At 41.0% G+C, this 124,924-nt stretch overlaps 1 protein-coding gene across 1 annotated transcript; it reads right to left on the reverse strand.

Annotated features, from left to right (window-relative positions):
* Positions 1-18,465: 18,465 nt before the first annotated feature.
* Positions 18,466-113,051, reverse strand: HTR7 (5-hydroxytryptamine receptor 7). The gene is made up of 3 exons (XM_052661159.1): positions 112,507-113,051; positions 25,861-26,619; positions 18,466-18,508 (listed from the first exon to the last, which is right to left on the reverse strand). The coding sequence occupies exons 1-3, from the start codon at positions 113,049-113,051 to the stop codon at positions 18,466-18,468; spliced, it is 1,347 nt and encodes a 448-aa protein (XP_052517119.1).
* Between the last annotated feature and the right edge of the window lie 11,873 nt (positions 113,052-124,924).

Raw genomic sequence — 124,924 nt, forward strand, 5'->3', positions numbered from 1 at the left:
AGAGCTGGCTCCAGAAGTCATGAGGCACCACCTCAGATGGTGTCTATCGGTTACAAGCAAGTCACAAAAGAGCCTAGATTCAAGCGAGGAGAAACTAGACTTCCCCTCTTAGTGTGGCAGTCGTGAGGTGCCGGAAGCACATGCTGGGCAAGAGCTGTTCTCGTGATCACCTTTGGGGAAAAAATATTTGCCACAAAATGTTTTCCAAAAAATTATACTTTTGTTTAGTATTGAAATGTGAAGTTATCTTAGATCCAGAAAAGTACTACATGATAAAAACAAATTCCTTTTATATGTCTAACAGAGCTCTTTCAGTAGGTATAATACAAAAATTTCAAGTGCCGAGGGAACAGTGTCTCATAGTTTAATTGGCAGAATTTATTCTTCCTTGGGGTCTGTTGCAGAGGTGTCTTCCATTCATCTGCTTTCCGCACTTCTCCTCATGAGGCAGACGTGTGCCCTCTGTGGATGTGCTCCTGTGCCCACTGGCTTTAGGTTGGGCTGGATCACTGGAGCAGCCTGGCAGGAGAGCAGGGGACAGAAGGAAGGAAGGGAGGGAAGGAGGGGAAGTGCAGAGCTTGCACTCACCTAGTTCTCTGCCCGTGAGCTCACCTGAGTCTGGTGATCACCCTACAATCCTTCCCCTTCCAGTAATATCCCCCACCCCTCATTCTTTTATATGAAGGTGGTGACCGTTCCTCAGATGTTAGCCCTAGGTTTCTACACTTTTCACGGTGGTTCTTCTACACCTCGGTAACTAGTGCCTTTGTAAATAAATTCTTGACTGGTCAAGAGGTGTATAAAATAATGCTGCATCTTACAGCTAATGGCATCTTAGAATAAATACAACTTCAGGACTGCCTTCACTTCACTTTACATGTTAACAGAATGAACAGAGACTGGCCTGGACAAAGCCTTTCTACTGAGGACAGGTAGGCTGGTGAAGCTGGGAGCTAAGGGGAGAGACACTGGGCCAATTCCCTCTTGCAAACAGGCGTGGCCACTGGGCTTTAAGGGCATGACCCACTGTAATATTTTCTATGTTGCAATTCTCTTGTACTACAAACACCCCTTCAGTCATGTTTGCTTGATGTTACAGCCTGACCTTATCTATGACATAAGCAAGGCCCAAACCTCCCCTTGGTGTGTAGAGGAAATAGAAAATCAGGAGGAAGGAGAGACTTGTTGCCCAAGCAAGAAATGACCTAAGAAGGATGAAGAATACTCATATACAAACAGATGACTGAGGGGATGGGTAAGAATCAGAATGAAGGAGGACATGGATGATTTCTCTGTGGGATCCCAGATACCTGGGGAAGCTCTGCTGCTATATGTAACTCAGGGTCTCAAAAGAGAGGAAGCTCCCAAAAGCCAGAGATGCCTGGTTTTCAAACAGTTTTAAATCTAACTGTGAAAGTTGCTCAGTCATGTCCACCTCTTTGCAACCCCAAGGACTAATAGTCCATGGAATTCTTCAGGCCAAAATATTGGAGTGGGTAGCCTTTCCCTTCTCCAGGATATCTTCCCAACACAGGGATTGAACCCAGGTCTCCCGCGTTGCAGGCAGATTCTTTACGAGCTGAGCCACAAGGGAAGCCCAAGAATACTGGAATGGGTAGCCTATCCCTTCTCTAGATCTTCCCGACCCAGGAATCGAACCAGGGTCTCCTGCATTGCAGGCGGATTCTTTACCAACTGAGCTATCAGGGAAGCCCTTAAACCTATTTAGGTGAGCCTATTTCTTGAACATTTTTGGACATGAGCCCACTCGTAGTCATATCTCTGTATGGGAAGCAAGCCAGAACTTCCAAATCATCTTGAAATCTGTTTAACAATTTTAGCCATTTCAATTCTGCCAGATACACCAGGGATACACTGCACTGAAAACAAGGCACATTCCTTCCAAGTAAAAGGTGAGTAAAGGGTCACGCTCTTGCTTTCATTTGATGTATCACTGATTCTTCGGAAACTTACCAAAAGAGAGCATGCAGACTCTAATTGGTTGTGGGAACCTGCTTTATAAAAATTCAGCTAACACTTTTGACTAAAACATTATTTCAAAGGTGACCGTCAAGTTATCTCAACAAAAATGCACACTCTGTTTTCAATAATTCTAATTACTGTAATCTGTCAAAAAATATATTATATTACCAAAACGAGATTAAGAAGGATCACTAGGAGAGCCAGAGTTTGGCACTGTTTACACTGGAAGAGCTCTTTCAACTCCCTCCCTGTCTACTAACTCGTCTCTTTCCCAAATTATAAGAATCCTCTATATGCAAAGATCTCTGCTTCCCCAATTGCAGCAGTTGTTACTTAACTTTTTCCCCCCTCTGGGTATTTATAGTATATCCTAAAGACTAGCTGTGATGTTCCATTTTGCCAAAGGTGCCCACCTCCCTTGAGATGAACTTCTCCAGGCTGATAATTCATTAATGTTTCAGAATCTTAAAAAATGTATTGGAAGTGAGAATTATCTGAAAAATAATCCCATTCTGAGGGTTGTCTACTTTCATTTGTGAATGGATTAACAACCATAGTTATGAAAGTTAAAAATATATATTTATCTTTTAATTATTCAGGTCTAGAAAATCCCACCTATCTATTACGGTTGTTCTTTAGTCACTAAATCATGTCCACCTCTTTTGCAACCCCATGGACCAACCCTGCCAGGTTCCTCTGTCCATGTAATTTCCCAGGCAAGAATACTGGAGTGGAGGCAAGAATACTGGAGTGGGTTGCCATTTCCTCCTCCAGGGGATCTTCCCAACCCAGGGACTGAACCCAAGTCGCATCGCAAGTGGGTTCTTTACTGCTGAGCCACCTGGGAAGCCCACGTGCAACAATAACTCTGGGTAAATAGTCTCAGGAATTCTAATTATCAACATATGCAATATCTGATGCATACATTTTGTCATAAGTCATAGGTACCGAAATAAAAAATGCAATACAATGTGGTTGGTGAGACAAAAATGTTCAATTTCACAAATCTGAACTTTGAGACCCTAGAAATAGACTGAGAAAGGTTTTACAATGTTCTTTCAGTAGAGGTTCTCTATAAGGTAGGATTCTCCTAGTTGTTCGTGTCAGAAACCCAATTCAAACTAACATCCTTCAGAAGATCAATTGTGTCTAATAAGATCATTCTAAAACTCCAGTTATGATTTCTTTTCAAGAAAATATGTCTTTTTCCCAACTGTCCTCACCAATGGTAGATAAATTAGTTAAGTTGGTGCCCTTTTCTAATATTTGCTGTGGTGAGACAGAAATGAAATCATTTCACCTCAGCCTATGTTAGTGTTGCTATAAAACTGCATCCCCCACCGCACTGCAATTCATGTTATAATATTGCAGAGATGGTTTACATCCCAAACTCTATGCTGTGCATGATCCAAATTGATGATTGGGAATTAGGCCAAATTCTCCCTTAATTGATTTAATTTACTAAATCTTTTATTTTTGCAGTTAAGTTAAAAGCCAATATTAAAAAGCGTGCTACGATTAAATTGCTAAGAGCCAAGCAAACAAGCATAAAGACTAGAATTTGAAATGCACCCAGAAATAGTTTCAGGTGTTAATTTCATCTCCACATCTAAAATATATTCTAATATTGTGGACAGAGCCACCAGTGAGGAAGTTGATGGAGTAACGGGGATGACAGGCAACGCTCCTCACAGGAATTGCTGTCTTGAGCCAGAAAAGCAGCGAAAGCTGTCTCACAGGAGCAGATCTCCCACAGACCAGGGTCCAGGGCAACTGGCCAAATCTTCCTGACAAACCTCAGCTGTTACCTAATGACCCTCATTCATCTTTGCTTTAAAAAGCTAGGGAATTCCCTCAGTTCTCAGCTGCAGTGGAGCAGGAGAGAGACCTGGTGTGATGGATTTGGTTAACAGTGTGCTTTTAGATGCCGAGGACCATGGGGGTCTGCAAGTAACTGGACCAGGCTTGGTTTGAACTGCTGTCACCAACACCAACTTGTCACGTGGTCTGAAGTTTCTATCAATACTCTCTCAGGTTCAGACACTGATCCAAGGAATTGTCTGCCTCAGTGTAACTATGTACCTTGTAAAAAAGGGTCATTGCCTCTGAAAAATGGGTGAAGGTATTTGATTAGGGTATTTGAACTGGCTGACAGTTGAGAGAGAGAGAGATGAGAGGATGAGACACAGGACAGGCTTTAATGAAGAGACTATAGAAAGGCACACACTGGGACTTCCCTGGCGGTCCAGTGGCCAAGACTCTGCACTTGCATTGCAAGGGGGGCAGGCTCCATCCCTCGGCAGGGAACTAGGATCCCTCAGGCCTAATGGTAAATCCCTCGGACCATGGCTAAATAAATAAGTAAGCAAACCTTTCAGAAAAAACATGTATTGGTATATACGGCACTGAAAACGAATAAACTGTGACTACCCAGAACATGGCTGAACTGACAAAATGAAAATGTTAAAAATAGAAAGAAAGGTACACATGAGAGGCAAGATCGGTTAGGGCAAGATCAGCAGGGTCTTCAGAGAAACAGAACCAATATTATTTTATATACATGATACATAGGTTATTAATACACGTACATCAGGAAAGTGAAAGTGGTAGTCACTCAGTCACGTCTGACTCTTTGTAACCCCCCAGACTATAGGCCACTAGGCTCCTCTGTCCACGGAATTTTCCAGGCAAGAATACTGCAGTGGGAAACCATTTTCTACTTCAAGGGATCTTCCCCACTCAGGGATGGAACCTGGGTCTCCTGTATTGCAGCCAGATTCTTTACCATCTGAGCCACTAGAGAACCCCGTACCTACATCATATATATAGAGAGAGATATCTTTACACACACATCAACCAATATTCCACTCAGATATATGCGTGTGTATACATAAATATCTATGTCTACATGTACACATATATAGAGACAGAGAGTTGTATATACTTACATATATATACAACTCTATGTATATACAACTCTGTCCAAGAAGGCTTCCTGGTGCGGTAAAGAATCTGCCTGCAGTCCAGGAGATACAGGAGACATGGATTCAACCCCTGAGTCAGGAAGATTCCCTGAAGGAGGGCATGGCAACCCACTCCAGTATTCTTGCCAGGAAAATTCCATAGACAGAGGAGCCTGGTGGGCTATGGTCCACGGGGTCACAAAGAGTCAGACACAACTGAAGTTACTAAGCACAAACACATGCATATAAAAATTATTATAAGGAATTGCTCACATGATTATGGCGGTTGAGAAGCCCCATGATCTGCCATCTGCAAGCTGAAGACCCAGAAGAGCTGGTGATGCAGTTCAGTTTGAGTCCAAGGACCTGAAACCAAAGGGCTGATGGGTGGTTCCAGTCCAAGCACGGGAGAAGACTGATGTCTCAGCTCAAAGAGTTGGGTGGAGAGTGAATTCTCCCACCTGCCATCTTTTAGTTCCATGCAAGGCCCTCGATAGATTGGATGAAACCCACCTACATTAGGGAGGGCAATCTGCTTTACTCAGTCTACAGCTTCAGATCCCATTCAGAAACATCTGTATAGACACAACTAGAAAAAATGTTTAGCCAAAATATATGGACACCCTGTGATCCACTCAAATTGATACATAAAATTAACCATCATAGGCAGGCTGCAATAGAAAGGGATAACCAGGAAAAAGCAACTGAGATACTGGGTACCTGTAAATGCAGGAATCCAAGAAAAAGATTAGGAAGCAGGAATCACATCCTTTGTTCCCTTCACAGTGATCTGGGATTTAACCTTGAGCAACTGCTTTGGGGTACTCAGTGTAAGAGGAGGTAAGAAATAAAACTGAGTCCCCTCTGAGTACAGATGCCTATTTTCAAGCCCACAAAAACAGTTAGTAACCAGTGAGATGCATTCTGTGACAGGGAGAATGTCAGGGAAAGTACACATCAGCTGGAGAGCTGACATTTTTTACTTACAAGTTAATGTCCTGGAGGGCCTTCCCAGGTGGCGCTAGTGGTAAAGAATCCATCTGCCAACGCAACAGATGCAGGAGACACAGGTTCCATCTCTGGGTAAGGAAGATCCCCTGGAGTAGGAAGTGGCAACCGCTCCAGAATTCTTGCCTGGAAAACCCCATGGACAGACTAGCCTGGCAGGCTACAGTCCATGGGGCTGCAAACAGTTGGCTGTGACTGAGAGACATACAATGTCCTGGAGCTCCGCAAACCTCAGTCCATTTTCCCCCCAAAAATGAATTTAACAGACTTTTAGATTTGTTTTGAGGATTAGGAGAAAAACTAGTCAGAGAAGGCAATGGCACCCCACTCCAGTACTCTTGCCTGGAAAATCCCATAGACGGAGGAGCCTGGTAGGCTGCAGTCCATGGGGTCGCTGAGGGTCAGACACAACTGAGCGACTTCCCTTTCCCTTTTCACTTTCATGCATTGGAGAAGGAAATGGCAGCCCACTCCAGTGTTCTTGCCCGGAGAATCCCAGGGACGGGGGAGCCTGGTGGGCTGCCGTCTGTGGGGTCGCACAGAGTCGGACACGACTGAAGTGACTTAGCAGCAGCAGCAGCAGCAGAATGACTAGTGAATAATAAATAATTAATGTGAGCTGTATTAATAGCTGCTATAATCACACACACACACACACACACACACACACTGGCAAAAGTGTGGACCTTGGCCAAGGTCAGCATCTCACTCTCAAGGAGTGAGATAACATATTTGACAAAGATCAGCTCTTTGTTTTGTTAACAAACATTCTGGTCAGCTACTTGGCCATGGGGACAGAAATCTGATGCACTGATTCTTAGCCAACTTTGTGCGAAGTGCCAATATTAGTTAAGCCAGTAGTTACTCAATAATGTAGGAATTAGCCCGGTCTGTACTTAAAACTCATATGTCTAAATATAACTGAAAACTGTCTATGGGGACCTATGGGTTATTTCCTTCCACAAGCTTGCTGGATTTTTGGTACCAATAGTAGCATGGAGTCCTACAGGGCACTTAAGAGAGGGTTTGTGAGCATCTTGTACATTCCTCTGACGAGATTCTATAACCATATACAAATGATTTAGATATTATTTCACATTAATCATGCTTTCCATACTAACTTCACACAGATTCAGTCAGATGAACTGGTTTTCCAGCATCTTTGGGAAGAGCAATTCTCAACATCTGGAACCCGGATCAGTCAGTATAATCTGGAGCCCAATCTCACCTAGTAGGCATCCTCCAGGGCATCCCAGGACACAATGAATCAGAGTTTCTGTAAATGGAGCCCAAGAATCTTTATGTTTAACAAACTCTCTAGATAAATCTTGTTCAGAGTGAAATTTAGAAAAACACTGGGTATAAGATATAAGGTGGTATGGCTAATGTTAGAATTAACATTCTCATATCACAACTTTTCACCTTCAAACTCTGTGGCTGACATGCTATCAAAATCCAGTCCCTTTCTTTGCCTTACATAAGAAATATTTAGTTAATAGAATCATTCAAAACATTAAACTCTTTTCTGTGGCTTCAGGTCAGCATTCTGGATTCAATTTAATTGTAGATAATTGAAGAGCAGAAACACAGAGGGGGGACGTTCAGTTGCGTAAAGGCTCTGATTTGTGACCACAGGTAACTTCTCTGCATGTTTCTGCTACCCCAGGGGTAGTTCTCAGACATGAGCTGCTCCTCACCTTCCCCACAGTATACCCTCCCAATGTAAGGATCATCACACGTGCTCTGTACTGCCTTGCACACGTCTTGCATACTTGGTGTCCTGTACTTGTCACTTCTCAGTTGGGGAAGTGCTGCTGCTGCTGCTGCTAAGTCGCTTCAGTCGTGTCCGACTCTGTGCGACTCCATAGACGGCAGCCCACCATGCTCCTCTGTCCCTGGGATTCTCCAGGCAAGAACACTAGAGTGGGTTGCCATTTCCCTTTCCAATGCATGAGAGTGAAAATGAAGTCGCTCAGTCGTGTCCAACTCTTCGCGATCCCATGGACTGCAGCCTACCAGGCTCCTCTGTCCATGGGATTTTCCAGGCAAGAGTACTGGAGTGGGGTGCCATTGCCTTCTCTGTGGGGAAGTGCTAGGATTTCCTTAATTGAGTAACTGCACACTTTCAGTTGACGACAGTCAATTTTTGTGATTCTTTTTCTCTGTGATGTTTGCTATGACCATATTTACAGAAATGCAGTTTTACCTTTACTGAACTTAAAGTAAAAAACGGAACTTAACATTTTGTTTTTTTTTTCACTTCACTTTTCTTATAATAATCATTTTTATTACTTTTTCAAATAGATAGCTGTGTCACAAATTTAAAAAACACTCCTTCACCTAAGACGGTTTGCAAGGCGCTCCCCTGTATCACATCTTGTCAACAACTTCAGACAAAACGCAGTTCTAATTTACCATGTTCTCACTTGCTGACTGGGAGGGGTTTGTATCTCTGTGGGGTCTTCTTGACTCTTTTGCTTTCATCTGAGGGCTTCCCTGATGGCTCAGCGGGTAAAGAATTTGCCTGTAATGCAGGAGACCCAAGTTCGATCCCTCAAGAAGATCCCCTGGAGAGGAGCCTAGGCTACAATTCAAAGGGTCCCAAAGAACTGGACACAACTGAGCGACTAATCACAGACAGCCATGAGATTCTCTAGGTCTATAATTCTCTGTGGACAGTTACATTTCATTGTCCTACAGGTAGATTATTTGTCAATTATCCATGACGAACTTCTACATCTAACTGCCTTTTTGTTCCTCTCCTCATAGCTCTTCCCCATCTCTCCCACTGTGAGACTGTGTGGGTCGAGAGGATAAAGAACACTTTAATAACAGCCCAATCAAAATGTAATTAAGAAATGTAATTGGCACCAAAAATATCACATACTACATATCAAAGATAAATTCTAGATAATTCTTGCTGTCTCCTATTTTGAATTATACTTCTCTCCCCCACTGAAGTTTAAATATTTATATCAATATACTGAAGTATGCATTTCTTTTTGAACTTTCCTGTATGTGCCTTATTACAATAGACATCACATTTTATTATTATAATCATTTGTCTACCATTCAGCTTCCTTGCTAAACATTTACCTTCACAAGAACGGGATTCATTTCTGTCTTACCCCTGGGTTCTAATGTTTAGATAGACTTTGGACATATTAATTAATATCTATTTGATGTGTGGATGAATGAATGAATTTCTTAGAAGAATAAACATGGATTAGTCTTTCATTTTTTTAAAGTCTTCTGAGTATTTCTTGTCCATTCCCTTCCTTTTGATCCATAATCTCTGAGCACAAATTATATAGTTTGAATAGAATCTAAGATATCATACGTCTGTTGAGGGAACCATAATTACAAGATGTCTCAGTTCTTTCTCAGCTTTTCGTAAAGTGCCAAATGCCCAACATAACTGTCACCTGTTACATATATTTCTGGTAAGTTATCAGCCTCTCTCATTTGTTTTGGATTACCCATCATAAATTTTGCTTTCACGTTTTTATTGATGATCATATCACATCTCTGTTGCTTGCACTGCATAAGCAGGGTTTGGGAATTTTTTTTTTTTAATGTATTTAGCCAGCAGGAGTTTAAATAGCAAAGTGTTTAAGAAATTATTTTTCTTCTCCAGAGAAAGTGTAGACAAAGCAAGTTGAAAGAGAGACCCAATTAAATAAACTTCTGTCTCTGGACACAAAATCCCAAGGTCTGCGTGCCTCACACATAATACTAACAAAGCCTGCTTTTCTGGATTTACACTCCTTAGAGTAAGTAAGGAATGACATCACGATATGCATTACTCCCAGTGCTTTCAAAATGCACTGAGATGCTGAAAGTTTCCAAATGGCTTCTCTGTACGCTGTTAGGGACCATCTGGCTAGCTGGAGATAAACAAGTTTCAACATATGGGCCCTAACACATACATAGCACTGCTTCACTAGTGCAGAAAATTAACCAAAGGTCACTCTCTTGATATGACAAACTCATGCTAAAGCAGCAGCACCATGTGGTGGAGGTCCTGCCCGAAGCTGCACACAGGAGACCTTAATTCCAGGCCCTTTCTGCCCGCTCACTGCACGTGGCACTCGATCACACCACGTCTCCTGGAGTTCCTCACCTGAAAGCTAAAGAGGACCAAGTCAACACTGTCTTTACTCCTTCCCTTCCCTTAGATCCTTCCCTTTCTCTTTTTTTAGTTCTTCCTCCCTATGAAGGAATATTTATTAGTATTTTATTTAAAGTTCTCAGCAAAAAGGCATTTAATCTCCTTCTTTAGGTTTCCTTCTAGGTATTGTTTCTGAAGTTATTTTAAACAGGATTGTTTTTTTTAATTTCTCTGATATTTCATTGCTGCTGCAACTGCCGCTAAGTCGCTTCAGTCGTGTCCAACTCTGCAACCCCATAGACGGCAGCCCACCAAGCTCCCCCGTCCCCGGGATTCTCCAGGCAAGAACACTGGAGTGGGTTGCCATTTCCTTCTCCAATGCATGAAACTGAAAATTGAAAGTGAAGTCGCTCAGTTATGTCTGACTCTTCGCCACCCCATGGACTGCAGCCTACCAGGCTCCTCCATCCATGGGATTTTCCAGGCAAGAGTACTGGAGTGGGGTGCCATTGCCTTCTTTATTAGTATATAAAAGAACAACAGCTTTCTCTATATTATTCTTTTATCCCGCTACCTTGCTGAATTCATTTATTATTTCTCATGGTTTTTGTCTGGAGTCTTCAGTGTTTTCTGCATAGATTATCTTATCATCTGCACACAATGACAGTTGTAGCTCTTCCCTTCCAATTCGGATACCTGTTCTTTTTCTTGTCTGATTACTGTCACTAGGACTTTCAATACTTCGGTGAATAGAAGTGATGAGAATGGGCATCCTTGTCTTGTTCCAGGTTTTAGCAGGAAGACTTTCAGCTTTTCACTGTTGAGTATTACATTGCTTGTGAGTTTATCATTAATAGCTTTTGTTATGTTGAGACATGTTCCCTCTATACCCACTTTGGTGAGCGTTTTTGTCATGAATAGATGTTAAATTTTATCAAATGTTTTTTGCGTATCTATGGAGATGATCATGTGCTTCTGTCTTGTCTTTTGTTAATGGGATGTATCACATTGATCCGTTTGTAGGCTGAACCATTCTTGCAATCCCTGGAATGAATCCAACTTGATTATGGTGTACGACCCTTTTTCTGTATTGTTGGATTCAGTTTGCTAAAATTTTGTTGAGGATTTTCACACCTAAATTCACCAAACCTATTCTAATTTTCTCTTTTGTACTGTCTGTATGGTTTTGGTATCAGGGTGATGGTGGCTTTTAGAATGACTTTGGAAGTGTTTCCTCCACTTCAGTCTTTTGAAATAGTTTAAGAAGGATTAAGTGTAAGTTCTTCCATTGAAAAGGAAACACTAATCAAGGATATTGAAGATGATTCAAAGAAATGGAAGGCTATCCCATTCTCTTGGATTGGAAAAACTAATATTGTTAAAATGACCATACTATGCAAAGCAATCTGTCACTCGAATGTGATCCCTATCAAGTCACCCAAGACACTTTTCACGAAACTAGAACAAATAATCCCTAAAATTTATTCAGAACCACAAAGACTCAGAATTGCCAAAGCATTCTGGCGGGGGGATGGAGGGAAGCTAGAGGCATAACCCTCCTAGACTTCAGACAATTCTACAAAGTTATAGTAATCAAACAGTGTGGTATCGGGGCTTCCCTGGTGGCTCAGTGGTAAAGAATCTGCCCGCCGATGCATAAAACACAGGTTCAGTCTCTGATCTGCGAGTATCCCACGTGCCACAGAGCAGCTAAGCCCATGTGCCACAACTATTGAGCCTGCGCTCTAGAATCTGCGAGCGGCAACTACGGAGTCCATGTGCAGAAACTGCCGACGCCCACGTGCTTCACAATAAAAGAAGCCATCGCAACAAGAAACCCAGGCACCACAACTAGAGAGAAGCCCCCATCCACTGAGACTAGAGAAGAGACCACAGAGCAACGAAGACCCTGCACAGCCAAAAAAAAAGTGTGGTCCTGGCACTAAAACCATAGAGATCGATGGAGCAGAACAGAGAGCCCATAAAGAAACCCATGGGCTTTGCAGGTGGCGCTATGGTAAAGAATCTGCCTGCCAAAGCAGGAAATGCAAGACACCGGGTAGATCCCTGGGTCAAGACGATTCCCTAGAGGAGGAATCACAACCCCTTCCAGTGGAATTTTCTTGCCTGGAAAATTCCATAGACAGAGGAGCCTGGCTGGCTACATACAGTCCATGGGATCACAGTCAGACACGACTGAATGACTGAGCATATACTCACAAACAAATCCATATACCCATGGCCAATTAATCTTGGAGGCAAGAGTATACAATGGAGGGAAGATTGTCTTTTCAGCAAGTAATTTGGGAAAGCTGGACAGCTGCACGTAAATCAATGAAGTTAGAACACACCCTCACACCATACACAAAATAATACATGACACCAAAAAACTCCTAAAAGAGAACATAGGGAAAACATTCTTGTATATAAATCAATGCAATATTTTCTTAGTCTCCCAAGGCACAATAAATAAAAACAAAAGTAAACAAACAGGGCCTAATCACACTTGAAAGCTTTTGCAAAGCAAAGGAAACCATCAACGAAAAGAAAAAAACAACCTGCAGAGTGGGAGAAGATATTTGCAAATGATGTGAACTGACAAGGGGTTAATTTCCAAAACATACTAACAACTTAAACAATTTAAAACAAACAAACAAACAAACAACCCAATCAAAACATAGGCGCCAAACCTAAAGAGACATTTCTCCAAAAAAGATATGCAGATGACCATGACTTAAAGCCCATGAAAAGATGCTGTGTGTGTACCTGTCAGTTGCTCAGTCATGTCTGGCTCTTTGCAACCCCATCAACTGTAGCCCTCCAGGCGCCCCTGTCCATGGAACTTCCCAGGCAAGAATACTGGAATGGGTAGCTATTCCCTTCTCCAAGGGATCTTTCCAACCTAGGGATTGAACCCGAGTCTCTTGCATTGCAGGCAGATTCTTTACCACCTGAGCCACCAGGAAAACCCAGAGAAGTTGCGAAACATTGCTAATTATCAGAGAAATGCAAATCAAAACCACAGTGAAGTATCATCTCACACCAGTCAGAATGGCCATCATCAAAAAGTGGACAAATAATAAATGCTAGAGAGAGTACAGAGAAAAGGGAATTCCTACACTGTTGGTGGGAATGTGAATTGGTGCAGCCTCTGTGGAGAACAGTATGGAGATTCCTTAAAGAACTTTAAAAAGCTCTATTATATGACCCAGCAATAAGGAAACATGCAGCCAGTGTTCACTGCAGTGCTGTTTTTAATAGCCAAAGCATGGAACTTGCATCCATCAACAGATCAATGGATAAAGATTTGATACACACACACACACACACACATACACACCCACACATTAGCTTGGTGCAAAAGTAACTGGTTGTACATTGCTGAACTTTGCTGTTTGATATTGGAATACATTCTTAAATAAATGTCATTATGTTATACATTATTTTCATGAGCATTTCTCACTTTATGTTTTTTTACTAATGACTAATTACTTGCTGTTCATGTTATATTTATCTTAGACTACAGAAATGATATTAGACAAAAAGCAAATTCGAGTGATTTTTTAATTTCAGTTCAAAACGGGTCGTAAAACAGCAAAGACAACTTGCAGCATCAACAATGCATTTGGCCCAGGAACTGCTAATGGATGACAGTGCAGTAGTAGTTTAAGAAGTTTTGTAAAGGAGACAAGAGCCTTGAAGATGTGGAGCATAGCGGTCAGCCATCAGAAGCTGACAAAGACCAACTGAGAGCAATCATCAAAGCTGATCCTCTTACAACTACACAAGAAGTTGCCAAAGAACTCAACATTGACCATTCTACAGTCATTTAGCATTTGAAGCAAATTGGAAAGGTGACAAAGCTCGATTAAGCAGGTGTCTCATGAGATGACAGAAAATTTTAAAAAATCGTTGTTTTGAAATATCATCTTGTTTTATTCTGTGCCACAACAATGAACCATTTCTCAATGGGATTGTGACATGCAATAAAAAGTCAATTTTATGTGACAACCAGCTGTGACCATCTCAGTGGTAAGACTGAGAAGAAGCTCCAAAGTGCTTCCCAAAGCCAAACTTGCACCAAAAAATAGCTCATGGTCACTGTTTGGTTGTCTGCTGCTGGTCTTATCCACTACACCTTTCTGAATCCCAGCAAAACCATTTCATCTGAGAAGTATGCTCAGCAAATCAATGAGATGCACTGAAAACTGCAAAGACTACAGCCAGCATTGCTCAACAGAAAGGGCTCAGTTCTTCTCCACAACAATGCCCAATTGCACGTCACACAACCAATGCTTCAAAAGTTGAATGAACTGGGCTACAAAGTTTTGCCTCATCCGCCATACTCACCTGACCTCTCACCAACCGACTACAGCTCCTTCAAGCATCTTACAACTGTTTGCAGGGAAAATGCGTCCACAACCAGCAGAAGGCAGAAAATGCTTTCCAAGAGTTCATGAAATCACAAAGCATGGATTTTTACATTACAGGAATAAACAAACTTATTTCTTGTCAGCAAAAATATGTTGATTGTAATGGTTCCTGTTTTGATTAATAAAGAGGTGCCTGAGCCTAGTTATAATAATTTAAAATTCATGGTCTGAAACTGCAATTACTTTTGTACCAACTTAATACACACACACTATTATCACTCAGCCATAAAAAGAATTTGCAGTAACCTGGGTGAACTGAGAGAGTATCATACCAAGTGAAATAAATCAAAGAAAGACAAATTTTGTATGATACCACTTACATGTTAATCTAAGAAATATTACAAATGAATCCATTTACAAAACAAACAGACTCAGATATAGAAAAGAAACTTATGGTTATAAAAAGGGAAAGGGACAGGGGAGATGAATAAATTAGAGGAGTATGAGATAAACAGATAAATACCACTATATATAAGATAAATAAGCAACAACGATTTACTGTATTTTATAAGGAATGATATTTAATATCTTATATAATAAGTTATAATGGAAATACATTGAAAATATATATATATAACTGAATCACATTATCGTAAATGTGAAACTAACATAAAATTATAAATCAACTATACTTCAATTTAAAAAAGAAATATTTTTTGCCTTCTATACAAGTTCCAAGTATGGTGCTTGGTGCTGAGAATATTGGTTAAAAAAAAAAAAAGACACAGGTCATGCCCTTGAAGAATTACTAAACAATGAGAAAACATACATAAAATCAATAACTGAGAAGAGAAAGAAAAAATTCCAGGCAGAGGAGGAAAACACGTGTGAAGAAACTCAGATAGGGAGGAGCATGGACTGTTTTTAAAAAATCAATAGATTTGTAAACATTTCTATCCATTGAATTGAGAGCTCACAGGACCACGGAAACGCTAAAAGGAAAATTCTCATCATCCCCAGATGCCATTCAGACATGATTATATTTGTTGTTATTGTTGTTTAGTCATTAAGTCATGTCAGACTCTCTTGCGACCCCGTGGTCTGTAGCCCACTGTGGTTCTCTGTGGTTCTCCGTCCATGACATTCTCCAGGCAAGAATACCGGAGTGGGTTGCCATTCCCTTTTCCAGAGGATGTTCCCAACCAGGGATCAAACCTGCATCTCCCACAGAGATTGAACTTGCGTCTGTTACGTTGGTAGGCAGATTCTTTACCACTGAGCCACCAGGAAAACCTATTATTACCACAATAGCATAAACTATTTGAAAAATTGCCTGAACTTTCTATTTGTCTTGCTGAGGTAATGACTACAATCGATGAATCTAATAAAATTACATGAAAATATGATCATCAAAAATATTTACAGGCATCTCAGGCACATGACACCACGGTAAATGCTTTAAGAATTTATCAAACAGTTTCCAGAAAACCTAGGTTCTATGAGTGCCTCCTGTTTAATATTTACAAAATAAAATTAAACACTAAGGCAACAGTCACTAAGTTACTTCTTACAAGTACGCTACTTCTCAAGTATCATTTCCCAATATTCGGTCTTACCAGAAAATAACTGATATCCTAGAGTCAGAAGAGAGATTAGTTATAATGGTCACTGTTGCTGAATAGTCCAAAAATACATATAAAATTTTTAAGTGATTTTCCCAATTCTTAGTTAAAAGCTGTACCTTTGGTACAAATTACATCATAGGTGAAATAGTATAAATTGTTTGACATTTTTTCTCATTCTCTCCCAGTTTCTACTTTTTATTTCCCTTTGGCTGCTAGGCATGGAAAGTACAGTATCCAGTGACCAGCCACTGTAACCAGAATGAGGCAGAGAGTTCAAGGGTCAAGGGGTTCAAGTCAGGCAGGATAAAGAACCAACTTTAATAACGAAGGTCCTAATGAAAAAAAAACACATATGAAAACCTGAATCAATCCAATTAACCATAAGGCCCTGCCTTAAACTACAGGGAAGAAACATGTCACTCCTTAAAAATCTCTACTGTGCTTACTATACTATATGGTGACAGGCTGAGAAAAGTGTGCCTTCTGATGTAAATGCCTCAAAAGTGAGGACTTGCTTTACCATCCCGGTTCCCTCAGTGTCCACAGTGCTGAATGCAGCAGGAACCTAACAAATGCTTACTAATCAAATCAAGGAATGAACAGTCACTATTTTTAAAAAGTTACAAAATGGATGCAATTAATTACAGAACTCTCTTAGCTACCTGTGAGGACTGCAGCAAATATATAAAGTTTGCCCTTCTGTTAGTCTACGCAGAGTGACATTTGTAACATCAGACCATCAATTAAAAGTCATTATTTAAGTTGCTTTATTACAGCTACAAACAAACTTTATTTGATGTAATGTAATAAAACATTTTCAAATTTAACAACATTGACCTGACCAGAACGAATCATTTAAATTATGGATATAAATATATACAGTTACTTCAGCAAATCCGCGGTTCAGGAATTGGTACAAGCTTTATCAGAAAGGACAGTGCCCACCTCCCCTTTCAGAGAGGTAGACCTTTCCTTGTGTGTGATAAGAAGCGAAGTCAGTGAAAGTTGGGAGAAATCTGCCATCCGTGCTGGAATTCCACATTATCCTGTGAGAAAACAGCTACAAGTATTACAGGGAAACAATATTCTCTTTCCATTCTCTCTTGTCAAATGAAGGTTTCCATTCATTTTGTCCCCTTAGAGGTACTCTTCTCTGATCTATTTTCTGTCTCCCTAACTCATTATTACATAGAACCATTAAAAAAAAAAAAACCAAGTACAAAGGGAACTTTTCCATGTCCTGACCTGCCCTGAATATCTACCACTTTAGGGAGGGACAGGGGAGAAGAACAGAATTGACCAGGCACACATGTGATTTCAGATACAGAGAACACAAATACCAACCCTCTAGAAGGAACAGAATGGTACTACAGAGGCTTCTCAGCACTGCCCCAGGTGACCGCTGGGGCACACATACAACGCTGCTCAATGAGAATTAGCACAAGGACGCTCCATCTCCAAAAGCATCACAGCCTGGCGTGGAAACCCCATTGTTACCATCCTTTCCCCCCCAAACCTCAGAATTAGGAGCCAGCCCGCAGGCCCACAGCACCCAGGTGTAAAGAACAGTCACAAGTTCTGTGCCAACCATCATGTTCATGTCCAGGGCAGGAAGGCAGCCCTCGCTCTCCATCCAGGGAAAACTCCTCACAGGAGGAATGCCCCTCCCCTCTCAGAAGCCCCCAGGAGAAGAGTGAGCGTGATTTAAAAGAAAAAAAAAGCTTTATTCAGGTTTTAAAATTCTCTCCATCCTGAGCTCTGTTCCTGAGTTACTCCAGAACGAGAAGCGAGTTAAAAAAGAAAGGAGGCTGGTGGGGACATCACAAGGACCCTGCAAAAAAGCCAAACTGTTTGACAGAAGCTTTGAACGGACACTGCTCTGGGAGATCATTTGTAGTAGCTGATGACTGGGTTCTGTTTTCTAATGTGGACATGCAATGTATTCATCACTAGGCTTACCGCAGTGGGCTGAGGAAAACACCCTCTGTCCCACAGCAAAATACATCTGTCTCATGAATGATTCCTGAATATTCACCACAAGGCCTAGACTCAAAAGCATGGGAAGTGTGCACGGGAACTTCTTCACTTGCACAGACTTAAACAGAAGCAAAGCACCAGAAACTGTGTTCTTTCTGGAACTCAGTTCTGTGTGTGCACTTACAGCGGAGCCGATCAGGCCATTTTCACGTGCATACAGTAGCACGGATCCACAGAAAACAAGGAGAGGCCACCATCCCTCTCACGACATACTCTCAACAGTGGACATATTCTGCTGGTCATGTCTTAGCCATCCCAAGAAAGGACAGACGCCGCATTCCATTCCGAAGTCTCGGCAAATGATTGCATTCTGTTTCCACCTCTGTCTTGCCTTGTTTATTTCATCTCCATTATTCTGCTTTTGATCATGAATCATGACTTTTTTTTCTACAGTAGTCAGAGTTTTGTCTACAGAGAGAGAGAGAGAGAGAAAGAGGATGCAAGAAAATGATTTAGCAGAACTGTAATTGTGAGTTTTGTGGTGGGTGGATTTAATTCTTACAGCATTTGATAATTTGAATTATTTGTGGTTTCTAAGGGGATATGAGCATCTAAGGGGGAAGAAAAATTGCTATGACTCTTGTCGTATATTTCGTAACATCTACACGTTGCAGAGGCCTTAATATATTTGCAAATCAGCTCTAGATAACCCATTTAGAAGTTCACTTTTATAATATAGCCCCAAATGGCTCTATTCTCAATAATCCTTTCAAAATACTACTGTACTTGCTGTGCCTGAAAAGAATAATGATATCTACAATGGGAAGTGTCCTCCTCTTCAAACTTAGAAGGGTGCATTACGGTAAACCATCTGTGCAGCGACTCAGAAGCCCCTCCTTCCTAGCTTCCTTCCTCCCAGATTCACAGAAATGGCATGAGTCAGGAGAAGTCTTGGCCAACAGCTGAAGAAAAGTCCCTTTCTCCTTAGTGCAGAGGCAAATCCCTCTAAACGCCTCTAACTCAGTACCTTCACAGGACGTCTCAACTTACCAAGCTACATCTCTGTGCTTGAGAGCTGGGTCTAAGAGGGTTTGGGGCCTCTGCCTCCCCATCCCATTGAAAGTGCCTCCCCAAGTGGCTGTCAAGACTTGAGGAGTCTCCCTGGTGACAGGATCAGTTTCTCCATAAGACACCAACTCTCAATGTGTTCCTCACCCCCACCACGGTGCCTGAGGGGAAGCACCATGCTCTGGCTTTGACCCACGGATCCAGGCTGCTGGGTAGCTAGGAAAAGGCACTGAGAAGAGGCTGTGCCCCCCTCCCCCGGGGCTCTACACTTACTCTTGTCCCAGGGCCTCTGCCTCTTCTCCCCACAGAGGAGACTGCAGTTCCTCTGAGGCTCACAGCGGCTCATGAGCTTTACTGAATCCCTCAGGCTCCCGCACCATCTCTGAAGCTCCCCTTTCCTCACAACGTACCTGTTAGTTTCCAAATGTCCAGACATCCTGGGTCTCTTTCCTAGTCTGGATGCCCACCTTCCTCGGGCAGGCCTCATCACTTATACGTTGGCCTCCTACCTGTTTCCCTTCTCCTACTGTGAACTCCTATTTATCCAGTAGATCTTTTCTCACTCCAGCTCAAAAACCTTCATTTCTCTCCCCACCCATTTTGCCCACATGCCCTCCAAGTTGACCCCAATCTACCCAGCTTCCAGGTCCTACTGAAGACACAGCCAAGGGTCTTATTGTGTCTCTGTCCACTTCTAAGTCCCTCTGTCCATACTGTCCTCTCTTTTTGGAGTAGCCCCCAACCCACCTCCACCTCTGCCATCCCTTAATCCTACTCTTTATTCAAGACCCACCCCAAAGATCATCTCCTTCATGATGATATTTCCTTCATCATGGATATTTTCTTCCTAAGACATCCCCCTGAGGATTATTTTTCTTGTAGACATGTTTATACTGCTTGATTTTATCTTGTGCTGTGTGTATTTAACTGTCTACTAAGAAAACAAACAAAAATATTAGAAAGAAGCAAGTGAGGTCAACTGCCTCCCTTTCTTACTTTAAAGAGATGCTACAAAGTTAAAATGTAGGCAAATACAGAGCAGGAAGTGAACAAGTTATTATTAGTACTAATTGATGATTTAATAAAAATAAAGAGCTGAATTTCAGCTAGTCAATGATGAGGAAAATACTACTCAGGGGAAAGAAAATTAATGAAACAACCAACTTTTTGTTTGGCTTTAAGACAACATCCTACCACAGACATCCAGGGTTTCAAGAGCCGTGATGTATCTTCGCAATTTTCAACAGGACCCATTTCATCCTTTTTTTTTTTAATCACTCGTAAGTGATCCCTTGCCCATAAAGACAAGGCAGATTCACTCTGAATTCCTAAGCTTCAGTACTCACCATGGAGCAGCATTCAGGACAAGAACTCAAGAGGCCTCCGCTACAACTGCAATGGGCAGGGACTGTAAAGAGTCTCTTTGCTGGGAAGAAGGGAGAAGGGAAGGCAGAGCTTCTTGAAAACAATATCATGACATTTTTTTACACGGAAGTATTTTAGAAATTGCTGTTCAATATTGTTCACAGTAATGGTGTTGAAGAACAAAAGTCATCCAAATGTGACACTTAAAAGCCATTTAGCTTTTTGGCAATTCAAAGCAAATCCATAAATAAAGTCATCAAATTAAAAAAAAAGTCCCTGCTTCTATCACATAATCACATTTGGTTTTATATTATCCGTATTTGAATACTTGTGAAAAGGTGACAAAGACTGTAATTTAGGGTAGTACATTATAATTACCAGTGAAGTATTTATAGCCTTTTCCCTCTATTCACTCCCTAGCCAAGGAAGACTCCCGAGTGCCTGCCAGACTCCTGAACCTCTCATTATGCAGATCAAAAAAATGGGGAAATATTTGGAGGTAGCAATACACAAGCTAGTAGATCATTTATACAGGAAAGGAGGAAAACTATTATATAGGAGGAAAAAATAAAGCCAAGAAGATGGAGTTGGGGCAAAAGTAAAAGAGACTAGAATCTAAGCAGCCAGAGGAGGCGGGATGGAAAGAGGCCTGGAGAGATTGGAAGGAGCAGCCCAGAGTCTCTAGGTTGGCCAAGAAATGTGTGTGCTAGAAAGACAGGGAGGGGAAACAAAGGCTTGTAAGATTTGCTGTGAGCTATGGACTGGATGCCAGATCATTACTCCAGAGACTCGAGCAGAGTTAGGATTGACTTGGGTTATCCAGCTGGTGTTTACTTGAATGCAGCTGTGCAGAGCATGGACCACAGCGGGGGTTCTGGTTGCTAGTCATTTACCAGCCACCACTCCCTCCACGTCTACAGCCACCCCAGCCCACTGTGAGCTTCCAGAGGCAAGGGCTGCCACTTATTTGTCCTTCTATCACTGCCATGCCTGGTGCCATGCCTTGTACACAACAGGCTCTCAAATATTTCTGGAGAAAACAAGCCAATGAAGAGATGCCTTAATTCCAACCTCTACCTTCTAATTCATTCCACACGATACCACCAAATCAGTCTCATGGTTTTGGTGACTTCGTTTTCCGTACTTGCAGAGATTTGGTCGATGGCTTCCTTCTGCCCACAGGAGGATTTTTGAACCTTAGCATTATGGACATTTTGGGCTGGGTAATTATTTGCTGTGGGGGCTGCCCGAGTAAGACAGGATGTTTAGCAGCATCCTCAGTCTCTACCCATCAGATGCTAGGAGGTCTTCCCCTTCCCTATCTGAGACAACCAGAAACATCTTTAGACATTGTCAAATGTCCCTGGAGTGCAAATTAACCCTGGCTAAGAACCATTTGCCTACACAAAAAATCCCTAAAATTTCTGGGACTGGAATGGAATTTAATGATTTAATTTAATTTATTTGATCTTTCCATTATGATCTCTAAATCTCCCCTACAACAATGCTTCAGTCAGCCTGTCCCTTGCATAAAGTCTCACATCGACACCTCTATAGGAAATGTCCCCTTCATGAGGAATGCATCTCTAGTCTCCCGTAGTCGTAAATGCTTTGACCCTGATAGTCATATTTGAGCCCATTTAGGAAGTATTCCCTGGTCAGAGGTAAGGATATCACTGAGCTATTTTCCTCTCCTTTGAATCTTATAGCTTTTCCTGTCTCCAATTTCCTTGTGCTCTCAATACAAAAAGAGTAAATGAGCTTGTGTATGTGTTTACATATAGTCTGTGCAATAGAAATACATGCACTATGGCAAGAAAGACATCATATGTTTTCTGTATCCTCCTTCATGCTTGACACAGTTATAAACAAGAATTTAAAAATGAGTCCTCCCACATTGGAACTGAAAAGAAAACTGCCTGCCATAGAATTTTTTCAATAGCAGCTATTGCAACTAATTAGAAATCTCCTAGAGTTAATGAATACTTAGATCCATCATCCCAAATGATTTTAACATTCCATAATTCTAAATAAAAATCAATAATTAAACATTTAAACAGAAAGAGATGTAATGAGGACACAATCATTTTCTGAGACCAGGGAAGAGCAAACTATGACTTGTAGGCCAAATCCAGATTGCCACCTGTTTTTGCAAATAAAGTTTTATTTGTATACCACCATATTCATTTGGTCACTTGTGTCTAGGACTTGTTGCTCACTACAACGACAGAAATAAGTATTTTCAGTGGAGACCATATGGCCAGAAAAACTTAAAATATTTACCATCTGGCCCTTCACAGTGAAAGTTGGCTGATCCTTGTCTTAGATTAACAGGAAAACTAATACCTAAGACTCCACACTGGCTAAAGATGCAGAGGCAAATATCTTTTGATGTTATGTTAGCTAAAATACTTTTATAAAAGTCATAGCAGCATGGAAGTTAAAAATACATTTGAACACAGATGTCCAGAGCTCAAATTCAGCTCCCCATGTAAGACTCTGAAAAATTATTTGACCTCCCCAACAGAATGAAGATAAAGGAAACCAACCTCCCATAAGGTTTTAAGAATTTAAATCACATAATTTACATGGAGTGCTTAGAAGAATATCTGAGAGTGAATCACCAATAAATGTGGGTAACTATTATTTTAAACTGGAAAACCTATTTGTACGGTGTTTGAAAAATTAACATTTTTTAAATTATGTGTGAATTATTAGCTAAAGTAATCGATAAAATTATCCCCAAGTTCTTTGACTGTGTATAAGGAAAACTAACACAGTGGTGTTTTCTAGTTCAGCACCTCAGTGGTTCTTTCCTAGTTTCTGCACTGGCTGCTTAACTGGACCCCCTGCCATCAGTCTTTTTATTTTATCTGTCCTTCTCACTGCTGCCAGAGAGACTTTCTTCAAACACCTCTTTCAGCATGTTACTCCTGGGAACTGAAACCAACACGCTTTCCTGCTCCTGTGCTGAACAATTCTGGAGCCAGGCAAAAGAACCCAGTACTTGTTACAGGAAATAGTTGCTTCTAAAAGATAAGACTGCACACCAACTGAACTAGCTTACTCCTCAAGACTGACAGTTTGCTCATGAAAAGTGGTTTCAAGGTCCTCACTCAGCTATACCGACCAATGCAAAGTTATCACATCATAAACTCTGCCCAGTCCTCACTTCTCTGCCCTAGCACTACCCAGCCCAAGCTCCCAAACGCTATCAACAACATGTGTTTATTTCCTCATCAGAGAAATGACCAAGACTCTGTCAAGGAGGTGTCCTCTCAAACTGCAGTAAGTCTAGTAAACTTAACTTACTCCTATTAACGGGTTTTTCTAAACATCTTCTTAGTGAACTAATGGTTAAAATCCCCAGCTCAAAACATCCACAAGCTCATTGCTACTATAGACTGAAGTCATCTGACAGGTAGTGTTACACAATAGTTAAGAACACATGCATTGGGCTGATTCATACCATATCTGCCACTCGGGACTACGTAATCTTAGGCCGTTACTCTATGTCCCAAGCCTGTTATTCTTCTGAAAACTGGGGGTGCCAGAAGCAACTAGTTTACAGGTGGAATGATAAACACCATGATAGCATCTGGTAGGTATTCAACAATTGCTAGAAATTATTACTTGGATTATCTATTAAGTGTCAGGCACTGTACTAGATTCTACAAACAGAAATTTGGCTAAGACGTGGCTCTTTCCCTGAAGGAATTTAGAACCTGGACCTGGTGGATAAACACTAGTGGTTGATTCAGTAAGAATCTTATAAACCTGGAAAGATCCTTGGCAATAAAGGTCGCTCATTGCATATATTCTGAAACCAAGACTGTATTCTTTTATAATGAAATTTTATTTATTTTTTGATGCAACATGGGGAATTTCCCCAACCAGGAATCAAACTTGTGTCCCCGCCAACAGAAGTTCAGAGTCTTAACCACTGGACCATCAAGGAAGTCCTTGTATTCTTTCAAAAAAAAAAAATCTAATTTTTTATTATGAACAAGTTCTTATGTACAAAACAGGGTATAGAATAGAAGTAAAAATAAATACCTGTGAAGCTATTTCACAGCTCAAGAATTAGCATATCTGTTGTCTTACAACTTTGAGTTCCTAGGACAGGAAATGATGATCTCTGGTTTCCCTTATCCATATTAGGGAGATGTTTCTGCCTCCTTCATCCTGGTGATGAGTTAGAGAACAAGCTGAGTTCCTTGAGGTTTTCAGAGTCGTTTGGTGTGTATCCTAGTTGGGAGCTCTGGAGTCTACCATAACCCATGAGGGCACTTTGGGACCCTATTCCCCCGAGATAGCTGAGAGCACAGAAGTCTCCTTGGCCACCTTGATTACACATAAAAGCAGTCTAGTATATGGACAGCATCTGGAGGTAAGATTCACATGATGTGGGATCTAGACCCAGAGGTATCACTAATCACTGCATGATAGCTCACTCGCCATGACCCAGTTATGTCTTCTGTCAAAGGAAGGGACTGGACACGATGACTGGGAAGGTCCTCCTCAGCTACAGTGGTCCAGGGTTCTCCGGCCAATTCCAAAGAACAAGGCTCAGTGAAGAGGGACACCTCTTGTCTCACATTCAACACTGATCTATTCTCTAACCAGCACCTTCTATTTCCTCAACCTAGCTTATTTCCCCTCACTTTTCAAGTATGAAAATGTCTCCTCTACCTCAAATTTAAAACAAAACCTTCATTGGACCTGATGACTTTGCTATGTTGTCTCCTTCCTTCTTCACAATACCAAATTAATCCACATGTGTGTTATATTTCCTTATCACCATAGGCTCTTTGCGGTCCTTTTCCAGACTCCAACGTCCTATTATAATTGCTTCTTGAAAAGTCACTAATTGCTTCCTAGACAAACTCAACAACTCTCTTATCAGTTCCCAACTCCTAAAGCTGGGTAGCACTTTCTGAAAACTCTGTACCTATCAAGGCTTTGTCCACCCTGGCATCTCCCCACACTAACCACTCCCTCCTGCCTCAGACGACTTCTTTTCTCTTTACTAGATGTAAGAGTAATAGCAACTAAAATGATAATGTTACAAGAATTAGAGCTATAAGGACCTAAGGTGAATGTTATTTTCAGAGAAAGAAAACACATCACCTTCCTTGTCAGCCATGGCATCAGCTGCGATTCATCAGCAAATCACTCTCTTCTTCCAATCCAACTGAATACCTATCTTTGGCTTTTGGAACTCTATGGGGTGGAACACTAGAGTACAGTATTCTGGACTCAAATCTGATACACTTGGGAGAAAATAAGCTTGCTACTGGTTCTGGAAGCTTTCTGCCATATGCTTCAGAAAAGAGGTCCATGAAAGGGTTGGGGGAATAGAAGGAAACAGTGATAAAGGACCTTACGGCACGAGCTCAGGCCTCTCCGGCCTCTCGGCGAGCTTCAGGGCCTCGTGCATGCCTGCGGCCGAGAGTTTCCGGTTGATGTTCCGGTACTGGCACTGGAGCAGGCTGCGGTAGGTGGTCCTCAGGTCCCGGTTGAAGAAGGCATATATAAAGGGGTTGATGAGAGAGTTTGCATAGCCCAGCCACAGACATGTCCTCTCCACCCACAGCGGGATGCAGCTGCAGGCGATGCCGCAGATGAAGGGCCTGGCGGTCGAGAGCAGGAAAAACGGCAGCCAGCACACGGTGAAGGCCCCGACGATGATGCCCAGGGTGGTGGCTGCTTTCTGCTCCCTCTTAAAGATGGAGATGTTTTTCCTTTCGTGTCTGAGGAGTCTCGAAAAGTTTGCGCACTCCTCTACCTCCTTCTGGAGCTTCACCATGCCATTGAGGGAGATGACGCTGTCGGGCTCCTCTGGCCGGGGGAAGCCAGGGAACTTGTGTTTGGCGGCGCTCTTCCTGGCGGCTTTGTAAATCTGGTAGTACATGAAAAGCATGACGGACATGGGGATATAAAATGCCACTGCGGTGGAGTAAATCGTGTAGCCAAAGTCCTGGCTGATCAAGCACACCTTGCCGTCATTGACGTTCTGAGCCCAGCCAAAGAGCGGCGGTAAAGTGATGGAGGCGGACAGAAGCCAGACGGAGAGGATCATCTTGGCCATGCACTTCCCGTTCTGCCTCACAGGGTAAGTCAGCGGCCTCGTGATACCAAGGTACCTGGGAGAGAAGTGGGAAGAGAACACATGACTGCCATGATCACAGCTGATCAACTGGGGAGCACCACTAGGCTATGAACCTAGTAGCTCCCTTCCTTACAGACCCTTCTAGGCAGGCATCTGTCTTCCCATTTCACAGAAAGGTAAACTAAGGCTCTGAGAGGCTGTGCATTTTATTCCAGGTCACATAGCCAGCCAAAGGCACTGCCAGCACTCAGCCTGAGCCCTCTGCCTGTAATGCTGGGCCATGCTCTTTTCATACCTTGCAGCCTCTCACAGTCTGTGTGGTCAAGGAACCAAAGACTCAACATCTGCCTTCACCCCATGACTGCTGCCCCTGAAATCAGTCAGGAACAAAATGTCAAGCCTGGTGGGATGTTGTGATACACCCTCACGGGCTAGCCAAGGTCTACCACACTCAGAGATTATTCACCCACTGATCTCCGCCATCTGAATTCAGGCCAGTTCTGAATTCATTTTTACTTCCCCTTTGCACTGAAATGAAAACAATTCTCTAAGATCACAGACATCTGTGAGATATTTAGGAAATCCTAGGGTTTGGGAATGGAAAGTAGCAAGTGATCATTTTTTTTTTTTATCCCCAGAAAATTCTCACACAAGAGTAATGTCCTAGAAGCAATCATTAGAAAATAAAAACAGCCTGCCTTGTCTTTCCAATTCTAAGGAGGATCACAAGGAAAAGCATAATTCTGAAAAATATTAGACAAACGCAACATATCCTCTGTGCTTAGTTCTATACAGAGAATAAATATTTCTCTGTGTCTGTTATCAAGGATTTATAATGCAAGAGAGACTCAGCAAACAGTGAAAACATAGTCAGCAAGATGTTCTGCCAAATGCTTGGTAGTTTTCAGCTTTCCAAATCTGTTTTCTTCTCTATATTTAATGGTCTTAGCTTCTATTTGAGAAGGGATTCAAAGAGCACTTGAGAAGCCAAGATAGGTAAAACCTGGCCATTCTGTCAGTTTTTTCATTTATATATATATATGACATATTCTTGAAACATCAAAAGGAAAGGTACAGAGAATGACCAACTTACCAACATGTTTTCTGAAAGTCTGTCACTTGACGGGTTGGAATTTAATACATAATTATTTTTGTGCTAGAAATACCCTCACACGTTATGCTTGAATTATCTCACAAAAGTCACTCTCATAATGACAATTAGCATCAATGCAATACTTACAGTAAGGCAAAAATTGACCTATAGAAAAAAAAAAAAACAGCAGCAGCCAGATTTGCTTATTCAGTGACAAGATTCATTCATTCCTTTAACAAATATCAACAGAGTTCCTTCTATATGCCAGGTGCCATTTTAAATGCTGGAAATATGAAACTAATCAAAGAGACACAAACCTTGAAGGCAGGCATATGGGGAAATCCTGCCGGGGTGAACAGGACAACTGAGCTTGTGGTTATATTAAAGTGACCCCTGACCCCTCCTCCCAAGCATGCAGGTGTCAGTGGTACCAGTTCTTCATCCTCACTTCTGCCTTCCTTTGTCCACAATAAAGCTGGCCCACAAGCACAATCTCTAGGGTTTTCAGCTGTAACCAGGATTATATTTTGGCTCCCAGATAGAATGAAGGATGAGAAGGAAGGGGGTTTTCCTGAGAACTCAAGAGTAAGAGCTGAAAAGGGACGGAAAAGAGAAAGGAGGAGGAAAGGAGGAAGATCAAGAGAAGGTTAGTGTGAAGTAGCTTTAGTCTGGAGAAGGCACTGGCACCCCACTCCAGTACTCTTGCCTGGAAAATCCCATGGACGGAGGAGCCTGGTGGGCTGCAGTCCATGGGGTCACTACGAGTCGGACACAACTGAGGAACTTCACTTTCACTTTTTAGTTTCATGCATTGGAGAAGGAAATGGCAACCCACTCCAGTGTTCTTGCCTGGAGAATCCCAGGGACGGGGGAGCCTGGTGGGCTGCCGTCTATGGGGTCACACAGAGTCGGACATGACTGAAGCAACTTAGCAGCAGCAGCAGCTTTGAACTTATGTGGAAATGTCTGAAATTATCTGAGTTTTAAGCTATGGGGAAAAAATTTATTAAAAAAAAAAAAAAGAAAAGAAAAAGGTACATAAGGAAACCCCTGAAGAAAGATGTTAGAATTGACGGGAAGCTTACAATCAAGCTCATCTGTGCCCTAAGGCTGAATGCAGAGGTTTCAGTGGAAAAAAAAAACAAAACACCTCTCTCTGTCTTTGCTTTGGTTCAGGGGCTCTCTCCAAGTTTTTCCCGCTAAAACTCTTTTGCAGACCTCTCTTTTTGGACCTAGTTTTTGCCCTCTACCAACTCCTGTGGATGGAGCCTGGGCTCTTTCCAAGCTTCCCTAGGCAGCCTTTGCTAGGACTTGGACTTTGATCATCTCCCTTTGACTGTAGCCACAGGCATAAAATGCTTTTTCCCAAACCTGGAACTGGCTTCCAGGATTATTGTATCAACCCAGGTTGCAGGTCCAAAGAGAGATTAGTTCATATAGGTTCTTAGGTGGCCACCAGGTGGCACTGTCAGACCATCTTACTGGAGGTTGGGCTGGTGGGTAGTTAGAGCAGTTAAGTGCTGGAAGGAGGAAGGAGGATTACTCATGACAAGATGAGAAAGTATACTGTATTTGTGGGGTCATATAAAAAATTAGCAAGCCTGGAACTCACAACCTGGTGAACTCTAATTCTTGAGGAAGTCAGTTCAGTTTTCCCTTCCATCCTTCACATTTTCAGGACTTAAAAAGGAACTTATACCTTAAGGCTTAATTAAATCTAGCTTCTCTCTTACTCACGTTAAGTAATATCAAATCCACAAAGATTAATCCTGAGAGGTTAATTAATTGAGTATCAAAGGACATCTCAGAATATTAAATAATCTCATAATAACAGCATACTTACTCATTCTAATATATTTAGTCTGACTTATATTACATTTCAGTGATGAGGACTCGGTCCTTCCTGGATATACAAATTATATTCCATAAACTTGCCTATTTTAGGCTCTATTCTATAATCACCTCAAGTAATGTTCTACAATAGGGGGATTACATTTTCTTCTTTCGTCTCCTGGGTACCATCGAAGACTTCTGAAAGCTAAAATCAACCAAAAGATGATTACGAAAAAAATATGAGTGCTCAGCAAAGTGTCTGGAAATAAAATAAATAAACAAAAGCCAATAGCTTTCTAAAAAAGGATTAACAATCAGAAAATTTCATGGAAGAAAATAATTTCATTAACAACAATCAAAAAATTAAAATGTCCAGAAAAATCTTTTTAAATGATCAGGGCCCATATAAAAGAAAACATGAAATGCTACTGAGAGACCTAAGAGAATGCCTGAATCCATGAGAAAAAAAAAGATTAAAAAATCCGGTACTATAAAAGTACCACTGTCCCTTCAATTAATGTAAAAATAGCATACAAGTCTAGTTGAAAACCCTAGCAAATCTTTCGTTAGCTTGACCAAATGATTCAAGTTCATCAAGTAAATATACAAAAGTAGACAAAATCCGGAAACAATGAAAAATGAAGGGATGTTTATAAAAAATAGCATAAATCCACAGACATAAAAACTGAATAATAACTATTCAGAAATAAATAAATCAATAGAACAAGATAGAGCCCCAGAAGCATATTCAAAAGTATAAGAGATTTAATATCAGAAAATAAGTCATTTTAAATCAGAGTATAAGATTAGATATTCATGAAGTCTAACAACTGGCTAGCAATTGAGGTAAAAAATAAATCTGAATTATCTTTCTTCTTATTCAAAAATAAATCCCATTGGATTAAAGATTATCATGTAAAAAAATTAAACCCTAAGACTGCTATGAGGAAATACAGATATTTCTGCAAATCCTGCCAGAGGTCATTATTAACCTTTGGATACAAAAGCTTGATATTATAAAATAATATATAAGCTTGAAACTATTGATAAACTTTTGACAAAAATTTTACACAAAAATACAAATAAATAAGAAACATTTTATTTAATTCAAAAATCACTATGCACAGAATTAAAAGTCAAATGACAAACTTGCGGTCCAAAGAACAATATATCAATATTCACAGATCTCTTACAGGTCGGTAAGAAAAATACAACCATCTTGATAAAAATAGTGAAGTAATAAAACAAAAAAGAATATTCTATAAGCACTCGAAAATATGTATAACTTCATTAGTAATTAAAGGTATGCAAATTTTAAAATAATGTTAGAATTTGGAATCATTTGTCAATTTTTAAGAAAGACAAAACCCAATATTGGGAAAATGTAAAAAACAAGTGTGCTATCTTTTTGCCAGTGGGAGTTTCAACTGAGATAAAAGTTTGGGAGGGCAGTTTGGTAATTAATATACATCAGCATTTGTCTTTTAGCTTAGCAATCAAGACTTCTGGGAATCTGACTTACAAATATAATTGTACAGATGCAAAATGATTACTGTGCAAGCATATTAACTAAACATATAAGAAAGAGAGGAGAAAAAAGATGCAATCTAAATATTTATCAATAGATATTTTTGTGTGTGTAGGTACAGACACACAAAATGTGTATGTATATATATCATGTTACCATTAAAAATTATGAGGTACATATCTATTTATTAAATATTTAAAAACCCAACCAGAAGTGGTTAGAAAATGATGACTAGCCCTAAAAGACAAATAATAGAATATCATATGTTGTATTAATCTGTTTACATAAAACTAGGTGTTTTCATGAGTGGGTGTGCATGTGTATATACTGAGATGTCTAGAAAAATATCTACCAAGATAGTAGCAAGAATTTTAACTGAGTTTTGGAGGTTTAAAATTTTTTTCTCTTTGTTTTTTATGCCTAAGTTTTAACTTTATATAATTTTTTAAGTCATTTTAATTCTAAGAACAAAATAAAAGATTTAAGAGGATTCTATGATTCCTAAGTCACATAAGTGATTTTGGCAACAGAGATAATCTGGTTTAAAAGTCTGACAATTAAATCTTAGATAGTTTTGTTTGATTAGCTTTTCAAAAGTGTTTTATTACATTCATAAGTTCACACAAAGAACACAGAACTTACTGGCATTTAAAATCCTATAATTACTATATAAAGTAATACTGGTATTCAGGAAAGTGTTTGTCCAAATTATAAATTGATCCCCACAATCTTGTATAATACAAATCTTACCATTGGTGGGGGAGCAGCCTAGATTGATTCTAAATATTCCCTTATATGCGTGGCTAACATTTGTCAAACTAACATTTTATGTTCACTGTTAATTAGAAAGCAGGTGCTTATAAAGCTTTCAGAATCTTATTTTTAAATGCATACAAGTGTGAAAGTACAGTAAATCTTAAAGACAAAGGCAGCACAGTATTATATAATTGAGAAATGTATGCAATTCACATTAGGGGTTCCATTAAAATGGGGTTTAGAGAAAAAGAGGATTAGAGAATTATTATATACATGGAGAGGGATTAGAATGCAAATTAACTCTGCTGCCTGTCTTCCATTCAAACTGTATAGAAATTATAGATAATGGCTCTTTAATTAAAAGGCTTCTCCTGAGTTTTGTTAATATAGAATAATCATTTATGGGGTAAGGAAACTGGGTAGAATTACTCTGAAATACACTGTTTTTTTTTTTTTTAATATTAGGCTTTAAAAAGGTCCATACATTTAGAAGACCTCTTCTGTGAGACCTCCTACCTTACCGTAAGTGAAATTCATGGCAATCTCCAGCCTACATCAATGGTTCCCTGAATTATCAGATTATCAGAATCACCAAGAAGCTGTTGAAACACAGACTCCCAGGCCACCACCCAAAGACTCCCTTTCAAGGTCTGGAGACCCTGGGCACTTTATTTGGGACTGATGTTTCTTGTTCTTTATCCCATGTACTTTTAAAGTCATTGTCCCTCATTCAGTCACAAAGACTTTACACTTATGGCATGAAGGGCTTTTTTGTTACTTTATATCCCATCTTAATGGTATGCTTTCCCTCAGGTCTAACAAAATCATCATGAATCACATTTCCAGTATCTCAGCCATTAGTTCTTTCAGAACTGTGCTAAATGAAAATAAGATAAGAACAGTTTTTATGTCTTAATAAAGTTGTAGATTTTTTTAATGTATAAGACACAGCAGAGTTCTGTAAAATCTTTCTGACATGATTAAAAATAAATATTTTTTTACAATAAGAAATACATTTTCCACCATCACTCAGTACAAATATATATACTGAGTTGGCCAAAAAGTTCATTTGAATTTTTTTCTTAACATTTACGAAAAAACATTAAAGAACTTTTGGGCCAACCCAATATTTATTTATGCAAATTTAAAACACACACACATGTATGTACATCTATGAAGGTATGTAGATACAGATGCATATATTTATATATATGAAATTCAAACAAAAATCTGACTATACCATACTTACCATTACACCTTGCAAATCAATCTCTTCTACTGTATGCTATCCAATTTCAGATATTTTATATCCGGTCTTCAGTTCAGTTCAGTTCAGTCGCTCAGTTGTGTCCGGCTCTTTGCAACCTCATGAATCACAGAACACCAGGCCTCCCTGTCCATCACCAACTCCCGGAGTTCACTCAGACTCACGTCCATCGAGTCAGTGATGCCATCCAGCCATCTCATCCTCTGTCATCCCCTTCTCCTCCTGCCCCCAATCCCTCCAAGTATCAGAGTCTTTTCCAATGAGTCAACTCTTCGCATGAGGTGGCCAAAGTACTGCAGTTTCAGCTTCAGCATCATTCCCTCCAAAGAAATCCCAGGGCTGATCTCCTTCAGAATGGACTGGTTGGATCTCCTTGCAGTCCAAGGGACCCTCAAGAGTCTTCTCCAACACCACAGTTGAAAAGCATCAATTCTTCTGTGCTCAGCTTTCTTCACAGTCCAGCTCTCACATCCATACATGACCACTGGAAAAACCATAGCCTTGACTAGACAGACCTTTGTTGGCAAAGTAATATCTCTGCTTTTGAATATGCAACCTAGGTTGGTCATGACTTTCCTTCCAAGGAGTAAGCGTCTTTTAATTTCATGGCTGCAGTCACCATCTGCAGTGATTTTGGAACCCAAGAAAATAAAGTCTGACACTGTTTCCACTGTTTCCCCATCTACTTCCCATGAAGTCATGGGACCAGAGGCCATGATCTTCATTTTCTGAATGTTGAGCTTTAATCCAGCTTTTTCACTCTCCACTTTCACTTTCATCAAGAGGCTTTTTAGTTCCTCTTTACTTTCCGCCATAATGGTGGTATCATCTGCATATCTGAGGTGATTGATATTTCTCCCGGCAATCTTGATTCCAGTTTGTGCTTCCCTCAGCCCAGCATTTCTCATGATGTACTCTGCATATAAGTTAAATAAGCGAGGTGACAATATGCATACTCCTTGACGTACTCCTTTTCCTATTTGGAACCAGTCTGTTGTTCCATGTCCAATTCTAACTGTTGCTTCCTGACCTGCATATAGGTTTCTCAAGAGGCAGGTCAGGTGGTCTGGTATGCCCATCTCTTTCAGAATTTTCCACAGTTTATTGTGATCCACACAGTCAAAGGCTTTGGCATAGTCAATAAAGCAGAAATAGGTGTTTTTCTGGAACTCTCTTGCTTTTTCCATGATCCAGCGGATGTTGGCAATTTGATCTCTGCTTCCTCTGCCTTTTCTAAAACCAGCTTGAACATCAGGAAGTTCACAGTTCACGTATTGCTGAAGCCTGGCTTGGAGAATTTCGAGCATTACTTTACTAGCATGTGAGATGAGAGCAGTTGTGCAGTAGTTTGAGCATTCTTTGGCATTGCCTTTCTTTGGGATTGGAATGAAAACTGACCTTTTCCAGTCCTGTGGCCACTGCTGAGTTTTCCAAATTTGCTGGCATATTGAGTGCAGCACTTTCACAGCATCATCTTTCAGGATGTGAAATAGTTCAACTGGAATTCCATCACCTCCACTAGCTTTGTTCGTAGTGATGCTTCCTAAGGCCCACTTGACTTCACATTCCAGGATGTCTGGCTCGAGGTGAGTGATCACACCATCGTGATTATCTGGGTCGTGAAGATCTTTTTTGTATAGTTCTTCTGTGTATTCTTGCCACTTCTTCCTAATATCTTCTGCTTCTGTTAGGTCCATACCATTTCTGTCCTTTATTGTGCCCATCTTTGCATGAAATGTTCCCTTGGTATCTCTAATTTTCTTGAAGAGATCTCTAGTCTTTCCCATTCTGTTGCTTTCCTCTATTTCTTTGCATTGATCACTGAGGAAGGCTTTCTTATCTCTTCTTGCTATTCTTTGGAACTCTGCATTCAGATGCTTGTATCTTTCCTTTTCTCCTTTGCTTTTTGCTTCTCTTCTTTTCACAGCTATTTAAGGTCTCCTCAGATAGCCATTTTGCTTTTTGCATTTCTTTTCCATGGGGATGGTCTTGATCCCTGTCTCCTGTACAATGTCACGAACCTCATTCCAGAGTTCATCAGGCACTCTATCTATCAGATCTAGGCCCTTAAATCTATTTCTCACTTCCACTGTATAATCATAAGGGAGTTGATTTAGGTCATACCTGAAGGGTCTAGTGGTTTTCCCTACTTTCTTCAATTTTAGTCTGAATTTGGCAATAAGGAGTTCATGATCTGAGCCACAGTCAGCTCCTGGTCTTGTTTTTGTTGACTGTATACAGCTTCTCCATCTTTGGCTGCAAAGAATATAATCAATCTGATTTCGGTGTTGACCATCTGGTGATGCCCATGTGTAGTCTTCTCTTGTGTTGTTGGAAGAGGGTGTTTGCTATGACCAGTGCATTTTCTTGGCAAAACTCTATTAGTCTTTGCCCCGCTTCATTCCATATTCCAAGGCCAAATTTGCCTGTTACTCCAGGTGTTTCTTGACTTCCTACGTTTGCATTCCAGTCCCCTATAATGAAAAGGATATCTTTTGGGGGTGTTAGTTCTAAAAGGTCTTGTAGGTTGTCATAGAACCGTTCACCTTCTTCAGCATTACTGGTTGGGGCATAGACTTGGATTACTGTGATATTGAATCTGGTCTTAATGTACTAAATTGATTTCACGACCCAATAATGAAGCATATCCCAAAGTTTGAAAATTGTGTGTTAGTTGCTCAGTCGTGTCTGACTCTTTTGCAACTCCATGAACTATAGCCTGCCGGGCTCCTCTGTCCATGGAATTCTCCAGTCAAGAATACTGGAGTGGATTGCCATTCCCTTTTGAGAAGTTTGAAAATTACTGACCTCCAATAACCATATGGAAAGGTGTTAAATATTATGAGTCATGAGGGAAATGCAAAGTAAAAACACACTGATCTACACCAGCATGTATCAGAACAGTTAAAATTAAAAATGATGATGACAATAAGAATAATAAATTATGATGCCAAGTGTTTTGTGAAGATATAATACAACTCTAATTGTCATGCATTGCTGGTGGGAATGTAAATAGATGTAGTTACTTCAGGAAACCATTTCTTAACATCTTCTAAAGCTGAAATAAACATATATATATACATTTCTTTCTCTATGACCCAGCAATTCTTCTAAGTATACAATGAACATGCATCAAAATACACATATAAGAATGTTCAAAGCAGTAGTAATGGTAATAAACCCAAACAAAACCAACCCACTCTACATGAATAAAGTAAGTACAGTTCTACAACAGTAGAAAGGGTACATAAACTGTGGTACATTTACACAGTGAATTCTATAAAACAAGAATGAACCAACTACTGTATCAACATGGATGATTCTCACAAACATGTTTGGGGGCAACTAAGCCCATGTGCCATAACTACTGAGCCAGACAGCCCTAGAGCCCATGGTCCACAACAAGAGAAGCCACTGCAATGAGAAGCCCGTGCACCACAGCTAGAGAGTAGCCCCCACTCACCACAACTAGAGAAAGTCCATGAAGCAATGAAGAGCACATGCACTGCCAAGAAAACTCAGCACAGCCAAAAATAAATAAACATTTTAAAAAATATAAATGTATTTATTTTAATTGGAGGTTAATTACTTTACAATATTGTATTGGTTTTGCCATACGTCAACATGAATCCACCACAGGTATACACGTGTTCCCCATCCTGAAACCCCCTCCCTCCTCCCTCCCCGTACCATCCCTCTGGGTCATCCCAGTGCACCAGCCCCAAGCATCCAGTATCATGCATCGAACCTGGACTGGCTATTCATTTCATATATGATATTATACATGTTTCAATGCCATTCTCCCAAATCATCCCACCCTCGCCTTCTCCCATAGAGTCCAAAAGACTGTTCTGTACATCTGTGTCTCTTTTGTTGTCTCGCATATAGGGTTATCGTTACCATCTTTCTAAATTCCATATATATGCGTTAGTATACCGTATTGGTGGGTTTTTTCTGGCTTACTTCACTCTGTATGATAGGCTCCAGTTTCATCCACCACATTAGAACTGATTCAAATGTATTCTTTTTAATGGCTGAGTAGTACCCCATTGTGTATATGTACCATAGCTTTCTTATCCATTCATCTGCTGGTGGACATCTAGGTTGTTTCCATGTCCTGGCTATTATAAACAGTGCTGCGATGAACATTGGGGTACACGTGTCTCTTTCAGTTCTGGTTTCCTTGGTGTGTATGCCCAGCAGTGGGATTGCTGGGTCATAAGGCAGTTCTATTTGCATTTTTTTAAGGAATCTCCACACTGTTTTCCATAGTGGCTGTACTAGTTTGTATTCCCATCAACAGTGTAAGAGGGTTCCCTTTTCTCCACACCCTCTCCAGCATTTATTGCTTGTAGACTTTTGGATTAGAGCCATTCTGACTGGCATGAAATGTTACCTCATTGTGGTTTTGATTTGCATTTCTCTAATAATGAGTGATGTTGAGCATCTTTTCATGTGTTTGTTAGCCATCTGTATGTCTTCTTTGGAGAAATGTCTATAGAAAACTATAAAACACTGGTGAAAGAAATCAAAGAGGACACTAATAGATGGAGAAATATATCATGTTCATGGATTGGAAGAATCAATATAGTGAAAATGAGTATACTACCCAAAGCAATTTATAGATTCAATGGAATCCCTATCAAGCTACCAACGGTATTTTTCACAGAGCTAGAACAAATAATTTCACAATTTGTATGGAAATACAAAAAACCTCGAATAGCCAAAGCAATCTTGAGAAAGAAGAATGGAACTGAAGGAATCAACCTGCCTGACTTCAGGCTCTACTACAAAGCCACAGTCATCAAGACAGTATGGTACTGGCACAAAGACAGAAATATAGATCAATGGAACAAAATAGACAGCCCAGAGATAAATCCACCCACCTATGGACACCTTATCTTTGACAAAGGAGGCAAGAATATACAATGGATTAAAGACAATCTCTTTAACAAGTGGTGCTGGGGAAACTGGTCAACCACTTGTAAAAGAATGAAACTAGAACACTTTCTAACACCATACACAAAAATAAACTCAAAATGGATTAAAGATCTAAATGTAAGACCAGAAAATATAAAACTCCTAAAGGAGAACATAGGCAAAACACTCTCTGACATACATCACAGCAGTATCCTCTATGACCCACCTCCTAGAATATTGGAAATAAAACTAAAAATAAACAAATGGGACCTAATTAAACTTAAAATCTTCTGCAAAACAAAGGAAACTATAAGCAAGGTGAAAAGACAGCCTTCAGAATGGGAGAAAATAATAGCAAATGAAGCAACTGACAAACAACTAATCTCAAAAATATACAAGCAACTCCTGCAGCTCAATTCCAGAAAAATAAACGACCCAATCAAAAAATGGGCCAAGGAACTAAATAGACATTTCTCCAAAGTAAACATTAAAAAAAAAATACTAGCAAACTGGATCCAACAATACATTAAAAGGATCATATACCATGATCAAGTGGGATAAAACTATCTTTAAAATGGGGTTCTACTATACTTTTAAACCATTTTCATTAGTGTGTCCAAGCTGTAATTATAGTTAAAACCAGTAAACAATCTAAATTCCCTATTCTGACCTTAGCACTGAAGAAAAAATGTGAGCGGAAAAGCAGGGACAAAAAAGTGACAAAATTCAACAATATTTAGAAACCACAACAAAAGCTTTTTCTTCTTTGAAAAGTAAATAATAAAACAAGATACAAGTTTCCCTTTAAGGAGAGAATCAGACAATTAAAGCAAATCACTTAGAAGCACTTTTAAAATATTCATATATTGTTGCTACATAATTACTTACCACAATTCAGTAACTTAACACCAATTCTGCAGTTCTCACAGTTCTGTAGGTCAAAAGTCTGGACACAGTTCAACTGGGTTGTCTACTCATGGTTTCATCAGGCTGAAGTCAAGATGTTGGCTGGGGCTGAGGTGTCATATGAAGCTCAGGGTACTCTTTCAAACACAGGTGGTTGTTGGTAGAATTCATTTCCCAGTAGCTGTAGAACTCACAGAGGTTGCCACCTTCAAGCATACCAGGAGAGCACTGGCTGCAGGTCTCAACCTGTTTGATCTTTAGACCCACTTTGAAAAGGGCTCACCTGATTAGATCAGGCCGACTGAAATTCAAGGGGAAGGAATATACAGGGTGTGCACACTGGGAGCCATCTTAGAACTCTGCCTACACAGATACTTGGTCATAACAGAAGCTAAAGATACAGAAAATGTCCTACCATTTTCTGTAGGACACAAAACTCTGCAGGAATTCAACAAAGACCTATTTCCTACCTACTCAAGTTGAGACAAGCCTTCCAGTGAGACTAATGTTGTCTGTACTCTATCATAAGGCAGTGGTTTTCTACTGAATTTTTCTGTCATTCAGTGCAAAAATATAAGTTATCTTATTGTCAACTCATTTACTTAGCCACCTGTTATGTAAAACTCTCTATGTCTTCTATTAAAAACTATCAAAGGAGATTTTTAAACAATTACAGAAAGTCATGAAAATGAACAATACAGGAAATCAATAGTGATCCCTACATTACGCGTACTGATAATCACTGCAGTTGTATCTGAACTTTATTATATAATCAGTTCAGTTCAGTTGCTCAGTTGTGTCCGAAACTTTGCGATCCCATGAATCGCAGCACGCTAGGCCTCCCTGTCCATCACCAACTCCTAGAGTTTACTCAAACTCACGTCCATTGAGTCGGTGATGCCATCTAGCCATCTCATCCTCTGTCGTCCCCTTATCCTCCTGCCCCCAATCCCTCCCAGCATCAGGGTCTTTTCCAATGAGTCAACTCTTCGCATGAGGTGGCCAAAGTATTGGAGTTTCAGCTTTAGCATCAGTCCTTCCAATGAACACCCAGGACTGATCTTCTTTAAAATGGACTGGTTGGATCTCCTTGCAGTCCAAGGGACTCTCAAGAGTCTTCTCCAACACCACAGTTCAAAAGAATCAATTCTTCAGTGCTCAGCTTTCTTTCTAGTCCAACTCTCACATCCATACATGACCACTGGAAAAACCACAGCCTTGACTAGATGGACCTTTGTTGGCAAAGTAATGTCTCTGCTTTTGAATATGCTATCTAGGTTGGTCACAACTTTCCTTCCAAGGAGTAAGCATCTTTTAATTTCATGGCTGCAATCACCATCTACAGTGATTTTGGAGCCCAAAAAATAAAGTCTGACACTGTTTCCACTGTTTCCCCATCTATTTGCCATGAAGTGATGGGACCAGATGCCATGATCTTCATTTTCTGAATGTTGGGCTTTAGGTCAACTTTTTCACTCTCCTCTTTCACTTTCATCAAGAGACTCTTTAGTTCCTCTTCACTTTCTGCCATAAGGGTCGTGTCATCTGCATATCTGAGGTGACTGATATTCTCCCGGCAATCTTGATTCCAGCTTGTGCTTCCTCCAGCCCAGCGTTTCTCATGATGTACTCTGCATATAAGTTAAATAAGCAGGGTGACAATATACAGCCTTGACATACTCCTTTTCCTATTTGGAACCAGTCTGTTGTTCCATGTCCAGTTCTAACTGTTGCTTCCTGACCTGCATACAGTTTCTCAAGAGGCAGGTCAGGTGGTCTGGTATTCCCATCTCTTTCAGAATTTTCCATAGTTTATCTATTATATATTATACAATAAACTCTGAATGTTCCCACCAAAGAATCTTCCCACTCAGAGAAAGAGAAATGGCAAGGCAAAGGAGGAGCCCAAATTTACTAACAACAATAAAGGAAAGAATGGCATAAAACCTTAGCTAAGAAGTATGAAGATTACAGGAAGGAAAAATATATATAGAGAGAGAGTTATGTGACTGTACTCAGTTCAGTTCAGTTCAGTAACTCAGTCATGTCCGACTCTTTGCGACCCCGAGAACTGCAGCATGCCAGGCCTCCCTGTCCATCACCAACTCCTGGACTTTACCCGAACTCATGTCCATTGAGTCAGTGATGCCATCCAACCATCTCATTCTCTGTCATCCCCTTCTCCTCCTGCCCTCAATCTTCCTCAGCATCAGGGTCTTTTCCAATGAGTCAGCTCTTTGCATCAGGTGGCCAAAGTACTGGAGTTTCAGCTTCAACATCAGTCCTTCCAATGAACACCCAAGACTGATCTCCTTTAGGATGGACTGGTTGGATCTCCTTGCAGTCCAAGGGACTCTCAAGAGTCTTCTCCAACACCACAGTTCAAAAGCATCAATTCTTCAGTGCTCAGCTTTCTTTCTAGTCCAACTCTCACATCCATACATAACTACTATAAAAACCATAGCTTTGACTAGGCAGACCTTTGTTGACAAAGTAATGTCTCTGCTTTTTAATATGCTGTCTTAAGGGGCTTCTAATCCCACCTCACACCAAGAAGCAGTACTGAAGAAAGAAGGTAAGTGAATAAAATCCTTAAAATTCTGTCTGTGCATACTGCGTACTAAGTTGCTTCAGTTGTGTCCGACTCTGTGTGACCCCAAGGACTGCAGACCACCAGACTCCTCTGTCCACAGGCTTCCTCAGGCAAGAGTACTGGAGTGGGTTGCCGTGCCCTCCTCCAGGGGATCTTCCCAACCCAAGGATCAAACCAGTGTCTCTTATGTCTCCCGCATTGGCAGGCAGGTTCTTTACCACTAGTGCCATCTGAGAAGCCCAAAACTCTGACTGTGTTGTACTTAGTCATGTCCAACTCTTTATGACCCCATGCACCATAGCCTGCCAGGCTCCTCTCTCCATGGGGATTCTCCAAGCAAGACTGTTGGTGTAGGTTTCCTTGCCCTCCTCCCGGGGATCTTCCCAACCCAGGGATGGAACCCAGGTCTCCCATACTGCAGGCAGATTCTTTACCATCTGAGCTATCAGAGAAACCCAAGAATACTGGAGTGAGTAGCCTATCCCTTCTCTAGGGGATCTTCCTGACCTAGGAATCAAACTGTAGTCTCCTTGCATTGCAGGTGGATTCTTTACCAGTTGAGCTACCAGGGAAGCCCAAAATTCTGACTATTACCGTCCTCTTTGGAGAGAAGCAAATTGGGGTGATAAGAAACTAGCATTAAAAAAAAAGTAATGAAAAACTATCATGTACCAATTGTACACAATTTCAGCAAAGATTTGAGGGGCCACCATAATTTGCTGTCTTTTAGGACACTGGGATGAACTGGGACACACCAAGGTTTGGAAGGGGTAACCCTTAGCTAACTGGAAAGTGCTCTGGTACCGGACATGGAAGAGAGGTCAGAATAAAGAACAGTCCTCTAGTAAAGGCCACACTTGACTGAAGTGAAGTCCACTCCCTTCGCTTCCCCCAACTCGACACCTTTTTCAGGCTACAGAGGAGTAGATACAGTAAATAGTAGCCTAAAGGATAAAATTAACTAAATCAAATAGGAATGAATATCAAGAAGAGTTCAACCACATCGTGTCAGAAGAAACATCAAGTTTTAAGTAACTCATGAATGAGCAAGATGAGGAAAAAAAGAAAACACTATAGTAACTATATAAACATGCGACAAAAATAACCCCAGTGAAAGAAGCAACTGAATATGCCCAAGACTGTTGAAAAACAAAGTTCAAAAAGAAAACACAACTCTCAGAATATAAGCTGTTTTCCTACAAATACTTTTCGCTGTGAAAGACCTTAACAAGTATATGTTATCACTAAAGCAGAGGCTCAAAGGTGAGATTTTAAAACAGAACACGACACAAAAGGGGACCGTAAGGTAAGGAAATAAATGGAGGTCAAAACACCACCACTGTAGATCTAATACATAAATTAGAAGCAACTGGGAATAGAATAGACAGGCTTGAAAAGCTAATCAGTGGCATGAAATAAAGGCTTGAGGTAATAATGATAATAAAACACAGGGGGAAATTTTTATTCAAGCAATTAAAGAGACGATAACCAACACACAAAGAGAATATAACATAAAGATCACTTATGCTCCCAAAGAAAAGAACACAACAAATGTAAACAACCAAATGTAAACAGAGGTGCAATATGTAAAAAGTATACAAAGATACAGGGTATCTTCCTTAATGCAAGAGCTGAATGTTATGATCTAAGCGATACATAATAAAGTTGGAAGAAGTGACAATTATTATCAAGAAGACCTATCCAAGTAAGGTCACTAAACTTCAAAACATGGGAAGACGTATGCAGGCATCTGAAGTGAAAAAAGAAACTGAAAAATATGCAAGGGGAAAATAATCGAGCTGATTCTCAACAGCACCATCCCATAACAGGACATACTCAAAAATATCCAGAAAGATGTGAATGTACAATAATATTCTACCTGCTATTAAAGGTTATGAAGTCAACAAGGATACTTTCTCAAACATAAAAACAATGGTGGGGGGCCACAGGGTGGAAATAGTTCCCTTTTGGGGAGGAAAACCAAAATTCATCCAATCAAAAGAATTTAGAACCATGATTCTAAACCATGGTTATCACTGAGCCTGTTTAAATGTAGAAACTAATACCTGTGGGAATTATATTAGAAAAACAGAATATAAATTTTACAAAGTAAAAATAAATCACAAGAACCAGGATCTGAGGGAAATGGCATATGATATAGTTTTAGAGTTCTAATAATGTCCTCTCTCACAGTAGAGCACAACTAACATTGTCTAAAATTTTAACATAGAGTCTATATAAATCCAGTTTCTTGACAGTTTTCATATTTTCCCTCATACTCTTCATACAATTTTTTAGGAGCTAGGAGAAGGCAATGGCACCCCACTCCAGTACTCTTGCCTGGAAAATCCCGTGGACGGAGGAGCCTGATGGGCTGCAGTCCATGGGGTCGCTAAGAGTCGGACACAACTGAGCGACTTCACTTTCACTTTTCACTTTCATGCATTGGAGAAGGAAATGGCAACCCACTCCAGTGTTCTTGCCTGGAGAATGCCAGGGATGGGGGAGCCTGATGGGCTGCCGTCTATGGGGTCGCACAGAGTCGGACACGACTGAAGCGACTTAGCAGCAGCAGCAGCAGCAGCAGCTCTGAAATTAATAAAGGTCTTAAAGGTCTGAAATTAATTAAGGTCTTAAAGGTCTTTTTTCTTTTCTTTTAAATTCAAGTAAACTCAGTTTTAATATTTTGTGAAAAAACGTATAATATGATTTCATTCTTAAAAGTTTTTATCTATCAACTTTCTATCTAGCTGCCTGTGGAGTCAGCCAATCAGAGAGCCAGCCATCCTTCTAAGTGGATATAAGAATAGACAACCCAAAGACACAGACACAAAGAACAGCCTTGCGGACATGGGGCGTGGGGGACGAGAGGGTGGCAGATGAGAGGGTAGGACGAATTGATACAGCAGCATTGAAATATATACACTGCTGTATGTAAAATGAGACAGCCAGTTGGAATTTGCTGTATGACACAGAGAGCTCACACCCAGAGCTCTGTGACAACCTAGAGGTGTGTAATGGTGTGGGAGGTGGGAGGAAGGTTCAAGAGGAGGGGACATATGTATACCTATGGCTGATTCATGTTGATGTATAGCAGAAATCAACACAATATTTTAAAGCAATCCTCCTCCAATTAAAAATAAATAAATTTTAAAAAATAAAATTTGAAAAAAGAGAGACATCTAAAATGATGCTCACCAAATGTTAACAAGCGTTTTTTTTTCAACCTCTGCAGAGAGAGAGTTCAGATGATCTGTTGCTTTATTTGCATTTTTTATTTGTATGTTTTACAACTGCTTGAAATTTTTATAATGAGCATATTTAATTTTCATAAAATTAAATTATTTCTCTAAAATATAGCAAAGCCTTTTAAAAAATAATGATTCCAACCAGTCGTTTCATTCACCCACCAGTTGGTCTCTTAAGAATCCCTCCAGGAACTTGGCAAGTTTGGAATTAATGGCTAATTTAACCAGATTCACTTTCTGAGAAATTCTGGCAAATTATCTGTTCTCTTTGAATTCTCACTAACTTCTTGGACTGTGAAGTAAATCAACGAGGAAGCCAGTTCTAAGCATCCTAACACTATAATCTCCTAATGAGCCGTGGTGGACTACAGACGGCTACGTATTCTTCGCCCCTCTCTCTTTGAGAGGTAAGCTCTTCCCCTCTCCTTTATTCTGAGCTCTCCCTGTGACTTCTCTTTACCATCAGAGAATGGGGCAAGTGATAATATGTAACTTCTGAGGCTGAGCCTTAAGAGATCTGCAGCTTCCACCTTCACTGCTTGGAAAACTCCGTCTTGGGAGTCCACTATGTTGCAAGGAGGCCAAAGCTACCCCTGTTAAGAGAATCAGTGCCATGTCGGGGAGCACCAGGGAGTCAGACATCTAAGCGAAGCCTTCCTGGACCTTTCATTCCAGCCTAGATAGCAGCTGAGTGCAGCCAAGTGAATAATCCCACATGATGCCATTGGGAGTCAATAAGTACCCACGTTCTTGAAACAGGAAATTAGGAATAATAAATGAAAATAAAGTTACAGGGTAGTTTATAAGGCAACAGTAGATGCCCCCCCAGGTGGTGCTGGTGGTAAAGATTGCACCTACCAGTGCAAGAGACATAAGAGGCACAAGTTTGATCCCTGGGTTGGGAAGATCCCCTGGAGGAGGGCATGGCAACCCACTCCAATATTCTTGCCTAGAGAATCCCATGGACAGAGGAGCCTGGTGGGCTACAGTCTATGGGGCTGCAAAGAGTAGGGCATGACTGAAGCAACTTAGCACTCAGCACAGATAATTGAAACAACATAACAATGCCATATTCTCCTAACACATGACCTTAGAAATTGGATTGGCTGGCAAGCACTTCACCCCAATACTAGGAATGAGTCTATCCAACCACTTTGACTTGACATCTGCAGCCCCAAAAGTGAGCCACAAACACCAGTATTTGAAGCAACTCTAAAATTCATTCCATGCTTACTTTGGAACTTTGACTCCATCTTGACTGGTTCATTTATTCATTCAAAAACTATATCCTAAGTGTCTGCAGTACACCAGGTACTATTTTAAGGACTAGGGATACAGTAGTGAATGAAACAGACAAAAATCTGTTAAATATGAAGCTGACAATCTAGCAAGGGGGTGAGGAGACAACTCTGAAATAAGTAAAAACGCAGAGTCAGATAATTATGAGTGCAATGGAGAAAAATGAAGCAGAGGAGGGGAACAGGGTGGGATTGGGGGTAAACTGCAACACGGACTTGCATTGTGATCACAGCCTTGAAGCCCTTTCACCTCTGTGTCCCAAGGTGGATATCTAGACCTCAGCTTTTCCTTGAAACATGAGATTGGTGTGTCCCTTTAGGATGAAGATCACCATTATCTCAAGCAGGAGTTTCCTATGCAAGTTTCATTCAACAGAATCTAAACTGTGCAAGGACGTACTTAAAGAAGACTGACTGTGGGCCTAAGCTTTCTTCCCTCCTGTAAGGACTGGCATTTAAATTATTTCTCTCCCCCTCTAATTTCAAGACTATAGGTTTATTCTGTTCCACCTACAGGTATAAATGGATGGGCGGGCACATGTGCATCTGCTGTGTATATATATATTAATAATGCATGTGTGTAGTCAGTCAGCCATGCCTGACTCATTGTGACCCCATGGACTGCAACCTGCCAGGCTCCTCTGTCCATGGGATTTTCCAAGCAAGAACACTGGAACGGGTTGCCGTGCCCTCCTCCAGGGGATCTTCCCAACCCAGGGATCTAACCTTTGTCTGTTGCCTCTCCTTCATTGGCAGGTGTATTCTCACCACTGTGCCACCTGAGATGGATCTTGCTGGGATCACTGATGCTCTCTCTGGATTCCAAGGACATTTCTCCATTCTTATCATCTCCTCCCTGAACTGTGGCTGCAGACTGCCCAGTCTTTCTCCACTCTCAACTTCTGTGGCATTGCCTTCCCCACTTCTTTTTCTTAGCCTGTATGGACAGGTACCATCTCTGCATAGTAGCTAGATGATATTCAATCTAAAGAGAAAATGAAACCAATCTAAACCTTGCACTGGAGAGATCTGGTTTGAATTTTGGCTCTGTCCTTTTAATCAGCTAAAATACTCCAAAAAAGCAACTCAGCCTTCCTGAGCTTTCTCTGCCTCACGCATAAGGAAGAGGAAAAGAGTATCTATCTTGTGATTCACTATGACAATTACATGAGAACAGGCATGTAATTAAAGCTTTCACCCCACCTTCTACCTAACAGACATTCGTAATATATAGCTGACTTCCTTTCCTCCAAATGCCCTTTTAAAGAAAGGAATGGGCAAATAAGGTGATCCGGTAAGAGAATAAGAGGATTACAATACAAAGATCTGAGAAAGGGAGTCAGACTAGAAGGTGGTTATTTCTACATACAACAGAGCGTACAAGCACAGAGCAGGTATAGGTGGAATTCACTGGTGTGATCGGTGGCTGGATCTGAATTGGTGAAAAGGTGCTAGTAGTGGTGAGAAGAAGACAGAAGCAAGAGAGAATGTTGAAACAGAGCAACTAGAACTTGAAAATGGTTTGGTAAGGATGTGGGATGCTGTGTGCGCTCAGTTGTATCTGACTGTCTGTGACCCCATGGACTGACTACAGCCTGCTAGGCTCCTCTGTCCATGGGATTATCCAGGAATAAGATAAAAGAGGAACTAAAGAAGCTCACCGATTTTCCTGCCAAGATAACAAGCAAAATGGTTAGCCAGTATCTGAGGTAAGCAGATCTCAATCCACTGTGATCCACCCAAGAAGCCTCTGAGATGGATCTTGCTGGGATCACTGAAGCTCTCTCTGGATTGCAAGGACATTTCTCCTCTCGTCATCCCCAACAGCTCTGCAGCCCTCAGTGTGCACTCACTGCCTCCTTCTTGAAACTTTTCCTTGGTTCAGTATTACCGCACTGTCCCAGTTTCCCCAGTCCATTGCACCCTCTTGCCCACTCCTCTCTACCTCCCCGTCCTCCCCTCGCACACCTTTATGTTTTGAAATTCCACGAGGCTGGGTCCCAGCTCTACTTTTCTTCTAGTTCTAATTTCCTAGTTGTCTTCAACAAGTACCAGTTCTTCAAAAATCTCTACTGGCTGCTGATCCCCCAATTCAAATCCCCAGCCCAGACTTCCCATGGAGCTCCAAACCCACAAATGCAACTGCCTCCTTCATGTCTGTTTTACTATCTCTAAAATATCATACTCACGTCTTTGTTCAACAGACTGTTATTAAATACTCTGTATGAGTCTGGCCCCATCTAGACAGGTCCAAACACATTAGCATCTCCACAAACTGAGCCTCCTCCTGTTTCCTCAACTTCATGACTCCATCTAAGGGTGTAGTCCAGAAACCTGGGGATGATCCTGGACTCCTCCTCTTTCATCATTCTGCTCCCAGTTATTAACACATCCTGCCCTATTTTACCTCCTCAGTACCTCTAAAACCTATCCACTTCTGTCTGTCTCCACTGCCCCCACTCTTGAATCACTCTCTCTCCACTGATTACTGCAACGACCTCTAAATTTGCCCTCCACATCTCTTCTCCTTCCTAATCCATTATCTTCATGCATCCAGGGCAATCTTTTCTTTTTAAATTTTTTAATGTTAATTTATTTCATTGATTAAGTAACATCTTCACATACCTCAACATTTTAAATCAGGTGTACATTAAGGAGTCTTACTTCAAATCCTATTTCCATCCTCCTCACCCTCATCTCATATATGTACCACTTTGATTAGAATCCTGTGCACTCCTCCAGCTTGTCTTTGTACAAACGCAAGCAAATAGGAATATGTGTTCTTACATGTAAGACAGCATACTGGATACAATATTTTGCATTTTTTCACTTTAAAATATCTCTTGAGGATATTTTCACATGGGTGCATTGTGAGCTCCCTCATGTTTTTTCAGAGCTGCACAGCATTCCATTGTATGGCTCTGTAATTGCTTACTTATCCAGTAAACAATAAATAATGGGCTTCCCTGGTGGCTCAGTGGTAAAGAATCCACCTGCCAATGTAGGAGATACAGGTTTGATTCCTGGGTTGGGAAGATCCCCTGGAGAAGGAAATGGCAGCCCACTCCAGTATTCTTGCCTGGGAAATTCCATGGACAGAGGAGCCTGGTGAGCTATAGACCATGGGGTTTGCAAAGAGTCAGACACCACTGAGCAACTGAGCACAAATCAATAAACAATAGGATGGACAAATTCTGACGGTATCAACAACATTCTTAACCACTTTCTACCTGATATCCACACTTCGGAGGTGAACACCCAGGCATATAAAGGATAAAACAATTATAACATCTTGGTGATACGAACCCTAAAATTTAATGGCCACCAGTCCTTCAGCTCACCTTTGAAGAAAAGAAAGGATGCTGATGACAAAGGCTAGTGTTCAGCCACTCACATGGCATAGAACTGACATTCCTTCCTACTAGCCAAGAACAGCCCCATTATCTGCAGCCTAGGGCCCACTTGACAAAAACCCTGCAAAGGCTGAGGGTATGTGTCCCTGAGGCATCCTTGTAGAAAAGGCAAGAAAACAAGTTTCCTTAATGAACTCAAAGTTGCTGCACTATTTGAATATGAACATCGCTTTACTCCTATGTTAAGAATATCACACATAGCAACCTAAATCCATCAATATTCAAGTTTTTAAAAAGCATATAAAAATATGGCACCTACAGCTTTGGGGAAGACATATGTCTCTCTATTTAATACTTCGAAAACACCATTTCCCCTTAAGTGAATTGTATGGAAAGTTACAAATTAAATTTATTCTATACTCTCTTTTCTATTCATTATTGTTGATAATTGTTAATTAATTTGCCCATTTCCATTAATCTTCCCCCAAAGCAATCAGCTAGCAAGTATATTTAATCTTCAAAAGCACATTATGTATGCATATGAATGCGTAATTTCAGTGTGTTTTCTTTCTGAACTAAATTGCTTATCTGATCTAGGCCTATCACAAATGTTCATATATTTCCACTGAAATAGAGTAGAATATAAATCAGCATGTACCAAAATGCATTTTCTACTTTAAAGTTTTAAACATAAATCAGCTTCATACGTTAGAACTATAACCAAATACATACCTTAAAATAATTATGAGAACAATGAACAAAAGACGTTTTAGAATTATAAAATCAATGATATATTCCAACTCAGAAAGTAATTTTAAAAATTAAAGTCTAAAATCCAAAGCAAAAATAAAACAGTAAGATCAGAACCAGCCACCAGTGCTTTGAGCAAAATGAATAAAGCTGAAAATCCCCTTTGTGGACTGTGAAGTAAGAAAGAAATGAAAAGAGAGGAAATATTATATGGAAAGGTCAATAATTTTCTAAGTAAATTAAAACAGAAAACAAAAAATGAAGAAAAGCCCCTTGGTGAGAACCATAAATCGTTATATCTTTAAAAACAGTATTTAGAAGAAATCTCAATTGAAAACTGATGATAAAATTACTATAAAATAATTCAACAACCTCCTAAATTCAGAGAATATTAAAACAAATTCCTAAAAACAAAACTCTCACATCATAACAGCACAATTTTATTCATATCCACTGGATACTATAAAATAGCAAATAGGCATCAGGTGTTTGGCTGTTTATTGTCTTAATCCTTTATTCTCATATTTTTAAATAGTTTCTCTCAAAATGGCATTATTCAATAGTCTGAAATAACATTCAGTGCTATAATCTGTATGAGTCATCACAGAGTCTAATTGCTTAGCTGGTATCTTGTCCTAGGATACACAATATACAGCAGTAAAAGAGACGCTTCCCCTCCTCTTCCTTTCTCCTTTAGCACATTGACCACTAAAAATCCACCACAACTTTAGTCCAGAGGCTATTTTTATTCTTCTCTTCTTCCCTTTGGTCCCATTTTACATGACAAGTCTCTTTGCATGCATGCATGCGTGCGTGCTAAAGTCGCTTCAGTCATGTCTGACACTTTGCAACCGTAGCCTACCAGGCTCCTCTGTCCATGGGATTCTCCATGCAAGAATACTGGAGTGGATTGCCATACCCTCCTCAACATGTCTCTTTACACTAAAGCAAAAACCTTCCTAGTTAAATATTATAACTGACAAACTTACTTTCTACTTGTATGGGGAAAGAATTATGTTCATTTTATACATGTGTCTACCCAGAAACCCACTCTGCATTATGTAAGGTTAATGAAATACGGCATATTTTTTTTCTTTTCTCCCCAGAATGATTATGCTGAAAGAATAAGAAGAGCAAAAATAATTCTGCCTCATGTTTTCACAGCATTTGAATAAAACTGGCTGATATTTACTGAGCATACAACATGCCAGGCTCTGTGATAAGTGCTTATACAGAGTATTGGATTCAGTTCTTACAGCCCTAAATGGTAGGTATTATCTCCATTTTACAAATGAGGAAATTGAGGTTCAAAGAGGTTAACTTACTCTCCCAATGTCACATAATTATTTAATAAAGTTCAAAACTGGGTTTCAAACATGGATTTTTCTCCAGATCTTCCTCTTAATCAATATATACTTTTCTACTGAGTCACTTACAAACCACATCCATATACCTGGTCTAGTATAATCCCTGTTTCCTGTTTATACTGAAGAATCAATGGAAGTCTTGTTGGCAAGAATTTAGAAGACCTGACTCTAACTCAGTATAGAAATTCCCACTTTAAGCATCCCTAGCTTTTAGTTAAACTCATATACTGACAGAGAAGTCATAGCTGCTTGAAGCAAACATCTACACTGCTGGATGGTCACAAGTGTTTAAAAATTCCTATTAAGTTCAGGACAAATGCACCTTTTAATGGATTTCCCTCCCCTCCATGGGTGTCATTCTTTCAGAGCAACTAAGACTAATTCTTAATCTTTTCCATATGACACTTATTCAAATAACTGTAGCCATTTGTGATCTTTTCATACTTCTCATTCAGTTAGGTCCTTTCCTTTGGAAATGACAGAACCCCAAGCAAAAATCAAGAGTAAGCAAGAAGGCTCATGTTGAGGTTATGCTTCAGGCATGCCTCAATCCAGAGGCTCAAATGATGTCACCAGAATCTGGGTTCTCTCCAACTCTCATCTCTGTATCCATCAAGATGGCTTCATTCTCAAGTTCAGTTATGGCAATACGGCATTTCAGCAGCCCCAGGGTTATATTTTGCAAGGATCAATCTGATTCAAAAGGATGTGCTCTCCCCCAGCACACCCAGAAAATGTGTGATTGTGTTTTTCTGTCCCAGATCAGTTTACATGTCCACCCCAAACAAATCATGCAGGCCAGGAAAAACACCCCACCCTCCACACTGGGGCATCCACTCTACCCAAAACACATGGAATAAGAATAGGGGTAGGGATAGCTTCCTGGACAAAAATAATAGCTGTTCCAGGTATCATCCTTGTTTTAAGTGGAATATGTCAGTTATAACATGACTACAGAAATGAACTCAGGACTTCAAAAGTGCATGAACTAGCATTCAATTCAGTTCAGTTCAGTCACTCAGTCGTGTCCGACTCTTTGCGACCCCATGAATCTCAGCACACCAGGCCTCCCTGTCCATCACCAACTCCCGGAGTTCACTCAGACTCACGTCCATCGAGTCAGTGATGCCATCCAGCCATCTTATCCTCTGTCGTCCCCTTCTCCTCCTGCCCCCTCCCTCCCAGCATCAGGGTCTTTTCCAATGAGTCAACTCTTCACATGAGGTAGCCAAAATACTGGAGTTTCAGCTTTAGCATCATTCCTTCCAAAGAAATCCCAGGGCTGATCTCCTTCACAATGGACTGGTTGGATCTCCTTGCAGTCCAAGGGACTCTCAAGAGTCTTCTCCAACACCACAGTTCAAAAGCATCAATTCTTTGGCGCTCAGCCTTCTTCACAGTCCAGCTCTCACATCCATACATGACCACAGGAAAAACCATAGCCTTGACTAGATGGACCTTAGTCAGCAAAGTAATATCTCTGCTTTTGAATATACTATCTAGGTTGGTCATAACTTTTCTTCCAAGAAGTAAGCGTATTTTAATTTCCTGGCTGCAGTCACCATCTGCAGTGATTTTGGAGCCCCAAAAAATAAAGTCTGACACTGTTTCCACTGTTTCCCCATCTATTTCCCATGAAGTGATGAGACCAGATGCCATGATCTTCGTTTTCTGAATGTTGAGCTTTAAGCCAACTTTTTCACTTTCACTTTCATCAAGAGGTTTTTTAGTTCCTCTTCACTTTCTGCCATAAGTGTGGTGTCATCTGCATATCTGAGGTTATTGATATTCCTCCCGGCAATCTTGATTCCAGCTTGTGTTTCTTCCAGTCCAGCATTTCTTATGATGTACTCTGCATAGAAGTTAAATAAGCAGGGTGACAATATACAGCCTTGACGTACTCCTTTTCCTATTTGGAACCAGTCTGTTGTTCCATGTCCAGTTCTAACTGTTGCTTCCTGACCTGCATACAGATTTCTCAAGAGGCAGGTCAGGTGGTCTGGTATTCCCATCTCTTTCAGAATTTTCCACAGTTTATTGTGATCCACACAGTCAAAGGCTTTGGCATAGTCAATAAAGCAGAAATCGATGTTTCTGACAGAATGTGGTCCACTGAAGAAGAGAATGGCAAACCACTTCAGTATTCTTGCCTTGAGAACCCCATCAACAGTATGAAAAGGCAAAATGATAGGATACTGAAAGAGGAACTCCCCAGGTCAGTAGGTGCCCAATATGCTACTGGAGATCAGTGGAGAAATAACTCCAGAAAGAATGAAGGGATGGAACCAAAGCAAAAACAATACCCAGCTGTGGATGTAACTGGTGATAGAAGCAAGGTCTGATGCTGCAAAGAGCAATATTGCATAGGAACCTGGAATGTCGGGTCCATGAATCAAGGCAAATTGGAAGTAGTCAAACAAGAGATGGCAAGAGTGAACATCAACATTCTAGGAATCAGAAAACTAAAATGGACTGGAATGGGTGAATTTAACTCAGATGACCATTATATCTACTACTGCGGGCAGGAACCCCTCAGAAGAAATGGAGTAGCCATCATGATCAACGAAAGAGTCCAAAATGCAGTACTTGGATGCAATCTCAAAAATGACAGAATGATCTCTGTTCATTTCCAAGGCAAACCATTCAATATCACAGTTATCCAAGTCTATGCCCCAACCAGTAACGCTGAAGAAGCTGAACGGTTTTAAGAACTAGCATAGATTACATGAAAAGCGGAATCATTGTTTCACATTTCTATGTTATATTTATAATTCAAACTTATATAATGGTAATTGAAGGTATTTTTCCTTTGTTGGAGTTTTTTGTCCCTCAAGTCCTGAGTACTCATTTTGTGCTAACTGTCTCTAGCCTACTCCTTAGAGAGAGTCTACTTATTGTCACTTATTATGACTTCTGTACCTTCATCTGACAGGTTTATAATTTGGAGGCCGCTTCACTTGAATTTTATTATAACATAAGACCAGTTAGATACATTTGGCTGCAGAGAAATTTTTTTCAGAAAAATCAGCTCAAAATGGCCTAAGCAATGAGAACAGTTTATCATCTCCCCAAACAAGAAGTCCTGAAGTTGGCCAACTCGGAGATACTTAATTTGCCAGCCTGATGACATCAGTGGGGACTGGGTTTCCTTCCATCTTTTCACTCTGCCATCCTCAGTGTTTGACTCAGCAGTTCCAGTGGACAGGGTACGGCAACTGCCACCCAAGCATCACTCACAAGCCAGAATCAGTAGGACTCTGACAAACTGTTTCTTCATAAGCATCTCTTTTTAAGAAATAAAGCCTTCCCAGATGGCCTTCTTCACATCCTTCTGCTCATGGCTTGCCAGCTGTGAACTATGTCACGTATTTATCCCTAAACCAATCACATACAACAATATGAGACAGCCATGAGCGGTTGAGTGAAACACGACCACATGTAGAAGAGGGGGTGCCTGAACAAAATAAGGTTCTTTTAACAAGGAAGAAGAGGGGATGAACTCTGAGAGGTAGCAGAAAAGTTAAAATCAATCATACTCTCATCACCCCAGGAATAGATCTGATTAACACTGCGGTGTATTTGCTTCCAAACTTTTTCTACTTTCGTTGCTTCTCTTAGACGGTTTTCATTCATTCATTTGCTTGACAAGTATTTATTGAAAATCTTCTACTTCCCACTAGTGTTCTAGGCATTGGAGATATGGTGGTGATAGAGGCACGGAAACAATTGGATACGGCTTCTCAGACAGCGTTAGGTGCCATGTACGTTAATTAAAAAGGGATAAAGAGCGAGGAGGGTGCAGTGGGCAAAGAAAGACGCTAAGGTGAGGGCAAGACTATCTGAGCAGAGTTCTGAAAGAGGTGAGAGTGAGTCACATGAAGGTCCAAAGAAGGGGAAGCCTTGATGCAGAGGTTCTGAGACCTCTGTCCACGAGCACTTGCCATGTCCAAAAGGACCAGAGTGGCCCCATCATCAGGTGGGTGAGTAGGGGAGATGTAAGTGATACATCTGGTCAGGAATCGGAGCTTACGGAGCCTGAAAGGCCCTTATGAGGCCTTTGGTTGTATTCTCGGTGAGATGAGAAAGCCTTGGAGAGCTGAGTGGGGGAGGCGTGGACTGACTTGCATTTTGTGATGTTTACTCAGGCTGCTCTTTGTAGAAGAGACTGTGGACACAAACTTCTAGGAAGTAGACTTTTTTCACGAATTTCTGCCAGCTTTTTAATGTCTCTTTTCCCCTGATTTACAAGAACAATGCTGTCCACTTACTAGCTTTCTCCTGTATCTCTGACAGTCTCTTTCAATTTTCTGTTTTAGACCATACCTGGCCAACAGAAATATATGATGAGAGCCACAGATTTAAAGTTTGTAGTAAAAAGAAATGAAGTAAAAAAAAAAAAAAAAGATGAGCTTGAATCTAATATTTTATTTAATCCATATTTCCTAAATAAAATTTCCACAACCAACTAATACAAAAATTTTAATAAAATATTTTACAAGCTTTTCCTAGTATAAAGTCTTTGACATCTAATTATATTTTATGTAGACAGCACAGCACAATTCTCACTAACCACGTGTGGTCGCTGCTCACCATATTGAACGTGGACGTTTGGGACAATAGTTTCTACTTGTTCTGTATTCCTTTTAATGTATCCCTTATGCTATATCATACCTTTAATATCTGTGGACTTAATATCATGAATATTTAAATTGTAAAAGGTCCAGCTAACTTTAATACCTGTATCAGTCAGATATGTTGGGTGGATCTTGTCTCATTCTATTGTCTCTTTAGATTAACTTTTTATTTTCAAATATTTTGATTCAAAAACACACTTATATGGTTGACTGCAGGCTAGGAATAGTTCACGATATTCACCTGAAAAAGGCAGAATGAATACTGACAGTCTTTATATCCTTTCTGTCCTGTTTTGCTCAGCTGCTCAGTTGTGTCTGACTCTCTGTGACTCCACAGACTGCAGCACGCCAGGCTCACCTGTCCTTCACTATCACCTGGAGTTGGCTCAATTTATCTGCATTGAGTTGATGATGCCATCCATCCTTTAATTAATTGGATAAATTTTATTAACCTTAGAAAAGATGTAAATCTGATTTACGTTTTCTTTCTTTTAAGTTGATGTGAGAACTAGGTTAACATCCTCACACATCACAAAAGTGCATGCTTCCAAAAGTGCATTCAGCTCAGTTCAGTTCAGTTCAGTCACTCAGTCGTGTCCAACTCTTTGCGACCCCATGAATCGCAGCATGCCAGGCCTCCCTGTCTATCACCATCTCCCAGAGTTCACTCAAACTTACGTCCATCAAATCAGTGATGCCATCCAGCATCCTCTGTCATCCTCTTTTCCTCCTGCCCCCAATCCCTCCCAGCATCCAAGACTTTTCCAGTGAGTCAACTCTTCACATGAGGTGGCCAAAGTTTTGGAGTTTCAGCTTTAGCATCATTCCTTCCAAAGAAATCCAGGGCTGATCTCCTTTAGAATGGACTGGTTGGATCTCCTTGCAGTCCAAGGGACTCTCAAGAGTCTTCTCCAATACCACAGTTCAAAACCATCAATTCTTCGGCACTCAGCTTTCTTCACAGTCCAACTCTCACATCCATACATGACCACTGGAAAAGCCATAGCCTTGACTAGATGGACCTTTGTTGGCAAAGTAATGTCTCTGCTTTTCAATATGCTATCTAGGTTGGTCATAACTTTCCTTCCAAGGACTAAGCATCTTTTAATTTCATGGCTGCAGTCACCATCTGCAGTGATTTTGGAGCCCCAAAAAATAAAGTCTGACACTGTTTCCACTGTTTCTCCATCAATTTCTCATGAAGGGATGGGACCAGATGCCATGATCTTCGTTTTCTGAATGTTGAGCTTTAAGCCAACTTTTTCGCTCTCCTCTTTCAATTTCATCAAGAGGCTTTTTAGTTCCTCTTCACTTTCTGCCATAAGGGTGGTGTCATCTGCATATCTGAGGTTATTGATATTTCTCCCAGCAATCTTGATTCCAGCTTGTGCATCTTCCAGCCCAGCGTTTCTCATGATGTACTCTGCATATAAGTTAAATAAGCAGGGTGACAACATACAGCCTTGATGCACTCCTTTTCCTATTTGGACCCAGTCTGTTGTTCCATGTCCAGTTCTAACTGTTGCTTCCTGACCTGCATACAGGTTTCTCAAGAGGCAGGTCAGGTGGTCTGGTATTCCCATCTCTTTCAGAATTTTCCACAGTTTATTGTGATCCACACAGTCAAAGGCTTTGGCATAGTCAGTAAAGCAGAAATAGATGTTTTTCTGGAACTCTCTTCCTTTTTCCATGATCCAGCGGATATTGGCAATTTGATCTCTGGTTCCTCTGCCTTTTCTAAAACCAGCTTGACCATCTAGAAGTTCACGGTTCACATATTGCTGAAGCCTGGCTTGGAGAATTTTGGGCACTACTTTACTAGCGTGTGCTGCTGCTGCTGCTGCTGCTAAGTCACTTCAGTCGTGTCTGACTCGCGTGTGAGATGAGTGCAATTGTGCGGTAGTTTGAGCATTCTTTGGCATTGACTTTCTTTGGGATTGGAATAAAAACTGACCTTTTCCAGTCCTGTGGCCACTGCTGAGTTTTCCAAATTTGCTGGCATATTGAGTGCAGCACTTTCACAGAATTATCTTTCAGGATTTGAAACAGCTCCACTGGAATTCCATCACCTCCACTAGCTTTGTTTGTAGTGATGCTTTCTAAGGCCCACTTGACTTCACATTCCAGGATGTCTGGCTCTAGGTGAGTGATCATACCATCGTAATGCATTACTAGTCTTTTAAAAATTCGAGTATGGTATTCAGTACATGGTACAGAAGTGGCACATAGTTGGGGATGATCTGTGTGAGATAATGGATTAAGTGAATAAACACAGAGCAGCTCAGAAGGTACCAGGAACAGTGGGAGACTCAATGCCTTGGGAAATGGAACAGACTCCCATTCAGTGTGAAGATCAACCGTCACCAAGAGTGACAAAATCAAGTTCCCTGCATTTGTAAATCTAAGGAGTAAAATCTAATGAGATTATGGGAAGTTATCTGATTTTGGGTTTGTTTTTTAGGTGGTTTTGTGGTTGTTTGTCCCAGCAAGAAAGAGGCATAGCCCAGAGCCCAGAGCATTATAGGATTCCATATGTCTTACTTTCCTCTCTCTCCTAAGAGTACCATTGGTTTGAGGAAAAAAACAGGACAATCAAAACTCCTTTGCAAGGAATAAATATTTATATCTATGACATATCAGATTTCAAATTTTAAAATTTTTATTTTACAAAATTTTATATTCATTTTTCATATTGGAATATGAGATACACAGCATTGAAATAATATGAAAAGGTATCAATTCAAAAGTAAAAGTCTCCTTGTCCATTTGTAACCTAAATTTCTAACACTACTCTCCAAAAAAATTGCTGTAACAGTATATTCTTCTTAAAATTATCTATGTATACTATATTCATACATGTTTATATGTAATCTTTTCATAAAAATGAGATTATACTCTACATATTCTACAACTTGCTTTTTCCCCTTCAACACATACAATGGACATGTCTCTGTCAGTAAATATAAATACACTTCCTTCATTTTAAAGCTGAATAGTGAGAATAAGGAATTTAAGCCAAATCAATGAGCCAAAACTTTCTGGAATTTCACTCTTAAATATATCTTTCAAAGAGAAAAAGAGCTTAAGACATTCTCTTGCAGAAACAATGAGAAAACTGGGCTCATATTTCACAGAAAAATCAGAAGACCTCAGAAGGGTAATATATAGTCAATACAATGCAACCATTCACCTTTTAACTGAAACTAAGAATCTGAGAAAGTAAGTATTTTACTTTCCCTAAAAAGTGTGTGTGATTCTACCGGGGGAAAAAAAGAATGGTTTCAAGTGTCCTTATTTCAAACACAGTTTTGTTACAAGGCCTCTTCTTTTATTTTCTCATGAGCAGAGAATCAGAATTAAAGTCCCTCCCCATCACTTCCCTGGTGGTGGCTCAGACGGCAAAGCATCTGCCTACAATGTGGGAAACCCAGGTTCGATTCCTGGGTTGGGAGGATCCCCTAGAGAAGGAAATGGCAACTCACTCCAGTACTCTTGCCTGGAAAATCCCATGGACGGAAGATCCTGGTAGGCTACAGTCCATGGGGCCGCAAAGAGTCAGACACGACTGAGCAACTTCACTTTCACTTTCCCCATCACTTAAAAGCAATATTCTGCATCAGACTTCACACATCAAATCAGTGTTTTGCTGGGAAAACTCTCTCAGCAGTTCTTTGCCCGCTGTAAGGTTCCTGGTAGAACACTGCCTGTAGCCGTAGGGAGCACAGACAGCAGTCAAGTCGCAGCCTGCACCTCACTCAAGGATTGTTCCTGCAGCCCAGCTCCCTGCTTTGGGCATGTTCTTCTTTGTTGCTCTCTCCCTCTTCTGTCTGGGTTGGATCAGACTGCATTCCAGGACTGACCTCTGGCTCTGCTCTGGTTTCCCCTTGGGAGGTTGATTCCTGCCATTCACGAAACATCACAAATACAGCAAGGATGGCTTCCTCCCACAACCTGGAGAGGCTCCTCGATACGGGCACTGGCAGATCCACGGCACCTTCAATTCCACACGCATAAGCAGGAGACAGTGCACCCACGCCCCACCTCCTCGGGTACCATACTGCTGCTCTGCTTCTCCAGGGGACACGGAGCAGCTTCCAGAGAAGCCAAGTCAGCAATGTGAGCGCACAGGTCAGGCTGACTGGGGTCATACCCAACTTCTAATTCGTAAGCTAGAGTGAGCCATTTTTAGAAATATTTAGTTATTTATTTGGCTGCACTGGTTCTTAGTTGTGGTATGCAGGATCTAGTTTCCTGACCCAGGATCAACCTCTGGCCCCCTATGTTGGGAGTGCAAGTCAACCACCAGACCATGAGGAAGGTCCCTAGAGTGGGCCATTTAACCCAAGACTTCATTAACTCACTGATAATATTGGGTTAATGACAGCACTTTCATAATACGGTTAAATAAAATCTTATTTAATAAGATTAAATAATCCCTATTATTTATTGTGCTCGGTAAAGTTCAGTTAGGTAATAACACTATTATTGTGCTCAGCACAATGCATGAAGCTTAGTATATGCTTAATAAGTATTAGTGGAAATGACAGTGGTGATGGTGATGATGATAATGATGAAAACGATGATGACAATGATGATGCTAGACCTCGCCAAAAGACTTCAGAACTACTGGCTTCCTAAATAATTAACACGAAGAGCAAGAAGAGATTAAAAAAAGCCTTCTTAAATGAACAGTGCAAAGAAATAGAGGAAAACAACAGAATAGGAAAGACTAGAGATCTCTTCAAGAAAATTAGAGCTACCAAGGGAACATTTCATGCAAAGATGGGCTCAATAAAGGACAGAAACAGCAAGGATCTAACAGAATAAGAAGAGATTAAGAGATGGGAAGAATATACAGGAGAACTATACAAAGAAGGTCTTATGACCCAGATAACCACGATGGTGTGGGCACTCACCTAGAGCCAGACATCCTGGAGTGTGAGGTCAGGTGGGCCTTAGGAAGCATCACTACAAACAAAGCTAGTGGAGGTGATGGAATTCCAGCTGAACTATTTCAAATCCTAAAAGATGATGCTGTTAAAGTGCTGCACTCAAAATATCAGCAAATTTGGAAAACTCAGCAATGGCCACAGGACTGGAAAAGGTGAGTTTTCATTCCAATCCCAAGAAGGGCAGTGCCAAACAAGGTTCAAACTACCAGATTATTGCACTCAATTCACATGCTAGCAAGGTAATGTTCGAATTCCTTCGAGCTGAGCCTCTACAGTACGTGAACCGATAACTTCCAGATGTTCAAGCTGGATTTAGAAAAGGCAGAGGAACCAGAGATCAAATTTTCAACATCCACTGGACCAAAGAAAAAGCAAGAGAGTTCCAGAAAAACATCTACTTCTGCTTCATTGACTACACTAAAGCCTTTCACTGTGTGGATCACAACAACCTGGAAAATTCTTAGAGACATGGGAATACCAGACCACCTTACCTGTCTCCTGAGAAACCTGAACGTAGGTTAAGAAGCCACAGTCAGAATCAGACATGGAACAATGGACTGGTTTAAAATTGGGAAAGGAATACATCAAGGCTATATATTGTTACTCTGCTTATTTAACTTACATGCAGAGTACATGCGAAATGCCAGGCTGAATGAAGCACAAGCTAGAATCTAGGTTGCCAGCAGAAATATTAACAACCTCAGATATGCAGATGATACCACTCCAATGGTAGAAAGCAAAGAGGAACTAAAGAGCCTTTTGATGAAGGTAAAAGAGGAGAGTGAAAATGGTGTGAAAAAGCTGGCTTAAAACTGAACATTCAAGAAACTAAGATCATGGCACCCAGTTCCCTCACTTCATGGCAAACAGATGGGGAAAAAGTGGAAACAGTGACTGACTTAGTTTTCTTGGGCTCCAAAATCACTTCGGACGGTCACTGAAAGTGAAAGTGAAGTTGCTCAGTCGTGTCCACCTCTTTGCGACACCATGGACTGTGGCCCACCAGACTCCTCCATCCATGGAATTTTCCAGGCAAGAGTACTGGAGTGGGTTGCCATTTCCTCCTCCAGGGGATCTTCCCAACCCAGGGATCGAACCCAGGTCTCCCACATTGCAAGGCAGATGCTTTACCGTCCGAGCTACAGGGAAGCCCTCGGACTGTGACTGCAGCCATGAAATTAAAAGATGCTCCTTTGAAGAAAAGCTATGACAAACCTAGACAGCATATTAAAAAACAGAGACATCACTTTGCTGACAAAGGTCCATATAGTCAAAGCTATGGTTTTTCCAGTAGCCATGTACAGATGTGAGAGTTGGACCATAAAGAAGGGTGAGTGCCAAAGAACTGATGCTTTTGAATTGTGGTGCTGGAGAAGACTCTTGAGAATCCCTTGAACTGCAAGGAGATGAAACTAGTCAATCCTAAAGGAAATCAACCCAGAATATTCATTGGAAGGACTGATGCTGAAGCTGAAGCTCCAATACTTTGGCCACCAGATACAAAGAGCCAACTCATTGTAAAAGACCCTGATGCTGGGAAAGATTGAAGGCAGGAGGAGAAGGGGGGTGACAGAAGGTAAGATGGTTAGATGGCATCACCAACTCAATAGACGTGAGTTTGAGAAAACTCCGAGAGAAAGGGAGGGACAGGGAAGCCTGGTGTCGTGGCGTCTCAAAGGGTGGGGAATGACTTAGCAACTGAACAACCACAACTAATTAACTCCCTAGAATCATGCCCCATTAACTTTCCTAGATATCAAGGAAGGAGATGCCTGGATCCTTCCAGAGGAAAGGCACTCTGACAAAGCTATGACGGTGCCCTGAAATGGCCAACTACACTTACCCAGAATCCTCCAAAACTACAAGGGAAAGCCTTGCCACTTTCCATGCTCTTGAGGCTTCCAAGAGTTCCTCTGAGGCTTGTACAATTTTCTAACACTCATCCTGGAGCCATTTTTCCTCTTCCCACAAACCTGCCCAGTCGTTTTGTATTACTTTCGTTCCTTGCTCATACTTTCGATTCCATATTTAACCTCTTTAAACACAGTAAACTTGGGTATCTGAGGCTCAGTATTTGATAATTACATCGAAAGTCTACAGGCCAAATTGGGCTGTGTGTAGTGTCTGTTAGTAGTGCCTGGCTTCCTAAGGATTTGATGATATGTTGACTGTGAGCCCAGGTTTACTGGGACTTTAACTGTGAGGATTCTGTGAAGCCTGTAATGAAGATGTGTTTCTCCAGGGGCCATCTGCATCCATTTCTGCCAGGCCAGGCAGCATTGTCAATCCAGGATCCCTTTACATTAAATTCCAGTTTGGGTTTTTTGGTTTGTTTTTCCTTACACCTCAGGAGTAGTCCCCAGAAGTGCCTGCTTCTGGTTACAAATTCTTAAGAGAGACTTTACACCACACAGTGCCAGGGTTAAGAAGGGCAAATTTCCCTGCTAAATCCCGTGCAAGCCGCACCCCCACAGGTCACTGTTTTAAGGTCCTAAAATTCCAGTGGTAGCTTCAGGCTCACTCCCCCATCCTGTAAAACCCCTGGGTTTATTTCTTGCCTCCAGAATGCAGTCTTTATAGACCAGGTTCTAGGTCACCAAAAATCAGCAACTATCCCAAGGGAGGCTTCCATGTGGGTTTTCCTCTCTGCTTTCTCTACATTTCAGGATTATAAGGATTTCTCTCACTTTTTAGCCAGATAAGCCTCGTGATTTAAATGACAAATATTTTTCACATTTTATCCAGTATTTCTAGGGTTTTACACTAGATAAGTTTTACAGAATAGCTAGTCCATCCATGATACAACCAGGAATAGCCTAGATTTTAATCTGATGTTAAAATTTACTCAGTATTTTGTTTCCAGTGATTAGAATGACTTGTCTGCCTCTCCTTGTCATCTGCTTCACTGATCATGATGTTCCTGCTATACTGCGAAGCCCCCAGTTGTCTCTTATTACCTTCTCATTTTCCATTAAGCTCTGGCTCTTCACCACGAATTTTTCCAACCAGGTCTGCCCACAGGAGAAAGGTTACTGCATAATTATTATTTTATTCTGTGACTTCGAGCAAGCTTTCTAGGAAATTTAGTTCTTGACAGGTACAATAAAATTACACAAAGAAAGACGGGGATTAATTACATTCTCGTTAAGACAAGTCCTACTAAAGAGATGATATGGAATAGTATGGCACTTCATACAGTATCTGTCATAAGATACACCACCCACAAAACTATCTAATTATGTTTCCATCCACCTCAGGGATATAACTGTCTACATCCTATAATGCCTTCATTATCTTACAATTAATCACAAAAGATTCTGAAAAGATTCACTAATAGCCCCTGCAAAACATACTAAATACCCCCCATATTGTTCTTTCTCTGAAGCTCAAGTATTGGGATTTCAAGCCTAGCCTCTGAGATAAACAGCCTGGGTCTGAGTCCTTTCTCTGATCCTTAGAGGTGAGAGCCAACAGCAGGTCACTTCGTCTCTATGAGCCTCCAGTCCTCACTTACACAGCAGAGATAACAGCTCCTCCTTTACAGAACCACATCAGGGTTTAAATAAGAGCGTTTATAAAAGCCTTGGTACAGTTCCTGGTACATAGGTTGCCTTCAATAAAAAACAGCTGGAAGAATGAATTCTATTACTATCTAGTTTGTAAAAAACACCCAGCATTCTTATAAATGGAGTAGGAAGCACAACTGGGCCAACATCAGTAAAGTGTAAGGAAGCCAAGAGATTTGTTTAAGGACTGGAGATTAATGTGTGCTGGCCTGATCACTCTTCACTCTGTGGAGCCAACCCACTCTCCAAGATGGTCAGTCAGGAGAAAGCCTAAATTCAGGATCTGTAATAGCTGGTTGTGTGGCTTGGTATCATTAGCACAAGTACATACAGTTCTATGCTATTGCCCGGTTCATTTATCAGCTGTTCCTGCTCTTGTCCTTGGCCTGGAATACTCTGTGGTCTTCCCTGGGCTGCTGCTGCTGCTGCTGCTAAGTTGCTTCAGTCGTGTCTGACTCTGTGTGACCCCATAGACGGCAGCCACCAGGCTCCCCCATCCCTAGGATTCTCCAGGCAAGAATACTGGAGAGGGTTGGCATTGCCTTCTCTGTTCCTTGGGCTAAGTCCTACTTATTCTCTAGATACCAGGTTGGATGCCACTTCCTCCAGATTCTCCAGAGTTACTAAGTGCCCTGCTCAGAGTTCCTAGAGCATTTCCTCATCACAGCATCAACTACCCTGGAAAATGATTAAATGCTCATATGTTTGGATCCTTAGTAAAGTAAGATACATTAGGATAGGAATCATGTTTTTCCTTGATCAGAACTAAATCGAAACACTAGTACAATGGCTGACAGGCATTAAATACTGGTAGGATGAATGAATGAATGAAACTTGACAAACTATACTAAAGGCTTTTTTTTCCCACAGACATCATTTAGAGGTATTAGAAATATCAAAGGTGTTTGATCACTCAGGCAGTGATCATTAGATATAAATATCTAACAGAGGTAATCAAACTGAAGAAATGGCACAGACATACACTCAAAACACTGTCTTCTTGGTGAAAGCCAAGTAGAGCCTAAAGGCAAGAATACTTCACCTGGGGATCTTCCCCACCCAGGGATTGAACCTGCATCTCCTGCATTGGCGGGCACATTCTTTATCACTGAGCCACTATGTGGTACACAGTCAAGAAATAAACATTATCTGAATAACTGAATGGCACCCTTGCATTTTTCACCCATCAGCCTCAACACTTTGCCTATGGTTAAATAGTTAACTTTCAGCAATCCACCTCCAGCCTTCATTTTGGGGACATACTTTAAATAATACTATAGTTGATTTTTTTTTTAATTTTTATTTTTACTTTATTTTACTTTACAATACTGTATTGGTTTTGCCATACATTGACATGAATCCACCACGGGTGTACATGCGATCCCAAACATGAACCCCCCTCCCACCTCCCTCCCCACAACATCCCTCTGGGTCATCCCCGTTTTTCAGTGAATATATATGGCATTCTATTAATTTCATTTAGGAGCTTTTAAAAATAATGCGATGGTCCAGTGGTTAAAACTCCACACTTCCACTGCAGGGGGCATGGTTTGATCCCTGGGTCAGGAAGTTCCACATGCCATGCGGTGCGGACAAAAGACAAAATCAATCAATAAACAAATATATACTAGGTGATCACTAATATTTTACTAGTATGTGGACAGGTATTTTTCTTCTCATTAATTTTGGGATGAGGGCTTTTTAATTATTTGTTTTTATTGAAATATAGTTGACTCACAATGCTGTGTTAGTTTCTGGTGTACAACAAACTGATTCAGTTACACAATTTTTTTTCAATATAGGTTATTACAAGAAACTGAATATACTTCCTGAGTTATACAGTAGGACTCTGTTGTTCATCTATTTTATGTATAGTAGTTTGTATCTGCTAATCCCAAACTCCTAACTTTCCTCTTTGGTAACCATGAGTTTGTTTTCTATGTCTGTGATTCTGTTTCTGTTTCATAGATAAATTCATTTTGTCATATTTTAGATTCCACATGTCAGTTCAGTTCAGTAGCTCAGTCGTGTCCGACTCTCTGCAATCCCACGAACTGCAGCACGCCAGGCCTCCCTGTCCATCACCAAGGGCGGCAGTCTGCCCAAACTCATGTCCATTGAGTCGGTGTTGCCATCCAACCATCTCATCTTCTGTCGTCCCCTTCTCCTGCCCCCAATCTTCCCCAGCATCAGGGTCTTTTCCAATGAGTCAGCTCTTTGCATGAGGTGGCCAAAGTATTGGAGTGTCAGCTTCAACATCAGTCCTTCCAATGAACACCCAGGAATGATCTCCTTTAGGATGGACTGGTTGGATCTCCTTGCAGTCCAAGGGACTCTCAAGAGTCTTCTCCAACATCACAGTTCAAAAGCATCAATTCTTCAGCACTCAGCTTTCTTTATAGTCCAACTCTCACATCCATACATGACCACTGGAAAAACCATAGCCTTGACTAGACGGACCTTTGTTGACAAAGTAATGTCTCTGCTCTTTTATATGCTGTCTAGGTTGGTCATAACTTTTCTTCTAAGGAGTAAGCGTCTTTTAATTTCATGGCTGCAATCACCACCTGCAGTGATCCTGCAGTGATTTTGGAGCCCAGAAAAATAAAGTCAGCCACTGTTTCCCCATCTATTTGCCATGAAGCGATGGGGCCGGATGTCATGATCAGATCCTTGGGTCAGGATGATTCCTTGGAGAAGGGAATGGCTACTTACTCTAGTATTCTTGCCTGGAGAATCCCATGGACGGAGGAGCCTGGCAGGCTACAGTCCATAGGTTGCAAAGAGTTGGACACGACTAAGCTACTAACACTTTTTTACACACACACATATATATATAAACACGCACGCACACAAATATGGGCTTTCCTGGTGGCTCAGTGGTAAAGAACCCACCTGCCAAAGCAAGAAATGCAGGTTTGATCCCTGGATCAGGAAGATCCCCTGGAGAAGGAAATGGCAACCCACTCCAGTATTCTTGCCTGGGAATCCCCATGGACAGAGGAGCCTGGTGGGCTTCAGTCCATAGGATTGCAAAAGAGTCGGACATGACTTAGCAACTAAACAACAACATACATACATGTGTGTGTGTATACCTACCTCTTCTTTATCCATTCATCTGTCAGTGGGCATTTAGATTGTTTCCATGTCTTGGCTATTATAAATAGTGCTACTATGAACATACAGGTGAATATATCTTTTTGAGTTACAGATTTTTCTGGATATATACCAGAGGGATTGCTGGGTTATATGGCAATTTGATTTTTCATTTTTGTGGGAACTGACATACTGTTTTCACAAGTGAACTTATTTATGAAACAGAAACAGACTCACAGATATAAAGAACAAACTTGTGGTTGCCAAGGGTTGTGGGGAGGGATGGACTGAAAGCTTGGGATTAGCAGATGCAAACTATTATTTATAGAACAGATAACTCTCCAAAGAAGCTGCACCAATTTACATTCCCACCAACAGTGTAGGCAGGTCCCCTTTTCTCTACACCCTCTCTAGCATTTGTTGCTTGTGACATTTTTATGTGGACCATACCCCACCAGGTTCCTCTGTCCACAGGATTCTCCCAGCAAGGATATTGGAGTGGGTTACCATGCCCTTCTCTGGGGGATGATCTTGACCCAGGCATTGAACCCTTGACTCTTACGTCCCCTGCACACCCAGGCAGGTTCTTTATCACTAGCATCACCTGGGAAGCACAGCTGATTCTTTACTCCGTCTTAAAATCAGGTTGTTTTTTCCCCCCAACATTTCTTACTACTCCTCAAAGTACACTGTAATGCTTGATGGTAAGGACTGAGCTCTGAATACAAAGCCCCACAAAGTCCTCCAAGAAACAGTTGCTGGGTGACATGCTAAGCACCCAGCATGGGAATGGTACATTTCCACCGGGCATGGGCTTCCTCACTGTGTTTCCCGTGACCACTGATGCAGCGTTTCTGTGAGCAGCTGAAACACCACCTCAGTTCAGTTCATTCACTCAGTAGTGTCCGACTCTTTCTGACCCCATGAACCGCAGCACAGTAGGCCTCCCTATCCATCACCAACTCCCGGAGTCCACCCAAACCCATGTTCATTGAGTCGGTGATGCCATCCAACAATCTTATCCACTGTCGTCCCCTTCTCCTCCTGCCCTCAATCTTTCCCAGCATCAGGGTCTATTCCAATGAGTCAGCTCTTCACATCAAATGGCCAAAGTATGGGAGTTTCAGCTTCAACATCAGTCCTTCCAGTGAACACCAAGGATTGATCTCCTATAGGATGGACTGGTTGGATCTTCTTGCAATCCAAGGGACTCCCAGGTGTCTTCTCCAACACCACAGTTCAAAAGCATCAATTCTTTGCTGTTCAACTTTCTTTATACTCCAACTCTCAGATCCATACATGACCACTGGAAAAACCATAGCCTTGAGTAGATGGACCTTTGTTGACAAAGTAATGTCTCTGCTTTCTAATATGCTGTCTAGGTTGGTCATAACTTTCCTTCCAAGGACTAAGCATCTTTTAATTTTATGGCTGCAGTCACCATCTGCAGTGACTTTGGAGCCCAGAAAAATAGTCAGCGACTGTTTCCACTGTTTCCCCATCTATTTCCCATCAAGTGATGGGACCAGATGCCATGATCTTAGTATTCTGAATGTTGAGCTTTAAGCCAACTTTTTCCACTCTCCTCTTTCACTTTCATCAAGAGGCTCTTTAGTTCTTCTTCACTTTCTGCCATAAGGGTGGTGTCATCTGCATATCTGAGGTTATTGATATTCTCCCAGCAATCTTGATTTCAACTTGTGCTTCCTCTGGCCCAGCATTTCACATGATGCACTCTGCATATAAGTTAAATAAGCAGGGTGACAATATACAGCCTTGACGTACTCCAATTCCTATTTGGAACCAGTCTGTTGTTTCATGTCCAGTTCTAACTGTTGTTTCCTAACCTGCATACAGGTCTCTCAAGAGGCAGGTCAGGTGGTCTGGTATGCCCATCTCTGTCAGAATTTTCCACAGTTTCTTGTGATCCACACAAAGGCTTTGGCATAGTCAATAAAGCAGAAATAGATGTTTTTCTGGAACTCTCTTGCCTTTTGGATGATCCAGCGGATGCTGGCAATTTGATCTCTGGTTCCTCTGCCTTTTCTAAAACCAGCTTAAACATCAGGAAGTTCAAGGCTCATGTATTGCTGAAGCCTGGCGTGGAGAATTTTGAGCATTACTTTACTAGTGTGTGAGATGAGTGCAATTGTGTGGTAGTTTGAGCATTCTTTGGCATCGCCTTTCTTTGGGATTGGAATGAAAACTGACCTTTTTCAGTCCTGTGGCCATTGCTGAGTTTTCTAGATTTGCTGACATATTGAGTGCAGCACTTTGAAAGCATCATCTTTCAGGATTTGAAATAGCTCAACTGGAATTCCATCACCTCCACTAGCTTGGTTCGTAGTGATGCTTCCTAAGGCCCACTTGACTTCACAGTCTGACTCTAGGTGAGTGATCATACCATCATGATTATCTGGGTTGTGAAGATCTTTTTTGTACAGTTATTCTGTGTGTTCTTGCCACCTCTTCTTAATATCTTCTGCTTCTGTTAGATTCCTACCATATCTGTCCTTTATGGAGCCCATCTTTGCATGAAATGTTCCCTTGGTATCTCTAATTTTCTTGAAGAGATCTCTAGTCTTTCCTATTCTGTTGTTTTCCTCTATTTCTTTGCATTGATTGCTGAGGAAGGCTTTATTATCTCTCCTTGTTATTCTTTGGAACTCTGCATTCAAATGGGTATATCTTTCCTTTTCTCCTTTGCTTTTTACTTCTCTTCTTTTCACAGCTATTTGTAAGGCCTCCTCAGACAGTGATTTTGCTTTTTCCCATTTCTTTTTCTTGGAGATGGTCTCGATTCCTGTCTCCTGTACAATATCACAAACCTCCGTCCATAGTTCATCAGGCACTCTATCAGATCTAGTCCCTTAAATCTATTTCTCACTTCCACTGTATAGTCATAATGGATTTGATTTAGGTCATACCTGAATGGTCTAGTGGTTTTCCCTACTTTCTTCAATTTCAGTCTGAATTTGGCAATAAGGAGTTCATGATCTGAGCCACAGTCAGCTCCCAGTCTTGCTTTTCTGACTGTATAGAGCTTCTCCATCTTTGGCTGCAAAGAATATAATCAATCTGATTTTGGTGTTGGCCATTTGGTGATGTCCATGTGTAGAGTCTTCTCTTGTGTTGTTCAAAGAGGGTTTTGCTATGACCAGTGCGTTCTCTTGGTGGAATTCTATTAGTCTTTGCCCTGCTTCATTCTGTACTCCAAGGCCAAATTTGCCTGTTACTCCAGGTATCTCTTGACTTCCCACTTTTGCATTCCAGTCCCCTATAATGAAAAGGACATCTTTTTTGGGTGTTAGTTCTAGAAGGTCTTGTAGGTCTCATAGAACCGTTCAACTTCAGCTTCTTCAGCGTTACTGGTCGGGGCGTAGCCTTGGATTACCGTGATACTGAATATCACTACCACCTGGCTTCCAGCTAAACTACTGCTCATTCTCGGCCTTTCTGGGGAGAAAATTCCTCAGCACTTTCTGCACAGGTTTATCTCTGATCTGAACAACCTGTGTTTTCATTAAGAACACATAATTTAGAAGAACACCTGGAGGGACCATCTGATCTTTGCTTGGCATCTACCCACACACCCAACAAGCAGGATAACTGCTGCCATGGGGGCCTGCACACTCTGTCAATGCCAAATGGCCAAGGATGATTGCCCCGCCTTGGCTAAGGAAGACTGACCTGCTTCAACCATAGGAAAAGACTGGTGAAACTTGCCTGCTGCTAGATACCTGTTCATATTTCTCAGTGCAGGTCAGTGATCTTCTTCTTCCCATATACATTCCTCTTGGGAACTCTGAAGCTAATGAGGAGGCCAGCTGTGGCACCTGGGTTAACATTCCCATGTGTGTCTGTCCCTGACGCACAACACAGGAACAAGCTAAGACACTATTAAAAAGATGGAAAAGCGATGAGATGGGGAAGACTGAGAAACTGTGACAGGGTCTAGCTTCCCTTATTGTCGATTATTACCTGAACTTTTATTTTTAAACCACAAACCCTTGAAATTTCATGAATAATACAGGAAATCCGTAAAATGCCACTTTTCTGGAATAACCAGGACATTAAAATGCAAATTGCAGTTCCACACACAGCTGTACTCGATGTGACAAATTAAGCTCCTCTTATTCCTAGTCTTGACATTTACCTTCAAGATGTTTGTTCTATGTAGAGGGAAAGAGCAAGCAAGAAGCAGATGAGAGGAATGGCCACAACAGCCCCCCAGGCAGCCAGCCTCCATAAGATGCCCTCGAGGGCTGAAAGGTCTCCCTGGGACCCTCCTTTGCCCCTAGCAGAGAGCAAGGGAAAAACCGTCTTCTGCATTGTCACACTTTGCCAAGAAAACCTTCTCCTTAAAACAGCATTCTTTCATAACAATCCGTCCTCAGAATGAGTAGGACAAAAATCTCGAAACTAACTAAACTGGAAAACTTATGAGTCCCTGTTGGACCCATAACTCCACACTTTGTTCACTCACCTACACTCACAAAGCCCATTCTCAAACCTTCCCTTCAGTTCAGTTCAGTCGCTCAGTCGTGTCCAACTCTTTGCGACCCCATGAATTGCAGCACGCCAGGCCTCCCTATCCATCACCAACTCCCAGAGTTCACTCAAACTCATGTCCATCGAGTCAGTGATGCCATCCAGCCATCTCATCCTCTGTCATCACCTTCTCCTCCTGCCCCCAATCCCTCCCAGCATCAGAGTTTTTTCCAATGAGTCAACTCTTCACATGTGGTGGCCAAAGTACTAGAGTTTCAGCTTTAGCATCATTCCTTCCAAAGAAATCCCAGGACTGATCTCCTTCAGAATGGACTGGTTGGATCTCCTTGCAGTCCAAGGGACTCTCAAGAGTCTTCTCCAACACCACAGTTCAAAAGCATCAATTCTTCGGTGCTCAGCTTTCTTCACAGTCCAACTGTCACATCCATACATGACCACTGGAAAAACCATAGCCTTGACTAGATGGACCTTTGTTGGCAAAGTAATGTCTCTGCTTTTGAATATGCTATCTAGGTTGGTCGTAACTTTCCTTCCCTTAGTATTCAACATATTTCTTTAGGAGGAGTATGTGCTATGGGCCTGGAACACTTAGGATCCATCAGCAAACAGCACAGACCAAGCTCACTGACTGGGGGTGGGGATGAAGAACCAGCACTTCATCAGCTGCAGTGCTAAGTGTTTTACACAGGAGACCGCCCAATCCCTGGGAAACTGAGGCACAGAGAAGGTATTTATCTCATGAACTAGTAAGCAGATGAGCTGGGATGTGAACCCGTGTACCCTGGACCAAGAATCAGCATGCTTATTCACTTCATTAGATTACCTTTCTCTATAGCCTTGTCCGGGCTTTCCAGGTGACTCGGTGGTAAAGAATCCACTTGCCAGTGCAGGAGATACAGGTTTGCTCCCCGGATCAGGAAGATCCCCTGGAGAAGGAAATGGCAACTCACTCCAATATTCTTGCCTGGAGAATCCTGGACAGAGGAGCCTGGTAGACTACAATCCATGGGGCCACAAAAGAGTCGGACACCATTTCGGGACTAAACAACAACAAAGGCCTCCTCCACTTGCTGTTTGTCTACAATAAAGTGTGAACCCTCCCAATGACAGGGTCCACACCCTAGTTATCTTGGGAACCCACCACTCACAACCCTGCATGCATGCTAAGTCATTTCAATCGCATCCGACTCTTTGCAACCCCAAGGACTGTAGCCTGGCAGGCTCCTCTGTCCGTGGAATTCTCCAGGCAAGAATACTCCAGGGGATCTTCCTGACCCAGAGGTCAAACCTGCGTCTCTTATGCCTCCTGCATTGGTAGGGCGATTCTTTACCACCAGCGCCACTCCAGTGTTCTTGCCTGGAGAATCCATGGACAGAGCAGCCTGGTGGGCTACAGTCCATGGGGTGGCAAAGAGTTGGACACAACTGAGTGACTACACACAGCACACCGGGAAACCTTATGGATACTCAATAAATATTTATGAATAAGCAAATCTTCTATTACTACTAAATTATCCTGGAGCTACAACAGCAAATATTAGCGCCATCTAGTGGAAAGAGGCCTGGAACAGGAAAGACTACTATAATATCATGGAGTGGTTGACACCCATAGTCAAAGGAAGCCAAAGGTTATAGCAATTATCTGGATGACACAGGAAAATGTCTTCATGTAGGTGCTTTGCCATCATCCTACAGACCGCTGGCACTTGATTTGATAACTAATGCTAGTTGCCTAGTATATAAACTTAACATTCCAAACTCAAATCAGATCAAGCAGTAGCATTTTTAAAGGATCAACAAAGCAGAACATTTTAAGCAGAATTCTTCTGAAAAACCCATGATCGTGGACACAACATAATAGGGAAGATCTCAAATTCTTATAGGAAAGACCTACAAACATGTATCTACAATATACGGTACTAATATTGTGAAAAGCAGATGACGCCAATCATTTGGAGACCAAAAATTCAACTGGGTACAGATATAAAGCCCTAAATGGCTTCCCAGGTGGCTTGGTGGTAAAGAATCTGCCGGTCAATGCAGGAGACACAAGTTCCATCCCTGGTTCAGGAAGAGCCCCTGGAGAAGGAAATGGCAACCCACTTCAGTATTCTTGCCTGGGAAATCTGATGGAGAGAGGAGCCTGGTAGCCTACAGTCCATGGGGTTACCAAGAATTGGACATGACTGACTGACTAAGCAGCAGCAACATAAAGCCCAAAAGGAATATGACTGTTTCTGACCTCTACTCCTCAGGAACCCATTGTATATTCTTTTACTAAATATTAGTTAATTGTGCTATCAATTTATTAGTATAAAATAAGAATGAAGCCTCTATATAAACCAAGCAAATTGCATTTACTTCTTAAGACCTCTTATCAAAAACAATTGAAAAAGTAAGAATATTTTATTTTAATCTTCATTTGTTTTTCCCCTTTGACAAAAAGTTAAAACAAAAAAAGAACAAAAGAAATCAATGAAAAATGCAGGGAAACATTGTTATAGGCCAAAATGCAAAAGTCAGGGAGAGTCTGTAATCTTCTAACCCCCACTTCCTAACCAGGAAAACTCCTATTCATCCTTCAAGACCTTGCTCAAGTGTCACATCCACTGTGACATTCTTCCTATGTCCCACCTACAGCTGCACACCCTCATTACTAAGATCCTATAGCACCTGAGAAATAACACTATCATATGATTCATATCACATCATATTATCACTGTGCCCGGACATCCCTCTCCTACCTTCCTCATGAAGTTTCTCAGCACATCCACCAGCTCTATAACTACTGAACCCAGGAGTAAATAATGATCATTTGAAACAAATATTATTTCTTTCTTCTTAAGCTATTCTTTGTATTATTACACAACAAAAAAGCTCTTGAAAATAGCATAAAGATACAGCAATTCTCAAGGCCTTTACTCTGACTCTCTGTTTGTGGGTTTTTTCCCTTATGTGGTTTTCAAAACTCATCCTGCTGACAAAATCAACAATCACTGAAAATGTAAAGTAGAAGAAATAACCAAGGACTTTGGTTTTCAACGCTATTTTTGTCTGTTCTGCCCACGATAAAACTGTGTCAGGAAGGACACCCCACACACATCAGTGCATCTGCCTGAACTGCAAAGAATGTGGGAAGGCTCACTAGGAGTATCAAATCCACTTCATAAATCCAACTGCCCAGACATGGTCTGTCTCTTTAAATGTTCTTGGCAAATGTACGACTGAAGGTTAATAGACAATTAAGAATCTCTCTAGTTCCATGAAAATGATAAATAAAACAGAATGATCAGCCTTGCATGGTTACATAAAATCAGCTACAATCAAACAAAAATAAGCCACTAGGGAAAGCAGTGTGCTTGCTAAATGCATCTTACTGGCATACTGCGATGGTTAAATGCTTGGATTTGGAGAGATCCAGAGCCAGAATTTAAATCCATGCTCCACCATGTATAAAACAGGCAACGCTGAACATGTTACTTGATCTCTTTATGCCTCAGTTTTCTTATCTGTAAAATGGGAAGAATAATAATACAATCCTGGGTTTGTTATGAGCACTTTGCAGAGAGTCTGACATATGATAAACATTCAATAAATATTAAAAAGTTATCATCCTTTATCTTATCTCATTTATGTATTCATTAGTTTAAGAAAATAAACATTTAATGCCAACACTAAATATTGTGCTGGAGACATTCGTACATCATGGCAATTCCCACCTGGAAAAATGAAAAGATTTTATACTATGAAACTTTTTGATGCCAATATCTTTCATTCTAGTCATGTGAGTAATAAAACATGGCTTCAGGGTTCTGCAAATATCTGATTTAAATTTTATTGTGACAATATCAATGATAAAAATATATCAATCATCTTTGGGAACTGTGCTATAAAGCATCGCCCATACTTGTGTTCCGCATTAAACTTTAACACAAAGCAGATCCCAAGTGACTTAATTTGTGCTGCCTTGTTATCTCTGCTTTTTTCTGGAACCTTCATGATAAAGTTTCCTCATGGATATATTTGAACTTTATGGGAATGTGATGCTGATTAAGAAGATCTTTTCTTGTTTTGATTTGCTAAAATTCAGACCTGCCCATGTCTACTCACAGAAAACCATACAAGCCAACACAGCACAACATATGTGTGTTCTGTTCAATCTTTTGCCAAATGATGACAAATTAAAATAACCGAGGAACCCATTAATTGACTCTAAACTGAAACTTAACAATTACTTGCATGGACTTGTTACCTACTATGATATTAACTTGAAACGAGTACTTCCCACTCTTGTGAGTTACTGTAATAGTTAAATTGAAGAGCAAGCTATTAAAAAATAACTACCATTTGCAGTTATTCATCTGTGTGAGCCCCAATTTGCTTAATACCATGCAAAGAGAAAGAGAGAGTGCAGTTCATGAGACAGAAAGAGAGCACCAAATGAAAAGAGAGGGGAAATTAAATTGGATGCTTTTATTTATGCGACTAGAACTGTTTTCTATAAACAAATTTCATTGGAAGTTTATTATTGATAAATCAGCCGCATTGATCTTTTGGATGACTTTATAAAAATCAAATGTCGCAAATTCAAACTAACAGCTTAGACTAACAAAATGCTCCTTTAATCTCGTCTACATATTTGAGCCCTAGATGATATTTCTTTTAAAAGAGAGGTTCAGAAAACTGTTCCAAGCTATTCTCTTTAGTGAGTCATTATCATAGGCCAGTAACTATTATGTTCCTTGGTGAGACACACAAAGAAAAATATTACCAAGTATCTGTCCACAAGGTTTAAATCTAGAAGAGACAGACATATTGACATTTACAATAAGGCAGTATGTGGGACATGCCAACAAAGTATGTGTGCAATTATATACAATACCTGAAGGAGTGAGGACGCAGATTGGGGGATGATCAATTTCAACTGGAAAGTTAAAGGAATTAGTATTTAATGAGTATTTAAGTTGCACATTGAATATTGATTAGAATTCAACACAAAGATTAAATGGAAAAAATGCATGATCCAGTGTGTATATATACACTTTTGTTCATGTCCACTGAAGGGAGGAGGGGGGAGACAGAACATTCTGAGACAAGGCGAGCTTAAATTAAAATATGTCACAGCCCCCGAAACTGCACCTAGAATAAAGATGTACATTTGGTATTTAGCGTACATCTAATGAGCCAAAAGAGAAAATGTTTAAACTGAACTGTTGATATTGCCTTCCAGTTTTTCCTTTCAGCCAAGATACCATTTAATTTCCAGTAAGTTTAAGCTTGAAAATCCTGTTTCTTGATCTTTCCTAACACTTTCTCACAAATATAAAAATTATTCCAGTTTTTGACAAGAGTTTTATTTCTTCAAATTTTAAGTATCTGTTTATAGCTGCTCCATATAGTTCTTTGGTAGTTACCTGAGAAATCTCCAAGGCTGTCTTTGGTATAGTCTAAAAAATACATCATGAAATTAAAGAACTTTGAAAAAAGAAGGAATCATAAGATCAAGTAACTCAAGTTTCTCATTTTCAAAGGCATCTATAACCTATAAAAGTTAGATAATGCTGTTGAAAGGATGAAATGAAACAGAAGGTGAAACAATTTTTTTAACACAAAAACCACTAAAAAATATTTTTTTAAGTGTCACGCAAATTAACCACACAAGTTCTCAGCTCAGTTCAGTCTCTTGGTCACGTCCAACTCTTTGCAATGCCACACACTGCAGCACACCAGGCTTCCTATCCATCACCAACTTCAGGAACTTGCTCAAACTCATGTCCACTGAGTCAGTGATGCCATCCAACCATCTCATCCTCTGTTGTCCCCTTCTCCTCCTGCCTTCAAGGTCTTTTCCAATGAGTCAGCCCTTAGCAACACATGGCCAAAATATTGGAGTTTCAGCTTCAGCATCAGTCCTTCCAATGAATATTCAGGACTGATTTCCTTTACGATGGACTGGTTGGATCTCCTTGCAGTCCAAGAGACTCTCAAGAGTCTTCTCCAATACCACAGTTCAAAAGCATCAATTCTTTATGGTCCAACTCTCACATCCATACATGATTACTGGAAAAACCACAGCTTTGACTAGATGGACCTTTGTCAGCAAAGCAATGTCTCTGCTTTTTAATATGCTGTCTAGGTTGGTCATAACTTTTCTTCCAAAGAGTAAGTGTCTTTAAATTTCATGGCTGCAGTCACCATCTGCAGTGATTTTGGAGCCCAAGAAAATAAAGTTTGTCACTGTTTCCATTGTTTCCCCATCTCTTTGCCATGAAGTAGTGGGACCAGATGCCATGATCTTCGTTTTCTGAATGTTGAGTTTTAAGCCAGTTTTTTCACTCTCCTCTTTCACTTTCATCAAGAGGCTCTTTAGTTCTTCTTCACTTTCTGCCATAAGGGTGGTATCTGCATACCTGAGGTTATTGATATTTCTCCTGGCAATCTTGATTCCAGCTTGTGCTTCCTCCAGCCCAGCGTTTCTCATGAGGTACTCTGCATAGAAGTTAAATAAGCAGGGTGACAATATACAGCCTTGATGAACTCCCTTCCCAATTTGGAACCGGTCTGTTATTCCATGTCTGGTTCTAACTCCTGCTTCTTGACCTGCATACAGATTTCTCAGGAGGCAGTTAAAGTGAAGTGAAGAGAAAGTCTCTCAGTAGTGTCCAACTCTTTGCGACCCCAGGGACTATACAGTCCGTGGAATTCTCTAGGCCAGAATACTGGAGTGGGTAGCCTTTCCCTTCTCCAGGGGATCTTCCCAACCCAGGGATCGAACCCAGGTCTCCCACATTGTAGGCAGATTCTTTACCAGCTGAGCCACCAGGGAAGCCCAGGGAAGGTAAGGTGGTCTGGTATTCCCATCTCTTTAAGAATGTTCCAGTTTGTTGTTATCCACACAGTCAAAGGATTTAGTGTAGTCAATAAAGAAGAAGTAGATGTTTTTCTGGAATTCTCTTGCTTTTTCTATGATCCAATGGATGTTGGCAATTTGATCTCTGCATCAAATTAGCTACAGCCATACCAGATGGAAATAATTATAATTCTTGGTTTACAACACACTATCAACATTGCTCCATGTATGACTCTCTTTTTCATTTATTTATCTTTAAAAACACAGGGAACACCATGAATACACCATCCATTTCAAGAACCATGATGCAGACTATCGTATCTATCCATGGACATCTTCCTGTTTCTTTCTCTGCCTTCCAAGGGAAGACTCAATGGTCAGACTTGAATCAAGGATGATCAGTAGCATTTGGATAGATGGACAATAATACACAAATATGAATAAAATCTTGAACAAAGTGCAGATACACAAAAAAAACTAGAACTAGGAGGCAGTAGAGGGGATACAAAGACCTATGCAGCTGAAATAATAATTTGTGGAAGGACTTAAGAGAAAATGCATCTGTGGGTAGCGAGCTCTAAATTCCACCTAAGGGGTCTTAAGCTTATCCTGAAGACAGTGGAGAGATTTTCAAAGGGAAAATGAATGATCAAAGTAGTGTTTGGGGAAAGTTGGCAGGATAGATAAAAGCAAAATAGACTGAAGGGAAGGAAACCAAAGTCAGAAAGTTCAGAATTGTGCAAGGAAATCTCACAGTAAATGATCACTGGCCAACATTCCAGTAGCAGCCATTCTCCATTTCCCATAAAAATACCCACTCCTCATGAAAAATAGATATGACTTATAAAATTACTTATGTGAATAATCAAACTATTAACAAGAACCCTCAGACTATCTTTTGAAATATTCAACAAGACATAGCTTAAAATAAACACATCTATTTAAAAGCACAGAGAGTTAAAGGATAAACAGAGGCAAATACTAATTTTAAAAAAAGCAGATGGCCATATTAATTTCAGATGAAGTATACAATTCAGCTGACCTGAAATGTCTACAGGAAAATATAAATTTCACAGATTAACCCCCCGAAGAAGTAGACTAGTCAGTTAATAGTCTACTAAATAGACTAGTTAGTAACCTATTAAATAGACTAGTTAGTAGTGAAGGAAATTAAAGGGGAAAAAGAGGCTCCAAAACCAGATGTTCTAATATGGACAAAAAGATGTAAACCCATCTAATTCACTTTATAAATCTAATATAATTCTAATATCTGAATAAAAAACCTAGCTCCATTTAAGAACAAATTGTTGATATTAACTACAGACCAGTTTCATGTCTTTAATTTTAATAGGTGTTACATAGAGTCTGTTATCTAACAGGCACTATGCTAAAACACAAGAAAAAAATACAGTCTCTATATTCCTAACACTTATAGCCTAGCCAGTAAACAAGTAGTTATTAGTGTTATGGGGTAGATATAAGATATATAAAAATTACAAAAAATACTGACAAACATTTTGGAATAAACTAAAAGAGCCACTCATAATGACCACAGTGGAGGTTAATACCAGGAGTGCAAGTATAATGTTCAGAAATTTATTTATATCATTGTGTATCAACATATCTAATATATATTAGCATATATACAAGAAATTTACATTAAAAAGCAATTTTTAAAAACTCTTTAAAAACGAAAAATAGTATCAGCTCATAGTTACAGATCAGTGTATACTATAGCTTCTACACTTATTCACCGATTCCTTGATGCATAGTGTTTTTTAAAAACAGAGTTGGAAAGCAAGAAGAGGGTACCTTCAGTGAACCAAAACTCACATGGAATCCCTTAAAGACAAAAAGTACATGCATGCATACTAAGTAATTTCCAACTCTCTGTGACCCCATGGACTGCAGCCCACCAGGCTCTTCTGTCTATGGGGTTTCCCAGGCAAGAATACTGCAATGGTTTGCCATTTCCTCCTCCAGGGAATCTTCCCAACCCAGGGATCAAACCTGCGTCTCCTGAGGCTCCTGTATTGGCAGGCTGATTCTTAACACTGAGCCAAGTAAACTGGATCAAATTGAAAGAGGAACCACAGTTCAAAATACGCTGAGAAAAATGACTGCTAAAAAACAAAGGGAAGCTTCTGGGACTGCTCTAAGCTAGGAAGCAGAATGGATATAGGATGGGGATCCAGAGCAACCGATAGTGTGGTTTGAGTGGGGACAGTTATCACAGTACAAACAGACAGGCAAATTTGCCACTCTCCACTCACCCCTGTGCCCCAAACGCTAACTAGTAGGACAGCCCTCCTGGAAACGCATCCTCCCTCCCTCATCATTACTCGGGTGCTGCAGTGAAAGAGGCACCATTGGCAGATAAGCAAGATGAGCCCACAACCAAGAACCACAAAATATTTTAGGGGAGAACCCAAATCAGCAAAGTGAAGCACCAAACTCAACAAGACCTAACAGAGGAGGAATTATTAGAACAAACAGGGAGAGACTTGAAAAGAGGTATAATTTTTAAAAACATAATCAATAATCCCAAAATGATCACACAAGATATTAGTCAATAAAAAGTAAAAGTTCATATAGAAATTATACCTTAGAAATGTAACAGGCGATTTGTTTTCTCAAAATGAGTTAAGTAATTCTAAGCTCATCTAGAAGAATACTTAGCTGATATTAGCCAAGGAAATAGTGGTCTCATCAAATAATAAAAAATTAAAATAGCAAGATACTGGCATAAGAACTGATAATCAATCAGATAGAATAATGGCCCAGAAACAGACCTCAATATGTATTAAAGCTTTCTGTAACAATGAAAATAACAAAAGAATGGAATGTTAAAAAAATCCACAAAATAGCTAAAATAAATCACAAATATTTAAATTATCAAAGGATACATAAAGACATCTTAATCAAAAGTGAAACTGAAGAAATAAAAGAAGATAGATTTAACTGTACTAAAAATATCACCAAAAATAAAAAGCAAATGATAACTCAGAAAAATATATCTACAACACATATGACAAAAAAAGGACTATCCTCCAAATGTAGAATGCTCCTATGAGTTAAATTTTAATTAGTATAGATATTGAGATACAAAGAAAAAAGATTATTTGAATATTCACCATCTTAATGATACATATCTCTAAGTTGCAAAAGTAAGAATTTTATTTTCTTTCTACTTTTTTGTATATGCCAAATTTTCTACAATGAACAATTTTATAATCCGAAATAATTAGAAATAAAAGTTATTTCTAAATCAGTAAAATGAAGAACATACAGGCAAAGACAACTCACAAAAGAACAACAGAAGGCCAGTTAAGATGCAATAAAATTGGATATTACTAATCAAAAATGCAAAACAAAATGAGATGCTATGTTTGTTTCTTAAAATGTCAAACTTTTTTTTTTAAGTTTTTTTAAAAATGATACTAGCAAATGTTGGCAAGAATGCAATGAAACACATACTTCACATACTCTTAGTGGTGAAAACCAGACTGGTATAATCTTTCTGAAGAATGTGGCAATATCTGCCATAAATATTAAAAATATACAAACTCATAATTTCTACTTACAGGAAATTAGCCTGAGAAAATAATCAGAGTAGCAAACTGGTATTTTCATCACACTCTTTAATAATGGTCAAAAATGACAAATAACCTGAAATATATCAACATATATATATAACGAAATAACTCATGGTACACAATAATGCAGTCTCCAAAAGATACAGTTTTGAAAAAGGACTTAATTGTGGGGTAACTACACTCAAAACAATGTTAAAAGAAAACAACAAAACATAAAATTCTATCTACAGGGAGAATTTAAAATGGGACAGTAGCTATGGGAAATAGTAGGTAGTTTGTAAAAAAAAAAAAAAGAAAAGAAATTAGCAGACGAATGGATGAGAAAGCCGCGGTCCATACACACAATGGAGTATTACTCAGCCGTTAAAAAGAATGCATTTGAATCAGTTCTGATGAGATGGATGAAACTGGAGCCGATTATACAGAGTGAAGTAAGCCAGAAAGAAAAACACCAATACAGTATACTAACACATGTATATGGAATTTAGAAAGATGGTAATGATAACCCTGTGTGAGAGACAGCAAAAGAGACACAGATGTATAGAACAGTCTTTTGGACTCTGTGGGAGAGGGAGAGGGTGGGATGATTTGGGAGCATGGCATTGAAACATGTAAATTATCATATGTGAAATGAATCGCCAGTCCAGGTTCAATGCATGATACAGGAAGCTCGGGGCTGGATGACCCAGAGGGATGGTATGGAGAAGGAGGTGGGAGAGGGGTTCAGGATGGGGAATACGTGTACACCCGCGGAAGATTCATGTCAATGTATGGCAAAACCGCTACAATATTGTAAAGTAATTAGCCTCCAATTAACATAAATAAATTATATTAAAAAATAAAAAAGAGACACTGAAATAAAAAGAAATTAAAAACAGAATTAGCATATAACCCATAAATTTCACTTCTGGATATACATCCCCAAAAAACAGAAAGCAGGGTCTTGAAGAGACACAGGTACATTCATGTTCAAAGCAGCATTATTCACAGTAGCTGAAAGGTGGACGCTACCCAACAGATGAATGGATCAGCAAAATATGATATATCTGTACAACAGAATACTATTCAGGCTTAAAGAAGGATATTCTGACACAAGCTACAGTATGGAGGAACCTTAAGGACATAATGCTGAGCAAGATAAGACAGTCACAAAAAGACAAACGCTGTCTGATTTCCATTAATATGTGGTACCGAGAGTAGTCACATTCATAGAAACAGAAGACAAGAATGGTGGTTACCAGGGCATGAGTGGAGAGAGGAATAGAGAGCTATTTACTGGGTACAGAAGTTCACTTTTGCAAGATGAAAAGAACTGTACAGTTTAGTAATGGTTAAGATTAAATTTTATGTATGTGCCTTGTACTGCAATTTTTTAAATGGGGGAAAAAACTAAGCATGAACCCACTTTTGAAAGACATTGATATGGAAGAGAAAAAGAAAATTATCACCACCTTCGGCCATCTCTACCACCACTGTTTTCTAAGGAGACTGATGGTATAAACACAAAAGATTAAAAGTTCTCTGAGCAATAAATATTACTAATAAAATAATACCCTCCATAAGATACTAGAAGTTTAGGAAATGAAGCAAAAAGCAAGAGAGAAAGGAAAAGATATACCCAACTGAATGCAGAGTTCCAGAGAACAGCAGGAGAGAGAAGACTTTCTTAAATGAACAATGCAATGAAGGAGAGGTAAACAACAGAATGGGAAAGACTAGAGATCTCTTCAAAAATTGGAGATATCAAGGGAACATTTATTGTAAGGATGGGCACGATAAAGGACAGAAAAGGCAAGGACTTAACAGAGGCAGAAAATATTAAGAAGAGGTGGCAAAAATACAGAAAAACTATTCAATAGGTTTTAGTGACTGGGATAACTATGATGGTGTGGTCACTTATCTAGAGCAAGACATCCTGGCACATGAAGTCAAGTGGGCCTCAGGAACCATTAACACAAACAAAGCTAGTGGAGGTGATGGAATTCCAGCTGAGCTATTTCAAATCTTAAAAGATGATACTGTTAAAGAGCTGCACTCAATATGTCAGCAAATTTGGAATATTCAGCAGTGGTCACAGGACTGGAAAAGTTTTCATTCCAATACCAAAGACAGGCAGTGCCAAAGAATGTTCATACTACCAGACAACTGCATTCATTTTGCATGTTAGTAAGGTTATACTCAAAATCCTTCAAGCTAGGCTTCCACAGTACATGAACTGACAACTTGCAGAGGTATAAGCTGGATTTAGAAAAGGCAAAGGAACCAGAGATCAAATTGTCAACATTCACTGGATCATAGAGAAAGCAAGGGAATTCAAAAGAAAACACCTACTTCTGCTTCACTGACTATGCAAAAGCCTTTGACTGTGTAGATCACAACAAACTGTGGAAAATTTTTAAAGAAATGGGAATACCAGACCCTGTTTCCTGTCGCCTGAGAAACCTGTACGTGAGTCAAGAAGCAACTGTTAGAACCTTACATGGAACAAGTGACTGGTTCAAAATTGGGAAAGGAGTACAACAAGGCTGTATATTGTTACCTTATTTAACTTGTATGCAGAGTACATCATGCAAAATGCTGGGCTGCATGAATCACAAGCTGAAATCAAGATTGCTGGGTGAAATATCAACAACCTCAGATATGCAGATGATACCACTCTAATGGCAGAAAATGAAGAGGAACTAAAGAGCTTCTTGATGAAGGTGAAAGAGCAGAGTTAAAATGTTGGCTTAAAACTCAACATTCAAAAAAACTAAGATCATGGCATCTGGTCCCATAAATTCATGGCAAATAGAAAGGGAAAAAGTGGAAACAGTGACAGATTTTATTTTCCTGGGGTCCAAAATCACTGCAGATAGTGACTGCAGCCATGAAATTAAAAGATGCTTGCTCCTTGGAAGGAAAGCTATGGCAAACCTAGATAGCGTATTAAAAAGTGAAACCATCACTTTGCCAACAAATACCAATATAGTCAAGACTATGGTTTTTCCAGTGGTCACGTACAGATGTGAGAGCTGGACCATAAAGAAGGCTGAGCACTGAAGAATTGATGCTTTTGAACTGTGGTGTTGGAGAAAATTCTTGAGTGCCCCTTGCAAGATCAAACCACTCAATCCTAAAGGAAATCAGTCCTGAGTATTCATTGGAGGGACTGATGCTGAAGCTGAAGCTGAAGCTCCAATACTTTGGTTGCCTGATGCAAAGAACTGACTCACTGGACAAGACCCTGATGCTGGGAAAGACTGAAAGCAGGAGGACAAGGCGGCGACACAGGATGAGATGGTTAGATGGCATCACTGACTCGACGGACATGAGTTTGAGTAAGCTTCGGGAGTTGGTGATGGACAAGGAGGCCTGGCATGCTGCAGTCCATGGGGTCACAAAGAGTCGGACATGACTGAGTGACTGAACTGAACTGAAAACTCCATTACCAAAGAGAATTTACAATATGTTATAAATGGCTTCTAAATACTTTGTGCAAGTGGATTCTTCTAGGAAAGCTCAGAGAAGAGGCTGAGTGGCAGCTGACATCTGGGTTATATAAGAAATGTCTAAGAAAAAAGACTGGAAGGATACCTCCTAACTGTCCATGATGGTTATTTCTGGATGGCAGAAGTCTGGTGGTTTTTCTTCTTGTTCATATGGATTCATTTATGTATTTTCTAAACTTTCTACAAACAGTATGGGGGGAGTTATTTTTCAGGGTTGTTTGGAATACAGTAAAAAAAAAAAAACAAGAGAGAAGTGATGAGTATGAAAGAAAGCTTAAGCGAGAGACACTGCTGTGTGAAAGACAGACCTGAGGAACTTTATCTTTTTTGCAGTTCATTCATTTTCTGATTCACTCTTCTCATACGTATTTATCAAGATTCAAAGGACACCAAAATGAAGACGATTCAGCTCTTGCCCTCACGCAGCCAGTTCTTACAGTCAGTTCTTACCTACCATCAGTTCACCATAAAGGCAGAGAAGAACTGGACAAATGGTGCATATGAAGGATAAACTGTTAAAAGAACCAGAAATCTTGTCAAAATACCAACTGGAAGCTAAGATGGAAAAATGCTTGGAATTAGTATAAACCAATAGATGCGAGATTCTGTCATAACTATCTGAATTATTCCACTGAAGAACAAAAGCCCCCAGAGAACCATGGAGAATGTATCAAGAAAGATGTGCCCCTAAGCAAACTGTCCCAACAGTGCATGTTCAGGCAGCTAACATTTTGATAAGTATTTTTGAATGAAATCTTTCAAAAATAATGCGTATGATTTTTTGCATCCTGAAAGAGCATCTGCAGAACAAAATCTAATGTTTTCCTGATGACTCAATGTCATCATGAAAAGAATCAAGTATTACGCTGCCTATGACACAGCTATGCCCTCAGAAGCTACTGGGTTCTCTAGGATTATTTCCTCCATACTGGGTCCAGATTTCTAGGTTTTTCTCCTTCTTGTATGTGTTTCCAGCAGCTTTTTATAGCTTTTATCTTAAATACATTGAATTTTAGAGCTGGAAGGGAACTCAGAGACTAACCAGTTTAACCCACTCATCTCCCAAGAGGAAACTGTTCCCTCCTTCACTGTAAAGTTCTGTCTCCAACTTGGTGACATTTTAATGCTCCTGCTGTGATCGACACCTCTCCCTTTCTGATTTTTCTGCCTCTGACAACTGGGAGACCAGATAAGCAACCTTATTAGAATGATACCAAAAATAGCCATAATCGAAATGGAAAAAAATATTCTAAGAACACAAAGTCTGACTTTTACCATTGTTCTCCTGGGCCATACATTGTGGGAACATGGAGGCCTCTTTTCTATTCTTCAGGTTTGGTGAATCTGTTTACAATATGAAACTGAAAGTTTCCAGGACTGTCAAATGATGAATGCTCATCCTCTGAAAAGGAGGACTTCTTCCCCTTATGAACTGTGTGGACTTGAAAATTATTCTGAGCCTTGGTTTGCTCACATGTATAAAGGGAACACAGAAGAGGAAATAGCAACCCACTCCAGTATTCTTGCCAAGAAAATCCCATGGACAGAGGAGCTGGACAGGCTTCAGTCAATGGGATCACAGGGAGTTAGACAAGACTGAGCATCTGAGCACAGACATAAAAAAAAAGAAATAAAGTTTACCCAGGATAATAACGAGTGTATGACATGAAGTCACGTGCTTTAACGAGTGCTCAAAAAATGGGACGTGCTCTTGCTGTGTCTCCTCACTTTTCCTTAAGCAGCGCAAGAAGGAATATTTGCTAATGGACGTCTTCATTTTCTGCAGTGGCTTCAGGACCTGAGTACAATCCTGCTCAAAGCAAAATGGGTTCTTCATAGGGCTTCTCAATGCAGATACCATTAGAATCACCTGGGGGCTTATAAAAGGTGTGCTGCTTACACGGCACCTTCAGGCAGATATTCTGATTTGATTGGCCTGGGTTGGGGCCCAGGTAGAAGTCGCGATAAAACGACTGGTATGAACATAAAGAAACTGAACTCCCATTCATTGCTTTTGGGAGTGTACAGGAAACATCTTAGTTCAATAGTTTCTTTGGTTCAGTTCAGTTCAGTCGCTAAGTCATGTCCGACTCTTTGCGACCCCATGAATCACAGCACGCCAGGCCTCAATAGTTTCTTAGAAAGTTAAATATGTTTAACTCTGACTGTAATTCCACTCATAGTTATCTACCCAAGAAAAATAAAATCAATGTCCACATAAGGACTTACCACTATTTATAGTAGCAGAAAAAAAAAAAAAGTGGAAATATTCCAGATGTCCTTCACTGTTGAGTGAATAAACAAAACACAGTATATACATAAAATAGAATACTGTTCTGCAAATACGTGTGTATGTGTGTGTGTATAAAAGGAATGAGCTACAGATACATACTACAGTATAAACGAACCTCAAAAATATATTATGCCAAGTGAAAGAAGCACAAAAGAAGGTACAAAAGACCACATATTGTATGATTCTATTTACATGAAATTTTGTTTTTAAAAAAGGCAAATCTATGGATCCTGAAAGCGGAAGACTAGTTGTCTAGGAGTGGCAAACGGGAAATAAGGGCATATGGAATTTGGAGATGCACTGAAAATTTTCCAGAACTGGATTGAGGGGATATATTCACAACTCCATACATTCACTTAAAATCGCTGATCTGTGTACTTACATCGGGGAAACTTTATAGTATGTAAAGTGTCCTTCCCTAAAGCTGTTAAACAATAACAATGACAAGACGAAATAAAAACCACCACGGAAATACATGTTCCTTCCATTCCCTCCCAGAACATCTCTCCTACTCCCTTTTCTTTAATACTGCTTCTGTCTCCACTATGGCAATGAGACATGCCTACGGCTGCGGACCCAAGTCAATAGGGATCTGCTGGGTTTGGGACCTTGTCTTTGAACAGTATACCCCGTTCCCCCATGAATTCTCCCAAATAGCCAATGATTTGTTGATAATTTTGAATCACAACCCTAAACTGCACCATTAAAGCTTAACCTGATATCTGGTTTCTACTTCTGCGGTCGACCCACTTTGAATTGTCCTCTTGGTTCCCATGCTCACTTTTGTCCTGGACGCTAGCTTTGGTTTAGCCTTATTCCTCAAAGCATACACCTGAAACAAGAACCCTCCACTCCATCCCAGATCCTGGGCAAAAATCCTCCTTTAGATCAGCACCAGCTAGTTTCCCTCTACTTCTGGGGAGGAGCAGAGTTCAGACAGTATCTCACAAGCTAAAAGGAATATTCCAGGAAATCCTCCTTCAAAAAACCCCTTTTATATAAATGTCAAAACATTTTTCAAACCCAGATTTAGTAGTCATTGTACTTCTAGTATCAGTTGACTGAAAAAATTCAGAATGACACAAAGGTATGATAGCTTAAATGCACTTAAGTAAATTTGCATTTATTAATCATAACGACATCTACATTAATCGGGAAGGAAAATTTGCTATTTTAAAAAATAGGGAAGCACTCCAGCTAGTTCTGCATTCTGAGAAAGGGAAGAATTCACTTCTGGGGGAAAATGTCACTGCTTTGCTTAGAATGACAGAGCCCCTAGGTCATGAAAGGGAAGGCTCTAGGCTAAACCGATGAGAGAGAAGCTAAAGAAAAATAAATTGTTCTACCTAATAAAATAATACAGCTATTTTAAGCTGTTCCTAGGTAGCTTAAGAGAGTGATAGACTTTCAATTTTGTTTTTGTTGTTGGGGGTGGTGGGCAAATAGGGAAGGAAAGACTCCCAACACATTGAAAGAGATGTTGGGGGAAAAAAAGTTGATGAGAAGCAGAAATGAGCTTGAATTCAGACTACTCATTTGGAGCAAGAACCTGGAGGCTGATAGAACAACTCGACCAACAAAAGGGGATGCAGTTCCTGACCATTTTCTTGAGTTATTTCTTTAGAATCATAAGAACTACAAGTGATTTTACAGATACTGGGCGAAGATCCCAAGCATCTAAACCAGGAGATGCAAGGATCAAAAGTCAACAGAGGCCCCACAGTCCTGCCATAGGTTTCATAGGGTCACAAAGAGCCAGACACGACTGAACAACTTTCACTTCAGTTCCCTTGATGGTAAGAACCTGATTCCCTGCCATATTGCTTTGTGGATGTTATAAGCTGATGCCTTTCTTAAAAGAACAAAGAGTGTTTACCCTGAAAGACATTAATTACGCTGAACACAAACCATCTGCCTACACTGCTTGTAAATTTGTAACCAGATAAACACAGAAGCCCATTCGTGACTTGTTTCATTCTAGAGCACCCAAGGTAAGACAAGAGTCATAGCTGAGAAGTTGCCCAAGTACAGCTGAGCAATGACGTGGGTCAAAGTCATCACAGGAAGATGTGAGCCAGCAAAACCGCCCTATTAACAAAGGAAACAAATAAATAACTTCCTCAACTTACGTTCTGCCAGTCACTGTCTTTTGTCACTGGAGTCACTAGACAAGAAGTCAGCCCAGTGTGCCTTCCAAGTTCTGCTTCTGCCACTTAGTCAGTTTCTTCAACAGACACTTTCTCCGTGCTTCAGTTTTCTCTTTATAGAATGTACTGGTTTAACTACATCATCTCTAGAATCCTCTGTCAATCACTAATCAGCAAGAAACAGACTGCACACTCAAATTAGGATAATTCAAGGAGACTATTTACAGAGGAATGGGCAGGAGGTAGGGAAAGTACACAGGACAGAGAAGCCACAGGAGAATAATCGCCATCTCAGGAACAGGCAGGAAGAAGGAGCCAGTTTCAGGACAGAAGGAAGGAGTCGGTAGCAAGGGCCACCATGAGATGAGCAGCGACTCCCCATCACAGGGTACAGTCAGTGCCAGGTGACCACCCTGCAGAAAGGGCTGGATCTCCCTTTCCTGTCCTTCACTGGACTTGCTGTTGGCTGAACCCAACCAGGAGCCAAAGAGCAGATCCGTTTTCCAGGGAAGGAACAGGCTGGAGGAGGACAGAGAGTAAGACCTGGAGACGGGAACCAGCACAGGCTCTTTGAAGTTTTAACACTCGCTGATTCTGTTTGTCTGGCACTTTGAGGGGACAACGTGACCTCATTTGACCACTGACATGCCAAACCTGGACCTCCTGGGCAGTCAGGAATGGGTACAGAGCAACATTCCCAAGGTCAGCCCCGATCCTATCCCTGTACAGAATATTTCCAGGTCCTGATATCATGCTCCTAGGTGAACCCTGAAGGTCCAGACACGTTATTTGATTTTCATCTTTAGAAGAGAATACATAATCTAAAAGGAATAGGCCATATTTGCCATCTACTTAAGATGGCATAAGAGTTAAGATACCAACGGTGAAATCACATCAAATCAAACCCAAGTTTGATTCCAGGTTCTGATTCTGTGTAACTCGATTAAACTCTCTAAGCTTCTCCTTGTTTGTAAAATGGGGATAACAGAACCTAGCATGTGATTGGGAAGATTCAGAGATGGTCAGCCTGTAGCACAGGGCCTGAGTGATACAAGGCAACCTTTAATCCTTCACTGGGTATTTATCTACCAACGTTTCTTGGGGAGTTGTTAATAACTATTACCTGAGTTATTTTCCTCCTCCTTCCTTCTGACTCTGAAGGACTCCTTCAAATGACTTTCTAGGGTTCCCAAAATGCCAACAATCAATCACAGATTTTTACTGAGGCTACACATTAAACGAATTTGTTTGAAGAGTTATCACCTCAGACAAGACAAAATGAATAGCGTTCAGAGGAAAAATTGTTCATTTTGAAATCATAAATCTTACACGTTGAAAATAAAATCAAACCCAAAGAAGATATAAATCAATCATCACATAATACCATTGAAAAATATAATTTAGAAAAAGGAAACTTGGATTCTATCAAAGGGATTCATTTTGTCCAGTGCCTTTAATGACTATATAATCCTATTTTTGAAAACCTTGGGGGACTTGGGCAATTATCTATAGAAACACAAAGATAACATAAGGATGGATAAAAGATCACTGTACAACAGAATGTGACAATACAAAATATCACGAGTACGGCAAGCATCAGGTTTTAGATATCTAGCTGGGGCGTAGACAAGAAATAACTAAAGAGAATATTCCTGACACAAAAGCCAAGATTCAAAGACATCACAGTTGAGCTGTACATGCTCATCTGGCCCATCCACACTTCCAGGCTGTGTTCGTAGTCCTGGGCACTGGAAGAGGCTGAGGGTGAGCAAATCCTATTAGTCTTCCAGATACTGCTTTCTGGTTTTGGAGTATCCAAGGTCTACTGGGGAGGTAGACTCATAAACAACCATCCAGAAAACATGATGGACATGCTGCCATAACACAAATCAACATGGGAACATCAATCCAGAGGGAAGGAGAGTCAAAGTACTAATGGCTTTCTATAAGTTTGCTTTGGCTGTCCAACAAACTAATCTAAAACGCTATGGTTTAAACACTAGCCATTCATCCAGCTAAATATTTGGTGGGTCAATGGGCCTGTTCTGGGTCAAGCAAGTCCAGTTCATCTCAAGTGGGTTATCTTATGTCTGTGTTCAGGTGATAGGTCTGCAGGTGCCTGAACAGTTTTGCATGACTTCCTTCACCTGACTGGTAACTGGCAGCCAGGGAACTCGGAGGCCTAAGCCATGGGTCTCTCGTCATCCAGACGGGGCTCCTTCACATAGGTTCCCAAAAGCAGCAAAAAAAAAAGGCAAATTCCAAGTCTCCGTGCACATCACGTTTGCTGAAGTCCCATCAGCCAAAGCAAGAAAGAAGATCAAGCTGAAAGTCAGTGTGGGAAGGGCTGTACAGACACGCTTGAAAGGCACAGAGCATTGGGAAGAACTGGGAGCCATCTTTATAATCTATCCCAAGGCTACCCACAGGGACATTTGAGGGGAATGTAACAGTCTCCAAGGAATTCACCAGGGGAGGAGCCATTCCCTGGAAGAAGAATCAAAACAGGAACCAGCATGGAAACGGGAAAATGAGCCACAGACCCACCAAAACTGGATTAAGAGAGGTTCTGAAGGCAAGGTTAGACTTCATCACTTGATTTCTTTCTTGAGGAAGTTTATTTGAAATATTCATGGCGGTGGTGGATCCCATCGTACTGTCTCCAGGGTCTAGTCTTGTCCCGGGGGCTTGGTAGCTAACCCACTAAGGCTGCTGGGGATGTTTATACAATATACTCTGCAGGCAAAAACCCCATTACCTGACAATCCTTACAGCGAGAACTTAAAGGAAAAACAACCTGGAAAAAAAATCCACAGCATCTTTGTAAGTCACGAGAAGCAGAACTGTGCCTTCAAAGACATAGAAAAAAATGCTCCTGGTAGCTATAATGAGGTCCCCACTCAAGGGAGTAAGGAAACAAGACCCGCCAAAGCAGAACTGACTCACAAATCATGCGGCTTCTATGTCCCTCTTTCATTTTCCCTCCCTGTTTCATATTTAATGTCTTAAATAGTCACAGATAGTCTCAATGTGTGTGTCTTAAATGACACAAATATTCAATTTTCCCCGGCTTCATTCATTTATCGATTCACTTATCCAGCAAATATTTATTAAGACCTTTCACATATCAACAGAAGCTGGGAGCAGACAGAGATTAAAAAAAAAAAAAAAAAAGATGTCTCTGTCTTCAAAAATGTAACATTTGGTGTGTGGTGGACAGAGAAATACAATCAACTACATTTCAGCCTGGTGATCATAGAGAAGACAGCTCAGAGTGGTAAGGGAGAGTCTGGGAGGGGCATCTAAGCCAGACCAAGGTGTCAGGGACAGCCTCCTAGAAACCAGGCCATGTTAGCTTCGTCATGAAGAATACTTGGGAAATAAGCAGAAAAGAGGAGGGCATTCCAGGCAGAGGAAATAGAATGCACTGAGACATCAAAACAGAGGAAGACGTGGTATACTGGAGAAAACGGAAGCAGCCCCAAGGCTTCCTGTGATACATAGGAGGTACAAAGAGAAAGGGCAAAAGCAGCTAGGATGTTATCCGAGCAGAGACGGTGCATCACAAACACTCCCCTCCCCATTATCTAAAACCTTATATAAGGTACCAGTTATTATCCTTCCTGATGACCCACTGAGCACAACTCAGCAGGACTGAATTCAAGTCCCTGACTTGCCTCAAGCAGCATCTGAACTAAATCATGGAACTGACTTTGGCCCCAATTTCCGTCATCCTTGGACAGGTGCGCAGGCAGGCTGGCATTCCCTGAAGCCTCATCAAGATCCCATATAGACTCTTCCGGAAGCAAAGTTGATTTACTTTTTCCTTTTAGGATGAAAGAGCAGAGTCAGAAAAGTCAGCAGTGAACCTTCCCATTCAAACAACTCTCCAATCCCAGAGAGCTGCCCTGAGTGGCTCATAGAACTCAATTCTCTAGCACATTAATATTATTAATATTAACATTACTAATATTAATAATAATAACTGCTCTCAATCAATGAGTATTTTATGTAAGTCAAGCCCTTGGCTAAACCTTCATGTATATAATCCCATTTATACCTCACATTAACTCCATGGAGATATTTCTATCATACATGAGAAATGAGGTTTAGAAATAAGGTCTAGCAACTCACAGGCCTCCCTATCCAGTACCAACTCCTAAAGCTTGCTCTAACTTATGGCCATCGAGTTGGTGATGCCATGTAACCATTGCATCCTTTGTCGTCCCCTTCTCCTCCTGCCTTCAATCTTTCCCAGCATCAGGGTCTTTTCCAACAAGTCAGTTCTTTGCATCAGGTGGCCAAAGTATTGGGCTTTCAGCTTCAACATCAGTCCTTCCAATGAATATTCAGGACTGATTTCCTTTAGAATGAACTGGTTGGAACTCCTTGCTGTCCAAGGGAATCTCAAGAGTCTTCTCCAACACCACAGTTCAAAAGCATCAATTCTTCAGTGCTCAGCTTTCTTATAGTCCAACTGTCACACCCATACATGACGACTGGAAAAACCAGAGCTTTGACTAGATGGATCTTTCTTGGCAAGGTCACAGTTAAGACCTCTGTTGGCAAGGCCACAGTTAGGAGTTACAGAAATGGAATGTGGCTTCTGACTCTGGCCCTTCCCCAGTCCAATGGAAATACTGGTCTAAACAACCAGCATCGCTGACCTTTCCTAACCCAAGCTCCCCTACTCTACTCCCAAGTTTAGCAGACTCATTTATTCATTCAAGGCTATTTTTGCATTCCCACTAGTGTACGTGAGCCTGCAGAAGATGAATCAGACACAGTCTTGAGCCTAAAGTGTTTCTACTCTAGTAGGATATTCATTAAATCCATTGATCCATTCTTCAATTAATATGACTAAGCACCCACTGTGTGCCAGAAACTCTGTAAGCACTAAGAAAAACAGAATTTAAGACAGGCACATAAATAATTATCATAAGGGTCACTGCAGCAGATACAGAGTTGAAATGTAGGTTTCCTGACTCTAAAAGCTAACCTTCTTCAAAGAGCTGATTCTAGTCATTGCCTCTACTTCCTTCTTCTCAATCTCTCTTCACTCCACTCCCTGTGGGCTTCCATACCACTTTTTCACTGAAGCCCCTCTTCTTAGGATCACCAGTGACTTCAAGGTCACCCGATTGACTGGCCATTTTCCTAGCCTTATCTTGCAACTGTTTTTGACACAATTGATATTCTGTCTTTGTCAAAACATGTTTCCCTTAATTTCCATGATGGCACTCTCCAGATGTTCCTATTTCACTGACCGCGTCCATGTTTTAAACTGCGCTGGCTCTTTCTCTTCTCTTTATCTCTAAATGTTTTACTTCCCTAAGAATTAGCAGCTGGACCCCACCCTATGGCTTTATACATCATTTCCAATGATGCCCAAATTTGTATCTCCAGTCCTACTTCTCTCTGGAATCCTAGACTCTTATATCCAAATGTCTGTTGATACCAAACTTACCATTCAAAACAGAACTCTTGGAAATGCAAATCAAAACTACAGTGACATATCACTTCACACCAGTCAGAATGGCCATCATTAAAAAGTCTACAAATAACAAATGCTGGAAAGGGTGTGGAGAAAAGCGAATCCTCTTCCCTGTTGGTTTGGAATGTAAATTGGTGCACCTACTATGGATAATATACATATAGAGATTCCTCAAAAAAACTAAAAATAAAGTTGCCATATGATCCAGTAATCCCACTCCAGGGTACAGATCTGGGCAAAATTATAATACAAAAACATTATAATACAAAATTATAATACAAAACAATACAAAATTATAATACAAAAACAATACTGTTCACAACAGCCAAGACATGGAAACAACCTGAATGCCCGTCAGCAGATGAATGGGTAAAGAAGATGTGGTATATACAGACAATGGAATGAAATGATACCCCGCCATAAAAAAGAAGGAAATAATGCCATCCACAGCAACATGGATGGACCTAGAGATTATCCCACTAAGTGAAGTCACAAAGAGAAAGACAAATACGAAATGACATCACTTACATGAGTAACCTAAAATACGGCACAAATGAACTTATCTATGAAACAGACATGAAGAAGAGGCCTATGGTTGCCAAGTGCAGGAGGAGAGAAGGACTAGGGGTTTAGGGTTAGCTAGATACAAACTAGTATATTTAGAATGGATAAACAACAAGGTCCTTGTGTACAGCATGGGGAACTATATTTAACATCCTGTGATAAAGCATAATGGAAAAGAATATGAAAAAGCGTGTGTGTGTGTGTGTGTGTGGCTATAACCAAATCACTTTACTGTACAGCAGAAATTAATACAACATTGTAAATCAACTATACATCAATAAAATAACATGCATCACAACTATATAAAATGAAACAAATAAATAAATAATAGAATTCTTGATTTTTACCACCAGTTCTGCAACGCTCTTATTTGGTCAACATAACCATCAACTGAGCTGCTTGAGCCCAAAGCACAAGGTCATCTTTTATCCTTCTCTATCATCTAATCCCGCAGTCTGTTGGGTTATTCATGTCCAACTCTTTGCAACCCCATGGACTCAGCACACCAGGTTCCCTGTCCTTCACTATTTCCTGAAGTTTGCTCAAACCCATGTCCATTGATGCCATCTGACTATCTCATCCTCTGTTGCCCTCTTCTCTTCCGGCTCTCAATCTTTCCCAGCATCAAGGTGTTTTCCAGTGAGCCATCTCTTTGCAGCAGGTGGCCAAAGTATTCTGGCTTCAGCTTCAGCATCAGTCCTTCCAATGAATATTCAGAATTGGTTTCCTTTAGGATTGACCGGTATGATCTCTTTGCTGTCCAAGGGACTCTCAAGAGTCTTCTCCAGCACCACCATTCAGAAGCATGGATTCTTCGGCACTCAGCCTTCTTTATGGTCAGACTCTCACATCTATACATGACTACTGGAAAAATCATAGCTTTGACTACAAGGACCTTTGTTGGCAAAGTGATCCCTCAGTTAGTCCTGTCAATGTACAGCCCAGATGTATCTCAAATCGTTCCACTTTTCTCCAACTTCACTCTTCTAATCTTCTTTTATCTTAACAATTACGGAAGCTTTCCCAATGGTCTTCCAACTTTCTCTCTCACTCCTCTCCATTTCATTCTCCACAAAGTAACCACAAGGAACGATTAAGACTATAAAGCAGATCATGTCACCCAAGATTTCAAACTCTTCAAGGCTCTACTTTATTTAGAATAAAATCCACTCTCTTTACCTGTCCCAAACCTCAATACGACTGTGACCACTGCTCTACTGTCATCTCCTTCTGGGCTTTCCCTTGAACTCTACTCCAGTCATACTGGCCCAGGGCCTTTGCACCAGCTGCTGCCTTTGCCTAAAATGTTCTTCCTCCTGACCTCACAGCGAGATCCATCACATTACTTTACACCTCAATGTGTATGTCGCCTCCTCAGGATCACCCACTCTAAAACATCATTCTGTTTTAATTTTCATCTGGCACTTATCACTAATGAATCCATGTGCATGTGTGTATGAGGCTTTTTTTAGTTTATCTGTTCCTTATCTATTTATTATTACTCAAATATAAAATTCAAGACAGCAAAGGCCTCATCTGCTTTATTTAGGATAAACAAGAGTAACCAATGAAGACTAAGTAATCAATAAATACTGAAGATGTGAATAGATGAATCCCCTAGGATTCCCTTAACTTAAAAAGAGGGCATTTTTTCTATGTTAAGAAATTGCTATCAGAAGACTATCCCCTTGGTGACCCCGAAAGGAAGCCAGAGTGGTAGAAGCCTGCAGTATTCAGAAAACTGTCAACTATGAAACTGTGAGGCAATCTATTTTTCAGAATAGGAGATTCTGCAAAGACTTCTCTTGAGAATATCAGAGACGTCTTCAAACCAAATGTATAGAATATACATTTCCCCAAAATAAAATTCTGAAATATTCAGGCAGCTGGGCCGGATTGATGATAGATGGCTTAAAGCATGCCATTTAAATCTCCGCATATCTGACTATAAATATTGATAGCCCCCGTGAGGTGGATGGTTCTGCCTGACGTTCCAGATAAAAGAACCATTTGGAAGGAAGAAAGCTTTCCAGCTGCCTCCCTTTGACAAAGTGGGAAATATTATCAGAATGCCCAGAAATACAGAATTTGAATCAGAACAGAGGCCAGGATGAAAGTGAGAATACAAACTGGCTAAACAGGCAAAAATAAAGCTCCCCAAATAGATGCACTGGAGATGCTCCCCCGAAGGCCCACAGCTGCTCAGCCCCCAGGGGCTGGCATCCTGTACTTCAATAGGCAACATCAGAAGCATGAGCACGTAGGTCTGACCTCACAGCCCTCGTTTTGCAGCAGTCTTGACAAGAATTCTTCAGGCACAGACAGGATGCTCAAAACAGACCACAGAGTGCTGGGGGTTTTATCGATGGAAGTGCTCAAACCACCCAATTGTTTGCAACCAGAAGCTATGTGATTCACCATACCACACAGGGACTGACTGAAAAGCAATATGTACAACCTAACTTTTTAAAGGTACAAATGTTCTGGTATGTGAAAAAAATAACTTATGCTCAACTAGATAACCTCTTGAGGACGAGGCTGTGTCTTTATACACCTTTGTATCCGACAGTACTTAAATACCCAGTAGGCAAACAACAACATATTTTGACTGAGCTAATGCAACCCAGAGGGAAAGCCATAGGTGTCAGGCATGAAGGTGGTACCCAAGGCGGGGAGCACAATAACTGATGGCTATAGAATCAGTTGCTTAGTAAATAAACGTCACCCCCATCATCTCCTCTATCCTGCTTGCCCATGTACCCTCTACCTGTCACCTCCCCTCCCTCTCTTCTTCTCTCTCCCCATCCATATCAACCCCCACTTACCTACCCCCTTTTTTACCCTCCCCCTTTACACACACACACATACATACTTGGCCTGTTTGTTAGGGCCTCTTGCTCAGATTCCAACTTAAATCTTTGAAGGAAAGTGCTAGTCGCTTCAACAGTGTCTGACTCTTTGTGACCCCATGGACTATAGTCCACCAGGCTCTTCTGTCCATGGGATTCTCCAGGAAAGAATATTGGAGTGGGCTGCCATTCCCTTCTCCAGGGGATCTTCCTGATTTAGGGATAAAACACAGGTCTCCTGCATTGCAGGCAGGTTCTTTACCATCTGAGCCACAAAATAGATCTTAATATTCCATAATACTCCACAGTGACCTCACCTTAACTGTAACCCAAAAGCTAATGGATGCACTGGAGTGGGGGAATGTCCTGGATCAATACTAGAGGAAAATGTGCCAGAACACACCTGGTCACTGTCCCTGTCTGAGCAGCAGGAGAAAATACCTTCTATCACTTGGCATGTTCAGAAAGCCAATACCCCTCTGCGCCTCAAAAGAGGGGGACTCACCCCTAGCCGAATGGGATTCACTGCTTTCCTCCTATATGCTCTTGGGTGAGTTACTTCACCTCTCTCACCTTCCCTTTCCTCATCCGGCAGGAGCAGCGGGCATGAGAGTGCCCACAGAGTGGTCATGGGAATGAAATGAGTTGTACCACATTAAGCTCTTGGCACTGGGCCTGGCACATAGTATGTGCTCAATCAATGATTCTATAGCCATCAGTTATTGTGCTCCCTGCCTTGGGTACCACCTTCATGCCTGACACCTATGGCTTTCCCTCTGGGTTGCATTAGCTCAGTCAAAATATGTTTTATTCATTGAAATAGAGAGAGTCTGGGGTTTTTGTTTCCTTGTGCCTGCCTTTTCACCCTGCCTCATGGCTCAGCAATGGTGATAATAAAAAGCTGACTCCTGGGCTCTAAGCTGCTCAATTTTTTGCATCACTAGGGCTTTGTTTATGTCAGTGTTCCGCACATGTGTGGAGAGCAGAAAGTGACTCGCCAGTTTACTGTGCCTTAATGGGATGACCCCTCAGGACTGTCCAGTTGCCTCCACACTGCTTATGTTTCATCACACCATCTCCCAACCCTAATTTGGTTTCCAAAAGAACTGCCCCAAGAGGAATATTTCATAAGAAGCTGGAGAATAAGAAGGCAAGGCCAGACATTTGGGAATCAGAGGTACCCACCTTCCCTCTCCTCCTTCCTTCCTCCCTCAGTCAATCCATATGGACTAACTGAACACCTACTATGTGCGAAGTATTATGCTGGGGGCGGGGCGCACAGTCTTCAACAAGAGAGACCTTGGTCCTGACATGTCTGCTGTATGGACAATCCCGCAAATCATGAATCCACTACAGTTAATTTAAAACTCGTAATTACAGACCAAGGTGAGTGCAAGGAAGAAAAACTGCAGGGAGTTATAAGACTAAGATAGTCTGGGGATTCTCAGAATGCTTCCATGAGGCAATAACATCTAGTCAAGGACCTGTCTGAAGAGTGATAAGAATTAACTCACCCAAGAGGCACATAAGAGTGTCAGGGTGTGGGGTGGGGAATAGGCAATAAAAAGACTTGCGAAGTCCCTGAACAGCAAAATGTCAAGGAAGCGAAAGAAGCTCAGAGTTGCCAGAATATGGGGGGAAGAGAGACAGGGGGAAGGAGAGAGATGATCTATAAGACAGAGAATTGAATTGAATCAAACCAAATATTGGAGTCGGCAAACTCCAGCAGCATTAAATCTGGTCCCCGCCTGTTTTTGTATACCAGCCCCCATCAGCTAAGAATGCTTTCATATGTTTTAATAGTTGAAAAAATAAAAAGGATAATATTTAATAACATTGTGAAAATCATATGAAATTCTAATTGCAGGAGCCATAAATAAAGTTTTATTGGAACACAGCCATGCCTGCTCATTTACATACAGTCTACAGCTGCTTTGATGCTACAGAAGCAGAGCTGGGTAGTTGCAACAGAGACCATATGGTACACAAGCCCAAAATATTTACTATCTAGCCCTTTACTGAAAAAAAAAAAAATGCCAAGCCCTGATCTAGTAAGATACTCAGAAATCAGATTACAAAATCTTTTTCAATTATATTAAAAATTTAGCATCTTATCCCCAAAGCAGGGGAACTCATGAACCCACTAAAGAGTTTAAAGAGGAGAACAGCATAATTCAGTAGTGCCCAAACCTGTCTGCACACTGGACTAACCTAGGAAGCTTCCAAAATATAATGCGTAAGTTTTGCCCCCAGTATTGTACATCAGCTGGGTTTGTGTATGGCCTCAGTATGGGTTTTGAATTTTTTGGAAGATTCCAAGGTGATTCTCATGTGCAGGTAACTTTGGGAACCATGGATAAAATCACATCTACATTTTTATAAGATCACCCTAACTCAGGGCTTCTCCCTCTGGCTGGATACACATTAGAATCACCTGAGGGATATTTTCAAACACACTGATGCCCAGGCCCACTCCACATCAGGATCTATAGAGACGGGCTCCGAACACTGATATATTTTAATTGCCCTGATAATTCTAACATACAGCCAGGGTTACACACTTTGTTATCAATGTGTGGCAAGAGTAGATATAGGGAGAGTCCTGGGAGGCTACTTCAAGGGGCCCAAGTTAAAGATGACAGAGACTTCGGTTGAGTTTCTGGTCCTGGGAGTGGGGAGAAGAAAAGTGAAGGGGCAGTCAGTAGGATCTGGTGATGGGATGGTGACAGTGAGCAGTTGGATGGGAAGTTTCAAAGGTGACACCTAAATGTCTAGCAAAGAAAACGGGTGCAACCTACTGCCATTTACTGGGATGGGAACCTTGTAAGAGGAACAAGTTTAGGGGCTAAGAACATTTGTTCTATTATTCTGACATCTTGTTGAAAGAGAGGATACCTATGATGGAGTTAAGTCAGACTGAGGCTGTAAAGGAGGCTGGGGTCATATCACAAAAGGCCTTGAATGCTATACTCACCATATCCTCCTCGGCAAGCAATGGCTACAAGGCAGTAAAGGAACACATAAGGGCTTTTGATTCAGTGGATGTTCTTGCCCTATACAGTGTGTATGTTTCCTCAGCTTCCTCATCTACAAAATGGGATTTGAAATGTTCATACTCCGTCTCCTCTACCTTTGGCCAGCAGGCCTCAATGACAGCAGAGGCCTCAGTAAACACCCTTACAAAGGTGTTATGAAGATTAAATGAGATATTATGTGTAAAGTCTCTATGAATTTATGTAGCACAGCAGGCCCTTATTCCTAAATGTCCATTCCAAGATGAGTGGATAAAGAAGATATGGTACACAGATACAATACAATACTGTGCCGTGTTGTGCTTAGTCGATTCAGTCATATTCAACTCTTTGTGACCCCACGGACTGTAGCCCACCAGCTCCTCTGTCCATGGGGATTCTCCAGGCAAGAATACTGGAGTGCGTTGCCATGCCCTCCTCCAGGGGATGTTCCCAACCCAGGGATCAAACCCAGGTCTCCAGCATTGCAGGCGCATTCATCTGAGCCACGAGGGAAACCCAAAAATACTGGAGTGGGTAGCCTATCCCTTCTCCAGGGGAACTGCCTGACCCAGGAATCAAATGGGGGTCTCCTGCATTGCAGGCAGATTCTTTACCAGCTGAGCTACCACCTGGCCATAAAACAGAATAAAATAATGCCATCTGCAGCAAGATGGATGGGTCTGGAGATAACCATACCAAGTGAAGTAAGTTAGAAAGAGAAAGACACACACCATAAGATATTACTTATATGTGGAATCTAAAATAAGACACAAATTAACTTATCTATGCACAGAAACAGACTCACAACAGACTTGGGGTTGCCAAGGGGGAGGGAGAGTTGGGGAGGGATGGAGTGGGAGTCTGAGATAAGCAGATGCAAACTAATATACATAGAATGGACAAACAAGGGGCTACTGCACAGCGCAGGGAACTATATCCAATATTCTAAGATAAAACAGAATGGAGAAGAATTTTTACAGACAGTAGTCATTATTCCCAAAGGAGAATGACACAGTGACACCTTACAATGATGCTTTAGGAAGAACATTCGTGTGAAGGATCCACACATGGGATAAGAAACGGGCACTAAGATTTAGAAGTTGTGATAGACAACATAACAGTACCTGTTCAACCACTAGCAAGAAGTCAGGGACATGCAATCAGTAGAGTCCATAACCCTTCAGGGCTCCCGCTACCCTCCCAGTACAGTCCTCCTCCTTCTCGAGCGTGGCCCTGGGTGTCCCTCTAGCCGCTGTACTCACTATCCAGTTGACAAGATGGAGGGAAAAAAAAAAAAAAAAAAACAGAAAGAAAAGGATTCTGTCAACTCTTAAAGAATATATACATGCTGAAAATTAATTTTAGAGATGATCAAGGATGACTTCCTTCAAAGGGAAAGGGGATCCAGAGAAGCCAGACGGCAGCCTGCACTGCTGACTGCAGCAGAATTAAAGCCAAGAGCAGAGCTCAGATCGCTGAGGCGAATGAGTCACGGCGCCTGGCGAGGGAGCAAGGCTTCAGCCAGACACCAGGCAGAATTCAAGACTATGGCTCTTGCAAATTAGCCAGAGGAGTTCCTGTAACTGCGGACAATCCAAAGACGAGCCCTGCCCTCACACATGAGGCTGAAAACCACCAGATGCTGACTGCGTTAAAACAGTAACTGCATCTGCCCAGATTAACCATACATCTGATGTGAATCCTAAACACCGCACAAGACGTCATCAAATAAATACTTCTGTCCCTTTAAAATATAGATGTAGGAAGTTGCCTAAAATATACATGGATATTTTCATAGTAACTTTTAGAGAACCCTCAAGATACCTTGCGCGTATACACCTCTACAGGCAAGAGATAAAACATTGCTGCTGCTGCTGCTGCTGCTGCTGCTGCTGCTGCTGCTAGGTCGCTTCAGTCGTGCCCGACTCTGTGCGATCTCATAGACAGCAGCCTACCAGGCTCCTCTGTCCTTGGGATTCCCCAGGCAAGAACGCTGGAGTGGGTTGCCATTTCCTTCTCCAATGCATGAAAGTGAAAAGTGAAAGTGAAGTCGCTTAGTGGTGTCCGACTCTTCATGACCCCATGGACTGCAGCCCACCAGGCTCCTCCATCCTTGGGAGTTTCCAGGCAAGAGTACTGGAGTGGGGTGCCATTGCCTTCTCCGAGATAAAACATTCAGTTCAGTTCAGTTCAGTTCAGTCCCTCAGTCATGTCCGACTCTTTGCGACCCCATGAATCGCAGCACGCCAGGCCTCCCTGTCTATCACCAACTCCCGGAGTTCACTCAGATTCACGTTCATCGAGTCAGTGATGCCATCCAGCCATCTCATCCTCTGTCGTCCCCTTCTCCTTCTGCCCCCAATCCCTCCCAGCATCAAAGTCAAGCATGCCCCTCTGATCATCATGTTTCTTCCCACCTAGAAGTAATTAATTACTACCCTTGTTCTCATGATGTATATTTCCTTCTTTTTCTTTATATTTCCATTTCTATGTATCTCCAAACAATGTTGCTTGTTTCTACTTTCACATGAATGGGATTACATTATAGGTGTTCTTTTTACTCTGTTTCTTCTGCTCAGCCTCATGGTTGTGGTTTCAAAGCATTATATTCATGGGTGAAAGGCCACAATGTCTAAAATTTGAGTTAAAATACTGTGAGGAAGGGGTTGCAAAGTAAACATTAAATACTTTGTGATGGATAGACTAGGCTCTTTATACTACTCTTAGCTCTTACATTTTAAGTTTCAAAATTTCTATAATAAAAATTCGCTTAAATTACTTTGTGAGATTCCTTTTACTACAGCAATTTTCATTGCTGTATAGCAACAGTTTGCTAAGTAAGGTCTCAAAATCAAGAGCATCCGAATCATTTGAGAATTTGTTTGAAACGCAAATCACTGGGTTCCACCCCAGACTTACTGAATCAGAAGCTCTTGGAATGGGCCCCAGTAACCTGTGTGTTAATAAACCCTCCAGATAGTTCTGATGACACTCAAGTTTGATAATCATTACTGAATAGTATTCTATTATGTAAATGCTCCACAGCTTATCCATTCTACTATTGATACATTTATATATGAATACATTTCAAATTTGGGGGTTTCAACTTTGTGCATATTATAAGTAGTTTGTACAAGACTTTTGGTGACAAGAGTCTCCCTGACATATACCTACTGCTACAATAACAGAATCGTAAGGTATACATATTAATATTACCTGATAATGCCAACTATTTTCAAAGTAGTTCACCAATTCACAGTCCCACTAGTAATGTACGAAGGTTCCCTCTGCTCTACATACTTGCCAATATTTGGTATTTTTCAGATATTTTCATTGCTGCCATTTTAGAGGGTTAAGCACATTTAAGCTTCCAAATTGGGATCAAAAAACAAGTATTAGGGAATAGAACTCCAGACATGAAATCACAGTATTGCAACTATATTAGTTGGTGGATCTGCATGGAATAAGCCTGACACAGAAAGAATTTGGCATGATAGAGAAACTGAAAAAGGCCAATATTATTATACTATGAAAAGCAAGGTAAAATACAGTACAAAATGTAGTTGGAGGTAAGAAAGGAACAAATCAGGGACCCTGTAAGCATGCTAAAGACTTTGAATTATATTCCTAGTGAAATCAAAAGCCAATGAAGGTTTTTAAGCAGGAAATTTACATGGCTATATTTCTACATCTGTATATTTAAAAGCTTTCAGGCACACATCCAATTCTCCCTATAATGGAGTTGCTTAATGCTTCAGACTATGCTTCTGCTAAAAACAACTAGAATAGCTGGATAAAGCACAAATATATACATACACCTGTTTAAAGGCATAGCAGAGTTTTTGAGACAACCAGTAATTGAGGGGACAAATCCTAGCGATAAGGGAACCACAAAGAGATGAGCCAAAATTCTGCAGTCATTCTTTCCCTTGGGACATTTGCCTAAAGCAGGGGAGGCGTAAAGGGCTGAGGATCCAGGCAAACAGCCTCAACACAGTTGCTATTAAGAGGCTAAAATACCAGAAGATATTTCAGCAGTCTCTTGAGGAAAGAAAGACAAAACCTAAGAGACCTGAGATGCCAAGATCCAAATAAAAAAGAAGCAGAAAACTAAGCCCAGCACTTGGCTGGTATTCCCCTCTAGACATCTGCTCAGCTCTAAAGCTGTGCAGGGCAGGAGGCTAAGAAGCCAAGGAGAAGGCTCCCCAAAACACTTTCAGTGAGAATTTTGATAGTCTTGCACTGCTGAGGAGAGAAAAGACTTCTGGACTAGCCAGGGGGAGAAGTCACTGAGAACACCCTATGCTCTTAGCTGCAGTTCCAAGAAGGCTACAACCTAGAAAGAGGCATCGGCAAGTGGCACACACAGCTTTATCAAAACTAAAACAATGCCTATGATCAGCTAAGTCCCTAGCTGGATTATAATAATCAGTCCCCCAATGTGCATGCCTGGAAGTTTTTTCTCTGGAGATAAAATCACATACAACATTCACAATTTTCCATACAAAATGTTGAGTATACAATCAAAGTTAATTAAACATGCCAAGACACAAAGCCCAAACCCAGAGGGGAATAAAACACAGATCACAGACAAAGAAACCACAAGTGATTCAGGTATTAGAGTTAGTAGGAAAAGAGTCTAACTATGATTAATATATTCAGAAATATAATAAGAAGGTGGGAAAATTCATAAAAGGCAATGAATTTCATCATAGAGTTAGAATCAATAAACAGAATCAAATGCAAAAACTAGGATCAAAAATAATTTCTAGTACTGTAAAATTAAAACTACTGAGCAACATATTAGACATAGCAGAAGAGATGATTAATAAATAAGAAGGTAGGTCAAAATTCTTCAAAGCTGAAGCACAAAGAAAAGCTAAAATGGAAAAGAAAGAAGAGTGTAAGATACATGTGTGATAAAGGAAAAAGACCTAAATTATGTAAGTTTGAAGACACAGAAGAAGAGAGAAAGAAGGGGCAACAAAAGTATTTAAAGAGATACAACCAAGTTAGAGATAGCAATGCACAAACAGCGAAGTTACTAAGGGCCTCATCAGGGCGGACAGTAAATATACAACAGAAACTAATCAATAGCGCCAAACCTAGGGACATCATAGAAAGGTGGATGAAAGCTAAAGGCAAAAAGAAAATCCTAAAAGTAACCAGAGGTAAAAAAAAAAAAAACACAATAGCTTCAAAAAAGTATTAATAATGTTGGTTAATGACTGACTTTTCAACAGAAAGGATGGAAGCCTGAAGACAATGGAATAAGATTTTTAAAGTGCTGGGAAAAAACCTTCAATATGTTAATAGAATGACATACTTAGAGAAAATATCATCCAAAATGACAGTAAAATAAAGATATTTTCCGATAAGTAGAAACTGAGAGGATCTGTCACCAGTAAACCCTCACTTTGAAAAAATGCTAATAAAAGTCTAATGGGCATAAGAAAATGATCCCAGATGAAGGCATGGTCATGTAGGAAAAAAAATAAAGAGCAATATGTAAGAATGAATAGTGATTGTTTAAAGTAACAATAAAAATTCTAATACATTTTTTAAATGTGTATTGTAGATTAAAATGCATCTATAAAATGAAAGATGTGAGAGGGTATATAAAATTAAAATGCAATAAAGTATCTTATTATCCAGTATTACATTTACCCAAAAGAAACAAAAATATGTACACAAAAATGATTTATACGTTATATATTGATAGAAGCACTGTTAGTGAAAGGCTTCCCAGGTGGCGCTAGTGGTAAATAATCCACTTGCCAATGCAGGAGATGCAAGAGACAGGGATTCGATCTGTGCGTTGGGAATGATCCCTGGAGTAGGAAATGGCAACCCAGTCCAGTAATCTTGCCTGGAAAATTCCATGGACAGAGGAGCCTGAAAGGCTACAGTCCATGGGGCCGTAAAGATTCAGACACGGCTGAGCACGCAGACACTTACCTAATTCCTAGTATCCATGGTTAGTGACAGGTAGAAACTGAAAACAACTCAAATGTGCATCTACAGGTGAACTGACAATCAAATTAAATGGAATACCACTCAGGAAAAAAAGGAACAAAATACTGACACACTAAAAACCATTGATGAATCACATATACAGGTTTAGAGTGAGCAAAAGATGCCAGGTTTAGAAGTACACAGTATACTACTCCATTTTGTGAGCTTTTGACCAAGAGAAACTAGTTTATGATGCTAACAATCGGGATAACTGTTATCTCTGGAAGTAATATAAACTGGGAACAAGTAAGAAGGGGCCTCTGGCTGGTTAGTAATGTTCCACTTCTTGATCCAGTTACATTCACGGATTCATGTCACAGAAAGGGATCAAGCTTCACATTTAGGATTGTTCATTTTTCTATACATATTTCCAAAAAAAACAGAAAGTTATACACAGGATAACAAGACTATATCAACCACTACAATATAGCTTACCCAGTATCATTAATACACATGTTACTCCCTAATTACCCCCACCCAACTAGAGATAACTACTCTGATAAATTTGGTGCTCACCATTCTTCTGCACTATCTTATATTTTGATTCCTTATATATAAGTTCACCTAAATAATATATAGAATTGTTTTGCATGTTTTTAAACTTTATATAAAAGATAATTTTATTTCTGTTTTTAAAAGATCATTCTAAAGATGGCACAAGGAAACTTCCTAGTATGACAAAATATTCTGTATATTATTTGGAGTGTTGGTTAAATGTGTAAAAACATTTGTCAAAGCACATCAAAATGTACATTTAATACCTGTGCATTTCACTACAGGTAAATGTTACCTCACTTAAAACCACTGTTTAAAAAACAAATCATTCTAGCATTTTCATAGGCAATGGATGAGAAGTGAAATCAGGAAGGCCAGTTAAAATATTAGAGTAGACCTGGTGAGGACCAGACTCATCTCTCTGAGAAGTAAGGAACTAAAGTCAGGTTGTGGTCATAGTTCTTTCAACAGCTTAACTGTGAAGTGAAGGGCTTCCCAGGTGGCTCGGATGGTAAAGACCCTGCCTGCAAGGCAGGAGACCCGGATTCAATCCCTGGGTAGGGAAGATCCCCCGGAGAAGGGAATGGCAGCCCACTCCAATATTCTTGCCTGAAGAATCCCATGGAGAAGGAGGAGTCTGGTGGGCTACAGTCCATGGGGTCACAAAGAATCAGAGACAACTTAGCAATAATCCCTCCCCTTCCCACTGTGAAGTGAAGCAGTGACTGGAGGGAGGGATGACACCAAAGAGAAGTTCTCAAAAACAGAAGGTTAAGCCTGACCCTATTGAGAGGCAACACGGAAGACAAAGGAGAGATGAGGGGTTACGGGCTGAGTCCTCCAGAAGGTGAGAGGGGCTGGGATGGTCTGGTCTCTGCTGGGACACAATGCCTTCTTGCTTTTAACTAGAAGGAAGTAAAGGTACAGATCAGGAAAAATTGTTTGGTGATAGAAAGACAAAGGAGTTTCCATTCAATGGCTGCTACTTCTTCAATGATCATGGGTCATTACCTATAAAGGGTGGAGACTGGAGTGTTGAAGCTTATGAAAAGGGGCATGAAATTCCATTGGAAAAGGCTGGGAAAGCATCCCAACATGGTGGGGAAAGGTTAAGAAAAAAATCTAAGGTTCTGTTTTGCAAGGTTAAATGTCCAACAGGTATCCAAATCAAAAACAGGAATATTATTATTCATCTTTGCTTATGCTTCATGAAGCACAGTGTAACAAATATTAGGTACATGAAAGAATGAATGAATGAAGATTAAATCTTTTCATATTTTCTTAGTACCTTTTTATATTGTTGCCCATATTCTAACAAGGGAACTGAAGAAAAAATAGAAATAATGTACCTTATCAATCAATCGCTATCAAATGCATTTTCCTTTTCCTCAGTTTTAGTTCTGTTTGTTCTTGGAAGAAAAACAATCTGTGTCTTCCAATGTTACAAACTCTTCATTTTATCAAAAAATGACATGTTCATCCTCTAAAACAACTGTTCAGCAGAATTCATCAATTGGGCAATTTTCATTAAAAAAAAAAAAAACCTAAGAGATAAACTCTGCATCCCTATATTAACACAACTTGTGACATTCATAAGAATATATATAGTTGAAGAAGAAATTAGAAGCTCTTGCCAAGAAGGATTAACCTGTCTCTGTACTGGAGATGTTCCTGCTGCTGCTAAGTTGCACATGCATCATGAGTAAAGAAAGCCTTTAGCTTGCATACAGGAATCTCAGGGTGACCCCAGGAAACAATAAGCACATTGTGCTATTTGTTTATCATCTGTCAATTGTGAAACTGAAAAAAAAAATTATAAATGCATTACTTGCAGTCGAAATTATTTTTATTACATTAAGCTCCATTGAAAAGGGCTCCATTCATACAAGAATCACAGTTTTGGCTGGATGAACAGTCAGATTTTTACACTTATAATTCAAGCATATACTTACTACGTATATTGAGTGCACTCTCCTAGTTCCTGTTACCACAGTCAGACTATAAATGTGTATTTGTGGTCATGCTTAACTACAGTAATTCAAAACTTCAACTGTCAAGTTTGGAGCTAATATTCTCACGTAGGCAGTTCATGTTCTACTCTTAAAAATAATTCCTTATTTGCTATCAGAAACTGCTAATATAATACACAAAATAGCAGGATCAATTTTTTTTAATAATCTATATCTTTAACTAAATGCACTTTTTTCCCTGAAAAATATCCTCTTTGTTCAGTAACTATAAACCCTGGTGAAGCAGTAAAACAGCAGAACGTATTAAACATATACAAAACACACAGAGAGAAAACAGCCGTGTTTACAGCGAGGAAAAGAAGGAAAATCTCAGTTTTGTGCTAACTATGCTTTGAGACATTTTTTTAAATGTGGAGGCACCAATTATTTCTCCTTTGCTGGAAGGTCTACACATTTAAAGGTTCCGTAGGTCCACTAAGAAAATAAGCAACTGTTTCTCTGTATCATTAAACACAACAGGATACCAGTCCTGTGCCGATTTTAAAACACTAACAAAATTCTGTGAATATTAGGATTTAACATTTCAGTTTCAAGAGAAGAGTTAATTTGTCTCCAAAGAGCATTAGACCCATACTCCAAATTGTCAATTGCACAATATCTCTAGCACTGAAGGCTAGCTCCATTGCAGAATCTTACAATGCTAGAGTCTGAAGAAAACTTGCAGGTCTCCTATGCCTTTCTCCTACTCCAATCTGACACCCAAGACAGGGATTTTTTCCTCAGCATCCCTGACAGATGGTCAGTCTCTGTTTCAATTACTCCAGAGGGGGAGTTCTCAAGAGAAGATTCCCAAGGGATATGATGAAATGCTAGAATCAACCATTCAGACAGGGAGTACAGCTCCAATAAGCCTGTAGATACAGACAGCGTTGCCAGACACCAAAATCAGACTTCCAAAAGAAAGTGATTCAGAATCAGCAACGTTAAGACATGTAGACTCCCCAATCCTGGGACCACCCTAGGTCTTTTTATTGGCCTGGGACGTAGCGTCTACAATCTGGGAAGCAAGGTGGCTTTTCTCCTGCTGGTTTCTTAAGGAACTGATTCTTTCAGGCTCACAGCAAGGGTTTGTTAGGCTCAGAGAGGATCAAATTTCTTCCTTCTGAAAACCAAGCCAAGGGACCCCCTGGTGGAATTGCTAATGCTTAAAATACTCCTAACTTTGGTCTTAAAATTCTCACTGCAATAAACCAGGGCATTTCAAGCTCTTCTTTTAAAGGCATATACAGGCTAAGCTGTAACTGAAGTAGTTTGGTTGGTGTAGGGTTGACGTGTGGGGGTTGATGGTTTAGGCGCAGCCCTTCATCCCGCCGTGAAGTCTGGTTTATCTGACCAGGAAAGGCCAGCGCGCGGGGCTAAGCTGACAGCACACCCCCTGCCGGACCCCGTCACAGGGCTGCCCGGCCCTTACCTGTCGATGCTGATCACGCACAGGGTCATGATCGAGGCGGTGCAGCACATGACGTCCATGGCGATAAAGACGTTACAGAAGAAATGGCCAAAGATCCACTCGCCCCCAATAAGGTCGGTGACGCTGACGAAGGGCATGACCGCCACGGCCACCGAAAGGTCGGCCAGCGCCAGGGACACGATCAGGTAGTTGGAGGGCTGCCGGAGCTTTTTGACGAAGCACACCGAAATCACCACCAGGCAGTTGCCGGCGATCGTCAGCAGCGTGATGAGCGTCAGGATGGAGCCGATCACAACTTTCTCGGCTCGGCCGTAGTTGATCTGCTCCCAACAGCCGGAGGTATTGTCCCGAGGCGCGTCCCGGGTGGGCCCGGGGCTAGCCGTCACCTCCACGACCCCGTGCAGCAGGTGCGGCGCCCAGGAGCCCGCGACCGGGCCGGCGCCGTCGGGGCTCAGGTCGGGCAGCCCGCGCCCCACCTCCGGCAGGAAGAAAGAGCGGAGGTGCCCGTAGAGGTCCGGGCGGCCGCTGCTATTAACGTCCATCATCGTGCCGCTGTGCGCCGCTGCCCATGGAGCCGGCGCCCCCGCCAAGCGCTGCGGCTGCCGACCCGGGGGCTTCACCTCGCCGGTTCCGCTCCGCTCGGCCCAGCCATGAGGCCCGCGCTGACCGCAGGGGGGCGCCCCGGCTCGGCCTCGCGGCTCCGCACGTCCCGGTCCCGCAGCCGCAGCGGACAACACGGGAGCGCGGCCGCCCCGGGGACTACTTGCAGGACGCGTCTCCAGCGCCCGACGGATGCCTGGGCCGCGCGGGTTCGCAAGCCGGCGGGCCAGGCTCGGCCGGCCACACCGCAGTCCGCAGCCCGCAGCCCGCAGCCGCCGCGCCGCTCGGCCGAGAGCGCCCGGGAGGCAGCGGCAGAAGTTGCGGAGTGCGCCCCGCCCCTCGCGCCCGCCGCCGCCGCCGCCGCCGCCGCCGCTCCCCTGCGGCAGCCACGCCGCGTCCCCGTCGCCGCCGCCGCGTCCGGCCGCTGACCGCGCGCCCCGGGATCCCGGACGGGCTTCCCCGGCTGGGCAGGGGCCGCCGCCTCTCCCGCGCCTCGCCTCACCCACTGGGCGGCGGGGAGGTGCTCCTGGCGCCTCCCGGGATCCCGAGCCGCCTCGCCCGGGGGATCTTTCTTTCCGCTGGAGGCTCACAAGCCCTCCGACAGACCCGAATCCCCTTGCAGTAGTAAAGATAGTTTGGTGGGGGAGGACTAGGGAGCCAGCGGATGTCCGGACTCATTGCAAAATGAAGAATCTGGGGAGGAATTTTTTTTTTTTAATCTTAATTTTTAAAAAGACCAAAAAAAAAAACAACCCCTTTCTGAGCACTATACCAAGCAACAGATAATTTCCAATTCTTATTTTGACCACTGATGGGAGAAAGCGAAGATGAAAAAAGAGAAGCAGCTGGATGGGGCGGGGGTGAGAGCTCAGATGGAGAAAAGGGACAGCGAGGGACGTCTTAGGGTCCTGGCACCTAGGAGGAGCTAGGGGCTCTGGAGAAGGCTCTGGAAAAGGGCCTTCAAAGAGCTTTAAAAAACCCATTGTGACAACCCCGCTCCCCGCCCAGGCGTCTAGAAACCGGCCTTTCCCCTCTGAATATAGCTGCGGCTGCTGCTGCTGCTGCTAAGTCGCTTCAGTAGTGTCCGACTCTGTGCGACCCCATAAGACCGCAGCCTACCAGGCTCCCCCGTCGCTGGGATTCTCCAGGCAAGAACATTGGAGTGGGTTGCCATTTCCTTCTCCAATGCATTACAGTGAAAAGTGAAAGTGAAGTCACTTAGTCGTGTCTGACTCTTCGTGACCCCATGGATTGCACCCTTCCAGGCTCCTCCGCCCATGGGATTTTCCAGGCAAGAGTACTGGAGTGGGGTGCCATTGCCTTCTCCATCTGAATATAGACCTTGGCTGTATTCAGACTTCATAGCCTATGTTCAGACTTCAGAGCCTAATATATTGAAGTATTTACAGCCTAATATATTGAAATGAGGGCTAATTCTCCATGGCGTTCTGGAAATCTTGCACATAAGAAACGACAGCTTATAATGTTCTGCAGAAGAATCCTGGAGATGTATGTTGATTTAATCCCTATTGCCTAAAATCCCCTTGGTATTGAAACCCAGTCAGGGTGGAGCTGGTTTTTTTATTTGTGAGACTTATTTCATCCCATTTTGTTCAAATATTTTATCGGAAGCTAGCAGTGATTTCTTTAAAGACCCTTAAAAATAAGCAAATCTGTTTTCTAGTTAGGCCCTACTGCTACTGCTAAGTCACTTCAGTTGTGTCCGACTCTGTATGACCCCATAGACGACAGCCCACCAGGCTCCCCGGTCCCTGGGATTCTCCAGGCAAGAACACTGGAGTGGGTTGCCATTTCCTTCTCCAGTGCATGAAAGTGAAAAGTGAAAGGGAAGTCGTTCAGTCATATCCAACTCCTTGCAACACCATGGACCGCAGCCCACCAGGCTCCTCTGTCCATGGGATTCTCCAGGCAAGAGTACTGGAGTGGGGTGCCATCGCCTTCTCCAGTTAGGCCCTAGTGTATCATAAATAAGGAGAAAGGGAACAGAAACCTCAAAATGTATTGATGTGAGTGCTGGGTTGGGGAACACTTCATTCTTCAAGGTTTTTCATTTGTCCTGTTTTTCCAGATAAGGAAACACTTGCTATTTCAGTCAGCTGGTAATAGGTTTCCAACCCAGGTTATTCTGATTACTATGTTCATATTCTTCCCTCTAAACATTTGCAAAAATATTTTTTAAGTGGAAAAAACTAAATCCCTAAATCTTGGGCCAATATTGACAGCTCTTTCACTACTGTGAATGTGTCAGGGGGCTCTCCTCTGGGGTAGGCGGATCAGTATATTCAAAGGAAGAGTGGAAGGTAACATATAGACCACAGAGCAGCACTGTTTCATAGTTAAGAGGATGGGTGAAGAAGTGTCTTCAACCTTACGTAAATTAGTATTAAACGTAATTTCAGACAAAAGAAAAGTAGTCTGCAGTTGGAAGGCAGCTGAAAAATCATTCTCTTCAATGCAGAGAGGGAAGTAGAGGCCGGGACGAGTGACTTGTCCAAGGTCATTCGTGACTACAATGAAACGGACCAGGTTTTTGGTTTTGTGGTTTAGAATTGTCTCAAGGCCTCATAAAAATTCCTTAATGTAGTAAATTTCACACGATGTTCTCAGCTTTTCTCATTTTGACTTTAACTCATTTTAACTCATTTTGGCTTTTCTTACTTTTTCCTTCTTAGGAACTCTAATCAGGGTCACCTTACTTTCTATCTTGGCTCTCTTCAGTAATATTCTACATTAATTAATTATACAAAGAATCTGAAAAGCAATATTCTAGATTTGAATCTACAGTCAGTATAATTTGCCACCTATACTCTGGCCAGCCCTTACCCAGCCCACTTAGGTTTCATAGCAGCTTCTGATGTTTTTTGCTTTTGTTTTTTTCATTGTAGACATATAAATGCACCAAATAATCGGTAAAATAGTACTTTCAAATTTACTTCCTCTTCCATTTTCAATATAGCATTAGTTCCAAACTCCCCTTTTTATAGAGAAGTCACCTCTATTATATTATCCCTGGTGATGGCTGAGTGTATTTCCTAAGAGTTGCTAGGTTTCTAATTTATAAGCTGTCACAATGCATAAACACAGTTATTGAAAATCTCAGCCTCTGCAGCATTGCTTATGTTGAGTTTGAATTTCATCTATCATTGTATCATTCCAAAATCCAGACAGAGCAACCTGGAATTCTTTCAGTTTGCCTCTAACCTTGACTAACAAATAACCATATCTTAATAAAAATGCTAAAATCTCATTTATTCTTTTCCATAGTTTTCTCACAAAAAAATGCTAAAGATACAGCTTCACAAAATGTTCATTAAAATACCTAACACTCACCTAAATGGGTTCTTTTGCCCTTGGTTTCCTGGAGTTTAAAAATCCATATCAGGGTGTTGCTGCCTTTCCTTTCCTCCTGCCAGCCTACTCTGGCTGTTATTTTAGAGATAATAAGAGAAGTGTTGGCATTTAAATCAAATCATGTCTTTAGTTTTTATCCCTTGTATTTCTTGCATTAAAAAAATATAACTCTGCTAACTTTAAAAAGTACCAGTCCTTGTCTAGACTCTCATCTCCTATAACAGCATTTTCCTAAAATTGTCAATGAGGGCACCTGAAACGACAGCTTTCTGAGGCTTCCAACTGGCAATCTCCTGCTCTCAAAACTGCTCTGGGGGAGGACAGAAGAGCAGCCGCATCCTACAATAGGAATTATCATCTTTTTATAAGCTCTTCTTCCTGTAGGTACTCATCTGGCTCATCTAAATGCGTGTGCTTAATCACATCTTTGCAGACCCACACATATCCATCTGGAGAACATAAGCTTAGGAGAGTTTATTTTCCCATAAGCCAGCATACTCTGATAGTCTAGATTTACTTTAAGAAACACAAGTAAAAGTAAGGCTTTCTGTGCCATAGGATTCATTGGCAACATACTAGTTGTTAAGCATACTAACGTCATGGTGACTGAGGCTCCAGTAATTTCCAATGCCCGATGCAGCTGTCTTCCTACAGGGTTACTCTTGCACATCCCCAAAGCTTCTCAGCTGCTTACTTGTACATCCAATTGGCTTATTCAGCTGAACTAATTGTCTGGGTGTTGTCCCCAGAATTAGACAAGAGAAGGCTAGGAAAACAATGCTTAGATGGATATTGTGCTAAGATTAGTATATATAAATAATCAAATCCTACCCTGTGGACCAGTCAGGCTGTAAAGCAGTAGCACAGAGAAAGAACATACATCCTAGCAACTAACAACGCAGATGTTGGGAGGCCCAGTTGGAATAAAAGCAGTTAGTCTGGTACATAAGAGTGTCCTCTTCTCTGTGACAGGCCCCCTCACCGGGACTAGTCTCATCCTTTCTAAGCGCTGAGGCCTCTTATGGCACTTTTTTTTCACATCGTTATTATAGCACTTACTGCTGCATTATGCTTTTATGTTTAGGTGACTGGATTTTCTGTCCAAGTGAGAACACCCCAAAGATAAAGATATTTCCTTATTCCCTCCACACACTAGGTGCACAATAAATGGCTGTCAAATAAATTGAGTGTAGAAAAATGCCTATAACCAAGCGTCGTTCATGATTTAAAAATCATTCCGCAGCTTAAAAGTGAATGGTGAGTTTTGTTTTGATTCAGATGTATGTCTTTGAATTGTGATGCTTTCATTTGCATTTTCACTTAATTCTGACTTAAAAAAATGTATTTTTTTTCCATCGGTTCCTTTCGTTTAGAAATTTTTCATTCTCTTTACAAAGCAAATGTAACCTTTAAAATTTTTCTTCAAAAACAACAAAAAAAAAAAGAAGAGAAAATCAGAGAAATGCTCATTTATTTTCCTAATTACTCAACTTTTTCTTACCAGGACCATCTTGAAATATAAGTGGTACGTGCACACCCTCTAGTGGTGAATTCATTCCTCATACACATTCCACACAGAACTTCAATGGAAAGCGTCAGCTTCCACGGTCCCCAAACCTGAAGGATTAATGAAAAGCAAAATTAAGTTCCTTAACTTAAAGAAAAACAGATAATATGAATATTCACTCATTGATTGAGTCAACATTTATCGACTGTCTAATCCCAGATATTGTTTTAGGAGTTCTTTTTTAAAAAGGACACAGTAAGCTGGAGATCCTGTTAGATATCCAGGTAGAGATATCAGATAGTAAGATACAAGTTCAGGAGATAATTTCTCAAGAAGAGGAGATAGAGACGAAGCCTGATGAATTTACCCTAGGATGGCTGCTCCAACATCCTGAGGTCAGGGAGAGGATGAAGGACCAAGAAAACATGAGGAGAGACCCTTGAGTTAGGAGGTAAACCACAAGAGACTGGATGCTCCAAGTCAGAGGAAGAAGATGTGTCAAGGAAAATAAACTGATGAACTGGACAGAATGCCAAGTAAGGACAGAACTATTCCAGTGGAATAGCTGGAATAAAAGTGGAGTAGAATGGGTTCATCATGAGAAGATAGAAAATGGCAACTGGGAGGGCAGACAACTTTTGTAGTAGTTTCATTCAAAAGAGTAACAGGGAATTGGGCAGAAGCCAGAGGGACATGTGATATTTAAAGAAAATCAGAAAAGAAAAATAGGAAAGTCCTTCTTTTAAAAATTGATAGGATGCACATTTTCTAATCTTCTGTATAATTTTAGCAATCCTTCTATAGTCTTCAAAATAATATGTGAAATGAAAATTTCCATCATGTTCATGTCCCCATTTCCAGGCAAAATTATCCTTGATCCATTCTTTCAGTCATTCAATAAACATGTACCGACTATATATTGTGTTCAGTGCTAAAGATGAATAATTAAGACAAATTCTCCATTCTGCAGGTGTTCAGCACCTGGTGAAAGAGACAGACTAGACACAGTGCAGTATGAAAAGCCTCCTAGGTATGAAACAAAGATGGAGCCCAGAGGAAAAGAGCTGTTCTTGGGGGAACCAAAGAATTCACAGAGCTAACATTTCAGTTCAAGCAGAAGTTGCATCAATAGACTGAAGGACAGGGGGTGCAATGCTGACAGGTGTTCATAACTATATGGAAGACTTGCCCATAATATGGCATGTCAAATGCATTGGAAACAGCAAGGGTAGACTTGTTGGGAGGCAATCATAAAAAATCATGTGTGTCCAAACAATCAATGCTGGAGAAGGTGTGGCAAGAAAGGAACCTTTATACGCTATTGGTGCAAATGTAAATTGGTACAGCCACTATGGAGAACAGTATGGAGGTTCCTTAAAAATCGAAAAAAAAAAAAAATACAAGCAACTCCTGCAGCTCAACTCCAGAAAAATAAACTACCCAATCAAAAAATGGGCCAAAGAACTAAATAGACATTTCTCCAAAGAAGACGTACAGATGGCTAACAAACACATGAAAAGATGCTCAACATCACTCATTATCAGAGAAATGCAAATCAAAACCACAATGAGGTAACATTTCACGCCAGTCAGAATGGTTGCGATCCAAAAGTCTACAAGCAATAAATGCTGGAGAGGGTGTGGAGAAAAGGGAACCTTCTTACACTGTTGGTGGGAATGCAAACTAGTACACACACTATGGAGAACAGTGTGGAGATTCCTTAAAAAACTGGAAATAGAACTGCCTTATGACCCAGCAATCCCACTGCTGGGCATACACACTGAGGAAACCAGAATTGAAAGAGACACGTGTACCCCAATGTTCATTGCAGCACTGTTTATAATAGCCAGGACATGGAAGCAACCTAGATGTCCACCAGCAGATGAATGGATAAGAAAGCTGTGGTACATATACACAATGGAGTATTACTCAGCCATTGAAAAGAATACATTTGAATCAGTTCTAATGAGGTGGATGAAACTGGAGCCAATTATACAAAGTGAAGTAAGCCAGAAAGAAAAACACCAATACAGTATACTAACGCATATATATGGAATTTAGAACGATGGTAATGATAACCCTGTATGCGAGACAGCAAAAGAGACACAGATGTATAGAACAGTCTTTTGGACTCTGTGGGAGAGGGAGAGGGTGGGATGATTTGGGAGAATGGCATTGAAACATGTATAATATCATATATGAAACAAATCTCCAGTCCAGGTTCAATGCCTGATACTGGATGCTTAGGGCTGGTGCACTGAGACGACCCAGAGGGATGGTACGGGGAGGGAGGAGGGAGGGGGGTTCAGGATGGGGAACACATGTATACCTGTGGCAGATTCATGTTGATGTATGGCAAAACCAATACAATATTGTAAAGTATGGCACTTCCCTGCTGGTCCTGTGGTTAAGACTCTCAGCTCCCAATGCAGGGGGCCCAGGTTTGATCCCTGGTCAGGGAACTAGATCCCACATGCTGCAACTAAGACCTGGTGCAGCCAAATAAATGAGTAAATATTAAAAAAATAATAAAGTAATTAGCCTCCAATTAAAATAAATAAATTTAAACTTAAATAAATAAATAAATAAAAAGTGTTCATCAGATGAAAACAAGGTCCTCCTGTACAGAACAGGAAACTACATTCACTATCTTGTGAAAAGAGTATGAAAGGAATGCATGTTTATAAAACTGAATCACTTTATTACACAGCAGAAATTAACACAATGTTGTAAATCAACCATACTTTAATAAAATAATTTGAAAAAATAACAAAGGGTTCAGCAAACATTTTCCATAATTTATGTCAGATAGTAAATATTTTGGGTTTTCTGGGCCAAGATGCAGAATTGAGGCTATTATGTAGGTGTTTAAATAGCAAAACTTCCTTTTGTAATTTAAAATTACATTAGTGACATTAATTGAAGAGGGCAAATTAAGAAGTATTAGCATAAAGTTTCAAGGTTTAAATCAGAGCACCCTTTTTGGATCAGTCTTCAGCTCCACAATTTAGTGCTGCACTATGAGATTAGACCATAATTTTCATATTTGGAAACCAATTTCTAGGCCAAAAATGAGCTTAATTATTCCTAGTCAGATGAGTTTCCCCAAAACAAAATTTTGCTGTACATAAATCAGTTTATATGATTTTTCAAAAGGGGGGGAGAAAGAGTATTTAAAGGGGTTATAGCATGGACCAAAAGAACCACATCTGGCCCAGCCTCCACTGGTAAGCCAAGATGGAGATTTTTTTCCTTGACAGCATCAGTAAAGTAAATTTCTTTCAGCAGTTCAGAATTTCCTCAGCATCCACTATATGCGCTGCAGCTTTTTGGAACACAGATTGTGTGGGTTATAGTTAATTACCATGGCTATTACTTGTGTAGTTTTTAAGTTTAAAGCTCAAAGTGGTTCTGATCTACAGGACAATAAATTGGCTAAAATTCTGGCTTGACAAAATCTTGTCACATTGTGCTTATGTTTCATGAGTCTGATGTTAACACTGACCCCTGCAGGAGTCCCATCTGTAGTCATGGTTACCAATTCTGACACATCTACTTTAAAATGGTCAAAATTTCTCTCCATACACAAAAATAAGCCACTTCCTAATGATGTGCCTTGTTTGGGCAGCATTTTCAAAAGATATTTGGTCATATCAAAATTCTCAAACCACACCAATAGCTTTTATATATCTACTTACTTATCAGCTGTAATAGAACATGCCAGAAATAACCTAGCTTTTTCTTGCAATTCACCCTGAAAGTTCTAAGCTATATTTCCAACATACTGAAAATAGACTTTTAGTTGTATTGTTTGTGAATACTAGTTTCTGTTTAGGACCTGCTCTTTCTTGTGCCTTCAATAAATATTCTTTGCAAACTAGTCTTCAGTTTAAAAAAAAAAAAAAAATGTAGTTGCCTGAGCAGTTTTTCTTCACTTATGGGATGATTTCAAGGCATCATTCCTACAATGATTCTATCAACTTGACTGGGCCACCAGGTGCCCAGATCAGTGTCAAACATTCTGGCTGTGTGTTTGAGTTTTTTCTGAATGAGATTAGCACTTGAATCAGTAGATAGAGTAAAACAGATTAACCTCCATAATGTATGTGGACTTCATTCCAGTCTATTGAAGACCTGAATTGAACAATAGGACTGACGCTTCTAAGGGCTTCCCTGGTGGATCAGCGGTAAAGAATCCACCCGCAATGCAGGAGACATGGAAGACACAGTTTCAATCCCTGGATTGGGAAGATCTTCGGGAGACGGGAATGGCAACCCCCTCTAGTATTCTTGCTGGGAATATCTCATGGATGGACAGAAGAGGCTGGTGGGGTATAGTCTAAGGAGTCACAAAGAGCTGGACACGACTGGAGAGAATGAACACACTCACTGTAAGCTTTACCAGGGTCCCTAGGAAAAGTTGGGCAGGTGGTTCACTGAGCAAACCTACCACCCATGTGGTGAATAGGGGCAAATGTGAATCTGCCTGGAGGAAGGGCATCTTTTTCTGATCTGCACAGGAGCACCAGCAAGTACTCCATCATTGGGAACAAAGAGAGGGGGTTCTATTTGAGTTACTAGTGTACCCTACCAGTCTACCATATGCATGCTGCTGCTGCTGCTGCTAAGTTGCTTCAGTCGTGTCCAACTCTGTGTGACCCCATAGAGTGCAGCCCACCAGGCTCTCTGTCCCTGGGATTCTCCAGGCAAGAACACTGGAGTGGGTTGCCATTTCCTTCTCCAGTGCATGAAAGTGAAAAGTGAAAGTGAAGTCGCTCAGTTGTGTCCGACTCTTAGCGACACCATGGACTGCAGCCCACCAGGCTCCTGCATCCATGGGATTTTCCAGGCAAGAGTACTGGAGTGGGGTGCCATTGCATAGTTCAGTTAATTTCTGTATTTAGGTAATTGAATACATCCAGTAGTGCTACAGGGCTTCCCTGATAGCTCAGTTGGTATAGAATCCACCTGCAGTGCAGGAGACCCTGGTTCGATTCCTGGGTCAGAAAGATCCACTGGTGAAGGGACAGGCTACCCACTCCAGTATTCTTGGGCTTCCTTTGTGGCTCAACTGGTAAAGAATCTGCCTGCAGTGCAGGAGACCTGGGTTCAATCCCTGGGTTGGGAAGATCCCCTGGAGAAGGGAAAGGCTACCCACTCCAGTATTCTGGCCTGGAGAATTCCTTGGACTATACAGCCCATGGGGTCTCGAAGAGTTGGACACGACTGAGTGACTTCCAGCTTCATCAGTGCTACAATTGGGTTGATGTGGCTATGAAGATAAACACAAAGCCATGGGTTGCTTTATTAAATTTGCAACTTTTGACTCAGTACCACCTACTTTATGCCAGTTCTGGATACACCTCAGACCTCTGTGTCTTGTTCCTCAATTTCATGGGTCAAAATTTAATTCAAGCATCACCTCCTCTAGTAAACTGTATGTCCTCTCCAAATCTCCCAAACCTCCCCCTCAGTATGGAAGAGAAGACTCTGCCAGATGTTCTGGACACACCTGTGCAAGTCATGTTGTAGTATTGCTTTCTTGACTTGCCCAACCTCACCCTAAGCTGACAGAGGACAGGGTGGGTAGAGGAGTGTTTCTGAGCTCAGTCAGGAAGGGTGAGCCAAGTGAGAAGAGTACAAGGGCAAAGACCAACAGGGCATGCACTGACATTGAGGGGCCAGCCCAAGAAAGAGAGGTCTGCAGGGAGACCCAGATGGGCTGGAAGGCTGCTTTGGATGCTAAAGCCAGTTCTCTCTTTCACAGCTGCCTAAGGAAGAGGAAATAACTGAAGAGTCATCCTTTTTGAGTTCAGGACTCCTCCTTGATATGATAGGAATAACAATACCTGGCTGGTTGCGAGGATTAAATCAAACTGTAGATAGGAAAAATGTAATCATATAGTACTATTATTTCCAGTCCGAAGTTTCCAAGGTCTTCTATCCTTTTTGCTGTAGCTACACCAACCTACCTCACCCCAGGCCAAATTCTGGCCCCTCTTCTCTGCTCCCCTTCCAATGCCATCTTCTCTTTTTCTTCTTCCCATTCCTCCTCCCCTCTTCCACCTCCTTCCTCCCCAACCCTCTGCCTCCCTACTTCTTCTTTCCTCTCTCTCCAGTCCTCCACTTTCCCTTTCCTTCTTCTTCTCTCCCCCCTCCCTTCCCATCCTCCAGCTCTCCTTCTGCCTGCTTTGCCCGGGAGACAGTACACCAAAGCCCAGGATGAAGATGCTGGGATCCACATGTAGGTCTACCATGATTAACTAAGTCTTAGATGACTCAGACATAAAATGTAGATGTTACTGAAAAGCAGGACTTAACTCATAGCTGTTTTTAAAATTAAATAAGATATATAGGTAATTACTTAGCAGATAGGCTTGCCCTCAGTAAAGTGATCAATGATTGTCATCTGCTCATTTTCCTTCTTGCCCTTTTTTCCTTCCTTGTTATCTAAGCCCAGGGTGAAGATGAAGAATGAATTCTAAAGGGTACAGTTCACAGCAACAGCACCATGACTTTCAAAGAGAGAAGTTGTCGGTTGTCTAATGCTGGCATCAAATAATGAGTCATCTTATTCACCTTCACCACACATTGGTCATATTTCTGACCAATCTAGATCTTGTGGTCATAGTATTACCAAAACGTAAGTTCATGTGCTTGACACACAGTGAGGCCAAACAATACCAAAATGTCATAGTTTGAAACAGAGAAATTTTATTGCAGGGCCATGCAAGCAGATGGGAGGCTCAAGCCTTTAAAACCCCAAATTCCCTGAAACCTTTTGGCAAAGCTCTTTTCTAGGAAAGGTGAAGGAGAGGTGTAGTTAGTCATTGCAAACTTCTTGGGTCAGATCCTTTGTTTTTGAGGTCAGGTCATGGCCAGGTAACGATGTTTCTGTAAATCTCCACCAAAGGAATGTTACTCTCTGTTCTGACAAGA

This window comes from Budorcas taxicolor, chromosome 23 (assembly GCF_023091745.1).
Source record: "Budorcas taxicolor isolate Tak-1 chromosome 23, Takin1.1, whole genome shotgun sequence".
Taxonomy (NCBI): domain Eukaryota; kingdom Metazoa; phylum Chordata; class Mammalia; order Artiodactyla; family Bovidae; genus Budorcas; species Budorcas taxicolor.

Coding starts and splice junctions, on each gene's coding strand:
- HTR7 (XM_052661159.1), bottom strand. CDS start 113,051: ATGATGGACGTTAATAGCAGCGGCCGCCCGGACCTCTACGGGCACCTC. Junction 26,620..112,506: donor TGCGTGATCAGCATCGACAG/GTAAGGGCCGGG, acceptor CTTCTCTCCCAG/GTACCTTGGTATCACGAGGC. Junction 18,509..25,860: donor GAGAGGCCTGAGCTCGTGCC/GTAAGGTCCTTT, acceptor CTCTCTCTGTAG/ACAAAACTCTGACTACTGTA.